The sequence below is a fragment of the Bombina bombina genome, chromosome 3 (assembly GCF_027579735.1).
Source record: "Bombina bombina isolate aBomBom1 chromosome 3, aBomBom1.pri, whole genome shotgun sequence".
Lineage (NCBI taxonomy): Eukaryota > Metazoa > Chordata > Amphibia > Anura > Bombinatoridae > Bombina > Bombina bombina.
In genome coordinates, this window is record NC_069501.1 from 1,000,899,726 (window position 1) to 1,001,043,904 (window position 144,179).

Here is a 144,179-nt window from a genome sequence, read left to right on the forward strand (position 1 = left end):
AAAAAGTCACAGCTTATGGACATTAAAGACATTTATCAGTAAGAACATTGGTTAAATTGATCAGTTCATAAGTGTGTACTAATATTGACAATATTGACAACATATTGATTCCTTCTTTTTGCTATTCATAATTTAGTTTGAGACAAGTGCTTCTAGTTTAATATATCTATTGTATTATCAGATCATGTTAGGGGTGATAATGACCACAGATTAGAACTATTCAGTGTTTCAAACATGAACAATATTTTGTTGTCCTTGGAAAATGATTACTTATGTGGTGTACAACAATAGGTATTGCAGAATTTACATTTTATATTTATAAATGTTAAAAAACAAAACTGTTGTAAGTTTTTGTCCACTTTTATTATATGTACGTTGGTATGCCCCAATGAGGGTGTGAACTTTTTCTGATCAATGATTGGTTCTTTTTCATTTTAAATATGGCAGTTGAGAGTATGTTTGTATAGCCTGATGAAACAGTGTGTAACACTGAGAAACGCGTTGCTGTTGTTTTTATTGTGGAATAAATTGTATCTTACTTTTTAACTCTCTACCTGCTGCATCATTGTTTTTTTGGCCTAGGCCAAATATATCAATTCACAACCTATTTGGAGATCCTGGATCTTTGGTGTGAGCAATGTGACACTGACCTGCTCCCATTACACCACCTTTGGGCTTCCCTGGACTCTCCTTGGCGAGACGAGGAATTCCATCTGGCGACACTTTCCCACTGAGGTCTACCGGACGACGTGTGGTTCCAGACTGCGAATACTGCACATTTGAGCCTTATATTGTGTGAGTAGGATTCCTGTGATCCCATTGTTGCCTTTACCTATATTTTATGATCTGCACGATGTGGCGCCCTCTATCCTTTTCTTCCTAGATTTGTCATCCGTGTTGCGGCATAACACCCTGGAGGAGCGGCCTACACTCTCTTGGAATATTGCTGTTCATCTGTCAGCTTTTTGAACTACCAATTGCGTATTGCAGGACTTTGCATCAGAACATATACACTGGATTACACAGTTTGTATATATGCATATATTATTTTCTCCACTTTGGAGCACCATTACATTGTTGCTTTAATATCGTTGCTATAATACTGTTGTTGCTATTTGCTATATTAACCAATTCAATTTTTACAGCACACATATCAATAATTCTTTCTATTCTTGTAATATTAATCCTAGGCGCATCTTATAAGTGCTCTAGTGACGTTGTTATCACTTAAGCACTAGTTGTTGTTACCACCAGAAACAGCCTTATCAGCATCGCTTGCTGGACCTGCGGCAAAGCTGGAAGAGGAATGTGAGGAAGAGGAGTCAGAGGAGGAATGTGGCTTTGAGGAGGAGGAGGAGGAAGACCAACCACAACAGGCATCCCAGGGTGCTCGTTGTCACCTATCTGGTACCCGTGGTTTTGTACGTGGCTGGGGGGAAGAACATACCTACAGTGAGATCACTGAGGACGAGGAACGGGACATGAGTAGCTCGGCATCCAACCTTGTGTAAATGGGGTCTTTCATGCTGTCGTGCCTGTTGAGGGACCCTCGTATAAAAAGGCTGAAGGAACCTGTACTGGGTGTCCACGCTACTAGACCCCCGGTATAAGCAGAAAGTGCCTGAAATCTTACCGAATTACCCCAAGTCGGAAAGGATGCAGCAGTTCCAAAATAAATTAAAAAGTATGCTTTACACAGCATATAAGGGTGATGTCACAGCACAACGGGAATCAAACAGGGGAAGAGGTGAAAGTAATCCTCCTCCTCCCACGACCACGCCGGCAAGGACAGGACGCTTTACAGACGTGTTGTTGATGGAGGACATGCAGAGCTTTTTAAGTCCTACGCATCGCCACAACCCTTCGGGGTCCACCCTCAGAGAACGACTCTACCGACAGGTAGCAGACTACCTCGCCTTAACTGCAGATATCGACACTCTGAGGAGCAATGAACCCCTTGACTACTGGGTGTGCAGGCTTGACCTGTGGCCTGAGCTATCCCAATTTGCGATAGAACTTCTGGCCTGCCCCGCTTCAAGTGTCCTGTCAGAAAGGACCTTCAGTGCAGCAGGAGGTATTGTCACTGAGAAGAGAAGTCGCCTAGGTCAAAAAAGTCTAGATTACCTCACCTTTATTAAGATGAATGAGGGATGGATCCCGAAGGGACTGACAGTGGGCGATACATTCGACTAAAAAAGGCCTGATGAGATGAGCTGCCTTGGGCTAAAAATGGTCCACACGCTGCTGTATTTTATCTCTGAATGCTGAATGACTTGCGTGACTTATCCACCACCAACTAGGGTTCAAGCCGCAATGTTTTAGGGCACTTTCTGCCTGGGAAACAAAAATCTATTTTTCTGGCCACTGCTACAGCAGCGGCTGCAACAATACCTAATTGTTCAGGCATGTGTACATGCCTAATTTTCTGGCCTCTGGTGCTGCACTGTGGCTTCAAAAACCAAACAAAAAAAAATACACATAACAGGGATTAAACTGATAGGAATAGTACTACTTAAGACACCACTCCTATCTGGTGGCACATTAGATTGCACGCGCAGTGCCCCAAATTTGAAGTAGGAGGACCAACCAAGCATCTTTTTCCATCTCCCGGTTCCTAAAATCGATGCCATATACACGTCCCCTGATAGGGGACGTAACAGGGATTAAACTGATAAGAATAGAACTACTTAACACACCACTCCTATCTGGTGGCACATTAGATTGCATGCTCAGTGCCCCAAATTTGAAGTAGGAGGACCGACCAAGCATCTTTTTCCATTACCCGGTTCCTAAAATCGATGCCATATTGTAACATATCTCAGCCTAATGTCACTATCCCTTTAAGACTTCCTTCTCTGACTGTTGCATTTGGGCAGTATTCACATTCAGCTTGCTTGCCTGCCTGATTAATCATTCATGCACCTGATTTACCTCAGCCTCTTTTTAAACCTTCTCAGGTCTAATGTGCTTTGCATTAACATTGAAGTGTGATCCTGAACAACAGAGGCTTGTGTCAGTTTCCTGCTTGAACTTACCAACTATTCCAAGATACAGCATTTTCTATTACCTATGCTAAATATCATCAAACCGCAAGTATCAAAAATATCTCCATTCTGTTTCCTGGACACAGCTACTTAACAATCTCTGAACTTTATTATAAATCAACTATGCTTTTGCTTACCATCACTCTCTAATTGCAATAACATCATCTTACTCAGAACTTTATAACTATTTCTGTGCTTCTAGTTGTCATTGCTGAAATAACCTGCAACAAACCTAGTTTGATCAAACAGTAATTAATGCCTGAGACATGTAACTTGTCTATCACTTGTGCTGCTCTGATTATACTGATATACAGCTTTACATAATATAATGAACTGTGAACCTGCAACAAACCTTGGTTTGCATATATATGCACAAAACAGTAATTAATGCCTAAGACTTACAACTTGTCTCATTTGTGTCACTCTGCTTATACTGATATACAGCTCTACATAATATTATGAACAGTGAACCTGCAACAAACCTTGGTTTGCATATATATGCACGAAACAGTAATTAATGCCTAAGACTTGCAACCTGTTTATCACTTGTGCTTCTGTGTTTAATCCTGACATATAACCTTATAAAACATTATGTACTGTGAACCTACAACAAACCTTAGTTTGCATCTAATTATCAAACTTCTACCTGTTTACTCTGGAGCCTGAACATTGCTATATATTTCTCTCATTGAATCCTGCAGCTACTCCTGTTAACTAATTATAACTCACAGTGAAGCCAGAATATATTGTAAACAAATATTGCACCCTCCATTAATTCTTCAATAACTGCTAGCAACTATGAATCACAGAATATCATCTATCCACGTCCAGGATACTCTTCCTCGGGTCAGGGGTCAGTGTCTTCAAATCCCTACCACTGCCCCGAGGGTCTGTTTCCTGAGCATGTACACCGGATCATGACACATATACATTTCTCCTGATAGGGGACGTAACAGGGATTAAACTGATAGGAATAATACTACTTAACACACCTTATAATAATGCAGAGAGAGGACACACAGAGAGAGGAGTCTGAAGACGAGGAGTCAGAGGAGGAAGGTGGCTTTGAGGAGGTGGAGGAAGAGACCTTCAATGACATCAGTGAGGACAAGGAATGGGACATTGGTATCCAACCTTGTGCAAATGAGGAGTTTGCCGTTGTGCAAATGGGGAGTTTGCGGTTGTGCAAATGGACTGTTTGCGGTTCTTTGCGGTGCGTTAAACGGGGAGTTTGGTCTGTCACTGTGAAGTGGGCGTAAACCTTACACTACCTGATCAATACAACATCATACCTGATGTTTTAAAGCATGTTATTCCAAACAATTTAGGAATGTTAGGTGATTTATGCCCTTTATGGATTAAAACCAGACTCTGCATCAACTATGTAATTTTCCATGGGAGTTTTGCCATGGATCCCCCTCCGGCATGCCACAGTCCAGGTGTTAGTCCCCTTGAAACACTATTGTGGCCAGAAAGAGTCCATGTGGGTTTTAAAATTCGCCTGCCTATTGAAGTCTATGGCGGTTCGCCCGTTTGCGAACATTTGCGGAAAATCGCGTTCACCATTCGCGAACGGAAAATTTTATGTTTGCGACATCTCTCTCTCTATATATATATATATACCTATATATAATCATATATATATATAGGTATAAATATAAATTATATCAAAATACCATTATATACTGTGGGGTGCTCCGTACTCACAGAACTTATAGACAGGTGCATATTATATGATTAATTACATCATCCAATTAAAAACAATCGGCTAGATTTAGAGTTTTGTCGGTAACGACCAGCGTAGCTAACGCTGGCTTTTTTTTCCCCGCACCTTTTAAATACCGCTGGTATTTAGAGTTCACAGAATGGCTGGGTTTTCAGTGCGTTAGACTCCAAAAAGGGAGCATAGAGCATAATTTACCGCCACTGCAACTCTCGATACCAACGTTGCTTACGGACGCGGCCAGCTTCAAAAACGTGCTCGTGCACGATATCCCCATAGGAAGCAATGGGGCAGTTTGAGCTGAAAAAAAACCTAACACCTGCAAAAAAGCAGCGTTAAGCTCCTAACGCAGCCCCATTGTTTCCTATGGGGAAACACTTCCTAAGTCTGCACCTAACACTCTAACATGTACCCCGAGTCTAAACACCCCTAACCTTACACTTATTAACCCCTAAACTGCCGCCCCCGCTATCACTGATACCTGCATATTTTTTTTAACCCCTAATCTGCCGCTCCATACACCGCCGCAACCTACATTATACCTATGTACCCCTAATCTGCTGCCCCTAACACAGCCAACCCCTATATTATATTTATTAACCCCTAATCTGCCGCCCCCAACGTCGCCTCCACCTACCTACAATTATTAACCCCTAATCTGCCGACCGGACCACACCGCTACTATAATAAATGTATTAACCCCTAAAGCTAAGTCTAACCCTAACACTAACACCCCCCTAACTTAAATATAATTTAAATCTAACGAAATAAATTAACTCTTATTAAATAAATTATTCCTATTTAAAGCTAAATACTTACCTGTAAAATAAACCCTAATATAGCTACAATATAAATTATAATTATATTGTAGCTATTTTAGGATTAATATTTATTTTACAGGCAACTTTGCAATTATTTTAACCAGGTACAATAGCTATTAAATAGTTAAGAACTATTTAATAGTTACCTAGTTAAAATAATTACAAAATTACCTGTAAAATAAATCCTAACCAAGTTACAATTAAACCTAACACTACACTAGCAATAAATTAATTAAATACAATACCTACAAATAAATACAATGAAATAAACTAACTAAAGTACAAAAAATAAAAAAGAACTAAGTTACAAAAAATAAAAAAATATTTACAAACATTAGAAAAATATTACAACAATTTTAAACTAATTACACCTACTCTAAGCCCCCTAATAAAATAACAAAGACCCCCAAAATAAAAAAATGCCCTACCCTATTCTAAAATTAAAATAGAAAAGCTCTTTTACCTTACCAGCCCTGAAAAGGGCCCTTTGCGGGGCATGCCCAAAAGAATTCAGCTCTTTTGCCTGTAAAAAGAAAACATACAATACCCCCCCAACATTACAACCCACCACCCACATACCCCTAATCTAACCCAAACCCCCCTTAAATAAACCTAACACTAAGCCCCTGAAGATCTCCCTACCTTAACTTCACCACGCCGGGTTCACCGATCGATCCAGAAGAGCCTCCGATGTCTTGATCCAAGCCCAAGCGGGGGGCTGAAGATGTCCATGATTCGACTGAATTCTTCATCCAAGCGGGAGCTGAAGAGGTCCATGATCGGGCTGAAGTCTTCTATCAAGCGGCATCTTCAATCTTCTTTCTTCCGGATCCATGTTCATCCCGCCTACGCGGAAACATCCATCTTCACCGACGACTTCCCGACGAATGACGGTTCCTTTAAGGGACGTCATCCAAGATGGCGTCCCTCAAATTCCGATTGGCTGATAGGATTCTATCAGCCAATCGGAATTAAGGTAGGAAAATTCTGATTGGCTGATGGAATTAGCCAATCAGATTCAAGTTCAATCCCATTGGCTGTTCCGATCAGCCAATAGAATGCGAGCTCAATCTGATTGGCTGATCGGATCAGCCAATCCGATTGAACTTGAATCTGATTGGCTGATTCCATCAGCCAATCAGAATTTTCCTACCTTAATTCCAATTGGCTGATAGGATTCTATTAGCCAATCGGAATTCGAGGGACGCCATCTTGGATGACGTCCCTTAAAGGAACCGTCATTCGTCGGGAAGTCGTCGGTGAAGATGGATGTTTCCGCGTCGGCGGGATGACCATGGATCCGGAAGAAAGAAGATTGAAGATGCCGCTTGATAGAAGACTTCAGCCCGATCATGGACCTCTTCAGCTCCCGCTTGGATGAAGACTTCAGTCGGATCATGGACATCTTCAGCCCCCCGCTTTGGCTTGGATCAAGACATCGGAGGCTCTTATGGATCGATCGGTGAACCCGGCGTGGTGAAGATAAGGTAGGGAGATCTTCAGGGGCTTAGTGTTAGGTTCAGCCACGACTCTAAATGCTCACTTCAGCCATGACTCTAAATACCGGCGTTAGAAAGATCCCATTGAAAAGATAGGATACGCAATTGACGTAAGGGGATCTGCGGTATGGAAAAGTCACGGCTGCAAAGTGAGCGTTAGACCCTTTCCTGACTGACTCTAAATACCAGCGGTAGCCCAAAACCAGCGTTAGGAGCCTCTAACGCTGGTTTTGACGGCTAACGCCAAACTCTAAATCTAGCCGAATGTTTGTTAACAAGCACTTAAAATATTTTTAACTCTATCATAACGATCTTTGGAAAACTGTTTGTTAAACAGCAGTGGCATTTTACATTTTATTCATATTGGCCACTAATAACCATTTGTATTTGTATGTAAATAACTAAATAATGTTACCCTTGTATGTCTAATTCCTATTGAAATGTCCTTAATATTGACAGTTCATAAACTTAGATGTAATTTTAATTTGAATACTAAAGTTTCTACATATGCAATTGTGTATTCATGAGTATTGTAATGATTATAACAATATACTATTAGAACTTAATGTTGTGTTTATGTCCATACTTGTGCTCATGATCTGACTTTCTAATTTTGTTAGTATATGTGAATATAACTATGTGATCAAGTTTATTAATATTCACTATCATTTTTTGGGTATTGTCTATTGTAGTTTAAATATCATTTGTCTACACCCTGTTAATTTATGAAGATAAATAAAACAAGACAAAAAGATATACATCAAGACAAATAAATATACATATAGCTCTCAATGTTGTCATCCTTCTTTATAACTTATCTTATTGCCAAAAATTAACCAGATCAAACCTGGAATTAAAGCCTTGAGGCATTTTTGTTTTCAAACACCATATCCAATACACCTCTCTTTTGCTTAAAACTTTATCTAAATCTCCTCCTCTGAGTGACAATGATACTTTCTCTACAACTGTCCATTTAAGAGTGTGAGTGCTCCTTGTGTGTTTTTCAATGAAGTGCTTGGTGATATGCGACAGTTTGTCTTCTCGTGTTTTGCTTGATTTAGTATCTACTGTGATACTGGAGATGTGTTCCCTTATGTGTGATCTTGTTTCTCTTAAGGTTTTTCCAATGTATTGTAAATTACACTGTGTGCATTCTATAAGATATACTACTCCCTTGGTCCTACAGTTTACACAAGTATTTATATCATAACTTTTGCCTGTAACCACAGATGTGAAAGTTTTACCTATAATTGCATGTTTGCAAGCTATGCAGTCTTTACAACTACATTTGTGAAGTCCTTTCACTTCTAGCCAGGAAGATTGTTTAGTTATTTTATTTGGTACAGATGGAGAAATAATGTTCCCTAATGTTCTACCTCTACGATAGGTGAATTTCACATGTTTCTGTAAGTTAACATCAAAACAATCTTCTGCAGTGAGCATTGGTAAATGCTTTTTGATGATGTCACATACTTTGTAAAATTGATTTGAGTATTGTGTTATGAATTGTACATTAAAATCTTCCCTTTGTGTAGATTCTCTACATTTAGTTGTCTTGTCCTATAATAGTGTATCTCTATCTAATTCTGACACAGATAGCCTAGCATTTTTGATTTCTTTATTGTTGTAACCTCTTTCTCTAAGATCTTTGTCTAATTTGGAGGCTTCCTCTTCATAGATTTTCTTATCAGTGCAATTCCTCTTAATCCTTAAGTATTGTCCTTTTGCAATTACCCTAAATGTATGTGAAGGATGGTTACTTTTAGCATGAAGTAGTGAGTTTTTAGAAATCTTCTTTTTATATATTTTTGTTTCTGTCCTAGATTCTAATATATTACCTATTATGGTGAGATCTAAATAATTTATTTCAATGTCATGCACCTCATTCGTGAATTTAATTACTTCATCTGAAGTTTTAATATAATGTAAAAAGTGTTCTAATGTGGTCATATCTCCCTCCCACACAATTAGCAAGTAGTCAATATAGCTCTTATATAAAGAGATATTTTGTTTGAAGGGATTCCCATCTCCATAGATGCGGCACAGCTCCCACCAACCCATAAAGAGGTTGGCATAGGAGGGGGCAAACTTGGCCCCCATAGCTGTGCCGCATCTCTGGAGATAGAAACTCCCCTCATAACAAAAATAATTATGCGTCAGTAGATATTCAATTATCTTTATCACATATTCCTGAAAGTTATGACTGAGGTTGCTCCTGTGTGAGAGGAACAATCTGACTGCTTGTAATCCTTTATCATGAGGTATGCAGCTATAGAGTGATACAACATCAAGGGTAATCCACTTATGTAAATGTGTCCATTTTTGTTCACTCAATACTTGAATTAGTTGTTTGGAGTCCCTAAGATAGCTTGCTAGCTCTAAGACCAAGGGCTGTAAAATTGAATCTACCCATTCCGATATTGGCTCTAATAAAGAGCCAATACCGGAAACAATTGGTCGTCCTGTGACATCTTTTAGGCTTTTGTGCACTTTTGGGAATATATGAAAAATGGGAGTCTGTGGATATGTGACCACTAGAAAATCATATGTTTGTCTATCTATGAATCCCTGGTATAGACCCTCATCTAAAAGATGTGAAAGTTGATGTTTAAACATATGAAGTGGATTATAAGGTAGTCTAACGTATGTATCTGTATTAGTAATTTGTCTCAAAATTTCTTTGTCGTAATCTGTGCGATTTAGCACAACTACACTGCCTCCCTTGTCTGATTGACGTATTACTATTTGTGTATTGTTCTCCAATTCCTTCAAGGCCGTATTTTCACCTAATGTGAGGTTATGTTTTTGTTGATGTGAATCATCTGTAACTTTAGCATGTAAGATTTCTAAATCTTTCACTATTCTCTACTGAAAAAGTTCTAGTACCCCTCCTCTGGAATTAATGGGATAAAAGGTAGAATCAGGTCTATATCCTTTATATATATATATATATATATATATATATATATGCATAAGCGGTTCCAGTGAACAGAGGCACTCGCCGTTATAGTGAACAAAAGTGTTTTTATTCTATCACATCAGAATAAATGTTTTCGGGCGATAATGCCCGTCATCAGACTCCTGTGAATACAAACAGTGTAAGTGTGTTATTACCTGTCCAGGGCCTAAATAGACCATGAGCTGTCCGGGACGCCACCAGCACCTCCGCTGCCGCACCGGAAAACCGGAAGTGACGCATGAGCGTCTGACGTCACACGTTGGAAGCCGTAGCGCCCGGACCACTCCTGGCAGGGAACAAAAAAAGTTATTACAAAAAGTGCATATAACATTGATTACTCATATTAACATAGTGTATATGGTGAAAAATTGTGACTTAATCTAGTGGGATAATTTTATGTGATTGAGAAATATGTGTATACTCGATAGTGTAAATTACTATAAGAAATAATGTGGAAACCATCGATTTCTTGGACCTACATTTGTATAAAGAGGATAATCATATACAGTCCACACTGTAAAAAAAGGATACCGATAGGAACTCCTTATTGCATTATACCAGCTGTCACCCCCCAGCGCTAAAAAAGGCTCTACCTAAATCTCAACTTATGAGAGTCATTAGAAACAATACGCAACAAAATAACGTGGACATACAACTTGGAGAAATGAAGGAGCGCTTCACCCAACGAGGATATCCAGAGAGCCAACTCAGAAAAACGGAACAAGAACTCAGAAAACAAGATACAGATACCACAAAAGAAAAGGTGCAACCTAGAATGACTTTTATAACAACCTATACACAAGATAAACACAATTTGACAACTAGCTTGCACAAGATTTGGGACATCTTGAGTACGGACAATACTCTTCCATTCAAAAACCTACCACCACCTAGGATTGGTTACAAAAGAGCTAAGTCACTCAAAGACTACCTTGTACATACTGACCCGACACACAACTACGAAAAAAGAACCTGGCTGAATAAAAATAAAACAGCAGGCTGTTTCAGGCATCTGGGATGTACTACCTGTAGTGCTCTCATCACAGGAACCTATTTCACACACCCCTATAAAAAGAAAAAATACCAACACAAACATCAAATGACATGTACCACTACACATGTGGTTTACCTCCTACATTGTGTATGTGGTATATTTTACGTGGGGAAAACAGAAGATGACCTTCATACCAGAATGGCCAACCACAGGTCATCAATAAGGACGGCTATAGAAAAGGGGACATCTGAGCAACCAGTTGCCCGACATTTTGCGCAAACAGGTCATACAGTTAAGGACTTAAAATATACCCTTATTGACCATGTACCCCCCTCTCCCAGAGGGGGTGATAGGGGCAGAAGACTGCTACAATTGGAAGCAAAATGGACTTTCGAGTTGGGTACCATGACTCTAGGGGGTCAAAATACCCATCTAGATTGGCGTTGTTATCTGTAAATTGTACTAATCAGAAAGTATAACTACTATCATTACACTGCTCTTCACTACTGTGAAGTAATAACTACCATGATGACACCCAGATTTAGTAAATTGCCAACACATATGGGGCACTGATATGATTGCCCCAACTATAGAGCATTATTTATCTTTATAATGTTTGAGCCCTACATATAAGGTATATTGGCTGATAATAAAGAGATAACCTGTCACACAATCACCCCCCCTATAGACTTTTTAACCCTTAACTTTTAATTTCCACATTATTTCTTATAGTAATTTACACTATCGAGTATACACATATTTCTCAATCACATAAAATTATCCCACTAGATTAAGGCACAATTTTTCACCATATACACTATGTTAATATGAGTAATCAATGTTATATGCACTTTTTGTAATAACTTTTTTTGTTCCCTGCCAGGAGTGGTCCGGGCGCTACGGCTTCCAACGTGTGACGTCAGACGCTCATGCGTCACTTCCGGTTTTCCGGTGCGGCAACGGAGGGGCTGGTGGCGTCCCGGGCAGCTCATGGTCTATTTAGGCCCTGGACAGGTAATAACAAACTTACACTGTTTGTATTCACAGGAGTCTGATGACGGGCATTATCGCCCGAAAACGTTTATTCTGATGTGATAGAATAAAAACACTTTTGTTCACTATAATGGCGAGTGCCTCTGTTCACTGGAACCTCTTATGCATACCTAATACTTGGGAGCACCCCGACGCTGCAATTTAATAGCGAGTGCTGGTACCATTGGATTTATATATATATATATATATATATATATATATATATATATATATATATATATATATATATATATATCCACACACAGCAGCACTTCCAAATAAAATGTACCTTTATTTTCAATACAGCAGGGTCACATAGTAAGCAATATTTTGTTTGTAGAGAAAAGGACATTTTAGGCGCTAAAGGACTGTACCCAGCTTAACTAGTGAATTCCCCTCCAAGAATACAATGTGGCAAAAGCAATGTGAAAAATAAAGTTAAGCGCTCGAAGCACGGGTGTATCTAAGTGATGTGTAGTTAAACCAAAGATAAAGTGTCCAGTCTGCAATCAACAAAATAATGATATATTGGTAGTGTATAGAAGGATTATATATATATATCAGAACAGAGACAGAGGCATAAATATGGTATCAAATGGAAAATTCCAAGTGGCAATTTATTATACTAGTAAAAACAGAGGTGTCTAGATTCCTAAAACGATACAATGTAAAATAAAGGGACGTCTCCCTTAATTAATGTATAGATACATATAAAATAAGCATAAAAGAACGATAAGAAAAGTACTTGCGCTTTATCGAAAAGTGTAACGATGTCCCAAGATATTAACTTGCCAAGTGGCAAGAAATTAACTGTTCGGTTGCAGGCCTTAATTGCCTGGTTTGTGTGGTTGGCGTTACTGGTTGAAAGAAAAGAGCGCCTTTTTATGTAGAGGTGACGTGACGTCACGTTTTTTAAGATAGCAGGTGATGTTACCATGGCAACCCCTATTCCTAAATCTGTAAGGAAGTCCTGGGGGATTTGAAGATAATCTTTGCGCTCACGACAATTGATAGCTTGGTTGTCGTTAGGAACGACTAGCAGGATCTTGAAATGTAGAAGTTGGTCTTTTGCGGTCGCTAGTAACAACTGGGTTATCCTTTGTTGAATGACTTGGCGGTCGCAAATAACGACTAGAAAAAACATATGGATCCTTCCAGTTGAAGATTAGGTGGTTTTTAGCAACGACTAGAGGATCTTAGGATGTGTAAGATGGTTTTTGCGGTCGCTGGTAACGACTGGGTTATCCTTTGTTGAAGAACTTGGCGGTCACAAGTAGCGACTAAGAAATTCTTTGGTTGAGGATTAGGTGGTCGTTAGTAACGACTAAAGGATCTTAGGATGTGTAAGATGGTCTTTGCGGTCGCTGGTAGCGACTGGGTTATCCTTTGTTGAAGAACTTGGCGGTCGCAAGTAGCGACTAAGAAATTCTTTGGAGACGGTCAGTTGTGTGGTCGCTAGTAGCGACTAGGAGTTTCTTTGTAGATAAGTTGGTGCCAAACGGCACAGCAGTTGGTAGAGTTAGTTGTCAGTTGGTGCCAGCATGCACATAGAAATACAAATAGAAAGTCCTTTGAAGCATAAAATTTTAACAAATAACAACAATGATAGATTAAAATCAATAGCAGAAAGCACAGCGTCAGGTCAACGCGTTTCGCCCTTAGGCTTTATCAAGACATGTTAGTCTGTGCTGCTATGAGAATATTTAAATGCCTTCAGTTAATCTGATTGGCTGTCTCAGACAATTAATTAAAGGTGGAATTTGTGAACAGGGTGTTCGGATATTTAAGGTGGAATTCTTTGTTCAGTAAGTGATAAACTACTTCTTATTCATGGTGGTGTTATAATATAACCAGAATTATCCTATAGCGGAGATAAAGGGAATGAGGAATGTAATTGAGATTTATTGTATGATACTAAGGTGTTATATACAGGGATATATCGTAGATATTATATAAAAAATCTAGGAGGAAGTACATATATGTGGATAGGGATGGATAAAATAAATTGAACAAGTTATACATTATACTGAATCGATGTATGCAGGGAAGAGAAAAAGTGAATACCAGTGGTAGACTATAGGAAAGGGGAGATATCTAACTCTGAGTTAAGCCCTCTTGGATGTAGGGTGTCCATACCATAGATCAATTTTGCTTCTAGTTTTAGGAGTTGTTTTTCCAGATTACCCCCCCTCCAATTAAGTTTAACTTTAGCTAGGCCCCAGAATCTGAAATGCTTCAGATTATTCTGATGGCTTTCTCTGAAGTGTGAGTATAGATGTGTGTCGAGATTCCCTCTGTCTATACATGAAAGGTGTTCTCTGATCCTTTCACGGAGGGTCCTGGTATTTTCTCCTATGTAATATTTTTTACAAGAACACTCAATGATGTAAATAACCCCTTTGTCTTGGCATCTTATTGTTTCTCCAATTTTGAACTTAAAATTATTCACTTCTATTTCTTTTAATTTAGAGCTATATTTACAAGAGCGACATCCAAAGCATGGGAAGAAACCAGAAAGTTTAGTTCCTTCTAAGCTTACCTCATAGCTATTTCTTTTTATGGATTTTAGTTCGCTCTGTGCTAGGGTACTTCTGAGATTTTTAGCTCTTCTGTAGATTATTTTTTGGGTATACAGATACTTTGTCTCCGATTATTGGGTCTGACTGCACTAAGTGCCAATGTTTTGTAAGAATTTTTTTAATTAGACTATAATTAAAATTGTTGTCTGTAATAAATGATACTTCAATGGTATCTTTTTCGTCATCATAATTTGTTGCGTGTTTGTCAGTCTTATATTTTAGGAGGTTTTTTCTATCTATTTTATCTACATCTTCCTTAGCTGAATTGATAATTCTTTCATCGTAACCTCTTTCCCTGAATTTATTCTCTAGGATTGATATTTGTCTTTCATAATCTGTGTGTCTGGAGCAGTTTCTTTTGATTCTTAGGCACTCTTTTCTTTCAACCAGTAACGCCAACCACACAAACCAGGCAATTAAGGCCTGCAACCGAACAGTTACTTTCTTGCCACTTGGCAAGTTAATATCTTGGGACATCATTACACTTTTCGATAAAGCGCAAGTACTTTTCATATCGTTCTTTTATGCTTATTTTATATGTATCTATACATTAATTAAGGGAGACGTTCCTTTATTTTACATTGTATCATTTTAGAAATCTAGACACCTCTGTTTTTACTAGTATAATAAATTGCCACTTGGAATTTTCCATTTGATACCATATTTATGCCTCTGTCTCTGTTCTGATATATATATATAATCCTTCTATACACTACCAATATATCATTATTTTGTTGATTGCAGACTGGACACTTTATCTTTCGTTTAACTACACATCACTTAGATACACCCGTGCTTCGAGCGCTTAACTTTATTTTTCACATTGCTTTTGCCACATTGTATTCTTGGAGGGGAATTCACTAGTTAAGCTGGGTACAGTCCTTTAGCGCCTAAAATTTCCTTTTCTCTACGTATTGCTTTCCTCTGGGGTGACTCTTCACCAAATTCTAGGCAGCTTTAGGATGGAGGATGACATATTTATGTGGAGGGAAAAAACCCTTAAAGAAATATCTGAAAAAGAGAATTCTGATACACATTATGAACCCTGTGATTTACATACAGTCATGGGAGAACTAGAAAGAAATTTGACAAGTGAATTAAAGCAAAAAACAGAATTGAATTTTCTAGATAAATATATCACTATGAAAATCATTCCTAGAGGTCTAAGGTTGAAAAAGAATTGCACTTTTGATTTGATAGAAACACTACAGAACGAATGGGACGAAGTGCTTGAAAACGCATCACTAACACTTTTAAACATTTTAAAAAAATCAAGAGAAATATCACTTGACACTATCGAGAAAAATATCACTACACTCAGAACAAAATTATCTGACAAAAAAGAGCACCAAGAATACAAAAGTAAACAAAGAGAAATCATGTCAAATTTGAACACACTTAATAAAGATCTCCAAGAGGTAAAATGGAGAAAACTGAATGGAGATAAAGATGATTATCAAAACCTAGAAACAATCAAAGATAATGACACTACAAATAAAAAAAACATCACATAAGGTTTGACACAAATAAACCACAAACTCCACAACAAAGAGAAAAATCTAATTATGGCACACACAATAGATCCAATTATAACAGAATGCCACATAACTACAATAGAGAGAGATGGAGGGAATGCAATAGACCTATACCATTCAATGAACATTATCATTATAACAGAGAAGACTACGGACAAAGAAGACATAATGGGCAAAGAAACCATATACAATCTAATAGAAACTATAGAGATACAAACTACCATGACAATCAAAGGTCATACTATGAACACACAAATGATTATTGGGAGAGACCCAAATACCATAGGCAACAATATACATATCATAATTATGATAAAGATAGATATAACAATGATTGGAGGGTAAAAACATCTAATCGCTATGAACCATTAAATGATGACCACCAAGAAAATGAGAACCATTTTTTAGAGATTTCCCATCCAACACCAGGAACCTCCAAAAAAACAGAACACAACACAGACCCACCCCTAAGAAAAAGAACAAGAGAGGCACCAGAGGAGGTAGAAAGGGAAAGGGACACAAAAAGACTGAAATAACATCAGAATCTGGGATTTTTAACATTAGTGACAAAATACTTAATGAAGAAGAAAAGAAAGTACTCAATCTTGGTTTAAACTTTGCACCAACTACAAAACTCAATAAATTCAATACACATATTAATATAAGCCAATATGTCCGAAAGCTTACTCTTAAAAGGTATTTTTTTAAAAACCCTATGGAGAGGAACTGGCAAGGACCCACACATACTGATCCCACCCCTAATGATAACACTTCCTTTAAACATTCTAAACTTAAACCAAAATCAACCTTCTACCCAACAACTGAGAAAGGAAAACATCTTGAAATGTTCGAAAAATTGGTTAAAAGAGATATCAAAAAGGCTAATACCAAAATAAAATATAATAATAATTTAACAATAAAAGAAAAAAAGAGTTCTAAGAAACCTTCAATCTGACGAGAACATAGTCATCAAACCCGCCGACAAAGGGGGAGGAGTGGTGGTTATGAACAGGGTACAATACATTGGGGAAGCACAGAGATTATTGGGAGACACGAATACCTACGAAACACTCAGTTTAGATCCAACAAAAAATTTTTCTTCTAAACTAACTAAAATTCTCGATATAGCAAAAACTAAAGGTATTCTAAATAACAAAGAATACAAATTTTGTAACTGCTAAGCAAGTTAAAATACCCATATTTTATTACCTAACGAAGGTACACAAAAAATTAACAAACCCCCCCGGAAGACCTATTATTTCGGGGATAGATTCATTAACTTCGAATCTATCCCAGTATCTTGATGAATTCCTTCAAATTTATGTGAAGAAATTACCCTCCTACCTAAGAGACACAACAGAGATTTTACAAATCCTTAATGACATGAAATGGGAAGAGAACTACACTATAGTAACTTGTGACGTCACTTCATTATACACTATCATAAACCACGAACTTGGCATCCAATCAGTCAGTAGTTATTTAGAAAAGGATGCTACTTTGCTGAAAGAACAAAAAGACTTTCTGTTAGAAGGTATTGAGTTTATTCTAAATCAAAATTATTTTTCATTTAATGGAAAGTTTTTACTACAAAAGACTGGGACGGCTATGGGTACAAGATTTGCACCCAGCTATGCGAATCTCTTTATGGGATATTGGGAGGAAACTTTCTTCCCTCAGCATAAGCTGGGTGCAAATCTTGTACTGTATAAAAGATACATAGACAATATTATATTTGTATGGAAGGGTGAAGAATCTGAGCTAAAAGAAATGTGTGATGACATGAATAAGAATGACAGGAACATCAATTTCACATACACATACAGTAAAAACAAAGCTATCTTTCTTGATTTAGAAATTGAAGTAATAAACGATCAAATTATTACGTCAACACACTTTAAGAAGGTAGACGCCAATAATTTTGTACATTATAAAAGCTGCCACTTGGAAAAGTGGAAAAATAATATACCTAAAGGGCAATATCTAAGAATCAAAAGAAACTGCTCCAGACACACAGATTATGAAAGACAAATATCAATCCTAGAGAATAAATTCAGGGAAAGAGGTTACGATGAAATAATTATCAATTCAGCTAAGGAAGATGTAGATAAAATAGATCGAAAAAACCTCCTAAAATATAAGACTGACAAACACGCAACAAATTATGATGACAAAAAAGATACCATTGAAGTATCATTTATTACAGACTACAATTGTAATAATAGTCTAATTAAAAAAATTCTAACAAAACATTGGCACTTAGTGCAGTCAGACCCAATAATCTAGACAAAGTATCTGTATACCCAAAAATAATCTACAGAAGAGCTAAAAATCTCAGAAGTACCCTAGCACAGAGCGAACTAAAATCCATAAAAAGAAATAGCTATGAGGTAAGCTTAGAAGGAACTACAGGTAAACTTTCTGGTTTCTTCCCATGCTTTGGATGTCGCTCTTGTAAATATAGCTCTAAATTAAAAGAAATAGAAGTGAATAATGTTAAATTCAAAATTGGAGAAACAATAAGATGCCAAGACAAAGGGGTTATTTACATCATTGAGTGTTCTTGTAAAAAATATTACATAGGAGAAACTACCAGGACCCTCCGTGAAAGGATCAGAGAACACCTTTCATGTATAGACAGAGGGAATCTCGACACACATCTATACTCACACTTCAGAGAAAGCCATCAGAATAATCTGAAGCATTTCAGATTCTGGGGCCTAGCTAAAGTTAAACTTAATTGGAGGGGGGTAATCTGGAAAAACAACTCCTAAAACTAGAAGCAAAATTGATCTATGATATGGACACCCTACATCCAAGAGGGCTTAACTCAGAGTTAGATATCTCCCCTTTCCTATAGTCTACCACTGGTATTCACTTTTTCTCTTCCCTGCATACATCGATTCAGTATAATGTATAACTTGTTTAATTTATTTTATCCATCCCTATCCACATATATGGACTTCCTCCTAGATTTTTTATATAATATCTATGATATATCCCTGTATATAACACCTTAGTATCATACAATAAATCTCAATTTCATTCCTCATTCCCTTTATCTCCGCTATAGGATAATTCTGGTTATATTATAACACCACCATGAATAAGAAGTAGTTTATCACTTACTGAACAAAGAATTCCACCTTAAATATCCGAACACCCTGTTCACAAATTCCACCTTTAATTAATTGTCTGAGACAGCCAATCAGATTAACTGAAGGCATTTAAATATTCTCATAGCAGCACAGACTAACATGTCTTGATAAAGCCTAAGGGCGAAACGCATTGACCTGACACTGTGCTTTCTGCTATTGATTTTAATCTATCATTGTTGTTATTTATTAACAATTTTATGCTTCAAAGGACTTTCTATTTGTATTTCTATGTGCATGCTGGCACCAACTGACAACTAACTCTACCAACTGCTACAAAGAAACTCCTAGTCGCTACTAGCGACCACACAACTGACTGTCTCCAAAGAATTTCTTAGCCGCTACTTGCGACCGCCAAGTTCTTCAACAAAGGATAACCCAGTCGCTACCAGCGACCGCAAAGACCATCTTACACATCCTAAGATCCTTTAGTCGTTACTAACGACCACCTAATCCTCAACCAAAGAATTTCTTAGTCGCTACTTGCGACCGCCAAGTTCTTCAACAAAGGATAACCCAGTAGCTACCAGCGACCACAAAGACCATCTTACACATCCTAAGATCCTCTAGTCGTTACTAACGACCACCTAATCTTCAACTGGAAGGATCCATATGTTTTTTCCAGTCGCTACCAGCGACCGCAAAGACCATCTTACACATCCTAAGATCCTTTAGTCGTTACTAACGACCACCTAATCCTCAACCAAAGAATTTCTTAGTCGCTACTTGCGACCGCCAAGTCCTTCAACAAAGGATAACCCAGTCGCTACTAGTGACCGCAAAGACCAACTTCTACATTTCAAGATCCTGCTAGTCGTTCCTAACGACAACCAAGCTATCAATTTTCGTGAGCGCAAAGATTATCTTCAAATCCCCGAGGACTTCCTTACAGATTTAGGAATAGGGGTTGCCACTGTAACATCACCTGCTATCTTAAAAAACGTGACGTCACGTCACCTCTACATAAAAAGGCGCTCTTTTCTTTCAACCAGTAACACCAACCACACAAACCAGGCAATTAAGGCCTGCAACCGAACAGTTACTTTCTTGCCACTTGGCAAGTTAATATCTTGGGACATCGTTACACTTTTCGATAAAGCGCAAGTACTTTTCTTATCGTTCTTTTATGCTTATTTTATATGTATCTATACATTAATTAAGGGAGACGTCCCTTTATTTTACATTGTATTGTTTTAGAAATCTAGACACCTCTGTTTTTACTAGTATAATAAATTGCCACTTGGAATTTTCCATTTGATACCATATTTATGCCTCTGTCTCTGTTCTGATATATATATATATATATATATACAATCCTTCTATACACTACCAATATATCATTATTTTGTTGATTGCAGACTGGACACTTTATCTTTCGTTTAACTACACATCAATTAGATACACCCGTGCTTCGAGCGCTTAACTTTATTTTTCACATAGCAATATTTTGTTCCTCATACCCCTAATAATGCATAGTTGACATCACAAAATGCATCAATATATAGCCCTACCCCTAATTGGGGCACCGATCACAAACTATTGATGCATACGCCCTAGTGGCTTAGAACAATTAATGCAAAAAACTTTTTTCACTTTTTTCTTTTTAAAAAAAATGTATGTACCCAACATTAATAAAAACATATATAAACACGGTATCAACTATCTATACAACATTATAAAAAACAACAGATTATTTTAAAAAACAATTTATAAGAAAACAATTTATAAGAAACAGCCAAATCCAACTACCTATTTAAGCCCAAAGGCTGCATAATATTTAATGTATGGATCCAAAATGCTTCCTTTCTCTTTAAAAGGAGTTCCCTATCACCTCCCCGGCTATGATATTCTATAGTATCAATAATTTGAAAACAGAGCTGACTAATATTGTGGCCATATTGTAAAAAATTAGAGAAAACTAGAGCTCCATGGTTATTGCTTCTGATATTACTCTTATGCTGATTGATTCTTTCACGCACTCTACGTGTGGACTCTCTAATATAGACCCTCCCACATGGGCACTTAATCAAATATGAAAAAGATAAAGATACCCCTCAAAGAGATAAGGAGAACCTTATACCACTGCGCTGAATAAACAGCTTAAAATAGTAACTAAGTAGACAGATACGATACTTCAATAATAAAAAAACATTGGGGCCCAAGCTTGATAATAACAAAAAAGGGTTTCCTTTTTTTAGGATACAGCCAAAGTACATACGCCAGCCCGCAACCATAAAGGGGAGCAAGACAAAGAAGGGCATCAGAAAGAGAGGGATGAGAGGAGGGGTTAGGAGACACAAAAAAGACACAAATCTAAAGAAACAAAGTAATATGAATCCAGGTATTTTTAATTTAAGTAAAAAAACATTAAAAAAGGAACATGAAGACATTTTAAAATGGGTCTGTCTTTGGCCCCCACGAGTAAGCTCAATAATTTTGGAACATTCATAGATGTCCACAAATTCATTACTGTTAAACGCTGGTTTTTAAAGTCGGAAGTCAAAAAGACTGCAGGCAATATCCTAATAGGAGATAATGATTATGTCCACACTAATCTAAGGGAGAGGTCTAGGTTTTATCCCAAACATGATAAAGTAGAAACCTTTAAAAAACTCGTACTTAGAGATATTGAAAATCTATCTGAAGATAAAGTCGGGAAAGTGAAAAATAATTTAACAAAAAAACAATTGCGGATTATAAGGGAATTGGAGGTTAACGTGATCTGGTTATTAAACCAGCGGATAAGGGTGGGGGATTGTGGTCCTTGATAAAAAATTAATATAAGAAAATGTGTGAATTAATCTTAAATGATGTAGACACCTATAGAAAATTAGGTAAAAATCAAACCAATAAGTATTCAAAAGGTTTAAAAGAAATTTTAGATCAAGCAAAGAAAAGGAATTTTAAACCTGAAAGAAATAAATTATTTATTTCCCAAATTCCCCAAAATTCCATTATTATATTGTCTACCAAAAAAACACAAATCTATGTTAGAACCGCCAGGTAGGCCTACTATCTCTGGGGTAGGATCTCTTACTGCAAATCTGTCCGAATATCTAGACATCTTTTTATAAAAGGACATCTTTTTAAGTGTTTCCTAAAGGACTCTATGGACATCCTTAGATTAATAGAAAATATCTCATGGCAGAAGGATATATTATTGGCTACATGTGATGTCACTTCCTTATATATTTGTATTAATCACCATGATGGATTAGAAGCAGTAAGTTATTTTTTAGGAGAAGATGACTCTTTAAAATCTGACTAAAAGAGATTTATTATTGATGCCATTAAATTCATATTAACTCATAATTTATTTTCATTTGATGGTCAATTCTATAACCAAGAACAGGGCACAGCTATGGGCACCAGATTTGCTTCAAGTTATACTAACCTTTTTAAGGGCCATTGGGAGAATACTTTTCTCAATGAAAGCCCTTTTGGAGCAAACCTGGTGACCTATAAACATTATATTGATCATATAATCATTATCTGGCATGGCGATGGACAGTTTCTTGATAATTTTGTGGATACTATGAATACTGATAATGTAAATTTAAAATTTACATGTGAAAGAAAGAAATCAAGTATTAATTTTCCAGATCTAGAGATTTTTGTAAAAGACAATGTACTAAACTCTAAAACGCACTTTAAACAAGTCGACGCTAATAGCGTCATCATACAAGATGTCACCATGAGAGATGGAAAGGTAATATTCTATTTCTACAAATAAAGAAAAATTGTACTAACACTGAGGATTTTGAGACTCAATCTGAGAGATTTAAGAATACATTCTTAGAAAGGGGGTATGATGAGAGAAAAATAGATCAAATAAGGGATGATGTACGTATGGTGGATAGGACAAGTCTAATACAAGAAAAGGATATGAAAATAAATAAAACTCGGTCTAATTGTGAAAAATAAACTGTTTTTATTCCATTTATAACGAATTTTAGTAGTAACAAAATCTACTCACATTTTTTTTAAATAAACATTGAAGTATTCTGAAGATTGCTCCCACACAAACCGCAAGTGGTTTATAAAAAAGCAAAAAATGTAAAGTCTATTTTGACATATTTTGAGTTAAAAACCAAAAAGAAAAATCTGGCCCAGCAAAACCTTTCAGGGAAGAAGCTGCAAGGTTTCTTTCCTTGTTTGACATGTAAATCATGTAAGCACTCAAAAAACAAAAAGAATGTAGGTCAAATATAACAGGCAAGGTAGGTAAGATTAAGAATGTAATTAGATGTTCTGATAAATATCAGCAAGATTACAAGTTTTGCACTATACCGGGTGCGTAAAGAACGCAAAAAGCTTAGTGGTATCTCACTTTCCATAGCGCTGCCATTACAAATGACTGAAAAACCTATTTGTGCTGTACGGTATGGTGCGTAGACATCAATGGGGACAAAAAAACTAACATCTGCGATCGCGGAATGGCGACTGCAGTAACGCAATGCCCATTGATGTCTGTGGGGTAAAGAAAATTACGTTAAAACCTAACACCTTAACATAAATTCCTAGTCTAAATACCCCTAATCTGCCGCTCCCTGACACTAAATAAAGTTATTAACCCCTAAAATCCTCCACTCCCCGATATTGCCAACACTAAATAAACCTATAAACCTCTAAATCAATGCCCCCCACATTGCAACTAATAAATAAACCTATTAACCCCTATACCACCAGCCCCCCCACATCGTAACTAATAAACTAAACCTATTAACCCCTAAACCGCTGGCCCCCCACATTGCAAAACACTAAATTAAACTATTAACCTCTAAACCTAACACAACCCTACCTTTAAATTAAAAGTTACAATATAATTATCTTAAAATAAATAAAAACTTACCTGTGAAATACAAAAAAAAACTAAGATTAAACTATAAATTAACCTAACATAACTATTCCAATAAAATAAAATAAACTACCAATTAAAAATCCTAAATTACATGAATAAAAAAACCTAACGCTACGAAAAAATAAAAAATCTAACTTACAAATTTAAATAAACCTAACACTATGAAAAAATAAAAAAATCTAACATTACAAAAAAAAAACCGCTAAAATTATGAAAAATAAAAAAACACTAAGGTTACACCCCCCCCCCCCCGAAATTCTCCAAAATAATAAACATTACACCTTTAGCGGTATCGCACTTCCAAATCAGTCAATAGTATTTCAGTAGCTCTCATCCTATTGGCTGATTTGAAAATGTCAGCCAATAGCAATGCAAGGTACCCCATATTTAAACAGGTACCTTGCATTGAAGCTTTAGTGTACGGCGGTGATCGTATGAAGAGGATCCTCCACACTGGATGTCCGTGCCACTGGTGATGATGCTCCGTGCCTCCACATCTCTGCACCACCAGAATGAAGATAGAAGATGCCCCCGTGATGGATGAAGACTTCTCACCACCTGGATGAAGATGAAGGTAAAAGAGCTGTTTAACTTTTAAGGGCTATTGGTAGTTTATTGTTAGGTTAGAGGGTGTTTTTATTTTGAGTGGGCTTTTTTGCTTTTATAGGGCTATTAGATTAGGTGTAATATTTATTATTTTGGATAATTAATTTTTTTATTTTTTGTAATCTTAGATTTTTTACATTTTTTGTAGTGATAGGTTTATTTAAATTTGTAATTTAAATTTGTAATTTTTTCATAGTGTTAGGTTTATTTAAATTTGTAATTTGTAATTTTTTAATTTTTTCGTGGTATTAGGTTTTTTAATCAGGTAATTTAGGATTTTTAATTGGTAGTTTATTTTATTTTATTAGAATAGTTATGTTAGGTTAATTATAGTTTAATCTTAGTTTTTTTATTTCACAGGTAAGTTTTTTTAGGATAATTATATTGTAACTTTTAATTTACAGTTAGGGGTGTGTTAGGTTTAGGGATTAATAGGTTTAGTTTATTAGTTACAATGTGGGAGGCTGGCAATTTAGGGGTTAATAGGTTTTGTTTATTAGTTACTATGTGGGGGGCTGGCAGATTCGGGGTTAACACTTTATTATAGTGTTGGCGATGTAGGGGGCCGGCGGTTTAGGGGTTAATAGGTTTATTATAGTAGTAGCGATGTGGGTGGGTGGCGTATTAGGGGTTAATAGGTTTATTTATTAGTTGTGATGTGGGGGTGGTGGTTTAGGGATTAATAGGTAGTTTATGTGTGTTAGTGTACTTTGTAACATTTTAGTTATGAGTTTTGTGAAACAGTTTTGTTTCGCAAAATCCATAAAAACTTGTCTTAGATTGTGGAATGGCTCACGGTGGTATAGGCTGTAGCACAAGCATTTCAGCCTGACCGCACAACCTGTAATACTGCGCTATGGAAAATCCTGCACTCAAACGTCATTTGTTTAGTGCGGAATGGACGTTGCGTTACAGGCTAAAATGCTTGCGATATAGCTATATCGCCGCGACTTGTAATATGCATTACCTGCCATTCCACGTGCAATGGCCAATTTTTTAGCGGTATACTGCACCATAACGCAAAAACTTTAATCTAGCCGTATGGGATTTATGTTATACAATGTCGGTGTGGAAAACAATACGTAGGTGTGACAGGATTAGGGAACATATTTGGTCAATTGAAAACTTTAGTTTAGAAATGAACAAAGTATAACCTGTACCGAAACATTTTGCATTATGCAATAAAGCAGATTTGAATATTTTTTCCTTTGGGGGTATTAATAAACACAAAGGAAACTGGAGAGGTTAAAATTCACAGAGGTAGCTTCTTAAGAAAGAAACAAAATAGATTTTTGATCTAAAATCTCTGCAACCAGGGGGTTTAAATTTAGATTTTTGATATTGGTTGTTTTTTTAATGATTAAACATATATTCATTGAGAAAAAATGAAAGTATAAATGAATAGAACTACCTCCATGGTTATTTTATTATTTGTACTTTCTACCATGAGTCTGTTCCCCAAATAGTTCCACTAAAAAGTTTATTTCCACATATCCTAATTTTTCTTGTAAAGATTGGGGCATAGATGTATCATGCAAAATTAGACCTAATGATAGTGTGCTAACAGTCTGTTACCAGAATATTTTGAGTAATTTTAAAGTTTGATCAAGTCTAAGATTTATTTTGTATGTATACATTTTTTTATATTTTTATATTTAAAATCTATTTTGTATCAAATATTGCCTCTATGGTCTTTGTATTTAAATCAAATATTTTAAATTTCTATTTTTATTTCTATTTTATATCTACACTGTAATTCTATGAATTTGGTCCGTCTTTAATAATTGTTCAGTATATCTGTAATATTTATGTATTTTAATATTGAGATAGTATCAATGATGAATTATACAGATACAATACTTACGATTATATATATTTCCCAAATAAATGATGCAGTTTTTCAAATTATTGATATCTCATTATGATAATGTTGCTTCACTATGGTTAGCGTTGTATTTGTTCTCTATTATGCACAGTGAGGTCTTTTATGTATAGAGCCAATCGAATAACATGCTTGGATATTTAAATCTTCTGTGCACCACCATCTGGAGCTTGACAAAGGCCCTGTACGGGCTGAAACGCGTTGCTCCGAAGTTTGTCCCTGTATGGCTTCCCTAGTCTGAAAGTTCACTGACACGCCAGCACGAAGTGTTCGCTAGCATGCCTGGGAAGTGATCACGCTTGTAACAGTATCAGCACAAACGAGTTGCCAACGAGAGCGGCTGAGTTGAACCTAATTCTAAGAACCTTTCTGGTGTAAGTAGAAGTGTACACCTTACGTTTGGTTCTTTGTCTATCTTGTTGATTGGAATCTTTCTGTATTCCAGCAACCGGGGTGCCCTCTACCTGTGGCATCAGCATGGGATCTTTTGTGTTTGAATATCCGTCGCCATCTGATCTTTTCCATTGTGTATTATATCTGAATTGTGTTTTTACGGGTTAAATAATTCTGTTTAGCCCCCTTATTGCTCCCTAAATCCGTGTGTACCGGCTCATCTCTCAGGTTACGTCTTCTTCTGAATGTCGGGATTGGTGGTTGCTTGAATTCATTAATATGAGGATGACACATTTGTAATATGGACAAATGTTTTTTCACAATCTTCATTATCTAATGACTATGATCACTATGATGAATTACCAAGATCACACGTTTATATTTTCTCTTTTTTTCTTGCTGCCGTGAGATATTAGAAGATTGTACATTAGTTAACTCACTCTGTACCAAATAATCATAACCTGTCTTTATATATTTATACCTATATTTGTATACATAATTATATATAGGTATAGATATATAAAGATATATAGGAATAACTATTTATAAATACTTAGAACATATTCTGCTATGTGCAGAACATTGGAATGTGAAATATTTACAGTAAATACACAGTGAAGGAAAAAGTTGTCATTGCAGTTGCTCTCATTAAAAAGTTCAGTTTATTCAGTCATCTTAAAAACCAGTACAAATATTTACAGTACATAACACTTTATTAAACAGGAATATGCTTTTACATGTTTTCATCTACTTGACTGCAAAGGCCTCCTATATATATATATATATATATATATATATATATATATATATATATATATATATATATATATATATATATATATATATATATATATATATACATAAATACATATGTACACACAACTAAACATATATATATATCTTGAGGGACTTCCATATTAAGAACGTCCCAACGATATAAATAATCCTGTTCTGCCGTAGCTGGTGTGCTATATTGAACAAGTGATCGCTGGACTTAATACTTATTGTTGTAAAGGAGGTAGGGAGGGTTCTTACAGTTATTAGTAAAATCATTTTTAAATTTGAGCAGATTAACAGCAAATTGGGTAGAGAGATAAAAAAAAATCAGATTGAGTCCTTTAAATAGGACCTTAAAGCATTTAAGAAAAAGAAATTTGTCAAGGTAAACAGGCATTATACTGAACACAGAGTATACAGATGGTTGACTGGACAGGCTGAGGGAGTTCCTAATTGGAGGAGAGGTAGGAAAAGTAAGAGAGATAACAGAGCTACTGAAGTGAATACTAGCAGTAGCAGTTGGAGTGAAGAGGAATTAAGATCAGGCATATCTTCACAAAAGCAGGTTTTTCGGGAACGTGGAACAGATCTAGACGCAGGAAGTGATTACCACTTATCTGAAACTGAGGAGTTGCTGTTGTCTAAGGGATTAAATGTTGTTCTATTTTACACACCTGGTGATTTGGAGATCGATATTTAAGTTTACAAAATGCAGAGACTTTTGATCATTAGAAAGAAATTTTGGGCCCCAGGGGATAGCGGCCCTGGGTTCAGACTCAAGAGTTCTAGGGTTTTTAGTAGCAATAATGCAAGCATTGCTACATTATGCAGCAGAGTTAAGGAGGACCTATTGAAAACACAGACAAAATGTTACTTTAATTTGTCAAAACCAGAGTTTGACTCCTTTACATCCCTGAGAGAGAATAATGATTGGGGGGCTGACAAGGGTGGGGGAATTGTGCTGCAAAATTATGACACATACCGGAAAGTAATTCTGAGTCAATTATCTGATGATTTAGTATATGATAAATTATCACGTGACCCCACCATTGAGATTAAGAGAGAAACTGATATATTAAAAGATACAGGCATTGAGGCAAAACACATTAATGAGAAAACTATGGAGATTTTTAAAACAAAAATACCCCATTAGTCCTATCCTATACTGCATCCCTAAGATACACAAGGATCCAATAGTCCCACCAGGACGTTAAATTGTTTCAGCCAGGGGGTCTATTATGCAGCCTATTGCAAAATTTGTAGACACATTTTTACAACCATGTATATGGGGATAATAGACGGTCATTAAGGACACAACCCACTTTTTACAAAGGCTAAATTAAATTACAGAGGTTACAGCTAGTTTGATTTTAGTAACACTAGATGTCTCAAGTCTTTACACTAGCATCCCCATCCAGGAAGGTATGGCCAGTGTATCTAATATTATTAAGAACAACAGTTAGTACAAGGGACCCTGTATCACATACTTGATTGATCTATTGGAATTATTTTAAGTTTGAAAAGTCTTTTTACAAGAAAGGAGTCGGCACAGCGATGGGCTGAAATGTGACCCCATCTCTGGCTAATATGTTTATGTATGAATATGAGAAGAAATGTATTTTGGGTGGTTATATTCAAGGTTACTGTCGTTATCTTGCTAATCTCTTTTTTATGTGGAAAGGGCCAATGGAATTACTAACTGGGTTCATCAATAAATTGAATTCAATACCATCCGAGATTAGGTTCACCATGAATATAAGTTACACACATATCAGTTATCTAGATGTAATGGTAGTGAAGCAGCATGGAAGATTGATTACAGATCTGTATGTGAAGGATACGTATAGGGATTCGTTGTTATTAGCTTCCAGTTTTCACCACAAATCATTATTGGAAAGTTAGCCAGTTAGCCAATTTTCAAGGATCAGGAGGATAGTCTCTGAGGATGAGTTGCTAAGGAATAGGGAACAAGAGATCATGAATAAGTTTTTGGATAGAGGCTAATCTGCTGAGTGTGAAAAGAAGGCCAGGGAGAGGAGTAAGGTGACGAAGAGTGCTGTAAGCCCTGATGAACCACCCTACAGTCTGTTTACACCAAGGTATAATCTAATTACCCAACAGAAAAAAACAGTCAATATATAAATATTGGGACATTTTATCAACAGGCAACTCCTTGAAGGGTGCCTTTAAGAATCGCCCTCTGGTGGGCTTGCTTCAGAAGAAGAAAAAGTCTGAAGGACCTCCTTGTATGGACTGACCCTGTGGATAGTTATGATGTGAAAGATTGGAACATTATCCCTGGGTGCCATAGGTCTAATGGTTGTGTTACCTGCAATAGTTTGATTGTGGTAATGGTCTTTTACATTATTAAATGCCCATGTGGGCTTACCTATGTTGGGAAAATGGAACACCCTCTGAAGGAGAGGATGGCGAATCATAGGTCAACCATTTGACAGGCCCTGAAGAAGGGTGAAAGTGAGCACCCGGTTGTGATGCATTTTGTCATTGAGAAGCACATTAATCAGGTGACCAAACCCCTAAAGGGGTGGATATGGTAACAAACTCCTACTACAGAAGGAAATTGAGTGGATCTACACATTGCAGACAATGGCACCTTGGGGTTTCAATAAACAAATTTGGTTGTCATGCTTCCAATCCGAGAGATGACTGTTCACTGCTACTTTATTATTATTTTTGATGCTTTGGTATATATTGTGATGTGTAGGATATACCATTCATACTCTTGGTCATCTTACTCATTATTACATGTGAGATATTCTGTTTTAAGGTTCAGTGTAGTCTATACAAAATTACAATTTAGATGATAGTTTGCTGAGGCAAAATTACTAAGCGATTCTTTTTTTTTCTTCCATATTTTAATTTTCACATACTAACTTGCAGAGGCCAGTTTCATGTGCAAGATTACATGTATTGATTTATATGTTAGGTTTCTGCTCCCGGCTTTGTTGACACTGAGCTCAGTGATTTGTTTAAGGTTGCTATGGTATCAGTATGAGCTGTTAGGGCTTCTGTATGGAATGTTTACTTCTGTTTCGTGACAATGGCATGGTGTTTTGGTTTAACGCTGTTGTTGTCTTATAATCTTTTCTAAATGAGAATTTGTGTGTGTGACACAGAGGGGGAGATTGCTGGCACTGATACAATCTGAAACAACTGATACAATCACATACCCTTTTGTTTTATGAGAAATTTCAGTATTGGCAAAACTGGAGGTTGCAGCCTGTCAGTTTCGGTTTTGTTGTGAAGTGTGTGGTGTTTTTTTTTGAGGGAACACAGGTATTTAAGGTGGGTGTTTTATTTATTACTATATACACTTGTGATTATATCCTTAAAAAAATTCCCAAGTGGGGGACCAAAATCTTGGAAACTGTGGTAACACGGTGATGATATAAATTGAAGAGAGTGGAATTAACTGACTGGGTGCAAGGTATCTATTTCTGTATATATATATACATACATATATATACACACACACACACACATACACACATATGTTTAACGGTAAAGCCCTTTGCTTGAGTCATTATAACTTTTGCATCCAATATTTATTTTGAACACTTTTTATTAGATGGTGTTATTATGAGTGCAACTGAGTGTAACTGTACTTTATAATGTATTTTTTATATGTTTTGTGAAACTTTTTTGTTTTGCAAAACAGTTAACCAGAGCGCTGAGGATGCAGTAATCATTCTATTATAAATTGCAATAGTGCTCAAGTGATCGCGTTTACTTTCAACTTGTAATACGAGCAGAAAACTCAATGTGCGCAAACACCCACAATAAACCCCTTATCACATTTGTGAGCAACTGTTAACGTAAAAGGTATTCAATAGTCCACACAAGCGTAAAATAGCATTCACAGGTCTGGCTAAAAGACAAGGTGACATCCTCTTCCTTCAAGAGACACATTTTAAGTGAACTAAAGTACCTAGAATCTTCCATCAAGACTTCACTAAACATTTCCCCAGTTGGGATTAGTATGTGTATGAAAATATGTTAGCATTTTCATACTCAAGAAGATTCCTATCCAAATTCAGAAAATAGAGAAAGATAAGGAGGATATTTGGGCTTGTTTGGCATCTTATATGGTAAACTAATAACATTAGAAAATGTATATGCACTCAACTCTAAACAATCAACCTTCGTTAAATATGAAGAAAATACCACAAGTACTTTAGCTAAAGGTGTTCTAGTACCAGGAGGAGATTTTAACGTACCTCTGAACCCTTACATTGAGAATTCTAATGTTAATATTGGAACTCCCCCAAAAGTTCTGAAATCCCTCTGGCAATCTCTAAGCTCTCTTAAACTACATGATGCGTGGATGCACATCTTTCCAGACACCAAGGACAACATCTTTTTCTCCCCCCCTACAGGCTATCATTCCAGAATAGATTACATTATGCTAGATCATTTAAAGGGACAGTCAACACCAGATTTGTTGTTGTTTTGAAAGCTATGTAATCAATTAATTACCCATTCCCCAGTTTTGTAAAACCAACATAGTTATAATAATACACATTTTTGTAAAAAATAATACACATTTTACATCTGTAATTACCTTGTATCTAAGCCTCTCCAGACTACCCCCTTATTTCAGTTCTTTTGACAAACTTGCATTTTAGTCAATCGGTGCTCACTCCTCAGTAAAGTCACGTGCATGAGCTCAATGTTATCTATATCAAACACATGAACTAATGCCCTCTAGTGGTTAAAAACAGTCAAAATGCATTTAGATCAGAGGCGGCCTTCAACGTCTAAGACATTAGCATATGAAGCTCTTAGGTTTAGCTTTCAACTAAGAATTACCAAGGGAACAAAGCAAAATTGGTGATAAAAGTAAATTGGAAAGTTGTTTAAAATTACATGCCCTATTTGAATCATGCAATTTTTTTTGGACTTGACTGTCCCTTTAACACTACACCTCCTGAAAGAGGCCCGGCATATTTAAACAACCTGGACAGATCATCATGCAGGTGTTTATACACTTGGCCCTCCATCCTCCTCAGGCCCTTCTTATGACATTTGGATGAAATGCTTCTTACAGACCCTCTTATTATTAACATATCGAAAACTCTGTCCAAGAGTTTTTCCAACTTAATTCCCAAGCAGATAACGCACCTAATATTTTATGGGAAATAACTGTTTAATCCGGGTAAAGTTAATAAAATTTGAAGGCTACAAAAATAAAAGGAATAGAGAGAAATACAATAGACTTGCAGATGAGCTACCTAGACTAGATTATGCCCACAAGCTGGCTTCGACAGATAGCACAATTCTATTAGCCCTCCAAAAGGCCAGAAGGAAAGTTAATGACTATCTTTCACTCACGGCACAGAAACAGGCTCCTCAAATGCAACAAAGATTAGGGTATTACATTAAAATCAGACTCCTCACAATTGCTGGTTTTGTGTGCTGCTAAATGCCTTTCTGCAGCATTGTCTTCTGTAATGGATTTACACATTGGGGCCGAATTATCAAGCTCCGAACGGAGATTGATGCCCCTGTTCAGAAACAGCAGTTATGAAGCAGCGGTCTAAAGACCGCTGCTCCATAACTGGTCCGCTGCCTCTGAGGCTGCGGGCTTTAATCTGCCCGATCCTATACGATCGGGCTAATTGACACCCCCTGCTAGCAAATCTACAAGGGGCAGCAGATTAATTGTGTAATGATAAATGCTGACAGTGTATGCTGTCGGCATTTATCAATGTGCGGCGGACATGATAGGCTACATCGTATCATGTCTACTCGTACTTTGATAAATTAACCCCATAGTGCAGGATTTGTCTGTGATAGCTTCAGACAGCCTTACACATGGGTAGATGCATGAATCATTGCTGTCTGCATCGTGCGCCTTGGAGTCCCTGCCAGTGAGTGTCTCATCTACTGTAGTCTACCCCTTTAGATCACTTACTAATTGTTGCCTGTGACCTACTTCATTGCATATCTTGTGTCATGATTGTTGGGGTCTGGCTGTGCTTTCCCAAATCTCTCATTGTATTTTCCATTGTGGTCAACCTTTATCTTACTTTTTTGGGACTATGTTACCTACTGTCCATTGTCTGTCTTTCTGCTACTACCATCCCTTTGTTGACAGATTACTTTGGATTACAGCCTTTCTACTGATTCTTCTCTTTCCATGATAATAGATTAGGTTGCAGTGAGTACATGGAGTCTCCTTGCAGATTTGTGAGAGCAAGTGCAGAGCCAGTATTGTGTATGCAGGCAGTAGCCTACATCTCCTGCACAAGAGTCCTGTTGTTCCTCGAGCCACTAAAGCTGTGATAGATAACAGCCTTTAGTTTCTCACTCATGGAAAAATACAGTTCTGTATACCTGCTCTGTCACTTTAGTGAAACAATGTTATTCCTATCTAATGCTATCACTGATTAATGCTATTTAACTATGTATCATTGCTAGGTCACTTTACTATTAACCTCTGATTATAATACTCTGCTCTGCCTCAGATCATATTATTGCATTATAAACAGTGTTACTACATTTAAAGGGATAGTAAAGTCTAAATTAAACTTTCATGATTCAGATAGGGCTTGTAATTTTAAACAACTTTCCATTTTACTTTTATCATCAAGTTTGCTTTGTTCATTTTGTATTCTTAGTTGAAAGCTAAACCTAGGTAGGCTCATATGCTAATTTCTAAGCCCTTGGAGGCCACCTTTTACTTTAATGCATTTGACAGGTTTTTGCACATGGAGTTATTTAAGAGTTAGCACTAATTGCCTGAAATGCAAGTCTGTCAAGAGATCTGAGATAAGGAGGCAGTCAGCAGAAGCTTAGATACAAGGTAATTATAGAGGTAAAAAAAAGTATATTTATTTTAAAGTGTTGGTCATGCAAAACTGGGGAATGGTAAATAAAGGGATTATCTATCTTTTTAAACAATAACATTTTTGGTGTTTACTATCCATTTAATAGAGACTGCTGGATTATATGCTCTCAAGAATCCTTTATAAACATTCTTCTGTGGGCACTATATTATGACTCCTCTCATTGCATTATAACTTCTAAACCAGTAAATTATACAGTAATTGCTTTATTATTCTAACTGAACAATCCCTGCCCTCTCACTGCATAATAATTACTTCAGCAATGTTTTATGATTATATACCATGCCTGCTGCATGCAATTATTGTTTAAATGTTATTGTATTTATTTATATATTCATTGGTACTATTAATATTGCTTATCTTCCTACCTTCAGAGAGGCCCCCAAAAAATTATATTGCAAGGTATGATGCAAGTGGCTAAAGACCAAGCAGGGGGACATTAGAATTCTGGAAGTTGTAAGCCCCACTGACTCCTTTATCACTTACTATAGACAATGAATACAAGATAAGGGAATGGGGACATGGTGAAGGGGCTCCTTAATATTCTTGTTCCCATGGGCCCCATAGGTTGTCAATCCACCACTGAACACCAGTGACAAAAGGTAGAAGAGCACAAGTAGTATACAGGGAAAACAAACAAAAAAGACGGAGATCTTCAGCCTCTATGGTTGACACCATTTTATTTGCCCATAATGCCATGCACACATGCCTGACCTCTCAGAAATGACCTCATCTGACCAAGGTATCAAGTAACACTGGAGTAAAGCCTTAGCACAGTTAAAAAAAGAGATAACAGAGTAGGAAGGATCCCAGGAAACACTTACCTGTTTAATGTGGCATTTTGGGAATTGATAAGTTCTTCTAATCTCATTGGTGAATATTATCCAGTGAGAGCAAAAATATCTGGTTAATGTATTACAAATGAAAAAAGTCCTTATTGTAATGGCTTTACTAGGTTTTTTTTTTTTTCTTCAATGTATTTGTATAATTTTCTTTATGTTTAGCATAAACAAATTTGCTTTACTAAAAGAAAAAACAGATATTAGTCTTTTAATAGATTTATTGATTTATGATATATACAGTTTTCAGCAATGTACATTTTTTTTCTTGTGCAAGAGCAAAAGTTAGCTTCAGCTGCACTTCCATGATAGTTGTGGGGCTTTGCACCAAATTGCCTGTTCACTAGGAGCTGAGTAATAGCTCTCTGACGTGTGAGTACTCATCCTTCTGATATACCTGTTATGTGCCTAACAGACTTCACTATTTTATTCTCTATTCCTTGAGAGGTTCCGTGAAAATCGTTAGAGACCTTATTCCTGTGTTACGCCTTCTCCTATTGAAGGTTCTTTGGGACAACAACTTTCTTGGACATTAATACATATCCTTATTGTTATAACCATGATAACATTTAAAATAATCATTTACATACATTTGTATAATGTACAATATGTAATTTTCTTATGTTACACTTCTGGGAGCATGTTTTAATTGCTGTAATGGTGTGATTATGAATCAGTATAAAACTAACCATTGTAAAAGGAGGGGTTACTTGTAGATGGAATCAATATTTAATTGAAATACACATGATTCTAATTTTTCTATGAAATACTTTATTTGTGGGTTTATTATGCTTTTCCAGCCACTTTTGGCGCACTAAGAGAGAGAATATAATCAGATAATACAGTAGGTAAGTATGAGACAGGGATATAGAACAGCTTGGCGTCCCATCCAGGAGCGTATCTTGTCCACGGATAAACAGCAGTCAGGGCATGTTCCATGCAGTTAGTGACCATGTGTAACTTAGGTACAGCAGATCCACATAAACTTTGTAGGGCTTTAACAGCTGTTTAGAATAAATGAAATCAAGTAAAAAAAACTATTTTAACTTTGATCACATCAATAATATGAAACATTAGTTTTGTTTACTGTAACAGATATGATATTATAAAAAGAAGCACAGGGCACCACCAGAATGTCTCTGCAATTTATCTTTGTATAGTTACCTATAATTTTTAAATTGAATACAAATGCTACTTTAATTAGATGTATTTCTATCATACTGGATGTTTACTTACCTTTGGAGCAGGGAAGTATTTGCCATTTGGGGTAATAGTTAGGAAGTTTGTCATGTATGCCCCTCTCTAGACTCCAGAAGCTATTAGTGCAATTTTATTTATGTGCGTGTAAGAAGGAAGATGCAACGATCAGCACAAAATGAGTATTAAATCACTGCTCTGCATGAGGCTAAGAGAACAAGATTTAGCACCATATTACAAGTAGCTGATAAAAGAAGTAAATATTTTACTGCTATATATGTGGCACAAAAAAGGCTATTAGGTTAGTTAAATACTTCTTTGGAAGTGACTGAGAAAACACCTCTATTAGGTTAAACATAAGGGACATTTATTGCTGTTTGGTGGAATTGAGTTCATAATTGCCCAGTTGTGATAAATATATATAAGGCAAATAGATTGCAAAACACACAAAAAAAAAGCATATAGATTTCTGTGTGTTCAGGGCAACTTAAAAACTAAAATAAGCCTCTTGGGCAGAATGACAGAGTACACTTTTCATAGCCTATATACTTTTGAACCAACTAGATACAATAGGTAAGTCTACTCACATTGCTGGTAATACTGTTCTCCATAGCTTTTCTTGATCTCAGGAGGAAGATTATTCCACAGCCTCTCCAAGTGCTTAAAATGAGGTTCATACAAAGCCATTGAAGTTCTGAAAGCACCTGGTTCTATAATGGACACTTTTACCCCAAAATTACACATTTCTCTTCTGTAGCAGAGAAGATGAAAATATTTAATTATAAAAGCAACAACTTCAAAAATAGGTTTATAGAATTTTAAAATCATTGATGAAAAAATATTTGCAAGTTATTAAAAAGGTAGCTCTTGGTGGTAGCTTAGCATGCATGATGTATATGGGCAGTATACAACACTAGAAAAGAAAGTTGTAAGTATAAAACACACAAATTACTTCATTAGGTAGAAAAAAAACAAAATAATATGGAACATCCTTGATTTCACAAAATTGTTTTCTTTCTCTCTCTCTATTATCTTTTATTTGCAATACACCCACAATCTGCAGTGCTCTATTGGGAATACAAAATACTAATCCCTGTTGGGTAATTCATCAGAATAGTAATGCTTCCTATGGCTTTTTACAGGTAATTTTACATTTTTCCAAACTAGTCCAAAACTTGGGTTACTGATATTCAAGTCCCTTCACTTTGCATAGAGATAATTATACTGCGGAATTGCAATCAATCGAAAATACTTTTAAAGTATATTGTTAGGGGCCGAATGATCAAATGTCTGTCGGACCTAATCCGACAGTGAGGATCAGGTCCGACAGATATCGCTGAATGCTGAGAGCAATACGCTCTCCGTATTCAGCATTGCATCAGCAGCTCACAAGAGCTGCTGGTGCTACGCCGCCCCCTGCAGACTCGCTGCCAATCGGCCACCAGCAGGGAGGTGTCAATCAACCTAATCGTACTCGATCCTGTTGAATTGTGGCAATTCCTGTTCGCCTCATCAGACCGCTGCTCCATAACTTGTGTTTCTGGTGAGTCTGAAGACTCGCCAGAAACACGGGCCTACAAGCTCCATTCGGAGCTTGATAAATGGGCCTCTTATTCTGTAAATAGCCAATAGCTAGCTAGTTAGGTATATTACAACTTGCATCCCATGTCTACTGTATATGAGACAGACTAGTCTGTTTGCAATATTGTCTCACACCTGAAGTTGGGGTATGCTGTTACCTGCCACAAAATGCTGGGACATCATTATTCTGCATATTATCACTCTGTTTATCAAACATTTTAATCCCATGCTCACATGAGCTGCAAAATATAAAATACAATTTTTAAAATTACACTGCAATTTGCTACTGGGCCAAGATGAGGCAAATTTATTGTGCAATCAGCTGATTTTTGTTCTCAAACTTCACTATATTATCTGAACATGAGGCCATTTGGTTCTTTGATCTCTCATTTGAAGCTGGAGTTTCCAGTTACAGGCCAGGGTCATGTTTTGAGCTAACATACTAGGGCTCTTTTAAGATGTTGCCCAGGGCGCCAGCGGCCCCATTATTAGATATAACTGCATAGGGCTGGAACACTGTTCCCTCTGGTGTAAAGCTTTTTTTCTACAAGCGCCCTTCTCCTTTGTTACTCTGCTGAACAACCGCTGTCTGCTGTAGCTGCTAGCAGTTTTAACCATGTGGCGGTTGTTCAGCAGAGTAAAAGCAAAAAAAAAGTGCAGGGTCTTGTGTGATACTTGTTAAGTCTGCATTGTAGACTGTTATAAGGTGATCCACTTTTATGATGCAAGGAAACAGAATGTAATGACTATGTACATGGTTGCTTGATATATACAGGCAAGTTTTTAGGGTTTAATCTATGGCACCAATGGTTTATTTCATACCTAGTGTTCTTTGAGAGCTATACAAGGGGAGGCGCTGTTTAAGATTTTGGAAAATTTTGAAATAGACTCTGAACTGGCACTAAAGTCACATGGAGCAGAGGAAAACAAACCAGCCAGTGGATAGAGACAGGGAGCTGTGTGCAGAGGGGGAAATTTACATTGGCCAAGTACCAGTGTGTGTTAAGGACAGTACAAAGAAGCTGTATATATTGGGGCATATAGATTCTGACAAAGATTTGGATGTGGACAGAGATGGCGAGAAATTACAATGGCTGCAAAGAGAGAAAGAGTAAGGTCCAGCACACAGTTGTCCCTTTATATATCATCTCTATATATAATCTCTAATTATAAATATACTGCAGTCTACACTTTATAAAAGGTATACTGTATATCATTTTTACACACCAACCACATATATATAATGCACAGTGCACCAACTATTTATTATTAAAAACAATTCCCTTTACTAATCAAGCCCTGGTGTATATATAAAAATGACATGCACCTATTTATACCTATGTATAAATCTAATAACTGAATAATAATATAGTTGTAGCATCCTAATCTATATTTATATTTGGAATGAGGTGGGTTGAGTTTATTTCTAATATTCAACCATTCTTTGTCCTACAAGAATTTGCTGTCTTTTAGGAAATTTTGTTAGCACAGAAGTGACTGTTGCACTGATGTCACACCATGCAGAAATAATTCATCCATCATTTTACAGTTTTTGTCACAATTTATAAGCTGCCCATATATGCGTATTTGGCTGTATTGTGAATAAACATTTTTTAACACCATGTGTCTGTGTCATTTGATAAAAAGGTGACCCATTTGTCTCCATCATTTATATTTAAAAAACAAAACAAAACAAAAAAAACAACAACAACTAATATATATTTTACATATAGGTGTGTGTGTGTCATGTGCCTGCATTTGTTAAAGGGAAAGAAAAGTAAATATTAAAAACCTTTCATGTCTCCATCATTTATATTTAAAAAACAAAACAAAAAAAAAAAAACAACAACAACTAATATATATTTTACATATAGGTGTGTGTGTGTCATGTGCCTGCATTTGTTAAAGGGAAAGAAAAGTAAATATTAAAAACCTTTCATGATTCAGATAGAACTTGCCATTTTAAAACAACTTAATTTTCACATTTGAACAAGAATATATACAAAGAAAATAAATTTGCTTTTAAATTTTAAAGGTTTACTAGCTAAATGATATGATATTACATGCATGTACCTACTTAGGGCCAGATTATGAGTAAAGCACAAACATTTGAGGGTGAGCGATGAGGGGTTTATCATGGGTGTTTGTGCTCCTCGGGCTTACCGCTGGTATTACAAGTTGAAAGTCAATGCGATGGATTGAGCACAATCACGATTTATGCTAGAATGATTACCGTGTCCTCAAAGCTCTTGTTTTGTGAAACAAAAAGTTGCACAAAACACATGAACATAAAATTCCAAAGTATAGTTACACTCATAACACTATTTAATATAAATTAATTTAAAAAAAATATTGCACACAAATGTTATAAGGGCTCAAACATATAAAGGTCTCAGGAAAAGGGCTTTAACATTGAGATTAGGGATGGGCAAATGTGCTGAAAGTATAATTTCTTTGGTAGAACAAATAGTCCAGTGGACATTTGTTTTGGATAACAGTGTTGATAAGAATGAAAATCCATTAAAATGTGTTCATTTGTTTCATTTTTAAATGTTCATAATTAAATCAAACATCAACATTTAAAATTTCGAATGTAACATTCAATTTAACAAATACTATTCAGAAGTTTAATAACTCATGCAGTAGGGACTTTAGTAAGTATATCAATTTGAATGTTTCTATTTCGAATATTGCATAATTCAAATATTAGATTTAAAGAGAGCTTTTGAAACACTATTACAAATCTATAGATTTGAATTTTTCAAATTTGAATATTGCATAAAAGGTCATTGAGTTTCTGGACTCCTGACAGACCCTTGCATCTTTCATCCAGTGCTGCAAAGGGATATAAAAAGATATCCAAGGAATTGAGAATGCAAATCAGCAGTGTTCAAACTCTAACCAAGAAGTGGAAAATAAGGCGTTCGGTTTGATAACATGTAGGGTTTATGGTTGTGGCCAAAAAGCTTAATTTTGGTCTCATCACTCCAAATGACTTTGTGCCAGAAGGTTTGAGGCTTGTCTCTGTGCTGTTTGGCATATTGTAAGCGGGATACTTTGTGGCATTTGCGTAGTAATGGCTTTCTTCAGGCGACCATGCAGCCCATCTTTCTTCAAGTGCCTCCTTATTGTGCATCTTGAAACAGCCACACCACATGTCCTGTATTTCACCTGAAGTTATTTATGGGTTTGTCTATGTATCCCGAACAATTTTCCTTGCAGTTGTGGCTGAAATTTTAGTTAGTCTACCTGACCGTGGTTTGGTTTCAACAGAACCCCTCATTTTCCACTTCTTTATTAGAGTTTGAACACTGCTGATTTGCATTCTCAATTCCTTTCACAAAGTAGAACTTTCCTGTAGTACATCAGTCTGATCCCGCCTATTACGGTCAGTCCAGTGCCAAAATACCAGGCAATTCCTATCCTCTAGTAGGGCACGTAGTAAGTATATCAATTTTAATGTTTCTATTTCGAATATTGCATAATTCAAATATTAGATTTAAAGAGATCTTTTCGAAACACTATTACAAATCTATAGATTTAAAGGGACAGTTTACTCAAAAAATGTCTCCCCTTTAATTTGTTATTTGTTCCCAATGATCCACTTTACCTGCTGGAGTGTATTGATTTAGTTTATTTAGCCTGTGGTATCCCCACCCATCCTCAAAGTTTTTGGCCTCAAGGCCAAGCTGTGTTAACACAGCTAGTAGAAGAAATTACACTCCCAGTGTAGTAGAAGTAGATAAGGTAATAAAATGTTAATTGTCAATATTCTCTACAAGTATTGGTGATTGGTTTATGGACAGATATAAGATAAAGAAGCAGGTAGATTTACACACTGTGATAAAGAAATGAGATCTGATTATACCTACAAGCACAACCCATTTTATTAGGTTGTGGCTAATTCATATACACAAATAAGCAAATCTGCAGCTGGTAAAAAAAAAAAGTAATTGTAAACACATTAAGGGAAAAACAATTTTTATAGTATACTGTCCCTTTAACACTATATTTTCTTTTGTCATTCTGAGATTTGTATATTGAAGAAGAAATATTAAACAAACAAAAAACAACAATATGCACCAAATTCATCACATAAAAACTATCGCGTAGATTTAGAGTTCCGCGGTAGCCATCAAAAGCAGCGTTAAGGGGTCCTAATGCTGCTTTTAGCCGCCCCCTGGTATTTAGAGTCAGGCAGGAAAGGGTCTAACTCTCACTTTCAAGCCGCGCCTTTTCCATACCGCAGATACCCTTACGCCAATTGCGTATCCTATCTTTTCAATGGGATCTTCCTAACGCCGGTATTTAGAGTCTTGGCTGAAGTGAGCAGTAGATCCTCTACCGACAAGACTTCAGCCTCAAAACAAAGTCAGTAGTTAAGAGCTTTCTGGGCTAACGCCGGTTTATAAAGCTCTTAACTACTGTGCTCTAAAGTACACTAACACCCATAAACTACCTATGTACCCCTAAACCAAGGTCCCTCCACATCGCCGCCACTATAATACATTTTTTTAACCCCTAATCTGCCGACCGCACACCGCCGCCACCTACATTATCCCTATGAACCCCTAATCTGCTGCCCCTAATATCCCCGACACCTACATAATATTTATTAACCCCTAATCTGCCCCCCCAACGTCGCCGCTACCTAACTACACTTATTAACCCCTAATCTGTCGACCCGACCTCGCCGCTACTCTAATAAATGTATTAACCCCTAAACCGCCGCACTCCTGCCTTACAAACACTATAATAAATTGTATTAACCCCTAATCTGCCCTCCCTAACATCGCCACCACCTAACTTCAAGTATTAAACCCTAATCTGCTGACCGGACCTCGCCGCTACTCTAATAAATGTATTAACCCCTAAAGCTAAGTCTAACCCTAACCCCCCCCTAAATTAAATATAATTTTAATCAAACTAAATAAATTAATTATTAATAAAGTATTCCTATTTAAAACTAAATACTTACCTGTAAAATAAAATCTAATATAGCTACAATATAACAAATAATTATATTGTAGCTATTTTAGGATTTATATTTATTTTACAGGCAACTTTGTATTTATTTTAACTAGGTACAATAGTTATTAAATAGTTATTTACTATTTAATAGCTAAATAGTTAAAATAATTACAAAATTACCTGTAAAATAAATCTTAACCCAAGTTACAATTAAACCTAACACTACACTATCAATAAATTAATTAATTAAATAAATTACCTACAATTAAATAAACTAAACTAAATTACAAAAAATAAAAAAAGATTACAAGAATATTAGGCTAATTACACCTACTCTAAGCCCCCTAATAAAATAAAAAAGCCCCCCAAAATAATAAAGGTCCCTACCCTATTCTAAATTAAAAAGTAACCACTACCCCCCCTGAAGATCACCCTACCTTGAGCCATATTCACCCAGCCGGGCACCGATGGACCAAAAGAGGACATCCGAAGCAGCAGAAGTCTTCATCCTATCCGGGCAGAAGAGGACATCCGGACTGGCAGACATCTTCATCCAAGCGGCATCTTCTATCTTCATCCATCCGACGAGGAACGGCTCCATCTTTAAAACCTCCGGCGTGGAACATACTTCTTCCCCGATGACTAGACGACGAATGACGGTTCCTTTAAATGACACCATCCAAGATGGCGTCCCTCGAGTTCCGATTGGCTGATAGGATTCTATCAGCCAATCGGAATTAAGGTAGGAAAAATCCGATTGGCTGATTAAATCAGCCAGATTGAGCTTGCATTCTATTGGCTGTTCCGATCAGCCAATAGAATGCAAGCTCAATCTGATTGGCTGATTGGATCCCTTAAAGAGCTTATCGACTTGTGTGTTCTTTTTTATTACTGTTTCAATGAAAACCAACATGAGCAGGAGAGGCCTAGCAGGGCATCTCATTCCAATATCCATCTGGCACCTCATTTTTTCTGCCTCTTCCTGGACCTGTGTCTACTGTCCAGCCAGTACCAGAAGTACTTATGGAGGTTATCAATCTCCAACTGCCTAAAGCTGAAACGTTTAGAAAGTGCTCCTTTGGCCTCTGCCTATATTGTGGCCTTGAGAGTCACTTACTTTCTACTTGTTCCACTCGTCCAGTAAAAAGGTCTAACCTGAGTGAGGAACATATTGTGCTTTTTCTCATTGCAACAGCTGCAAGTCCATTCAACCTGCGTTTCCCTGGTTAGTTAGGGTTGCCAGGTGTCCGGTATTAGACTGGACTGTCCGGTATTTCAGGTTACTGCCCGGTAATATTATTTCCAAAAAAACGGACATAGGTAGCTAAGATGCTTTTTGAATTTTTTTTACTTTTTTTTTTTTACTTCCCTGGCCAGCCGCCAGAGTCCAGGACTCATCTGGCTATACCCTACCAACCAAACTGACCTACCCAGTAACCCAGGCTCCCCCAGCCCGTGTCAATTAAGTTCCACCTCCAGCACCAAGTTCTAGCCCTAGTCTCAGTCTCAGCTGTAGCGGCTGCAGGCTGCAGTATGAGAACTCCACACTTACATACTGATGTGCCTGTGCCGAGCGATGAGACTGATGGACGTACATGACGTCACGACTGCAAGAAGACCCATGGATGTGCTGTCTACACATGCTGTCTGTTGTGTGGGGTGTTTCCACGGGCGGTACACGGAATCTGGAGTGCAGAGCAGATCAGAGACAGGCAGATGTGAAAAGAGAGGTGCCTTTCCTCAGAGGTACACCAGGATTTTATATATATTTCATAAAACAAAGACATAACCATTCCTAATACTCAGATTGTAAGGACTCTTCATGTCAGGATATATCAGTTCACCTTATCACTTACACTACCTGTTCTTTCAACTTGTAATACCACCTTAACTTTCAAGTCCAACCCCCCTACTCTATTTAACCTGTGCTCTGACATCAGACAGGTGCTTAGTTATTGAGTTACAGTTACTGAGCCTGTGAATTGCTCGCTATCTTGTGAATTATACATTCAGATTATTCTCCACTTTCTACTCCAATTATCTTTGTGGTGTCTCATTACTCTGAATTGAGTTCCTCTGTTTGTCTGAACTTAAGCCTGTCTGCTCGTATTTCATTAGACTTATCGGACTACATTTACCCCTGTGAGATCCGTTATGAAGATACAGCCAGCTTGGTTGTTTGTTTACAAGCGCTTCTGGCGACGTCACCCGAGCTGCTCTGGAGTTCCGTTCACCTCCGCTGTCACTCAATCCACAGCTGACTGTTCCCACAGCAGATGGAGTCACTTGAGAGCAACACAGAAGAATCACTCTGCTCAGTTGTAACGGGTTCTTAACAGCTGATCCCTATCACAGCTAACGGAGTCGTATCAATTCACACTGTAACAGTGGTAAGACGTTGTTTGTTACTACTGCTAATTGGAACTCTCCTTGATACATTTGTTTGCTGGAACTGTTTGTGACATATTAACTGTTCCCTATCCGGTCTGGTTACATCAGCTAAACAAAAACTATATGAGATTTCAGGTTTTCATACCTGCACCTCTCACATTGTTCTGCATAATTAATTCACTTTATGCCGTTAAAGCTCATCTTCCCATAAAATAAGCTAGAGCTGAGTGGCACATTCATTTTAGATCTGCAGTTGAAGATCCACTATATCAAAATACATACTGTTGTATTTGTGAATCATTACAGAATAACTAAGCCTATATATAAATGGATCCAGCGGATCTGCCACAAATTGTTTATGGACTTTCAAAAAGGGTAGACCAATTAGGTCAGGCTTTAAGTAATCTTCAAGTAGAGAATGAGACTAAGGAAAGTTATTAAAGATTCTATAACCACTAAGGTGGCACCTCCTGAAAGCTTCCCGGAACCTCAGATCTCCTCTCCTGATCTCTTCTCTGGGGATAGACGTGTTTATCGTCAGTTCAGGAATGCCCGTCTACTCACTTTCACTTTGAAGCCAAAGAAAGACTTTCCCTACTGATAAGATAAATGTGCTGACAATAATTGTGTACCTTAGAGGAGAACTAAGAATATGGGTTGATTCATTCTATGAAACAAATAACCCTATTATTACTTCTCTAAATGACTTCCTTGGAGTGATGGATGAACTGTATTTGGATACCAACTCACAGTTAACTGCTGAGACTAAGATGAGGGCTTTGAGACAGGGCACCAAATCTGTTGAGGTGTACATCACCGAGTTTAAGCAGTTTGCCACCGATTCCCAATGGAATAGGATAGCACTCAAAAATCAATTTAGGCTAGGACTCTCCAACCAGGTAAAAGATGAGTTAGCTTGAGTGGAGCTACCCAATATATTAGAAGACTTGATGAGACTGTCTATTCAAATAGACAGGAGACTTAGGGAGAGAAAAAGTGAACGCCACTGTACAGAAGTTACTCACAAAAAACCTACTGCTCCCACTCAGATGGTTAACACTGGAGCTGCTACCCAAGAACCTATGGAGATAGGAATGTTGAGAGGTCCGTTGACCTTGGAAGAGAAACAGAGAAGAAAAGCCCAGGCCTTATGCCTATACTGTGCCAACCCAGCACATACTGTAAGAGATTGCCCCATACTGCAGAGGAATAAGAAGAGTAAGTATATTATGACCAATACTTCTCTTCATATGCAGGATAAACCTATTTATTGTACCATCTCTCTCTCTCTTTGCAGTGGTACCATAAGCAATTGACTACTGAGGTGATTGTCGACACTGGAGCCTACAGGAATTATATTGATTTAGAGCTTGTTAAAAATAATAAAGTACCACTTGAAAAGAAATCTGTACCTGTGTCCATCCGTGTTGTTGATGGGACTTATATATCTAGTGGTCCTATAACGCATCACACAATTCCCATATTAGTTACTACTCAAGACAACCATCATGAGTTTGTACATTTTGATGTACTCCCTTCCCCACTCTTCCCTGTAGTCCTAGCAATGCAGTGGATAAGACTACATGAACCTACCATAGATTGGAAAACTTTAACACTCACCTTAAATTCTTCATACTGTCGTAAGCTCTGTTATGATACCTCCCATACGTTGCACTTCACAGAAGAAACTCCTTCTATGCCCACAGTATATTCAGAGTTCATAGAAGTCTTTAGTAAATGGGAGGTTGAGAACCTGCCCCCTCATCGAAGTTACGACTGTCCTATTGATCTAAAACCAGGTTCCACTGTCCCATATGGACATATTTACCCTTTAAGTCAGCCTGAATTGACCCACTTAAAGTCCTATTTGGACGAGAATCTGAAGAAGGGGTTTATCAGACCCTCCATCTCACCTGCTGGAGCAGGCATGTTCTTTGTTAAGAACAAAGACCAGACCCTACGCCCAATAATTGATTATAGGGAGCATAATAAAATTACTGTGAAAAACAGATACCCACTCCCGTTAATCCCCGAACTCATTGAGCGATTACATCAAGCTAAAATTTACACCAAATTGGACCTCAGGGGGGCTTACAACCTGATACGCATAAGAGAGGGAGATGAGTGGTAAACTGCATTTAGAACAAGATATGGGCTGTACGAATATTTGGTCATGCCGTTTGGCTTATGTAATGCCCCAGCAACATTTCAGCATTTTATTAATGATGTTTTTAGGGATCTTCTAGATATATGTCTTGTAGTCTATTTAGACAACATTCTGATTTATTCCCAAAACATTGAAGACCATATCAGACATGTTAGTTGGGTGCTATCAAGATTACAAGTGCATCAATTGTATGCTAAGACAGAGAAATGTCTTTTCCATACAGACAAAATCTCTTTCTTGGGTTACACCATCTCCCCAGATGGCAAACAAATGCAAGAAAACAAAGTAGAAGCAGTTAAGGATTGGCCAACTCCTAACCATAAAGAACTACAACGTTTCCTTGGCTTTAGTAATTAATACAGGAAATTTATCAAAGGGTATTCTGCTATAGCTAAACCCTTAACTGCTCTTACAGGCTGTACAACTCCTTTCCAGTGGAATCCAAGGGTGGCTCAAGCATTCGAGAATCTAAAAACTTCATTCACCTCTGCTCCAATACTTCGCCATCCCGATCCAGATCTGCAATAATTACTAGAAGTGGACTCTTCGGATTACGCTTTGGGATCAGTCCTTTCTCAGAGAGAAAGCCTAACTCATCCATTACATCCTGTAGCTTTCTATTCTAAAGTTATGTCTCCTCCGGAGATAAATTACCCAATAGGTTAAAAGGAGTTATCTATCAAAAGATCGTTTGAACACTGGAGGCATCTCTTGGAAGGAACACAATTACCCATTATAGTCTACACAGATCACAAAAACTTGGAATTTCTGCAAAGGAATAAGACTCTTTCAGCCAGGCAGGTACGCTGGACTCTTTACTTCAGTAGATTCCATTTTCAGATAGTGTATAGACCTGACTCAAAAAACGGCAAGGCTGATGCCTTATCCCGAAAAGACCCTAAACTGGCATATGACCTAAACCCTAAGGTAATAATACCTCATGACAAATTTCTTGGCATAACCTCGGATTTATCTACTAATTTCCAAAAGGCCCTACTCGAAGACCAGAATACTACAAACGACTTTCATACCGGTCTGGACGGACTTAGCTATAAGAAAGACAAGATATATGTACCGGAGACCTTAAGATCACAGATAATCAGGGAACATCATGACTCACCCCTCTCAGGACATCCTAGTACTTCAAGAACAAAGGATTTGTTAGGAAAGGGTTACTGGTGGCCGAAGATGATCACTGATATTCGTAATTACATACAAAGATGTACCATCTGTACTACCTCAAAATCTGAGAAGAAACCCCCTTATGGGTTGTTAATGCCCATACAGGTGCTGGATAGACCTTGGACCCACTTGGGTATGGATTTTGTTGTGGAATTGCCACTCTCCTTGGGTATGAATACCATATTGGTAGTTATAGATCTATTTACGAAAATGGCTCATTTCATACCGCATCATAAACTTCCAACCTCCGCAGCAACAGCCCAATTATTTATAGATCATGTTTTGAAGTTCCATGGTATTCCCTCCATCCTCACCACAGATAGAGGGAGTCCTTTACCTGCAGGTTTTTGAGGAATCTATGTCAGAAGTTACAAATTAACCATCGGTACACTACAGCTTACCACCCTCAGACGAATGGGCAATAAGAGTGCTTGAATCAGTGGCAGTATTTAAGATGCTACTGTGCTTATCACCAAGAAGACTGGATGATTATTTTTTTTATCTATGGCTGAATTAATCTACAACAACTCTCTCAACTCTTCGTCTAAAATGTCACCATTTTTCGCCAATTATGCTTTTCATCCTAAAATGAAGTTCTTCATGACTGACACCTCTCCTAGTCCAAATGTTGACAATCTGGCTGATAGATTAACAGAAAATTTCCAGCTTCTCCGGAAACATCTACAAACCGCTTAAAAGCACCCAGAAAAAAAATATTACGATCTCAGAAGGAGGTCACCACCTCAGTATGCTATTGTTGACCGGGTCTGGCTTTCAACCAAGAATTTGAAGTTGCAAATTCCTAGCAAATAGCTAGCCAGTTTATTCATAGGACCTTTTCAGATCACACGTATCATCAACCAGAACGCAGTTGCCCTTCAGCTTCCTTCATCTTTGGCCATTCATTCCACGTTTCATGTTTCCTTAATGAAACCTGCTAATGCCTCCAGCACGCAGGTATTACCCCCTAAGCCTCAAATCCAGGATTCTGAAGATTACAAAGTAAAGGAATTACTGGACTCTCGAGTCTATAAAGGTGAGCTTCAATACCTCGTCTGTTGGAAGGTATACCCCCCGGATGAGGATACCTGGGAACCCTTGTCCCATGTGAACGCTCTGAGACTTTTTACCCAGTTCCACAGGAGGAACCCCCATTGCCCCAGGCTACAAGCCTTGGAACGGTTTGCCTGAAGGGGGAGTCATGTCAGGATATATCAGTCCACCTTATCACTTACACTACCTGTTCTTTCAACTTGTAATACCACCTTAACTTTCAAGTCCAACCCCCCTACTCTATTTAAGCTGTGCTCTGATGTCAGACAGGTGCTTAGTTATTGAGTTACAGTTACTGAGCCTGTCAATTGCTCGCTATCTTGTGAATTATACATTCGGATTATTCTCCACTTTCTACTCCAATAATCTTTGTGGTGTCTCATTACTCTGAATTGAGTTCCTCAGTTTGTCTGAACTTAATCCTGTCTGCTCGTATTTCATTGGACATCGGACTACATTTACCCTCTGTGAGATCCGTTATCAAGATACAGCCAGCTTGGTTGTTTGTTTACAAGCGCTTCTGGTGACGTCACCCACGCTGCTCTGGAGTTCCATTCACCTCTGCTGTCACTCAGTCCACAGCTGACTGTTCCCACAGCAGATGGAGTCACTTCAGAGCAACACAGGAGAATCACTCTGCTCAGTTGTAACGGGTTCTTAACAGCTGATCCCTATCACAGCTCACAGAGTCGTATTAATTCACACTGTAACAGTGGTAAGACATTGTTTGTTACTGCTGCTAATTGGAACTCTCCTTGATACATTTATTTGCTGGAACTGTTTGTGACATATTAACTGTTCCCTATCCGGTCTGGTTACATCAGCTAGACAAAAACTATATAAGATTGCTTCAGGTTTTCATACCTGCACCTCTCACATTGTTTTGCATAATTAATTCACTTTATGCCGTTAAGCTTATCTTCCCATAATATAAGCTAGAGCTGAGTGGCACATTCATTTAAGATCTGCAGTTTAAGATCCACTATATCAAAATACATACTGTTGCATTCGTGAATCATTATACTTCATGATACAGAGAAATACTAGGGTCACTTATTCTAATATATAAACCCACAAAAACACAAGTGTCACTCAATGCTTCAAATTAAATACAGTAGAGACATTCCAATAACTCTAAAAAACTTCCAATAACAACTGAGACACTGTGAATGCATAGCACTTGTAATGCAAAGTCAGCAGCAAGACTTTCTTCCAATACAGCAAATAGAAGTTCTAGAATATAGAAGCAAAATGATATTGGGCATTTTATGCAGAAAACCACAATAGACACACTTTCTATTATATACACCAACAGCAAATACCCTTCATAAAACAAAAATACTCTGGCACCATCTGTGTAATAATACTGAGAGGAACATATAGTATTTAATGCAGAGATATACAAGGGAGCTTCCCCTATAGAGGCACTAGGCATAATTACTAGTACTAATGCATGGACAAATCCCCAATCAGACAGAGAGACTGCAGTTACACTTATATCTTAAATTATGATGAGGGGCAAATATCCCTCAAAGAGAGATGCTGGAGTCACAACCCCTCTTTATCTAAAGCAGTGATTTCTATAGAGGATGGCTAACAAACTAGTAGATTACAGCACCTGGTAGTGTTAGAGTAAATGAGGTGATGTGTAAAGCTCAGTGTGTCATTTCATTTAAAATAACAGATATACAAGACAGTGGTGTCACAGAGCAAAACACATTAACTTACACTCCTCTGAAGAGAGACACCAAGGATGCATGCCCCTCTGACCATGGATACATTCCTAATACAGATAAGTATCCAGAATACATAACTATGCTAATACAGAGTGCATGCCCCTCTGACCATGGATACATTCCTAATACAGATAAGTATCCAGAATACATAACTATTCTAAAACAGAGTGCATGCCCCTCTGACCATGGATACATTCCTAATACAGATAAGTATCCAGAATACATAACTATACTAATACAGAGTGCATGCCCCTCTGACCATGGATACATTCCTAATACAGATAAGTATCCAGAATACATAACTATACTAATACAGAGTGCATGCCCCTCTGACCATGGATACATTTCTAATACAGATAAGTATCCAGAATACATAACTATTCTAAAATAGAGTGCATGCCCCTCTGACCATGGATACATTCCTAATACAGATAAGTATCCAGAATACATAACTATTCTAAAACAGAGTGCATGCCCCTCTGACCATGGATACATTCCTAATACAGATAAGTATCCAGAATACATAACTATTCTAATACAGAGAGACACCAGAAAACCTTTTTTCCCCATATAGATGCACAAGGAATGTGTTCTCTAAAACAGAAATATTAGCATACGTACCGCTTTTTTTAGACTTCAGGTACTTATTCTAGGACATACACTATCTCTCAACATAATGCATGAATTTCTAAATACAGGAGGTATCCGTGTTGGTTGTGCAAAACTGGGGAATTGGTAATAAAGGGATTATCTATCTTTTTAAACAATAAATATTCTGGAGAAGACTGTCCCTTTAAGTAATAAAGCATTCTTTTTTATTGAACTTTGGTTTTCCAGACAAATATAAGATAAGGAAGCAAGTTTGTGTACACAAAGTGAAAACATAATGAGATCTGATATTAACTGCAAGCTCAACCCATTTTAATAGGGTTTGGTTTAAAAGCACAAAGTCAGCTAATTCATATACACAAATAAACCTGATAATGCAATTTCTCATACATTTTGTACTCCGCTGGTATAAGATTATATATATATATGGAGGACACCTGGCAACCCTATGGCTAGTACAACAGCACATTCCCTCTATTAAATAGGCTACTAGTGATTTTACATTCTAGAGTGCTTTTTGTGTACAAACTTGTGCATGTTGTCCTGTTGCTCCATGTCCTCAGCATGTAGCCACTATTGAGGCTCAACTTACTGTACTCAAGGAGTATATAGAGTATGCTGATGTATTTCATTAAAAAAAAAAAATCCTGTTTCAGTGACTGGCTCAACCAGCTAAGAGGATGGCAATTCTCTAAGACTGCCTGTATTGCACCAAATAATGTTCGAGTACTATGGGCTAGATTTATCAAAGCTGAGGCACGTATACGCACCCCTGTATGCCTCAGCTCGCCTGTGGCGGGGCAAAATTACCCGCAGGCAATCAACATTGCACACAAGCGCAATTTTGCGCTCGTGTGCAATCCCGCCCCCTGCCGGAGGAGCTGTCAATCTCCTCGGTCAGACTCGACCGCGGAGATTAAATTTTGCCACCTTAGAGGTGGCAAAGAGGTTAAGGAAGCAGCGGTCTGGTGACCACTGCTTGATAAATTACGGCGAGCAAGTTCTTGTGAGAACTGGCAGTCATTGGGCTTTGGTAAATCGAGCCCTATGAGGTACCTTATTTGATTTTATGATATTGTATTTACCTTTTCTTTCCTTCTCCTTTTAGGAAGCTACAAGCCATTATATTTATTTTTGCATCATTTAAATAATGGTGAGTGTACAAATTAGGCAAAAACCTCTACAAGTTAAATAAAAAGGTGGGTAATTGTGTACCTCATTTGCATATCATTTCCCAGATTCCTCTGCTCCAGTACAAAAACTGGTAGCTCATGTTTACTGTGGGGGATATGGAGATGGGCTATACAATGATTTATTCAGTGCAACATTTGAGGAACAGGTTTTTACTACATTAAACTGGTTACAGTTTCTAAAAGTTTTATAAAGTATTAATCTGGATTTCGTGTTCTATGCAGTTATGTAAGAGACACCAATCTGAAGCAGGACTCACCTCAAACTGTCTGAGAAAGCCTCGACTCCAAACTTAGAAATACAATATCCTCCACCAACAATAGACAATCTTCCTGCAATACTAGCAACATTAACAATGCGCCCATGGGCTTTCCTGATGAGTGGCAGCAGATTTAATGTTACGTCGATTGTTCCAAGTACGTTCACGTTTAGCGTTTTAGCAAAATCCTCTTTAGTTTGCCACTCATTTGGCCCCAGTCCAAAGCCAAATGCAGCATTATTTACCAAGCCCCAGAGTCCTGCAACATATTAAAATATAAAATGTAAAGGTCTTTTTATGCTATTATTTGTAAATTCTTGCAAAAATCATTCTTTTCATTTGCATCCAGCTTCTGACAAATAAAATCACAAATATTGCTGTATTCTTTGCATTTATTTGAAAACGTAAAACACAAACATTTGGTTTAGAAAGGCTTTTAAATTTACATGTTACAATACTCAATAACAATCCATTAGTGTCCTAGGTAGTTACTGGATTCCTGGGCCAGGCAATTAGTAAATAATTTTCCCTTTTGTTCTCGACAATCCTGACATAATTAAGAATCAAAGCAACTTATTTTTCTGGTCCTGCTGCTGGCTTATAAATCAGCAGTAATAGAAGCACTAGCTACAACTTTATTTACCCTATGGGTGAATATAGGATAAAATTAAAGTTTTTTTTTTTTGGGGGGGGGGGGGGGTTAAGAGGTTTATTTAGTGTTTTAGTTAGTGTTGGCAAAGTGGGTGTACAGCGATTTAGGGGTTAAAAGGTTTAGTGTCTGCGATGTCGGGGGGACTGCGGTTAAGGGATTAATAGGTTTATTTAGGCCTAGATTTGGAGTTTTGTCGGTAAAGACCCACGTAGCTAACGCCGGCTTTTTTCTGGCCGCACCATAAAAATAACTCTGGTATTGAGAGTCCACATAAAGGCTGCGTTAGGCTCCAAAAAAGGAGCGTAGAGCATATTTAACGCAGCTTCAACTCTCGATACCAGAGTTGCTTACGCAAGCGGCCAGCCTAAAAAACGTGCTCGTGCACGATTCCCCCATAGGAAACAGTGGGGCTGTTTGAGCTGAAAAAAAACCTAACACCTGCAAAAAAGCCGCGTTCAGCTCCTAACGCAGCCCCATTGTTTGCTATGCGGAAACACTTCGTACGTCTGCACCTAACACTCTAACATGTACCCCGAGTCTAAACACCCCTAACCTTACACTTATTAAACCCTAATCTGCCGCCCCCGCTATCGCTGACCCCTGCATATTATTATTAACCCCTAATCTGCCGCTCTGTAAACCGCCGCTACTTACATTATCCCTATGTACCCCTAATCTGCTGCCCTAACATCGCCGACCCCTATATTATATTTATTAACCCCTAATCTGCCCCCCACAACGTCGCCTCCACCTGCCTACACTTATTAACCCCTAATCTGCCGACCGGACCTGAGCGCTACTATATTAAAGTTATTAACCCCTAATCCGCCTCACTAACCCTATAATAAATAGTATTAACCCCTAATCTGCCCTCCCTAACATCGCCGACACCTAACTTCAATTATTAACCCCTAATCTGCCGACTGGAGCTCACCGCTATTCTAATAAATGTATTAACCCCTAAAGCTAAGTCTAACCCTAACACTAACACCCCCCTACGTTAAATATAAATTACATCTAACGAAATTAATTATCTCTTATTAAATAAATTATTCCTATTTAAAGATAAATACTTACCTGTAAAATAAATCCTAATATAGCTACAATATAAATTATAATTATATTATAGCTATTTTAGGATTAATATTTATTTGACAGGCAACTTTGTAATTATTTTAACCAGGTACAATAGCTATTAAATAGTTTAGAACTATTTAATAGCTACCTAGTTAAAATAATTACAAAATTACCTGTAAAATAAATCCTAACCTAAGTTACAATTAAACCTAACACTATACTATCATTAAATTAATTAAATAAACTACCTACAATTACTTACAATTAACCTAAAACTACACTATCAATAAATTCCTACAAATAAATACAATTAAATAAACTAGCTAAAGTACAAAAAATAAAAAAGAACTAAGTTACAAAAAATAAAAAAATATTTACAAACATAAGAAAAATATTACAACAATTTTAAACTAATTACACCTACTCTAAGCCCCCTAATAAAATAACAAAGACTCCCAAAATAAAAAATGCCCTACCCTATTCTAAATTACTAAAGTTCAAAGCTCTTTTACCTTACCAGCCCTGAACAGGGCCCTTTGCGGGGCATGCCCCAAGAAGTTCAGCTCTTTTGCCTGTAAAAAAAAAACATACAATACCCCCCCCCCACATTACAACCCACCACCCACATACCCCTAATCTAACCCAACCCCCCTTAAATAAACCTAACACTAAGCCCCTGAAGATCTTCCTACCTTATCTTCACCATACCAGGTTCACCGATCCGTCTTGAAGAGCTCCTCCGATGTCCTGATCCAAGCCCAAGCGGGGGGCTGAAGAGGTCCATGATCCGGATGAAGTCTTCATCCAAGCGGGAGCTGAAGAGGTCCATGATCCGGATGAAGTCTTCTATGAACGGCATCTTCAATCTTCTTTCTTCCGGATCCATCTTGCAGACCTCCGACGCGGCACATCCTCTTCTCCCGACGCCTACTAGCCGAATGACGGTTCCTTTAAGGGACGTCATCCAAGATGGCGTCCCTCGAATTCCGATTGGCTGATAGGATTCTATCAGCCAATCGGAATTAAGGTAGGAATATTCTGATTGGCTGATGGAATCAGCCAATCAGAATCAAGTTCAATCCGATTGGCTGATCCAATCAGCCAATCAGATTGAGCTCGCATTCTATTGGCTGTTCCAATCAGCCAATCTGCAAGATGGATCCGGAAGAAAGAAGATTGAAGATGCCGTTGATAGAAGACTTCATCCGGATCATGGACCTCTTCAGCTCCCGCTTGGATGAAGACTTCAGCCGGATCATGGACCTCTTCAGCCCCCCGCTTGGGCTTGGATCAGGACATCGGAGGAGCTCTTCTTGACGGATCGGTGAACCTGGTATTGTGAAGATAAGGTAGGAAGATCTTCAGGGGCTTAGTGTTAGGTTTATTTAAGGGGGGTTTGGATTAGATTAGGGGTATGTGGGTGGTGGGTTGTAATGTTGGGGGGGTATTGTATGTTTTTTTTTACAGGCAAAAGAGCTGAATTCTTTGGGGCATGCCCCGCAAAGGGCCCTGTTCAGGGCTGGTAAGGTAAAAGAGCTTTGAACTTTAGTAATTTAGAATAGGGTAGGGCATTTTTTTATTTTGGGGGGCTTTGTTATTTTATTAGGGGGCTTAGAGTAGGTGTAATTAGTTTAAAATTGTTGTAATATTTTTCTTATGTTTGTAAATATTTTTTTATTTTTTGTAACTTAGTTCTTTTTTATTTTTTGTACTTTAGCTAGTTTATTTAATTGTATTTATTTGTAGGAATTGTATTTAATTAATTTATTGATAGTGTAGTGTTAGGTTTAATTGTAGGTAATTGTAGGTAGTTTATTTAATTAATTTATTGATAGTGTAGTGTTAGGTTTAATTGTAACTTAGGTTAGGATTTATTTTACAGGTAATTTTGTAATTATTTTAACTATTTTAGCTATTAAATAGTTCTTAACTATTTAATAGCTATTGTACCTGGTTAAAATAAATACAAAGTTACCTGTAAAATAAATATAAATCCTAAAATAGCTATAATATAATTATAATTTATATTGTAGCTATATTAGGATTTATTTTAAAGGTAAGTATTTAGCTTTAAATAGGAATAATTTATTTAATAAGAGTTAATTAATTTCGTTAGATTAAAATTATATTTAATTTAGGGGGGTGTTAGTGTTAGGGTTAGACTTAGCTTTAGGGGTTAATACATTTATTAGAATAGCGGTGAGGTCCGGTCGGCAGATTAGGGGTTAATAAGTGTAGGCAGGTGGAGGCGACGTTGTGGGGGGCAGATTAGGGGTTAATAAATATAATATAGGGGTCGGCGGTGTTAGGGGCAGCAGATTAGGGGTACATAAGGATAACGTAGGTGGCGGCGCTTTGCGGTCGGAAGATTAGGGGTTAATAAGTGTAGGTAGGTAGAGGTGACGTTGTGGGGGGCAGGTTAGGGGTTAATAAATATAATACAGGGGTCGGCGGTGTTAGGGGCAGCAGATTAGGGGTACATAAGTATAACGTAGGTGGCGGTCGGCAGATTAGGGGTTAAAAAAATTTAATCGAGTTGCGGCGATGTGGGGGGACCTCGGTTTAGGGGTACATAGGTAGGTTTATGGGTGTTAGTGTACTTTAGAGCACAGTAGTTAAGAGCTTTATAAACCGGCGTTAGCCCAGAAAGCTCTTAACTACTGACTTTTTTCCTGCGGCTGGAGTTTTGTCGTTAGATGTCTAACGCTCACTTCAGACACGACTCTAAATACCGGAGTTAGAAAGATCCCATTGAAAAGATAGGATACGCAATTTACGTAAGGGGATCTGCGGTATGGAAAAGTCACGGCTGAAAAGTGAGCGTTAGACCCTATTTTGAGTGACTCCAAATACCGGAGTTAGCCTAAAACCAGCGTTAGGAGCCTCTAACACTGATTTTCACGGCTAACGCCAAACTCCAAATCTAGGCCTTAGTGTTTTAGTTAGTATTGGGGATGTCGGAGATCTAAGGTTTAGGGGTTAATAGCTTTAGTTTCCATTCTATATTCATCTGCATTATTCGATTCTAAACTTTAGAATAGAATAATGAATAAAGAATGGATCCGATACAATGAACGGATCCGAAAAAAACTATTTAACTTAACATAACTAATTTGCTGAAACAATTTTTTTTTTTTTTTAAACTTAACTAAAACTAATTTGCCGAAACAAAATGATTTATTTAACGAAGGAAAAGGAAACAAAACTAATTTGTTTGCGTGGCACATGTCTAATTTTAGTGGAGCTGAATGCACCACTCACTGCATTTATAAGGGTCAAGCATATCTCTATGTTATTCTGCAAATATGAGGGGCAAAGTTATGGCAAGTTTTTCCAACGAGATATTAGTTTCACAAATACGTTTTCTTGAATTCAAGCCAATATTTTGGTCAAGCAGAATTAGGTTTTGTTTACAGTAATATCTATATGCTCAAAATAAAAAATGCACACATCCCAATGATAATATTTTTGCTCCCAGGGTATCAGTTGGTGTTGACACAGGCAGAGGGGGCTGTGGTTAAAGCAAAAGCACTAATCATTAAAGCCCAATTTCTTAATAAGTATCTATCTCCATGGAAGAAGATATAATATGGGGTTTCATAGAATTGATGTTGTATACCGTTAAGAAGCTAATATTTTATCAAGTTAAATTGAATATTGAAGTTGTTGAACTATAACATGGCATTTAATTATTTCTTGAATAATCAAAAGAAAATCCAGACCGACCCAATTCTTAACTTAAAATCACTACTTTATTATAGTCTATTAAAATAAACAGCACAGATTAAAACATACTAAACTGACACATTAAACCTGGCTATCTGATGCGTTTTGGCAGAGAGCCGTAATCATAGATGAATGACCAAGTAAACCCCTTATTGATCACTAGTACTGTGTTTTATATTTAATTAGCTCATGAAAAAATGTAACACTTTTAGGCCTATGACATGTTGCTGTGCTAATTATGTAATTAATTAAAGCATGAGCATTTTGTTTGTGTTTGATGAGGTGATATGGGACACTCATTTACTATTTTTTTTCCATTTCTCCTTGTTACTATACTAGAGGGCAGTGGGGCTTCGGCTCTGGGCAGGGTAGGGAGAGGCATCATTTTGGTTGACCATGCTGCATGTCCTGATATTTACATACTTAACAGATTTATTTTTGCCCCTGTACTTTCTCCACCTAAAATTGCAATATGGCTACAATATAATCCAGCCAATATTAAAATGTATATAAATCCTTTTTTGTATGTTAGGTGACCCATAACTAAAGGCTGAGTGATCGGCATCTGTTCAGCCAAGCTGCCAATGTTCTTTAACCTTTCAATCATATGTCAAAGCCATCAATGTAATTGCATTGTTGTGTCCCTGTCACAGGTTGTCTACCATTCCCTAAAATCAGTTCAGCATTGATACATAAAGGTGATCTTACCTTTATCTCCAACAATACTAGAGACCCACTCTGCAACAGACTTTACTCTTTGACTGTCAGTAATATCCAGGATCACAGTCTGCAGTCTGCTGGATGCCTCCTTCTTCAGCTCTTCAGCACCTTTCTCAGTCATACAAGTTGCCAGCACCCGCAGTCCACGGCGATCCAGCTGTTTTGCTGCTAAGTTCCCAAAGCCAGAGTCACATCCTGTGATCAGCACATATTTATCTGAGAGATTCTCTAGTATCTTACTTTGTCTGTACCATCTGTACACCAGGATCAGAATAGACAGAAGTAATAACAGAAGGAGCCACATGTCTGAGGCAGCAGGTTTTTTTCTGTAATGGAATAATGTATATTACTAGCTAAAATTTATATGGATTAAGATATTCTAATTCTCTTCATCTAAGGCACCTACAGTAGATATCCCATTTGCCTCAGTGTAAGACTGTGACAGAACAGCTAATCACTAATATCCATTTGTATAATAAGAGGATTGTTGATTAGTATTTTCTTGTCCCATAACTATATGGACTCAGAGCCCAATTCTCAAAAACATTCCAGCATGGAGAGAAAGGATATCTAACAAAAAGGGCTGAACCTGAAAGTCCCTCAGATATGTTATGCCTCCAATAGAAATTAATAAACCTCTCTGGGATGGTGAATCTCACAAGTGTAAGTTAACACCCGAGCACCTGACATTCTTATAAATCTTCAGTTTACAACAAATATAAATTAAACTTAAATGGTGTAACTACAGAGCAACTTGTATTTGCTTATAGTTTAGGATACTTTACTATTAGCTAAATAAGTGCCTTGAGAATTTTAAGCAAACTTCACCATCATGTAATTAGTGAGATAAATCAGTGACACCTGCAAGTTTAAAGTTCTTAGAGAATATAATAATGGTACATAGAAACAATACATAATGCAATTTGTAAAAGACACACAGAAATATAATCCTAATGTGTTAAAATTACACATAAATATTCAATGCACAATCAGAATTTGTAAAACATTGCTGTGTTCAAAATCTTAATGCATGAAAAAAAAAAAAAAAGAAGTATTCGTAAAAGTAATGAAAGTACAAAATCTAAATTATATGCAACTACACTCTGCATTAGTAAAAAGAGAGAAGCGCTCAACCTGGGAACGAAACATAAATAAAAAGAGAGAAGCGCTCAACCTGGGAACTCTGCATTAGGTTTGTTTATAAAAGAAAAATAGAATCAATATGGTTTCCAAGAAAAGTAGTTTATAAAAAAATTCAGACATACTGGCTCAGTAGAGGATAGAAGAGGATAGGGGAAAATGGAGAACAGAAACGAAAATGACAAAAAGTACATCAGAAAAGCTAAAGCTCATGCAGAAGAAAAAAAAATAGCACAATCAGTAAAAATTGATGACAAAACCTTCTTTAGATATATCAGTGAATAGCGAAAAAACTAAGGGATAGTTAGTAAGATGTAAGACTGGTGATGATAAAGTAGTGGAAGAAGATAAACAAAAGCAAACTAAATGATTACTTTTGTTTAGTTTTTACAATGGAATGCAAAAAAAATTACATTCTGTTAAGGGAGGTTACTGTAAGTGATAATAGTACTTCTCTTTTTACAGAGGAAGAGGTTTTAATGGCTTTATCAACAATAAAAAGGTAAAAAAAAAGTCTGTGGGTCCAAATAATATTTTTGCCAATGGATGTAAAGAAACTTCAAGCTACTCCAATAGCTGATTTATGTAATCAATCAGTCACTGTAATAGGAATTGTTCTGGATGACTAGAAGATTGATACAAATGGTAGTAGGGAAGACTCTGGTAATTATTGGCCAGACAGTTTGACCTCAATTGCAGGGAAATGAATGGAAACTATGCAAACTATTTTAAAGGAAAAACTTGTGTCTTTCTTGTATTATCATTATAAATTTGTATAGTGCTGCATAATTCCGTACCTTCTGACAAACAACTTAGTAGACAATAAACAGCATGGTTTCACTGCTGGAAGATCATGCCCGATTTCTTTGACCATGTAACTAAATTAATAGACCAGCGAGAAGCCTTAGATGTAGCAAACACAAAAAACTAACTCACAAAATGTATTGCTTTGAAGTAGATGCCAAGATTGTAAAGTGGGTAGAATGCTGCTTAAGGATAGAAGGCAGAGGGTTTCAATTAATGGAGTAAATTCAAATGAGGGGACATTTACAAGTGGTGTTTCTCAAGGGTCAATTCTTGGGCCTATTGTCTTCAACATGTTCACCAGTGATATTGGTAGTGGGCTTCAGGGAAAGGTGTGCTTGGTTTGCTGATGATACAAAACATTATAACAGTGTTAATGTCCAAGGAGGGGTGAATCAAATGAGCAGTGATATAAAAAAACTAGGATGACTGGGCAAATAAATTGGATCTAAAATGTAATATTACCAAAAGCAAAAATATTCTTTTAGGATCCAAAAACCAGTTACACTCGCAATGGTACATTACTGAGTGCAACTAAACAGGAATGGGACTTGGGAATTATTATTTCAGCTGATTTTAAAAAATTGTTAACAATGTAAACAGTGCAGCTAGTAAGGCCAGTTGAATATTTGGCTGCATCGTGAGAGGTATTAGCAGCAGAAATAGCAAGGTTCTTATACCCCTTTACAGATTACTAGCTAGGCCTCGTGTTGAATATTATGTACATCTTTGAAGACCATATCTCCACTCCAGAAGGCTATAAATAAACTAGAAACCATCCAAAGGAGGGCTACTAAAATGATACATGGTCACATTCTTAAGTTAGAGGGTAGCAGGTTCATGAGAAATCTGAGGTAGCAGTTTTTTACAAAAAGGGTAGCGTACTCATGGAATAAACTTCCAGTGGATGTGATAAAAACAAGGACTGTAAAATAATTAAAACATATCTAAGAAGTCAGTAAGTTTACTTCAGGAAAATATAACAGTTGCAGGGTTTTCCTGCTTTTGGTGTAAAATACCTCTGAAAAATGTTTGCTAGTTTTACTTCCTGCCAGAGTATGAATACATTTACCTGAGCTTGCAACATACCTGTATTGCTATTGATATGAAAAACCTTTTAAATTAAGATCCCAATATGAAAAATGCTTTTAAAACATTTATTTTTTATTGCAGTAAGGAGCAGAATTAGATCTGTGCCCCAGGGCATAGATTGGGGAGTGCACTCCTATTTCAACTGTGTCTTTTCTGGTTGGCTGTAGTAAGCAGAATATAGGAATATAGGAACTGCTTCAATGTGACTATGCTTCCCCTTTGGTTAGTCTGCACCTGAGGATATGGAATTTTTGACTATCTGTATGTATCAATATGTATGGAACCAAAAAAGATAGTGTTTGGTTCCAGGGGGGAAGTTTAATATATGTTACACTGCAACACAAAAAATCAATCCGAGGATTGAAAAAATGTACACCTGGGTAGCACTCTTCCCTCAATCATGGATGGCATGAATTGGATAGAGACTGAGTATATAGGGAGAAGGAGTGCTTAGAAACTTTAAAATATAACCTTTATTGGGTAATTTAAAACAAAAATACAAACACAATCCACATATTTAAAAACACAGGATTTGGTCGGATTGATTATAATCCAATATTCTTTAATCACACAAAGTAGTTGTAATACCTTTCAAAGTAATTTAATTTGTCTTGGGTCTGTAGTATCTATGAGAATCTGTTTTAATCTGATCCTCTAGGTATTTGCGTTACATATATAGAGCTTGTACCACTATAATAGTGAGTAAGTTATTCCTTTTCTTATACTTCTAAGTTAGAATTGGCATGATCTTACTAGGTGTTTAAAGTAAACACAGAGTTGCATAGTTTAGAACTGATCTAGGATTGCATGTAACAATGTCTGGTTTATGTTCTATCTTGTTACTTATATTACAATTCTGTAATGCAATTTTTTGAAAATCCTTTATCACTGCTAATATAGAGGATTAAATACTGTGTTTGGTATAAAGTAAGCAGTACTGCCAATCTATATCCACGATTGGGTGACAGCCTAAATTCTGTCACTGTTTCAACTGCTGTCTAACTGTACTGACAGCTTAGTTTAATGTATTACCAAAATATTTTCTGCACTCTCTGGCAGTTTGGAAAAAATATATATATACCTGATGGTTTCATAAGATCTCATCTAATTTTAACATCATTTGTGCTTTATAGTAAATATTTGTTAAAATCTCATAAACTGTTTGGTTAGACCTTATGTAATATATAGTTGTTTTTTATGCTTGAAAATATATGTTTTTTGGCTGCTTGATGTACCAGTGGATGGTTCTGAAAAGGGTAGTTCAAACTCAGCTTGATCTCAGGTTTTATTATTTTATTTGAGACGGAGTGTTACAGCTTCCTTGCAATGTACTGGTTATAGTGGTAATACACTCTTGCAAGATTCTTTATGAGTTACTTTGTAATTGTGTCATTGTATTAGAGAGATGTTTTGTGGCTAATTGCTCTAAAGCGATTATAACAAAGCACTGCTTATACCACTCTTGTATTGCACAACTATGTTGATTTGCTTTACTCGTAGATTTTAGTAATAAATGGATTCGCTAAGAAAGATATTGTTAATGTATATTACTCTAAAGTAAATCCAGTATTACTGTTACTTTTTAGTATTTTTTCATTACTGTTGGATTGCAGTGATTCTTAGATTGGCTGTAATAAATATTCAATGCGTGTTTTAACAAAGGATAAATACAATACTCTTGTACATATTATTACCAACACCAACACAGCACGTAATGATTGCTGTGGTTAAGCGAATTTGCTCTAATATTTCTACAGACTTAACACATATCGGTAGTATCCATCTGCTTTACTTCTACAGATTATTACTATTATTTCAATATTATATAAATGCAGATTGCAGTTTAGCGGCTTTATAATCACAATTTGTTGGGTATTAAGGGTATTGCATTAAAGTCCCCTAGTCCCATATTAATAGCCTTGTAACAACGCTTTGCTGCAAGTGCCAGTTAAAAGTAATAACAAGTAAGCGCAGGTGAATTAGACCCGATTCTGGGATTTATAACTTAGCTATAACAACAACTACTGAGGTTTTTTTAAGAAATTAAAGACCAAGTATCCTGCTAGTTAAAAATGTTAGGAGGCATTCACAACAAACACACAAGTCCCTAACATGTTTCACCACTAACGTGGCTTTTTCAAAGGGTACGGCGCGGCCAAAATTGTGTCTTTTTATTGGCTCGCACTCCTGTTCCTATTGGTTGTCATTGGGCAAATCTGGAGGTTCCTTACAAAGAGCCAATTGCTCAATGTGAAATAGTCTATGCTAATGTGAGGGAATGTATGATTGGACAAAATTGTTTTCTCATTCATGTATTATATACACTTTGAAATCTTATGAATGAAGCTTATTGTTTGGGACAAGAACATAAGTAAAACCGTCATTTTTCTCATGTGTGATTTGTGAGGATAAAGATCAATATTAAGTAAGAAATATTGCTTTTGAATTGACTATAAGGTATTTGAGTTTATCACGTAACTTATTTTACTAACATATATTGCCGAAAAATTGTGGCGATAAAAACTGTATGAAAGAGACCAGATTAGCTTTTGAAGTAAGCAACATAGCAGATATCGATAAATAAAAAGGTATCATCTTAAACCATTGATGTGGTGACCTGCTGATATTAGGTGCTCTTTTTTGAAGATAACAAGTGTCATGAATAATACTGATAGTGAATCCAAGTTGCTGTAATGATAGCCTTTATGTTTATATACTGATTCCGTACTAAAAAATAGGCTATATAGATGTAATGACGGGCAAAAAGCTGTACTGCTGCATATTCTTCTGTTTAGGAAATACTTTAATCTCTTCTTGGTGTTTTGGATTGAACTGCTCTGAATATTGAAATAGTGTGATCTACTTGATAGACATAATGGAATGAAATCTATCATGTGTCACTATAATAGTAACTTAGTGACTGGAATTGGAATAATACTTGTGAAGAGAAAAGCATTTTATTACGATGTGCAACACGGTATATCCATATTAATAACTGATTAATTTTCTCTTATTTCTTATTTTGAAGTGACACCACATAGATGTAGAGATAGTGCATTATATAGCATGACATGCTGCTATTGAATCTCAGTGTGCTTGTGTGGTTGTATGGGACTTATTGTGAATTATACAGAATAACTGTTGTGCTTTATAATAAACGAGGGTATTCCTTTTTAATATTATATTGGACCTCTTAAAGTGATAGGATGCCTAAGCATCTAATTGAGTGAAAATCTGATTTCTACTGAATTGGTGCTATTTAAGCTAAAAAGTAAAAAATGAAACAAAAAGTGAAAAGTGCATGCAAACAAACTGAAGTAATGTGCTGAACTAAAGAGTGGGGGTACTCTGAATATGTGATGACTTAATAAGTGCAACAAAATCTTGTGTTATATTGGGTGATACATCTATGGCAAATAAGCCAATTGTGGTGTTGGCGTTGAATCTCTATTTTTGTAGATTATTCCAGATATCTACAGAATCTTGTTTTCATTTCCAGGCCCTTTACACTAGCATCAAACACGAATTGGGGCTGGAAGCAGTTCAATATTATTTGAATATGGGAACAGAAGAGGATGAAAATCACAACAATTTCGTGATGAAACTGCTAGAATTTGTGCTTAAAAAGAACTATTTCATTTTTAATGACCAATTCTATCTGCAAACAAGAGGGACAGCGATGGGGACAGCTTGTGCACCAACGTACGCCAACCTATTTTTAGGTTGGTGGGAGCACAATACTGTCTTCATAGACGAGAATGATGAATTTACTCAACACATCCCCCTCTGGCTAAGATACATAGATGACATCCTGCTAATCTGGGAAGGACCCAAAGAAAAACTGGACAGATTTTTAAAGATCCTAAATTCCAACAATCTGAACATAAAACTAACGTATGAATCCAGCCAGACAGAAATCTCCTTTTTGGATTTGAGAATTTTCAAAAAAAGCAATGGCATGTTGGGAACGGATTTGTACAGAAAGAAAACAGCTACCAATACTATTCTATACAATACAAGTGCACATGCCCCAAGCACAGTGAAATCCCTTCCCACTGGAGAATTCTTACGGGTCACAAGAAATTGCTCAGAACCAGATCTATACAAAGTCAGAGCTCAAGAAACAACAGATCGCCTTAGCCAGAGGGGGTACAGTAAATCTTTAATTAAAAAAGCAAAAAACAGGGCAAGAAAAACAAAACGTGAGAATCTACTGAAACTTAAGATTCGCACAAATGACAGCAAAACCAGATTAGTATTAATTTACAACGCACAAAGCAAGGATGTAATTCAAATAATCAATAAACACTGGCATATCCTACAAGCAGACAATACCTTGGGCCAATTCATAGGACCCAAGGTAGACATCAGCTATCGACGTACCAAAAATCTTAAAGACTTAGTGAGCCCCAGTCACTATACTCGCAAAAAGAAAACTACTGCCAGCAGCATACCAACTGGCTCATACCCTTGTGGGAATTGCATCAGCTGCAAATTTCTGAAAAAAACAACAACAATCACAGACAGATTTGATAAAAAGCATCCAATCAAATCTGACATTAATTGTAATACTACTGGTGTAATCTATGTCCTACAATGCCAATGTTAAAAAATCTATGTAGGCATGACTACACGCAAATTACACACGAGGCTACAGGAACATGTGCGCAACATCAAAAATGCAGCCAAAGATTTAAAGAATAAAAAGACAATTTCATCAGTAGCACATCACTTTTACAAATTCCATCAAGGAAAAGCTGAAGGGTTAAAATGTTGTGGTATACAGAAAGTCAATTTTGGAATTAGAGGAGGAGATAAGGAAACAAGCCTACTCCAACACGAAAGTAGATGGATTTATCTGCTCAACTCTATACAACCCAACGGCCTAAATGAACATAATAACTACTTCTCATATCTTTGAATATGAAAAAGCTGTCAGTCTTCTGTGACTTATAAAATAAGAATGGAAATGAAAACAAGATTCTGTAGATATCTGGAATAATCTACAAAAATAGAGATTCAACGCCAACACCACAATTGGCTTATTTTCCATAGATGTATCACCCAATATAACACAAGATTTTGTTGCACTTATTAAGTCATCACATATTCAGAGTACCCCCACTCTTTAGTTCAGCACATTACTTCAGTTTGTTTGCATGCACTTTTCACTTTTTGTTTCATTTTTTACTTTTTAGCTTAAATAGCACCAATTCAGTAGAAATCAGATTTTCACTCAATTAGATGCTTAGACATCCTATCACTTTAAGAGGTCCAATATAATATAAAAAAGGAATACCCTCGTTTATTATAAAGCACAACAGTTATTCTGTATAATTCACAATAAGTCCCATACAACCACACAAGCACACTGAGATTCAATAGCAGCATGTCATGCTATATAATGCACTATCTCTACATCTATGTGGTGTCACTTCAAAATAAGAAATAAGAGAAAATTAATCAGTTATTAATATGGATATACCGTGTTGCACATCGTAATAAAATGCTTTTCTCTTCACAAGTATTATTCCAATTACAGTCACTAAGTTACTATTATAGTGACACATGATAGATTTCATTCCATTATGTCTATCAAGTAGATCACACTATTTCAATATTCAGAGCAGTTCAATCCAAAACACCAAGAAGAGATTAAAGTATTTCCTAAACAGAAGAATATGCAGCAGTACAGATTTTTGCCCGTCATTACATCTATATAGCCTATTTTTTAGTACGGAATCAGTATATAAACATAAAGGCTATCATTACAGCAACTTGGATTCACTATCAGTATTATTCATGACACTTGTTATCTTCAAAAAAGAGCACCTAATATCAGCAGGTCACCACATCAATGGTTTAAGATGATACCTTTTTATTTATCGATATCTGCTATGTTGCTTACTTCAAAAGCTAATCTGGTCTCTTTCATACAGTTTTTATCGCCACAATTTTTCAGCAATATATGTTAGTAAAATAAGTTACGTGATAAACTCAAATACCTTATAGTCAATTCAAAAGCAATATTTCTTACTTAATATTGATCTTTATCCTCACAAATCACACATGAGAAAAATGACAGTTTTACTTATGTTCTTGTCCCAAACAATAAGCTTCATTCATAAGATTTCAAAGTGTATATAATACATGAATGAGAAAACAATTTTGTCCAATCATACATTCCCTCACATTAGCATAGACTATTTCACATTGAGCAATTGGCTCTTTGTAAGGAACCTCCAGATTTGCCCAATGACAACCAATAGGAACAGGAGTGCGAGCCAATAAAAAGACACAATTTTGGCCGCGCCATACCCTTTGAAAAAGCCACGTTAGTGGTGAAACATGTTAGGGACTTGTGTGTTTGTTGTGAATGCCTCCTAACATTTTTAACTAGCAGGATACTTGGTCTTTAATTTCTTAAAAAAACCTCAGTAGTTGTTGTTATAGCTAAGTTATAAATCCCAGAATTGGGTCTAATTCACCTGCGCTTACTTGTTATTACTTTTAACTGGCACTTGCAGCAAAGCGTTGTTACAAGGCTATTAATATGGGACTAGGGGACTTTAATGCAATACCCTTAATACCCAACAAATTGTGATTATAAAGCCGCTAAACTGCAATCTGCATTTATATAATATTGAAATAATAGTAATAATCTGTAGAAGTAAAGCAGATGGATACTACCGATATGTGTTAAGTCTGTAGAAATATTAGAGCAAATTCGCTTAACCACAGCAATCATTACGTGCTGTGTTGGTGTTGGTAATAATATGTACAAGAGTATTGTATTTATCCTTTGTTAAAACACGCATTGAATATTTATTACAGCCAATCTAAGAATCACTGCAATCCAACAGTAATGAAAAAATACTAAAAAGTAACAGTAATACTGGATTTACGTTAGAGTAATATACATTAACAATATCTTTCTTAGCGAATCCATTTATTACTAAAATCTACGAGTAAAGCAAATCAACATAGTTGTGCAATACAAGAGTGGTATAAGCAGTGCTTTGTTATAATCGCTTTAGAGCAATTAGCCACAAAACATCTCTCTAATACAATGACACAATTACAAAGTAACTCATAAAGAATCTTGCAAGAGTGTATTACCACTATAACCAGTACATTGCAAGGAAGCTGTAACACTCCGTCTCAAATAAAATAATAAAACCTGAGATCAAGCTGAGTTTGAACTACCCTTTTCAGAACCATCCACTGGTACATCAAGCAGCCAAAAAACATATATTTTCAAGCATAAAAAACAACTATATATTACATAAGGTCTAACCAAACAGTTTATGAGATTTTAACAAATATTTACTATAAAGCACAAATGATGTTAAAATTAGATGAGATCTTATGAAACCATCAGGTATATATATATTTTTTCCAAACTGCCAGAGAGTGCAGAAAACATTTTGGTAATACATTAAACTAAGCTGTCAGTACAGTTAGACAGCAGTTGAAACAGTGACAGAATTTAGGCTGTCACCCAATCGTGGATATAGATTGGCAGTACTGCTTACTTTATACCAAACACAGTATTTAATCCTCTATATTAGCAGTGATAAAGGATTTGCCAAAAATTGCATTACAGAATTGTAATATAAGTAACAAGATAGAACATAAACCAGACATTGTTACATGCAATCCTAGATCAGTTCTAAACTATGCAACTCTGTGTTTACTTTAAACACCTAGTAAGATCATGCCAATTCTAACTTAGAAGTATAAGAAAAGGAATAACTTACTCACTATTATAGTGGTACAAGCTCTATATATGTAACGCAAATACCTAGAGGATCAGATTAAAACAGATTCTCATAGATACTACAGACCCAAGACAAATTAAATCACTTTGAAAGGTATTACAACTACTTTGTTCAATTAAAGAATATTGGATTATAATCAATCCGACCAAATCCTGTGTTTTTAACACTGTAAATATGTGGATTGTGTTTGTATTTTTGTTTTAAATTACCCAATAAAGGTTATATTTTAAAGTTTCTAAGCACTCCTTCTCCCTATATACTCAGTCTCTATCCAATTCATGCCATCCATGATTGAGGGAAGAGTGCTACCCAGGTGTACATTTTTTCAATCCTCGGATTGATTTTTTGTGTTTCATTATACTAGTACATAGCACCTCAGCCATACCATAATTAAACCTGGATTATAGACACAAATGTGTGTATATATTATCTATAAATCCAGAGATTAATAGGCTACCCCAATCCTTAACCCCAGCAGTGCCATTAGTTCTCTTGTTTTTATATGTTACACTGCATTTCAGCAGGAAATAGTTAGTTGATGAGTAAGGCAGTCACAGAGACATTAACTGTAACAAGAGCTGAAGTTTATGCATTCTGTTATAAGATGTTCTTTTAATAAATTTGTTAAAACTGCAACTGGAGTCTGAGAGCCTCTCTTATAAACAGCAGCTTTATACATGGTGGCAGCGGATGTTATTTGAGAAATACACCAAACGAGGATATGGAAGGTTTAAAACCACCAGGTCTGCTGGATTTTCAGGCAAGGAATCTGTCTCAGGCATGGAAGAGATGGAAAGAAGACATTCTTTTATACACAGACCTAATCATGGCTGACAAACCAGAGGAGATGAAGGTAAAGTTGTTTCTGTACTTAATTGGAGAAAAAGGCAGAGAGGTAAAAGACACCCTTCTCCCAGAAGCAGCAGCTCCCATACTAGCTCTGCTAATTAAAGCATTTGATGATTATTGTGAGCCAAAGCAAAATGAGACTGTGGAAAGATATAATTTTTTTTCAAGATGTCAGAGGGAAGATGAAGGAATAGATGCTTATGTCACAGATCTGCGTACACTGGCAGCCACTTACAACTTTGGTAATATAAGAGACTCATTAATCAGGGACAGGATTGTATGTGGCACAAGAGACTCTAAACTTAGGGAATGCCTACTGAGAGAAGTGGATTTAACACTTGAAAAATGTATTCAAATAGGTAGAGCTGCTGAGCTGTCTAAAGAGAGGGCGAAGATCATTGAGAGTTCCAGCACCAGTGCAGTATCAGTTCATAGGATGGACACAAGTTACAACCTTAGGAAGGGTCATAACAGAATGACAATGACTCCAGACAAGACAATACAGTGTATCTATTGTGGAAAGCATCATGAGAAACTGAAAGAAAAATGCCCAGCATTTGGAAAGCAATGTAAAGGGTGTGGTAAAGCAAATCATTTTATTAGCCAGTGCCGTGCCAATACACAACAAATAAAGCCAACAGTACAAGCTGTCTATAGAGAGACTGAAGACTTAGAGGAATATGAAGACATTCTGGGTCTGACCTTGGAACCAGCTTTTCAGATTTGTACATTTAAGAAAACAGTGAGCAGATTTCCATCAGCTTTGTTTGCTACTATGCTAATTGACCAACAAGCTGTTAGATTCCAAATGGATTGTGGAGCAGACTGTAATGTTATTCCAGCAAGGTTGGTGAAAGACAAATCTAAAATTTTACATTGTGATAAAATGCTAAGGATGTATAATAAGAGCACACTGAAACCAATAGGGATATGTAAGCTCAAAATAAGAAACCCATGCAACCAAAAGTTATATCAGGCTGAGTTTGTTGTAATTGACACAGAGGTGTGTAATCATATACTAGGAAGTAGAGCTATACAAGCTATGGATCTGATCTCAGTGCAACACCAAAATATCCTAAACGTTGAACAAGACGGCAACCACCCAGATGCCACTGTGTGGGGCTGGTCAGCCATCAATAAAGAGTATGCAGATATTTTTCAAGGAGTAGGCTGTCTAGAAGGAAAACTAAAATTGGAAGTGGATGCTCTTGTACAGCCTGTTAGACTTCCAAAAAGAAAGGTTCCTGTGTCATTACTCAAACCCCTTAGAGAGGAGCTTACCAGTTTAGAAAAACAGGGCATTATAACTCCTGTAGAGAGAAGTACAGACTGGATTAGTAGTATGGTGGTAGTGAAAAAACCATCAGGGAAGTTAAGAATTTGCATTGACCCTAAGCCTCTGAATAGGGCTTTGAAAAGAAGCCACTATCCTTTGCCAACAATTGATGATATTCTCCCTGACCTAGCAAAAGCAAGGATTTTTTCAGTATGCGATGTCAAGAGTGGATTTTGGCATATTGAATTAGAGGAAGAATCCAGCTATTTGACCACTTTCTCTACTCCTTTTGGCCGATACCGCTGGGTTCGAATGCCTATGGGTATTAGCCCAGCCCCAGAAGTGTTCCAGCGAAAACTAAATCATGCACTGGAAGGGCTACCAGGTATCAGGATCATTGCAGATGATATTCTGATTGTAGGAGAAGGCGATACCGATGTGGAAGCTATTCAAGACCACGATCAAAAGTTGAAGAAATTACTAAATCGTTGTAGAGAAAGACACATCAAATTAAATCCAGAAAAATTTCAGCTAAGAAAAACAGAAGTGCCATATATTGGTCACTTATTATCAGCCCAGGGACTTCAAGCAGATCCAAATAAAGTAAAAGCCATCACTGAAATGCCCAGACCCTCAGATGTTAAAGGAGTACAGAGATTTTTGGGGATGGTGAACTATCTTTCTAGGTTTTGTGAAAACCTCTCAGATGCAGGTGAACCACTGCGACAACTAACCCAGAAAGGTACAGTGTGGGAATGGACAGAGGTGCAGGAAGAGGCATATCAGCAGATGAAATAAAAAATCAGCAGTGCACCAGTGCTTAAATATTATAACCCAGACAAACCTTTAGAACTTCAATGTGATGCATCAGAAAAAGGTCTGGGAGCAGCACTGATGCAAGGTAAACAACCAATCGCTTTTGCAAGCAGAGCAATGACAGAGACAGAGCAAGGTTATGCACAAATAGAGAAGGAGCTATTAGCAGTCCTATTTGGAATGGAAAAATTTCACCAATTCACATTTGGGCAGACAGTAGCTATACAATCAGACCATAAGCCCCTTGAAAGCATCATGAAAAAAACCCTTACTTAAAGCACCAAGACGTCTTCAGCGTATGATGTTACGGCTTCAGATGTATGATGCATGTATCAGATACTGCCCGGGGAAGTCTCTGGCGGTGGCAGACACATTAAGTAGGGCTTATTTAGAAGAAGGTTCCATGGAGGGTTCTGTGGAGCACCAGATTGAAACTATAAACATGCTCCAATATCTACCCATCTCAAACAGGAGACTTGTTGCTATACAACAGAGCACAGAAAAAGACAAGACTTTACAAGCAGTAAAGCGAATTGTGATGAGTGGCTGGCCTCATGCTAAGGAACAGGTACCCCTAGAGGCTTCACCATTCTACCACATACGTGATGAATTGAGTGTACAGGATGGTGTTCTATTCAAAGGTGAGCGAGTAGTTATTCCATCTGATCTCCGAACAGATATTATGTCTCGAATACATTCTTCACATTTTGGTGTGGAAGGATGTCTACGCAGAGCCAGGGAGAGTATTTACTGGCCAGGAATGAATGCACAGCTAAAAGAATATATCGACCAATGTGACATATGCCGTTCATTTGATACTAAACAACAAAAAGAGACATTCGTTCCTCATGAGATCCCAACGAGACCGTGGGAAAAGCTTGGCATTGATTTGTTCACATTCCAAGGAAAGGAGTATTTAATAACAGTGGACTATGACTCTAATTTCTGGGAGATAGACCATCTTCAGGATACAAGATCTACTACAGTAATAAGAAAATTAAAGGCCCATTTAGCCAGATATGGAATTCCAGACACAGTATGTTCTGATAATGGACCACAGTTTATTTCAATGGAGTTTAAAGACTTCAGTATGGGTTGGGACTTTGACCACATTACCTCATCACCAGGATACCCTCAAAGCAATGGAAAAGTAGAGTCGGCAGTAAAGACAGCCAAAAGACTACTGCAAAAAGCTGTGACTTCTCAAAATGATCCTTATCTAGCATTTTTGGATCATCGCAACACACCAACACAAGGCATGGAGTGCAGTCCTGCTCAAAGACTGATGGGTCGAAGGACCAAATCGTTACTTCCAATGAGAGGGAGTCTGTTAATACAGGATCAGGTGATGAATGACAGGCACCAAATCCTGTGCAGGAAGCAGCAATCATTGCAAGCTGCTCAATATAACAAGGGAGCCAAAGACCTGCGGCCTCTAAATGTTGGTGAACAGGTGTGGGTACAACCGCAAACAAACCAAGGAAAAGAGTGGCGGAAGGCTTGCCTAAGAGCTCCTGTAGGAATTAGGTCATATGAAGTGGTGACAGAGTCAGGACAGTTCCTGAGGAGAAATAGGAGGCATCTGAGAGGCACTGGACGCTACAGGCCTCCAGCAAGGACCCAAACTAGCACCCAAGAGGAATCTCACATTGAGAATACAAACCAGCCATTAATGACAAATAACACTGAAGAAGAAGGACAAGAAGGAATAAACAGTGAAATATCAGACACGGAAAGATTGCAGGATGACAACAGAGTCCTGTCAGAACAACCACAGGGATCCAGAAACACCCAGACTAGAAGTGGGAGATGTATCCGAAAACCAGAATATCTAAATGACTATGTGGACTAATATTTAGCACAATGAAAGACTGCATCTCAGGATCCATATTCCTACAATAATTAAAAGAGATAGCTTTTGCCATTTCCCCAAAAAGGGAAAAGATGTATCAATATGTATGGAACCAAAAAAGATAGTGTTTGGTTCCAGGGGGGAAGTTTAATATATGTTACACTGCAGTTCAGCAGGAAATAGTTAGTTGATGAGTAAGGCAGTCACAGAGACATTAACTGTAACAAGAGCTGAAGTTTATGCATTCTGTTATAAGATGTTCTTTTAATAAATTTGTTAAAACTGCAACTGGAGTCTGAGAGCCTCTCTTATAAACAGCAGCTTTATACACTGTACAAATATTTTTCTGTATAGCAACACTGTGGTAGCCATCTTGGAAACTATGCCACCATATTGTAAAGGTAAATCCATACTCTTTCCTTAAAAGGTGAGACCTGTAGCAATGCCACTACCGATAACAGGGCCAGATGGGCCCCCTAGAGGCGTAGGCCCAGTCTCAAGTGAGACCCCTACTGTTACGTCCTTGATGCAGTGATTAAATGCTTAGAAATGCTATGTGTACTTCTATGAAAATGTGTTATATATATTATCATGGTTCAGACATATCAATCAATTTTAAAAACAACTTTCCATGTTTACTGTACTTATAATATCACATTTGCTTTCTCCTCTTGGTATCCTTTGTTGAAGAGTAAATCTAGATAGGCTGATAGTGGCACATGAGCATGCACATGTCTTTAGCAGTCTATGCCACAGGGATTTGGAACTATGTATAACATTGCTATAAAAAATATTACAAACACTGCTGCCAAATGGGTAAAGACACGTTCACGCTCCTTAAAGAGACATTAAACCCACAATTTTTCTTTCATGATTCAGATAGAGACTATATATATTTTTTTTAAATTTCCAATTTACTTCTATTATCAAATTTATTTCAGTCTCATGTTATTCTTCGTTGAAGTGATACTTAGGTAGGTAGCGTGTACATGCCTGAAGCACTACATGACAGGAAATAGTGCTTCCAACCAAATGAAAAGATTTAAACAGCAACGGTGGTGGTAAAATTAAAACTTAGCATTTATTGATGCAAAAAAGTAAAAACAGTCCATGGAGGGACAGAGGTACAGCAAGAAAATACAGTATACGCGTTTCGGCTGTCGCCGTAATCACTACTGCTGAATAAAAGTTACATGCATACTCATTTAAAAAGGGTGTGCATAGCCCTGATTGGTTAAGAGCTCAAATAAGGAAACACCTTAAATGAAATTGCAAGTGTACCACTGTTCAATTAACAATATAAGTCTTTAAAGTTAAGTACAGATATATATATCTTTTAACAGATATTACACACAATATATAATCTATATTACACATATATACCAGCAACATCATAAGAACCTGAAGAATGACAACATTAAATAGATGGAAAAATAATACCTATATAACATATGCAAGTGTTACTATCATAGCGATAGTGAGCTAATTGTGCATATATCTGTATCTATCTGCACATAAACACATAACCAAATTTGCTACTCAATTAAAAATTGGAGATGTAATACAAACAAACCTACAAGTTTCTGATGGTTAAGACACATAAATATCAGCAAAACATAGACAACTTCTGGTATAATCAATACCTTATTTGTAAAGATGTTGTATATATCCAATACATATGGGAAACAGAGGTAACCCAAAAATTGATCTGGAAATAAATCTCATGCAAAATTGAACCTGAATTAGTATTTGATTCTGCAGATGTATATAAACGTACACTAGCATGAATAAGTGTGGAATGTAAAAACTCAACTTACTACACACATATGAATTAAATGTCATATATGTGCATATATACAACTCAGCTATTCCCAATAATTAATCAAATCATACTCAGCATTGAGTCCAAAAGGGACTTTAGTGGAAAGTTTAAATATCCACAACATTTCACGCTTCTCAAGAAGTTTTTGTCTATCCCCACCTCTTTTGGGATGCGGTATGAGATCAATGGCTTGCCATCTAAAAGAGGAAGCCTCCTTATTGTGTTTAATACAAAAATGTTGGACTATAGGTGAAGATGACTTCCCTACTCTAATTGTGGATAAATGTTCCCTTATCCAAGATCTTATATCTCGTGTCGTAAGTCCAACGTATTGGACATTACACAAAATGCAAGTAATGAGATAGATGACATACTGTGAAGTACAATTTAAACAATAGTTAATATCGAATGTACGTTGGGTGACTGTAGATGTAAAAGTGTCTGATATAGTGACATAGTCACATGGTTTACATCTGCTATTTCCACATCTAAACATGCCTTTAGATGTGAGCCATGAACTCAATGTGGCTCGAGGACTGCTCAGAACCGTGGGTGATAGGTAATTGCCCAATGTTTTGTTGCGGCGATAGGAACATCTTATGCCTTCGGCCACACAGGTAATGAGTCTGTCATCTGCCACAAGGAGTTTAAAATGTTTCCTCACAATGCCACATATTGCCTCATATTCAGTACTATAATCGGTTACAAAGGTAACCTTGTTGGACATCTGTTTCTTAAAGTGGGTTTTTCTCCCTTTGAGCATAGATCCATACCCTGAACTTCATTTGCAGCCCTATTTATCACTTTTTTGGGGTAACCTCTACTACCCAAACGGTCAACTAAATCTCCTTTATGTTGTGAGAAACTTTCTTCTGTTGAGCAGTTACGTTTTGCCCTAATTAACTGTCCCTTGGCTATGGAGTACAAGACATTTTTGGGGTGGCAACTCTTTGCGTGTAAAACAGAGTTGCCCGATATGGGCTTCCTATAGATACATGTATCTATCCTGCCTGAGGTGTTACCCTTTAAGGAGATATCTAGAAAGTTAATATTGTCACTATGTGACTCTGACGTGAATTTTAAATTTAGGTTGTTTTGGTTGATGTAATTGAGAAATTTCATTTTGTCTTCAGTGTTACCACTCCAAATAAGGAGCAGATCATCGATAAAACGACCGTAGTAAATAATATTGAGTCTGAAGGGGTTCCGATCACCATAGATGTGGAACAGCTCCCACCAACCCATGTACAGGTTGGCATAGGAGGGGGCAAACTTAGCCCCCATCGCTGTCCCACATCTCTGGAGATAGAAAACCCCCTCAAACTCAAAATAGTTGTGACATAAAAGAAATTCCGTAACTTCTATTATGTACCTTTTAAACTCAGAGTCTAAATTAGAATAGTGTGTCAGAATGAAATTAAGAGCCTCAAGGCCACGTTCATGGGGTATGGACGAATATAAAGCAGTGACATCAACTGTCAACCAACAGAAAGTGGGATCCCATGTCAGATCATCCATTACTCTCAGGACATGTTTAGTGTCCTGTAAAAAACTGGGTAAAGCCTGAACCAAAGGACATAAAATGGCATCTAGCCATTCTGACATGTGCTCAAAAAGAGATCCGATCCCACTAACAATCGGTCGACCAACAACGTTAATCAGGGACTTATGCACCTTTGGGAGATGGTGGAACACAGGAGTTACAGGAAACTCAACATACAAATATTCAAGGGTGTTCTTGTCAAGAAAACCTTGTTCCAACCCATTGTCCTAAAGGTGCATAAGTTCAACCTGAAAACGTTTGGTGGGATTAGTGGAAAGAATATTGTATTGTGTGTGGTCATTAAGTTGGCGTAGTGCTTCATTTTTATATATATATAGGAAATAGTGCTACCATATAGTGCACCTGCTAATGTATAACATTGTTGCAAAACTGCTGCTATATAGTGCTGCAGGCATGTGCACACTCTTGAGCTTACATTTCAGCTTTTCAACAAAGGATAACAAGAAAATGAAGACAATCTGATAATAGAAGTAAATTAGAAAGTTGTTTAAAATTGTATGTTCTTTCTAAATCACGTAAGGAAAAAAAAAATGGGTTTTATGTCCCATTAACTCACCTAGGATTACTCTTTAAGGAAAGATACCAAGAGAATTAGGCACAACTGATAACATAAGTTAATTGAAAAATTGTTTAAAAACTTCTTGATCTATCCAATACATTCAAGTTTAATTTTGACTTTACTGTCCCTTTAAGATGTATTAATAATTAAATGTAAACAAGCTTGATTTCATTATCATTAGTTTGTGTTTTACATATCTAAACCACAGCTGCTTTATGCATGCAATGATTAAATGAAAGCAGTTTCTTTTGAATTATGAAACCCAAATATAGTTCTGAACAGAACTTGTCTATGGTATAGAAGCTCCCAGGCTTATAAGGAAGATTCACACATTCCTAATGGTTTTAATGTGCCTTTAAGGATGTATCTTCATAACTACAGACAAATAAATCCACCCAGGATAGATAAAGAATGGTTGATCTATCCTTTATAAAATGTATTGTATTGCACACTTACGTGTTATGTTTTATAAGCTTAAATGATTTATTAACCACATATTTCTCACTCAGTTCTATATAAGTACCGTTTTTTTTAAGAAACAGGCTGCATAATGCATATTGCAATTGCTAAAGTCAATTTATTTTCCTTTATGAAGAAGATTTGTAAAATACAATGACTTTTTCATAGGCAAAACACATTGGCTTTGCCTTTGCATTAATGTTTAATTATTTAATTAGTAGGGCGTTACCCCTCTATGCTCACACAGTGGTTCCTGGAGACATCTATGTATATTAGCCAGTTTCACACTGGTCAAACTTTGTATGTTTCTATAAATCTAATACTACAAAATGCATCATTGTATCAAATGTATCCCCCATAAATTTAAAAATCCTAAATTTTCAGAGACTTTCAAAAAAATACATTATACATTTTTCTTTTTTTTAAATACATAAAAGATGCGGCTGCTTTTTACCATAACAATTCTGTGCTCATAAAATTCCAGTAGGGACAATAATTTATGTATTGAGACAACAAGGTATAAAAACTGTGCAAAGGTTCAACAGACTTAGGAATTATTTAGCAAATATGGTGTCAGATGTTAATTAACACGTTCACCAACAATTGTATTGTGATATAATTATTCCTACTTCTACACAAGTAAAACATTTCATTCAGCTTACATACTCTCTACTTTGGCTATACAACACAGGTGTCTGATTAATTTGGCTCTCAATGTAAGTTTCTTCATTAATAAATCTATATGCATAAGTAAAAATAGTTGTATAAAATCACTCACCTTTTTTAAGAATGGACTATACAGAAATGTGCCACTGGCAACGTGGCTTTCTGTTTAGGAAGAAATAGATGCACACAGAGCAGTTGTGCTGCTAGAATATACTGACACACTGAAGTGCAGAATGCTGCCTCCCCTTATGGTAGGAGGGAAAGTATAAAATCAGAGATCAAAACAAGTTTTAAAGCTGCAGGTTTCAAATTGTCTACAGTGCATTTCAGGTTACTAAACCCAAAAATGCAACATCTGTAACCTAGGTTTTTTCCAAATGCTGCAAATTGCAAAAACCTGTTATATATTTCTGCAGCATTTGCAGGTTACATAAGTTGCTTTTTATTCTCTCTAGGGAGTTTGGGGCAATTATTAAACAAAAGCAAGAGGTGTTTTATGTCCTTTTAACTTATAAACAAGCTCATGTTAAAGGGACATAATTGTTATATGTGAAATCCAAGTGAAAACAATGTATAGCACTTCAGGTGGTTTTAGGATTTGGGCTCCATTACATATGCAGCATCGCCAACAATAGCAGGCGACGCCGGTTTTTATGCAGTTTTGGTATCCAATATACAGTGCCACATATAAATGCGGCACGTATATATTTTACCCATCGCCCGCAATTTTTACTCCCATAAGCTAACATGGGACCGCATCGCAAATCAGTATCACTTATTCAGCGCAAGGACTTACGTGTTGAAAATGGAGACATTTTACTCCATTTTCACCTCGCCACACAAAGGCAGCTGCAGCAAGCCTTGCGCTGAGTATGTGAGTACCGTAACTCCCGGAACTGTCTGAAAATATAAACTAACACTTAACGCATGCTCAATATCTATCTACCTGTCAACCGCAATCCCCCACCACAATAACTAATAAAGTATATTAACCATTATGTACGTGATCAAACCCACATCGCAACTAATAATTCAAGTATTAACCCCTATATCCGCGATCAAACCCACATCGCAACTAATAATTAAAGTATTAACCCCTATATCCGCGATCAAACCGACATCGCAACTAATAATTAAAGTATTAACCCCTATATCCGCGATCAAACCCACATCGCAACTAATAAAGTTTTAACCCATAAATCCGCCAACCCCAACATCGCAAACTACCTAATAAAACTATTAACCCCTAATCCGCCATTAACCCACAAAGCAATAAACCTATTAAAGTATTTACCCCTAACCCGCCATACCCACACAATGCAATGCTAATAAATCTATTAATTCCTAAACCCGCCAAAGCCCACAACGCAATACTAATAAATCTATTAACCACTAAACCGCCAAAGCTCACAACGCAAAAAAATTAAACATTAAGTCCCCTAACCTAACACCCCTAAACTAACCCCATTACATAAATTAAACTAAAACTAAATTACAATTAAAATTAAAAAAAAATAACTACTACTAATTACTTTAAGAATAAAAAAAACTAAGTTTAAATTAAGCTAAAATTACAGAAAATAAAAAAGCTAAAATTACAGAAAATAAAAAACAAAATTATAAAAAATAAAAAAATTATGCCTAATCCCTATCAAAATAAAAAAGCTCCCCCCAAAATAAAAACACCTCCTAATCTAATGCTAAACTACCAGTAGCCCTTAGAAGAGCCTTTGTATGGGCATTGTCCTTAAAAGTGCATTCAGCTCTTTTAAGAAGTGCCCATCCCTAATTTAAATAAAACAAATTCCCCAAAAATTAAAAAAAAAACCTTAAGTCTAACCCCCAGGTTGGTACTCACAGTTCCTGAAGTCCGGCGGAGAAGGTCCTGTTACAGGCGGTGAAGTCTTCTTTCAAGCAGCGACCTCTTCTTTCTTCTTCCAGAAACAAGCTGGCACGGAGCAGAGGGCAGAGCTGGAGACCAATGACCGTGGAGCTAAAGACCGGCGTCCCTGGAACTGAATGCTGGCGATTGCGGACCCATGGAGCATGGAGGATCCTCTTCGTACAATCTCCACCTTACACTGAAGAGTGAATTCAAGGTACGCGATTAAAGATGGTGTCCCTTGAATTCATGTTGGCTGATTTGATTCTTCAAATTAAAATCAGCCATTAGGATGAGAGCTACTAAAATCCTATTGGCTGTTTAAATCAGAAAATAGGATTTCAGTAGCTCTCATCCTATTGGCTGATTTGAATTTCAAGACTCAAATCAGCCAGTAGGAATTCAAGGGATGCCATCTTTAATCGCGTACCTTGAATTCATTATTCAGTGTATGGCGGGGATCATACGAAGAGGATACTCTGCCATCCATGGCTCCACGGTCGCCGGTCTTCAGTTCCAGGGTCATCGGTCTTCAGCTCCACAGTCATCAGTCTTCAGTTCCGCCCTTTGCTCCGTGCCGACTTGTTCCTGGAAGAGGAAAGAAGAGGTCGCCGCTTGGAAGAAGACTTTACCACCTGGAACAGGACCTTCTCTGCTGGACTTCAGCAACCGTGAGCACCAACCTGGGCGTTAGACTTAGTTTTTTTTTAAGTTTTTGGGAGTTTGTTTTTTATAGATTAGGGATAGGCACTTCTTAAAAGAGCTGAATGCTCTTTTAAGGGCAGCAAAAGAGCTGAATGCCCTTTTAAGGGCAATGCCCATACAAATGCCCTTTTAAGGGCAATGCCCATACAAATGCCCTTTTCAGGGCAATGGGTAGTTTAGTTTTTTTATGTTAAGTTTATTTATTTTGGGGGGTTTGATGGGTGGTGGGTTTTACTGTTATGGGAGGGCTTAGAATTTTTTTTAACTGCAAAAGAGCTGTTTAACTTAGGGCAATGTCCTGCAAAAAGCCCTTTTAAGGGCTATTGGTAGTTTAGCATTAGATTAGGGGTGTTTTTATTTTGGGGGGCTTTTAATTTTCATAGGACTTTTTAAAGTAATGTTAGCTTTTTTATTTTAATAGTAACTTTAGTATTTTTTAATTTAAGTAATTTGGGTTAATTTAGGGGGTGTTAGGTTAGGGGGCTTAGTAATTTAATTATTTATTTGCGTTGTGGGGGATGGCGGTTTAGGGGTTAAAAGTTTAGATAGGTAGTTTGTGATGTGGGTTAATGGCGGTTAAGGGGTTAATAGTTTTAATAGGCAGTTTGCGATGTGGGTTAATGGCGGTTTAGAGGTTAATAGTTTTAATAGGTAGTTTGCAATGTGGGTTAATGGCGGTTTAGGGGTTAATAGTTTTAATAGGGACTTTCCAATGTGGGTTAATGACGGATTAGGGGTTAATACATTAGGTAGTTTGCGATGTTGGGGTTGGCGGATTTAGGGGTTAATAATTAAATTATTAGTTGTGATGTGGGTTTGATGGCTGATATAGGTGTTAATACTTTAAGTATTAGTTGCGATGTGTGTTTGATGGCGGATATAGGGGTTAATAGTTTAATTAGGCATATTGCATTGTGGGGGGGGTTTCGGTTTCGGGGTTAATACTTTTATTAGTCCTGATGTGGGTTGGATGGGTCGCTAACAGAGGGTGTCAATCAACCCGATCGTATTTGATCGGGTTGATTTCTGTCCGCTGCCTCAGAGCAGGCGGACAAGTTATGGAGCAGCGGTCTTTAGAAGGCTCGCACGGAAACAGGGACATCAAGCTCCATTCGGAGCTTGATAATTTTGCCCCTTATTCTTATTAGACATAGAAAACTAGGCTATTGTCAGGCTGCAAGACAGCATTATTGCCTTCAATGGCTGAAGAAGTTAGATGGACTAAGCAAGAAGCAGCGATGGGAGGCTTTAGATGATATTTTATGGGATTCATATAAGACATCCACCCAGCAAAATAATTTATATCCAACTATTACTCTCACTATACAATTATGGGCCACCATAACCAAATCTCTATCATTACCTCCAAATCATTTCTAAAACTCCCCTTGAAATGTTTACGGACAACAATATCTAGTAAATACTGGACAAGTGGAAGAATAAAGGTCTTTACAGGGTAGCTGGTATTATGCAGAAAGGTAAAATTATCACATTTGTGCAGCTACAGGAGAAATTCAACCCACTAACCTCAAGATATTTTACACACTCTTAGATTTGAGCTCCAACCACACTTAAAACTATATGTAGTTCAAGTTCAAGAATAAGAAAAGCAGAATCCCTATTATATCTAGCAATCAAAACTGCTAGAAATAGAACTAAATCTAAATTAATGATTTGATGGAAAAGGGAACTGGGAAAAGAATATGATAAGGAAAGATGGGACAATATTCTTTATGGTACTTGTAAAGAACGTTTAAGTGCAGATATGAGAGAGAACAGTGTTACAACTGCATTCCATTGGCAAATATATACTGTACATATGTGCTATTATTGCCCTGGGGTTAGACGCATATGGAATAGTCTTTCTAATTAGATTTTGTAGCCAAGCTACTGAATAATGCTTTAACACTACAATGCCACAAGCCCTACTTCATGAACGCATGAAAGAATACAACACTCATATTAATCACTTTAATAAAATAATGTGTACAGTGGCTAGAACTTGTATAGCAAAACATTGGAAAGAAGGGGCGCCTACACGGAATGAAATATTTAATAAAATCAAATGCATTTATAACATGTCTGAGCAAGATGCTTGGATACAGGAATTGGTAGAAACTTTACACAAGGTGTGGTTTTATTGTAGACTAAATTATATTAAATAAATAGTATTGTCAATTCATGAAGGTTTATAAAGGGAGTTTGCTTTAACCTTTTTGCTTCCCACTGTATCTAAATATATTTTATTTTTTGGCCAAGGTAAACAAATGGTTAAATGGTTGTCACTATCTAAATATGTAAAGGTATACCGATGTTTTTGTAAAAGATCCCTGATGTCAGTATACAGAGATGTGCACTCTTCTGGTTATCCTAGGCTAGTGGATACTGATAATAACTGAGATATAATCAGAGTATATGCGTGTATTTTTTGGCAATATAGGAGGATATGTCGTGGCTGAACTCCCAAAGTAGAGAGACAGAACATGCAAGTAATGGTAATGGGTAGTGCCAGAAGTATTCCTTCCAGGTAAAGAAAACGGTATATATATCAGTGTAACGATAAGGATACCTTGTCTGTGGGGAAGTGTACCCGTTAATACCATTCAAATGAGGAGACCCGTTAGTATCATGAGTATCACTGGGTAAATACGATGGAATATATGCCTGTGATGCCAGGGGTAATTGTATTTAAATTCCCTGCATAAAGTAAATCTGCCAGTTAATACCAGATTAAAGGGACTACCTATTAATACCGTAGGTAACAAATACCCTTCAAATAATTGAGTGTACCTATTCGTACCATAGGATAAGGATTCCTATCATTTGGTGGGGTATACCTGTTGATATCAACAAGAAGAAATGCCTGTTGGTACCATGAGTGTCACTGGAAAAAATATATATAAAGGAGGAATGTGTACCTATTAATACCAGTTAATACCAGTTATTGAATGCCTCTGAATACCAAGGGTGGGTATATTCAATTATGCTACTATTATTACTGTATAGGAAAAATTACCTATTAATTACTGTATAGGAGAAAATTACCTATTAATACCGTTAGTATCACTCAGGTGTCAACAGTGGTACGTTAAATATAGTGTACCAGTGGTGAAATATACCTATTAATACCTTCAAAGTAAAAATACCTGTTAATACCGTGACCATCACTAGATAAATATGAAGGAGTGTCTACCTTTAGCACCAGTTAATACCACTCATGGTACCAACAGGCATTTCTTCTTGTTGATATCAACAGGTATACCCCACCAAATAATAGGAATCATTATCCTATGGAACGAATAGGTACACTTAATTATTTGAAGGGTATTTGTTACCTACAGTATTAATAGGTAGTCCCTTTAATCTGGTATTAACTGGCAGATTTACTTTATGCAGGGAATTTAAATACAATTACCCCTGGCATCACAGGCATATATTCCATTGTATTTACCCAGTGATACTCATGATACTACGGGTCTCCTCATTTGAATGGTATTAACGGGTACACTTCCCCACAGACAAGGTATCCTTATCGTTACACTGATATATATACCATTTTCTTTACCTGGAAGGAATACTTCTGGCACTACCCATTACCATTACTTGCATGTTCTGTCTCTCTACTTTGGGAGTTCAGCCACAACATATCCTCTTATAGTGCCAAAAAATACACGCATATACTCTGATTATATCTCAGTTATTATCAGTATCCACTTGCCTAGGATAACCAGAAGTGTGCACATCTCTGTATACTGACATCAGGGATCTTTTGCAAAAACTTTGGTATACCTTTACATATTTAGATAGTGACAACCATTTAACCATTTGGTTATTACGCTTTATTGGTTGTTCACAATTTACCTCAAGGCACAAATAAGCGATTTGTAATTTTAACCTTTACTTACCCTTTATCCATTTTTTATCTATCAATAAAAGTTAAGTTTTATTTTGCTATAGTGTTAAGCTCTAATTCAAGTCAACATTACTCAACGTTGCGAGTTCTATATTTCTACTTCTTTTTTCAGTTCTCCACTGATTATCTTGTCAAGTTTCACCAGTACAAGCACCAACCCCTAGAAATATTCGCAAATCTAGCATAAACATATAAGGGAACGTTGTAACTTTCAATAAGTAGTGCCATTGGATCTATCGCTAAAACGAGTTAAAACCATGTATCGATTATAGTGGTCTTAATCATCTTACCATTAAAAATGCTTACCCTATTCCGCTCATCATGGCACTTTTTGACAGCCTCAAGGGAGCTACAGGCTTTTCTAAACTCGTTCTGTGAGGAGCTTACAATCTTGTAGAATCAAAGAGGACCACGAAAACAGCTATTAACACTAAGAGCGGGCATTATGAATATCTTATGTCCAATGTAATCTAAGGTATAAATCCAAAACATTTCTTTTATTTTTATTAACAGCTCCCTATTACCCCCTCTCCTGGGTATAGGGACCCAGTCTATTATTTGAAACCTTAACTGTGAAATTCCGTGGCCTGCCTCTAGAAAATGACAAGCGACAGGGGCTTCTTTATCTCCCCTTCTAATGCTAGATTTGTGTTGTGCCATCCTCTCTCTTACCCTTTGTGTCGTTTCACCGATATAAATTTTGGCACACGGGCATTTAATTAGGTATAAAACAAATGCAGCATTACAGGTGAAATACCCATTGATTTTAAACAGTTTACCTTTTGTTGGATGAAATAAACTGTCCCCTTTAATTACACTATTACAACTAGAGCAGCCTAAACATGGGAAACAGCCCTTCTTTTGTGTACTAAGATAGCCAGTAGTGTCTCTCTTTAGAATACCCACATCTGTCCTAACATGTCCCTTAAATTTGATGGAGGTGTATATACGCTGGCATAGGGGGATCCTTAAAGATTTTAACTTCAGGATGACAATCCTTAATGATATGCCAGTGTTGTCTGATTATTTTTTGTATCAGAGCTATTTGTGTTAAATACTGAGACAAATACCATTCATCTTTCATCCCTATCCTTTCTTTTCATAAGTTCAAGTGCTTTTTGACATGGAATCCTATTCACTTTTTCTATGCTTTTTTTAATCAGTTCTACAGGGTAACCCCTTTCCATAAAGCGCATGCCTTCCTCGGTCAGTCTAGTCTCAACTAATGTATCATCTTTCACAATCCTTTTAACTCTCAACAATTGACTCTTAGATAAGGATTTTTTTAATGAAGGAGGATGGGCACTGGTATAATGCAACAAAGTGTTGCGGTCTGTTTCTTTACGAAAAAGATCTGTTAATAATGATCCATTATGTTTATACACACTCCATGTAAGGGTAAACTTATTGTATCTAGAGTTAAGATTGAGAGTATGTACAAAATATTTTAGGGATCCAATGTCACCCCACCATATGCCAAAAATATTGTCTATATATCGCCACAAGGTGGCATCATATAGAAGAAATAATTCATTTTAAAAAAACTAACACCTAGATTTAGAGTTCTGCGTTAGCCTTAAAAAGCAGCGTTAAGGGGTCCTAACGCTGCTTTTTAACACCCGCTGGTATTACAAGTTGGGCAGGTACAGGTGTACCGCTCACTTTTCTTCCACAACTTTTGGCTACCGCAAATCCCCTTACATCAATTGCGTATCCTATCTTTTTAATGGGATTTGCCTAACACCGGTATTACGAGTCTTGGAAGAAGTGAGCGGTAGAGCCTCTACCTCCAAGACTCCTACAGCATAAAAAAGTCAGTAGTTAAGAGTTTTATGGGATAACGCCGTAACATAAAGCTCTTAACTACAGTGCTACAAAGTACACTAACACCCATAAACTACTTATGAACCCCTAAACTGAGGGCCCCCCACATCGCAAAAACTATAGTAAAATTATTTAACCTCTAATCTGCCGACCGGACACCGCCGCCACCTACATTATAGCTATGAACCCCTAATCTGCTGTCCCTAACATCGCCGACACCTACATTATATTTATTAACCCCTAATCTGTCCCCCCAACGTCGGCGCTATCTACCTACACTTATTAACCCCTAATCTGCCGACCGGACATCGCCGCCACTATAATAAATGTATTAACCCCTAAACCGCTGCACTCCCGCCTCGGAAACACTATAATAAATTTTATTAACCCCTAATCTGCCCTCCCTAACATCACCGCCACCTACCTACAATTATTAACCCCTAATCCCCCGCCCCCAACGTGCCGCTACTATAATAAAGTTATTAACCCCTAAACATAAGTCTAACCCTAACCCTAACCCCCCTCTAAGTTAAATATAATTTAAATAAAGTGAACTAAAATTACTATAATTAAATAAATTAATCCTATTTAAAACTAAATACTTACCTATAAAATAAACCCTAATATAGCTACAATATAACTAATAGTTATATTGTAGCTATTTTAGGATTTATATTTATTTTACAGGCAACATTTTATTTATTTTAACTAGGTACAATAGCTATTAAATAGTTATTAACTATTTAATAGCTACCTAGTTAAAATAATTACAAAATTACCTGTAAAATAAATACAATCCCCCCAACATTACAACCCACCACCCACACACTCCTATTCTAAAATCCACCCGATCCCCCCTTAAAATAAACCTAACACTACCCCATTGAAGATCACCCTACCTTGAGCCGTCTTCAGCAAGCCGGCCACCGATGGGACAGAAGAGGACATCCGAACCGGCAGAAGTCTTCATCCTATCCGGGCAGAAGAGGACATCCGGACCGGCAGACATCTTCATCCAGGCAGCATCTCCTATCTTCATCCTTCCGGAGCGGAGCCATCTTCTATCCAGCCGACGAGGAGCCATCCTCTTCTTCCGATGTCCTAATGAAGAATGAAGGTTCCTTTAATTGACGTCATCCAAGATGGCGTCCCTCAAATTCCAATTGGCTGATAGGATTGTTTCAGCCAATCGGAATTAAGGTAGGACAAATCTGATTGGTTGATTTAATCAGCCAATTGGATTGAAGTTCAATCTGATTGGATCAGCCAATAAAATGTGAGGTCAATTCTATTGGCTCATCCAATCAGCCAATCGGATTGAACTTCAATCCGATTGGCTGATTAAATCAACCAATCAGATTTTTCCTACCTTAATTCCGATTGGCTGATAGAATCCTATCAGCCAATCGGAATTCGAGGGACGCCATCTTGGATGACGTCATTTAAAGGAACCTTCATTCTGCGTTAGGACATCGGAAGAAGAGGATGGCTCCATGTCGGCTTGATAGAAGATGGCTCCGCTCTGCTCTGCTCCGGAAGGATTAAGATAGAAGATGCCGTCTAGATGAAGATGTCTGTCGGTCCAGATGTCCTCTTCTGCCCGGATAGGATGAAGACTTCTACTGGTCCAGATGTCCTCTTCTGTCCCATCGGTGGCCGGCTGGCTGAAGACGGCTCAAGGTAGGGTGATCTTCAGGAGGGTAGTGTTAGTTTTTTTTTAAGGGGGGATCAGGTGGGTTTTAGAGTAGGGGTGTGTGGGTGGTGGGTTGTAATGTTGGGGGGGTTGTATTTTTTTTTACAGGTAAAAGAGCTGATTACTTTGGGGCAATGCCCCGCAAAAAGCCCTTTTAAGGGCTGGTAAAAGAGTTGATTACTTTGCAATTTAGTTTAGGGTAGGGAATTTTATTATTTTGGGGGGCTTTTTTATTTTATTAGGGGGCTTAGATTAGGTGTAATTAGATTAAAATTCTTGTAATATTTTTTTATTTTTTGTAATTTAGTGTTTGTTTTTTGTATTATGGTTTAGTTTATTTAATTGTATTTAATTTAGATAATTGTAGTTAATTTATTTAATTAATTTATTGATAGTGTAGTGTTAGGTGTATTTGTAACTTAGGTTAGGATTTATTTTACAGGTAATTTTGTAATTATTTTAACTAGGTAGCTATTAAATAGTTAATAACTATTTAATAGCTATTGTACCTAGTTAAAATAAATACAAAGTTGCCTGTAAAATAAATATTAATCCTAAAATAGCTACAATGTAACTATTATTTATACTGTAGCTATATTAGGGTTTATTTTATAGATAAGTATTTAGTTTTAAATAGGATTAATTTATTTAATTATAGTAATTTTAGTTCATTTTATTTAAATTATATTTAACTTAGGTGGGTGTTAGGGTTAGGGTTAGAATTATGTTTAGGGGTTAATAACTTTATTATAGTAGCGGCGACGTTGGGGGCGGGAGATTAGGGGTTAATAATTGTAGGTAGGTGGCAGCGATGTTAGGTAGGGCAGATTAGGGGTTAATAAAATTTATTATAGTGTTTGAGAGATGGTAGTGCGGCGGTTTAGAGGTTAATACATTTATTATAGTGGCGGCGATGTCCGGTCGGCAGATTAGGGGTTAATAAGTGTAGGTAGGTGGCGGCGACGTTGGGGGGGTGACAGATTAGGGGTTAATAAATATAATATAGGTGTCGACGATGTTAGGGACAGCAGATTAGGGGTTCATAGCTATAATGTAGGTTGTGGCGGTGTCCAGAGCGGCAGATTAGGGGTTAATAATATAATGTAGGTGTCAGCGATAGCGGGGGCGGCAGATTAGGGGTTAATACGTGTAAGGTTAGGGGTGTTTAGACTCGGGGTTCATGTTAGGGTGTTAGGTGTAGACTTAGAAAGTGTTTCCCCATAGGAAACAATGGGGCTGCGTTAGGAGCTGAACGTTGCTTTTTTGCAGGTGTTTTTTTTTCAGCCAGCTCAGCCCCATTGTTTCCTATGGAGAAATCGTGCACAAGCACGTTTTTCCAGCGCACCGCTACCGTAAGCAACGCTGGTATTGAGGGTTGAAATGGAGCTAAATTTGGCTCAACGCTCACTTTTCTGAGGCTAACGCAGCCATTCAGAAAACTCGTAATACCAGCGTTGTCTTAAGGGAGCGCTGGAAAAAAAAGGCTCGTTAGCAACGCAAAAGTCTTTACAGACAAAACTCCAAATCTAGGTGTAAGTGTTCTTGTACCAATTTATATATATGTTGGCATATGTAGGGGTAACATTGGCTGCCAGGACACTCTTAATAATATCCATCCCTTTTGTGTGAGTAATTGATGTATATAGACTGACAATATCAAGACTGTAGAGGATGCATTTTTCATAATTCCCTGATAGTTCATACATTTTTAACAAAAAATCACCAGTATCTCTGATGAAAGAAGAGGATTGCATGACAAAAGGTCTAAGAACTAGCAAACAACAAGAAATACTGCACAAAATTCAAACAGATATTAAATAAGTGCCCCTTAGATATAATAGTGCTCACAGTTGAATATCTACAAAAGTCCATTGAGACCCAATGGGAAGAGACCCTACTGGGTAGTCTAAGGAGAGATACTCCTGGCTATCTTAGTACACAAAATAAGGGCTGCTTTCCATGTTTAGGCTGTTCTAGTTGTAATAGTGCAATTAAAGGGGACAGTTTCTTTAATCCAACAACAGGTAAAAAAATTAAAATCAATGGGTATTTCACCTGTAATGCTACAATTGTTGTATACCTAATTAAACGCTGTGTACCAAAATGTATATCGGTGAAACGACACAAAGGGTAAGAGAGAAGAGGGTACAACACAAATCTAGCATTAGAAGGGGAGATAAAGAAGCCCCTGTTGCTTGTCATTTTCTAGAGGCAGGCCACGGAATTTCACAGTTAAGGTTTCAAATAATAGACTGGGTTCCTATACCCAGGAGAGGGGGTAATAGGGAGCTGTTATTAAAAAGAAAATAAATGTTTTGGATTTCTACCTTAAATTCTCTAAACCCAAAAGGCATAAATAGAAATTTTAACCTAGGTATATTTGTGTAATAGGTCTATGCATAGGATATTTTATAACAATATTGCCTCATTTGTAATTATGTAATAGATAACCTGCTACATATCTGAATATATTTGTGTATGTTTTTAATTTAATAGTAAATTCACTTTCCTTCCAGCAGAGGGAGATTGCATGACCTAAGAGTAAAGCAGAGAAGGAAGAGTTAAAGGGGAGGAGTTAGTCCACCATGTTAAGGTATTTAAAGGTGTTATTTTGCACATGTATAATTGACATGACTAAGGGTATGTGACCCAAAACTTAGTCATTTGTATACCTACTCCTGTTTATGAAACAATAAAAAGGAAGATTTTTGCATACTTCAGGTGGTGCTGCCTATTCATTATGAATATCTTGTAATGCCTAAGAAATGTTCCAGCTGTTTTCCAGGAATTTATTAATTATGTCCTATGAGATATTTTGCAACAGTGTGTTGTGTTGTACTTAGACTCATACACTCACCCACACTTGAGACTCATCATTCTGATGTCACACTGGTACTTCAGAAACTACGGGAGAACGGCCTGTTTTGGAAATTCGAGAAATGTGAGTTTCATCAAACTCAAGTCACCTTCCTAGGTTATGTAATGTCTGCTGCAGGGTTCTCCATGGATCCTGAAAAGCTATCTGCAGTTCTCCAGTGGCCTCACCCAGTTGGTCTTCAGTCTGTTCAACGTTTTTTGGAGTTCGCCAATTACATGACCCGTATAGAGAACGATCCACTTCATTGGTCACCTACTGCAATTAAAGCCTTTGAGAGTCTTAAAACTGACTTTTCTGCTGCCCCGGTTCTGGCTCATCCTAATCCTGCTCTGCCTTTAATTCTAGAGGTTGTTGCGTTTGAGACAGGAGAAGGCGCCCTCTTATATTAACGTCCTACGCTTGCTTGCATCCGTGCATTTTTTTCTCTAAGAAATTGTCCCCAGCGGAATGCAATTATGAAATTGTCAACAGGGAATTATTGGCCATAATTTTAACACTCAAGGAATGGAAGCACCTTCTCGAAGGTACTAGCGTACCAGTGCTCATCCTCAATAACCACAAGAATTTGACTTACTTATCCAAAGCTAAATTTTTGTTGCCCCGACAGGCCAGATGGGCGCTATTTTTGTCTCAATTCAATTATGTGGTATCCTACCTGCCTGGTAGTAAGAATGTTAGGGCTGATGCCCTTTCTTGACAATTTTCTCCTCTGTCCAAGGAGTAGTCTGCACCCACTCCAGTTATACCTCCTGACCATATTTTGGCCACCATGCATATCAATTTGTCTTCTTCCTTGGGGGGAGGAGATCCTGGCTGCACAAACCAATGCTCCTTCAAAGAAACCTAGTGGCAAGTGCTTTGTAACTGAGAATCTTCGCACCAAACTTGCACACTTTCCACTATCCTAAAGCAGCAGGTCGCCCAAGCAAAGAACCAAATGATTTGGTCTGTCACTCTACAATTCTGGTGGCCAAGTCTTTGTTCTAAAGTTGCTGCATATGTTGCCTCTTGCTCAGTTTGTGCACTTAATTAGACACCTCAACATCTTCTTGTGGGTCTTCTCCAATCTATTGGAAAATGTGTGTGGCGTAGAGGCGCTTACAGCTGTGGGTAAATGTTCTGATGATTATAGATTGTATTTTTGTAAAAAATATATATAATAGTTACACTGTAGGGATTATTCAAGTTTAGTTCCAAACTATAGGATAGTAGATCATATTGTTCAAATTCTATAAAAATAATCTCTTTCCTGACAAAGTTAGTATCACATAGAATTATTTATTATAACACAGTATATAATAAAACAATACAATAGTTCATTAACACTTCACATTCATACTCTCATTCATAAATAATGTATCTAAAACCGGCTATATCCAAATCTCTGTGCTACTATTCAAATTTATGGCAAAGTCTATTATAAAATGCAGCAATATGTCACAACAGATAAAATATATAAGGAAATATATAAGGAAAGTCCCAATATTAACTCCAAAATCTCGCTATTTAAGCGTTTGGCAAAAAATGGCTTATCTGACCGTGGTTTTAAATGTATATTTCCTTTAGTCTTTAATGCTTAAAACCATTTCTTTTCAACATTCAGGTCACAGTCTTTGGTCTGGTAAACCAGCTTTAGGCTCACTGATCAAAAGTTCAGTTGTTGTTTATTGCACTAAGTTGTACAGGTGTTACCTTATACTGGATTATGTCAATCTCCAAAGGCTTTCTTACCGCCTTGGTTCAATCTTCTGCCTGCTGCTCTCGCTCGCAGGTCTCAACAGATGCAGCTTCACACTCACCGGGATTCTTCACGCTGTTAGTTTCAGCGTCTGACGTCACCGGTTACCCTCAGCTGTGGATTCTTGAATTCCAATATACTTGCGCAAGTATTGTTTCCTCTGGTAGCCCTCCGCAATTCTACTCTGCTCTTAGTACTCCGTACGCAGAGATCACTCGGGCTCAAAACTTTATCCTCCTTCTGTTATGTAAATCAAATGTGCAGTTTAAATCCGTGCAGATTACACCAAGTGTTCAGTATTTCTACGCGTTTCACCCCACTTTTACCAGGGCTTTCTCAAGATACTGTTTACACTCACACCTGCTCCTTAAATACCTGTTTTCAGATCCGGTGCAAATTAGGAGATAATTAACTTCCTTAGGTTCTATTTCGTGGGAACCTTATGGGTCTTTTTCGCCATTTCTTGCCATACTTATTTCTTTGGAATTTTAGATATAAAAAATATAAAAAATTTAAAAAATTTAAAAAAATCTATGATATTATAATAATTCCTTTCGTCTTTAACTATAAGACTAAGTGATTATATATACACTGATTATATTGTCAGTCTAAACATATTATAAACAACTATTTTTTATAAAGACTATCTGTATCGTCTCACATCCATATTAAATCTTATTAAATAGCCTAAAAAACATTAATACAATTAAAATTACAGTTACTAGTTTAAAACACAATCAATTCTAAAACCACAATCATTTTTTTAAAAATATTATAATGTATCGTATGTATATATGTAAATTCTTCCTATACCAGTGCTTGCGAATTTAATACCCCTACTATAACTAATCTCTATCAATGGGATAACAGAACTCCTATTGAAGTCGTCTTCATACAGGGGGTGTATAAAGTGTGTATAAATTAATCAAATATAACACTATTAACTATATACACTACTATTATTGTACTTTCACTATTGCAATATCCACTTATATATAATTTTCTACAGGGCTTCCTTTTAAAAAACTTAAAAAACAACTTAAAAAACTTTTCATGGTCCTATCTATTGTATTATTTCAAAGGTTAACTATTTGCATTAATCTTCCATATTTCATAAAAATGGTGTAATTTCTATCTCAGAATTAAGTCCATGGGGGTACAGTGAATTAAAATTGTAAATCATTTCTGCTTCTTTTCTTAGAAGTTTATTTTCATAGTCTCCCCCTCTCCAGTCTCCCTTCACTTTACATAGACCCCAAAATTTAAAGTCTTTAAGATTATTATGGTGGACTTCTCTAAAATGTTGATAGAGGTGGGTTTCTAGTTTCCCTTTTTCAATATTCCACAGTATCCTTACAGTGTAACTATTATATATATTTTTTTACAAAGATACAATCTATAAACATCAGAACATTTACCCACAGCTGTAAGCGCCTCTACCCACACACATTTTCTAATTTATCTCTAGCTTATACTGTCTAGGAAGGAGACGGTAATTGTAGAAAGGCAAGGTGGGCACAGCCTAGCGCATCACACACACCATTTTCCTAAAAAACATCCTTTTATCTTCCACAGTGTGAGTGCAGCAGGGCTGTAGAATGGAGATTTTCTCATATAGGGATAAACTGCTAACAGAACTCGCAAAGAAAGACTTCCAGAAACCGATGGAAGAGGTTAATAAAGCAGATATGCAGAAACTAGTAGGAGATTTAGAAAAAGCCCTAAATAGAGAATTAAAACAGAAAATGGAGTTAATTTTCCTAGAACGGTATCTGGACAAAAACATCCTACCTAGGGGCCTGAAATTAAAGAAAAAATGTTCCTTCGAATTAAGTGACATTCTACAGACAGAATGGAATGATGTCTTAAGTGAGGCTTCAAGAAAATTAATAGGGATTATTAAAAAATCATGTAATAACAGCTTAGAACAAATTGACAATGAGATATTAGAAATTAAAGAAAAATTGGAGATTGTGAAGGAGGATCAAAGTTTTAAAGAAAAACAAAAAGTAGTGATCGAAAGGTTAGAAAATATCAAAAAATATATTCTGGTAATAAAGTATAAAAAATTTGAAAGAGATACGAACGAAGCCTCAAATGTACAAATAGAGGACACCGAAATAATTGAAAGATCAAACACAAATACACATAAAAAAGAAAATTTTGTTCAAGAACACAATGATAGAAGGTTCAATACACAAAATAGACCCTATAATCAAAGGGAGGGATGGCACGAGAACCAATATAGAAACTATGGGAATAGGAACCACAATAGAGATTGGTCTTACCAAAATAGAGATTTCCACCAGAATAGTTCTGTTATCCCATTGATAGAGATTAGTTATAGTAGGGGTATTAAATTCGCAAGCACTGGTATAGGAAGAATTTACATATATACATACGATACATTATAATATTTTTAAAAAATTGATTGTGGTTATAGAATTGATTGTGTTTTAAACTAGTAACTGTAATTTTAATTGTATTAATGTTTTTTAGGCTATTTAATAAGATTTAATATGGATGTGAGACGATACAGATAGTCTTTATAAAAATAGTTGTTTATAATATGTTTAGACTGACAATATAATCAGTGTATATATAATCACTTAGTCTTATAGTTAAAGACGAAAGGAATTATTATAATATCATAGATTTTTTTAAATTTTTTTTATATTTTTTATATTTTTTATATCTAAAATTCCAAAAAAGTATGGCAAGAAATGGCGAAAAAGACCCATAAGGTTCCCACGAAATAGAACCTAAGGAAGTTAATTATCTCCTAATTTGCACCGGATCTGAAAACAGGTATTTAAGGAGCAGGTGTGAGTGTAAACAGTATCTTGAGAAAGCCCTGGTAAAAGTGGGGTGAAACGCGTAGAAATACTGAACACTTGGTGTAATCTGCACGGATTTAAACTGCACATTTGATTTACATAACAGAAGGAGGATAAAGTTTTGAGCCCGAGTGATCTCTGCGTACGGAGTACTAAGAGCAGAGTGGAATTGCGGAGGGCTACCAGAGGAAACAATACTTGCGCAAGTATATTGGAATTCAAGAATCCACAGCTGAGGGTAACCGGTGACGTCAGACGCTGAAACTAACAGCGTGAAGAATCCCGGTGAGTGTGAAGCTGCATCTGTTGAGACCTGCGAGCGAGAGCAGCAGGCAGAAGATTGAACCAAGGCGGTAAGAAAGCCTTTGGAGATTGACATAATCCAGTATAAGGTAACACCTGTACAACTTAGTGCAATAAACAACAACTGAACTTTTGATCAGTGAGCCTAAAGCTGGTTTACCAGACCAAAGACTGTGACCTGAATGTTGAAAAGAAATGGTTTTAAGCATTAAAGACTAAAGGAAATATACATTTAAAACCACGGTCAGATAAGCCATTTTTTGCCAAACGCTTAAATAGCGAGATTTTGGAGTTAATATTGGGACTTTCCTTATATATTTCCTTATATATTTTATCTGTTGTGACATATTGCTGCATTTTATAATAGACATTGCCATAAATTTGAATAGTAGCACAGAGATTTGGATATAGCCGGTTTTAGATACGTTATTTATGAATGAGAGTATGAATGTGAAGTGTTAATGAACTATTGTATTGTTTTATTATATACTGTGTTATAATAAATAATTCTATGTGATACTAACTTTGTCAGGAAAGAGATTATTTTTATAGAATTTGAACGATATGATCTACTATCCTATAGTTTGGAACTAAACTTGAATAATCCCTACAGTGTAACTATTATATATATATTTTACAAAGATACAATCTATAAACATCAGAACATTTACCCACAGCTGTAAGCGCCTCTACGCCACACACATTTTCTAATTTATCTCTAGTTTATACTGTCTAGGAAGGAGACGGTAATTATAGAAAGGCAAGGTGGGCACAGCCTAGCGCATCACACACACCATTTTCCTAAAAAACATCCTTTTATCTTCCACAGTGTGAGTGCAGCACGGCTGTAGAATGGAGATTTTCTCATATAGGGATAAACTGCTAACAGAACTCGCAAAGAAAGACTTCCAGAAACCGATGGAAGAGGTTAATAAAGCAGATATGCAGAAACTAGTAGGATATTTAGAAAAGCCCTAAATAGAGAATTAAAACAGAAAATGGAGTTAATTTTCCTAGAACGGTATCTGGACAAAAACATCCTACCTAGGGGCCTGAAATTAAAGAAAAATGTTCCTTCGAATTAAGTGACATTCTACAGACAGAATGGAATGATGTCTTAAGTGAGGCTTCAAGAAAATTAATAGGGATTATTAAAAAATCACGTAATAACAGCTTAGAACAAATTGACAATGAGATATTAGAAAATTAAAGAAAAATTGGAGATTGTGAAGGAGGATCAAAGTTTTAAAGAAAAACAAAAAGTAGTGATCGAAAGGTTAGAAAATATCAAAAAAGATATTCTGGTAATAAAGTATAAAAAATTTGAAAGAGATACGAACGAAGCCTCAAATGTACAAATAAAGGACACAGAAATAATTGAAAGAACAAACACAAATACACTTAAGAAAGAAAATTTTGTTCAAGAACACAATGATAGAAGTTTCAATACACAAAATAGACCCTATAATCAAAGGGAGGGATGGCACGAGAACCAATATAGAAACTATGGGAATAGGAACCACAATACAGGGAGTGCAGAATTATTAGGCAAGTTGTATTTTTGAGGATTAATTTTATTATTGAACAACAACCATGTTCTCAATGAACCCAAAAAACTCATTAATATCAAAGCTGAATAGTTTTGGAAGTAGTTTTTAGTTTGTTTTTAGTTATAGCTATTTTAGGGGGATATCTGTGTGTGCAGGTGATTATTACTGTGCATAATTATTAGGCAACTTAACAAAAAACAAATATATACCCATTTCAATTATTTATTTTTACCAGTGAAACCAATATAACATCTCAACATTCACAAATATACATTTCTGACATTCAAATACAAAACAAAAACAAATCAGTGACCAATACAGCCACCTTTATTTGCAAGGACACTCAAAAGCCTGCCATCCATGGATTCTGTCAGTGTTTTGATCTGTTCACCATCAACATTGCGTGCAGCAGCAACCACAGCCTCCCAGACACTGTTCAGAGAGGTGTACTGTTTTCCCTCCTTGTAAATCTCACATTTGATGATGGACCACAGGTTCTCAATGGGGTTCAGATCAGGTGAACAAGGAGGCCATGTCATTAGATTTTCTTCTTTTATACCCTTTCTTGCCAGCCACGCTGTGGAGTACTTGGACGCGTGTGATGGAGCATTGTCCTGCATGAAAATCATGTTTTTCTTGAAGGATGCAGACTTCTTCCTGTACCACTGCTTGAAGAAGGTGTCTTCCAGAAACTGGCAGTAGGACTGGGAGTTGAGCTTGACTCCATCCTCAACCCGAAAAGGCCCCACAAGCTCATCTTTGATGATACCAGCCCAAACCAGTACTCCACCTCCACCTTGCTGGTGTCTGAGTCGGACTGGAGCTCTCTGCCCTTTACCAATCCAGCCACGGGCCCATCCATCTGGCCCATCAAGACTCACTCTCATTTCATCAGTCCATAAAACCTTAGAAAAATCAGTCTTGAGATATTTCTTGGCCCAGTCTTGACGTTTCAGCTTGTGTGTCTTGTTCAGTGGTGGTCGTCTTTCAGCCTTTCTTACCTTGGCCATGTCTCTGAGTATTGCACACCTTGTGCTTTTGGGCACTCCAATGATGTTGCAGCTCTTAAATATGGCCAAACTGGTGGCAAGTGGCATCCTGGCAGCTGCACGCTTGACTTTTCTCAGTTCATGGGCAGTTATTTTGCGCCTTGGTTTTTCCACACGCTTCTTGCGACCCTGTTGACTATTTTGAATGAAACGCTTGATTGTTCGATGATCACGCTTCAGAAGCTTTGCAATTTTAAGAGTGCTGCATCCCTCTGCAAGATATCTTACTATTTTTGACTTTTCTGAGCCTGTCAAGTCCTTCTTTTGACCCATTTTGCCAAAGGAAAGGAAATTGCCTAATAATTATGCACACCTGATATAGGGTGTTGATGTCATTAGACCACACGCCTTCTCATTACAGAGATGCACATCACCTAATATGCTTAATTGGTAGTAGGCTTTCGAGCCTATACAGCTTGGAGTAAGACAACATGCATAAAGAGGATGATGTGGTCAAAATACTCATTTGCCTAATAATTCTGCACTCCCTGTAGAGATTGGTCTTACCAAAATAGAGATTTCCACCAGAATAGGGGCTTTTATCAAGAGAGAGGAAATAATGGATACAATAGAATTAATTATTGGAATAGAAATGACCATTATAATGGCAATTGGAGACAAAATACCTACCCCAATTGAAATATTGAAAGGGCTCCAAACAGATTCAAACATAACAATTAAAATGGCGGATAAGGGAGTAGGTCTAGTACTAATGGATACTGAAAAGTATATATTAGAGGCGGAAAGACTGTTAAGTGAAAAGAAAACATATAAAAGATTAGATCTAAACCCTACAGACAAATACCAAGTGAAACTTAAGAGAATCCTAGACAAAGGTAAGGAAAAAGGTATTATAACTGATAAAGAATATGCCTACATTATGCCATCATTCCCAAAGAAACCGGTATTTTATTATTTACCGAAAGTACACAAGAGCCTTACCAATCCACCAGGTAGGCCAATAGTTTCAGGGATAGGGTCTCTCACAGCGAACCTCTCTGAATATGTCGACAAATTTTTGCAAAAATATGTTGTAAAATTAGATTCCTATTTAAGGGATACCACCAGTGTCCTTAGAATTATAAGTGACTTAGAATGGAAAAAAGAATATCTTTTAGCAACTTGTGACGTTACATCACTTTATAGCAATATCAACCATCAATTGGGACTTGAGGCAATAGAAAATGTTCTAGAAAGAGATAAAGATATACCGAAAGAACAAAAAGAATTTATTCTGGAATGTATCCAGTTTATACTAGAGCACAACTATTTTACATTTGATAGTAAATATTACCTGCAGGTTGAAGGAACAGCGATGGGCACGAGATTCGCACAGAGCTATGCAAATCTATTTATGGGAGAGTGGGAACATAGTTTCCTATCCCATGCAGAGCTCGGTGCGAATCTCGTGCTATTTAAAAGATATATCGATGATATTGTAATTATATGGAATGGTAGCGAAGAGTCCCTTAAAGACACCTTTGGTTTAATGAATAATAATGATAGGGGTTTGACATTTACTTATCAAATTAGTTGAGAGAATATATCATTTTTAGATTTAGAGATAATGGCAGATAAGAACAAATTAGTCACCAAAACATATTGTAAACCCACAGATGCAAACAACTACATACATGCCACCAGTTGCCACTATTCCAAATGGAAGAGCAACATACCTGTAGGCCAAAGCCTTAGAATAAGGAAGAATTGTATGGAGCTAAAAGATTTTGAAGAACAAATAAAAACTGTGGAAAACAAATTTAAAGATAGAGGCTATAAAGAGGATAATATAAAACAAGCAATAGTAAGAGCAAGGAATACAGATAGGGCCTCACTCTTGAGCTATAAAGTAAAAAATCAACAAACAGAGGATTTCAGCATACCATTTGTTACTGAATATAGCGATAATCACAACATAATTAGAAAAAAATTACGTAAACACTGGCACATGTTTACGTAAATTAAGGTAGGAAAAATCTGATTTGCTGATTGAATCAGCCAATCAGATTGAGCTCGCATTCTATTGGCTGATCGGAACAGCCAATAGAATGCGAGCTCAATCTGATTGGCTGATTGGATCAGCCAATCGGATTGAACTTGATTCTGATTGGCTGATTCCATCAGCCAATCAGAATATTCCTACCTTAATTCCGATTGGCTGATAGAATCCTATCAGCCAATCGGAATTCGAGGGACGCCATCTTGGATGACGTAATTTAAAGGAACCGTCATTCGTCGTTCTGTCGTCGGCCAGGATGGATGTTCCGCGTCGGAGGTCTTCAAGATGCTGCCGCTCCACTCCGGATGGATGACGATAGAAGATGCCTCTTGGATGAAGACTTCAATCGGATGGAAGACCTCTTCTGCCCCGCTTGGATGAAGACTTCTACCGGATGGAGGACTTCTTCTTGCTCCGCTTGGATGAAGAATTTGGCTCGGCTGGGTGAAGACGACTCAAGGTAGGGAGATCTTCAGGGGCTTAGTGTTAGGTTTATTTAAGGGGGGTTTGGGTTAGATTAGGGGTATGTGGGTGGTGGGTTGTAATGTTGGGGGGGTATTGTATGTTTTTTTTTACAGGCAAAAGAGATGAACTTCTTGGGGCATGCCCCGCAAAGGGCCCTGTTCAGGGCTGGTAAGGTAAAAGAGCTTTGAACTTTAGTAATTTAGAATAGGGTAGGGCATTTTTTTATTTTGGGGGGCTTTGTTATTTTATTAGGGGGCTTAGAGTAGGTGTAATTAGTTTTAAATTGTTGTAATATATTTCTAATGTTTGTAAATATTTTTTTATTTTTTGTAACTTAGTTCTTTTTTATTTTTTGTACTTTAGTTAGTTTATTTCATTGTATTTATTTGTAGGAATTGTATTTAATTTATTTATTGATAGTGTAGTGTTAGGTTTAATTGTCACTTAGGTTAGGATTTATTTTACAGGTAAATTTGTAATTATTTTAACTATTTTAGCTATTAAATAGTTCTTAACTATTTAATAGCTATTGTACCTGGTTAAAATAAATACAAAGTTACCTGTAAAATAAATATGAATCCTAAAATAGCTATAATATAATTATAATTTATGTTGTAGCTATATTGGGATTTATTTTACAGGTAAGTATTTAGCTTTAAATAGGAATAATTTATTTAATAAGAGTTAATTAATTTTGTTAGATTAAAATTATATTTAACTTAGGGGGGTGTTAGTGTTAGGGTTAGACTTAGCTTTAGGGGTTAATACATTTATTAGAATAGCGGTGAGCTCCAGTCGGCAGATTAGGGGTCAATAATTGAAGTTAGGTGTCGGCAATGTTAGGGAGGGCAGATTAGGGGTTAATACTATTTATTATAGGGTTATTGAGGCGGGAGTGAGGCAGATTAGGGGTTAATAACTTTATTATAGTAGCGGTGAGATCCGCTCGGCAGATTAGGGGTTAATAAGTGTAGGCAGGTGGAGGCGACGTAGGTAGTTTATGGGTGTTAGTGTACTTTAGAGTACAGTAGTTAATAGCTTTATGAACCGGCGTTAGCCCAGAAAGTGTAAAGTCTATTTCAACTATGTAAGTGGAACACAACTGCAGATCAATTGTTGTTTTGTATCACCAGGGTTTTGGGGCTATTTAGGTGAGCATAGACCAGTAAACCTGTGGTGAATTAATATTAAGTTAGAGGTTCAATGCTGTTAGTACTATCACAACATGAATCCTTCTAAGCACAATATTTCCAATACTGTTAGACTGGCACAGTATGGAAAAAATAATGAAAAAATGATAGAAGAAAAATATGCTTCTAATTTAAAGAACTTGAGAGAAAAAAAATTATTTTTTAAGCTTACATTAAATAAACATGTAATGCAGGAGAGAGTTGGTTAATCCTTGTAAGAAGTAAGCTTGGTTTGCAAAAGATATACTTTTAACAAGTCACAGAGAATGCTTCAGTTGTCTTGTAGCTGCTAGTTTGTAACTGTGTTTATTGAGAGCAGCTGCTGCAGAGTAAGAGAGGAATTTGGCAAGATACCCAGACTTGCAGTTGCAAAACCAAGTAACAGTTTTTATTTTGAAATAGTTAAATCCTCTTCAATTCAAGCTTGCAAACTTAGAGCTCAAAGTCTTGTTCTTAAAGCAGCATATATATTATGAAGTGAGAAAGGAGACAGTGATTCCCCAGTATGACATAGTGTGCAGAGTAATTTAGAAAACTGCAGTGCCTGTCAGCTCCAGTTAAATTAAGAGTGTTGCTGTAAGTGTACAATAACAATTCAGCAGTTAAGTTCTCAAATAGTATGCAAGGAATAAAATTAAGAGGTAACTTAGCTGTAAGTCCAAGGATGCAAACAGGATATTTCAGGGGATGTAATCCTTGTAGAAAATAGTCCAGAGTAATCCAAGCAAACAGTCCTTTGTGAAAGCAGTTGGTTTGAGAAAAACAATGCAGCTCTGAGACTGTGTGTAAGCTGTTACTCCTGCTAATGAAAATAACTAAGCACCTGTTTGCTGACAGGTGGAGCCTTAAGTAACATGAAAGTGAGAGAACCATGTGATGAGAAGTGAGAGAAGTAAAACATGAAATGGAATCCTGACAGAAAGCTCTTAGCTACTGACTTTTTTCTGCGGCTGGAGTTTTGTCGTTAGATTTCTAACGCTCACTTCAGACACGACTCTAAATACCGGAGTTAGAAAGATCCCATTGAAAAGATAGGATACGCAATTGACGTAAGGGGATCTGCGGTATGGAAAAGTCGCGGCTGAAAAGTGAGCGTTAGACCCTTTTTTGACTGACTCCAAATACCGGCGGTAGCCTAAAACCAGCGTTAGGAGCCTCTAACGCTGGTTTTCATGGCTACCGCCAAACTCCAAATCTAGGCCTTAGTCTTATAGTTAAAGACGAAAGGAATTATTATAATATCATAGATTTTTTTAAATTTTTTAAATTTTTTATATTTTTTATAGCTAAAATTCCAAAGAAATAAGTATGGCAAGAAATGGCGAAAAAGACCCATAAGGTTCCCATGAAATAGAACCTAAGGAAGTTAATTATCTCCTAATTTGCACCAGATCTGAAAACAGGTATTTAAGGAGCAGGTGTGAGTGTAAACAGTATCTTGAGAAAGCCCTGGTAAAAGTGGGGTGAAACGCGTAGAAATACTGAACACTTGGTGTAATCTGCACGGATTTAAACTGCACATTTGATTTACATAACAGAAGGAGGATAAAGTTTTGAGCCAGAGTGATCTCTGCGTACGGAGTACTAAGAGCAGAGTGGAATTGCGGAGGGCTACCAGAGGAAACAATACTTGCGCAAGTATATTGGAATTCAAGAATCCACAGCTGAGGGTAACCGGTGACGTCAGACGCTGAAACTAACAGTGTGAAGAATCCCGGTGAGTGTGAAGCTGCATCTGTTGAGACCTGCGAGCGAGAGCAGCAGGCAGAAGATTGAACCAAGGCGGTAAGAAAGCCTTTGGAGATTGACATAATCCAGTATAAGGTAACACCTGTACAACTTAGTGCAATAAACAACAACTGAACTTTTGATCAGTGAGCCTAAAGCTGGTTTACCAGACCAAAGACTGTGACCTGAACGTTGAAAATAAATGGTTTTAAGCATTAAAGACTAAAGGAAATATACATTTAAAACCACGGTCAGATAAGCCATTTTTTGCCAAACGCTTAAATAGCGAGATTTTGGAGTTAATATATTTCCTTATATATTTTATCTGTTGTGACATATTGCTGCATTTTATAATAGACATTGCCATAAATTTGAATAGTAGCACAGAGATTTGGATATAGCCGGTTTTAGATACGTTATTTATGAATGAGAGTATGAATGTGAAGTGTTAATAAACTATTGTATTGTTTTATTATATACTGTGTTATAATAAATAATTCTATGTGATACTAACTTTGTCAGGAAAGAGATTATTTTTATAGAATTTGAACGATATGATCTACTATCCTATAGTTTGGAACTAAACTTGAATAATCCCTACAGTGTAACTATTATATATATATTTTACAAAGATACAATCTAAAAACATCAGAACATTTACCCACAGCTGTAAGCGCCTCTACGCCACACACATTTTCTAATTTATCTCTAGCTTATACTGTCTAGGAAGGAGACGGTAATTGTAGAAAGGCAAGGTGGGCACAGCCTAGTGCACACACACCATTTTCCTAAAAAATTCTCCAATCTATTGCCAATGGAAAGCATCCTTGGACACCTCTATCTATGTACTTCATTGTCGACCTTCCTGTTTCCAATGGCAATACTGTTATCCTAATGATTGTAGACCGTTTTTCCAAAATATCACTTTGCATTCCCTAGAAGAAGCTGCCTACCGCTCAGGAGTTTGCTTCAATTTTTGGCCGTTAGGGCCTTCCGTTTACATAGGTTACTCAAGGAGGGGGTAGCCAGTTTGTCTCCAGATTTTAGTGCAACTTTTGTGCCCAAATAGGGATCAAGCTTTCCTTCTCCTCAATCCAATGGGGCTGCAGAACGATCTAACCAAACTCTGCAACAGTTCCTCTGTTGCTATGTTTCAGATCACCACAATAACTTGTCTAACCTGTTACCTTAGGCGGAGTTCACTCATAATAGTGCTTGCAACTATGGGTTTCAACCATCCTTGTTGCCGGATTCGTTCATGTCTCAGGGTATTCCGGCTTTGGAGGAGCATCTCCATTCCACTTGGGTGCAGATTCAGGATTGCCTTTGTCGGTCAAAGCAGCACCAAAAGACTGACTGTAGGCGTCTACCCGTGCCTACCTAACTGGTCAGGAAGAGGGTTTGGCTGTGCCTTCCAATAAATTTCTCCCCATTATGTTGGGCATTTTCGAATACCACTACTAGTCAATCGGGTTGCTTGTGCTCTTGACTTTCCTTCTTCAATGCGCATATCCAATGTTTTTCATGTCTCCCTACTGAAACCATTGATTTGCAATTGTTTTACCACTGTGTTGCCCCGTTCGATTTCTATAGGCAACCATAAAGAATGTGAGGGTTTGTTGAGAGGAGGGTACTGTCAGGGTTTCACCCTGACTTTACAAGTTATTTGCAGCTTTTTATCTTGGCTGCCATTTTAGACTTACCTGTGTTTTCTCCTTGCCTATAGCAGAGTGTGTAACACTGCTTACTACTCCCAGGCTCCCTCTTATGGCCAAAATGGAAAACATCATCAGAGAGAGGTCGCAGTCCCAGAATGATGATGCCATCCCTTCCTATTTAACTGCCTTAGTCCTGTTTGCCATTGCCCTTGCGTTGTATTTGACTTCTCTGTAAATTCCTGTCTCTGTGTATAACCTCGCTTGTTTGATATCCCTTCTGGTTCCTGATCCCTGGCTTGTTTCTGACTTCGCTGATCTTCATGTTACTGACTCCGGCTCATCTGACTACTTGCTTTGGTTCCTAACCCTGCTCGTCTGACTATCTGCTCTGGCTTCATCCCTGGCTTGTCATTTGGCTTTTGGACTTATGTTTATAATTTTTTGTTATGTTTTAATAAAGGTTTGATTAATTTTGCATTTCACGTCTCTGTCTGGTTCCTGGTACCCTGACAGGGTCAGCATATCCTATTGTGATAATAAAGCACATCTATTATTATTTTTAATGATATAATGACTTATGCTATGTTGGCTGGAAATGTAACAAACATGAAATATAGACTAAGTAATATTTAAATTATATTTTGTATTTTTGTCAAAACGCTAATAAAAAAGTAAAAATAAATTAGTCGCAGAGCACTGCTGGTTCCATGAGGAAATTGCCGTTGTCTGAATTAGTAGCACTAGTCGCACAGCTGGGTCAAGTAACAAATGATGCTGATTGGGTCAGTGACATTTTCTTTGTGGATTCTATGTCCTTAACCCATTTGTCGGAGTTAAACACATACAATCACTGGGTCACTAGTTTTAAAATTACATGTTCTAATGAATTAGAGCATGTAATTTTTTTACTACAATGGTTCTTTTAAAAAAACAAAAAACAGGTATATGTTTGCATTAAAGGCACGTGATGCTCAGAAATGTTTGTGTTTTCAAAATTACATAGGTTTGTTTGTTTGTTTGTTTAAAAATAGAAGTTCCTGTGCTGAATCAAACCAACTTTTTCTGTGTGAGGGGTCCCTATTAGCCAATGAGCGTTAGAGTACCGTGACTCAGTTAAACACACACATTCATTTCCTGTTAGTTTCATATAAAATGAAAGAACATTTTTCAAGCAAAAAATACTTGTAATACATTTAAGCGTTACATACATAATATAACAATTTTGACTGCCATGTCCCTTTAAGTGGTTTATCTCATACTTTCATGGCATTCTTAAACCTTTAGCAAACCTTCACGGAATTGAAATCATAAACAGCCAATAGAAAACTGAGGCATGAGAGATGACTTCACTTCTACTATACATTATACATACTATACATATACAGGTTGGGTGAAAGTTGGAGAGAAATAAAGGGAGTGAAGGGGCAGTCGGAGAGGGAGAATCAGTGAGAGCTTGGGTGAAAGTTGGAGAGAAATAAAGGGAGTGAAGGGGCAGTCGGAGAGGGAGAATCAGTAAGAGATTGGGTGAGAGTTGGAGAGAAATAAAGGGAGTGAAGGGGCAGTGAGAGAGGGAGAATCAGTAAGAGATTGGGTGAGAGTTGGAGAGAAATAAAGGGAGTGAAGGGGCAGTGAGAGAGGGAGAATCAGTAAGAGATTGGGTGAGAGTTGGAGAGAAATAAAGGGAGTGAAGGGGCAGTGAGAGAGGGAGAATCAGTGAGAGATTGGGTGAGAGTTGGAGAGAAATAAAGGGAGTGAAGGGGCAGTTGGAGAGGGAGAATCAGTAAGAGATTGGGTGAGAGTTGGAGAGAAATAAAGGGAGTGAAGGGGCAGTGAGAGAGGGAGAATCAGTGAGAGATTGGGTGAGAGTTGGAGAGAAATAAAGGGAGTGAAGAGGCAGTCGGAGAGGGAGAATCAGTAAGAGATTGGGTGAGAGTTGGAGAGAAATAAAGGGAGTGAAGGGGCAGTTGGAGAGGGAGAATCAGTAAGAGATTGGGTGAGAGTTGGAGAGAAATAAAGGGAGTGAAGGGGCAGTGAGAGAGGGAGAATCAGTGAGAGATTGGGTGAGAGTTGGAGAGAAATAAAGGGAGTGAAGGGGCAGTGAGAGAGGGAGAATCAGTAAGAGATTGGGTGAGAGTTGGAGAGAAATAAAGGGAGTGAAGGGGCAGTGAGAGAGGGAGAATCAGTGATAGGTTGGGTGAAAGTTGGAGAGAAATAAAGGGAGTGAAGGGGCAGTTGGAGAGGGAGAATCAGTAAGAGATTGGGTGAGAGTTGTAGAGAAATAAAGGGAGTGAAGGGGCAGTGAGAGAGGGAGAATCAGTGAGAGGTTGGGTGAAAGTTGGAGAGAAATAAAGGGAGTGAAGGGGCAGTTGGAGAGGGAGAATCAGTAAGAGATTGGGTGAGAGTTGGAGAGAAATAAAGGGAGTGAAGGGGCAGTGAGAGAGGGAGAATCAGTGAGAGATTGGGTGAGAGTTGGAGAGAAATAAAGGGAGTGAAGGGGCAGTCGGAGAGGGAGAATCAGTGATAGGTTGGGTGAGAGTTGGAGAGAAATAAAGGGAGTGGAGGGGCAGTGAGAGAGGGAGAATCAGTGAGAGCTTGGGTGAAAGTTGGAGAGAAATAAAGGGAGTGAAGGGGCAGTCGGAGAGGGAGAATCAGTAAGAGTTTGGGTGATAGTTGGAGAGAAATAAAGGGAGTGGAGGGGCAGTCGGAGAGGGAGAATCAGTAAGAGATTGGGTGAGAGTTGGAGAGAAATAAAGAGAGTGAAGGGGCAGTGAGAGAGAGAGAGAATCAGTGAGAGGTTGGGTGAGAGGAAATGAAAGCTTGGATGATAAGAAGATAAAATGCAAGAGAGTGGGCATGACAACGTTTTATATGGTAGTTGCAAGTTAGTGGTGTCAAAACGTCATGTCTTTTGGATGCAAATTAGAGATGATTTAAAACAAAAGACCTATAATTGTGAAGACGACCTGCATTTGGCTGCAGATGAAAATGGATTCATACAAAATTTTGGCCGATTCAGGCGTTTGTTAAAATCCCAAATAGGTAAATGAATCAGTGAACAACACTGATGAGAAATTCAAATTTGCATGTTTGTTAGTCGGTTGCATTTGTTTTGTTTTTTTGCAAAAAAAAAGGGGGAACAAAGCAGAGAAAAGGGGGAAGGAGCTGAAATAATTTGGCTAACTAGCTCATTCATTTGTTGACTGAGTCTGACCTTTCTTGTTTCCAATTTCCCTGTCCAATCCTGACAGAGTATCACTAAATATTGATGTTAAGGCAAGTCAGGCATTTACTCCCATACAAGTTTGTCCAATCCACTTTTAACCTAGCATAGGGAGGTGGGAGACTATGGGAAACTCACCCATTTTAAATCAGTTTGACTTCAGCTTTTGGAAAGTGAATTTGTCAGCTATTTGTCATTAGTGATGTTGCGAACCTGCGAACCGCGCGAACCACTATTGACTTCAATAGGCAGGCGAACTTTAAAACCCACAAGGACTCTTTCTGGCCACAATAGTGATGGAAAAGTTGTTTCAAGGGGACTAACACCTGGACTGTGGCATGCCGGAGGGGGATCCATGGCAAAACTCCCATGGAAAATTACATAGTTGATGCAGAGTCTGGTTTTAACCCATAAAGGGCCTTAATCACCTAACATTCCTAATTTTTTTTTGAATAACGTGCTTTAAAACATCAGGTATGATGTTGTATCAATCAGGTAGTGTAAGGGTTACGCCCGCTTCACAGTGACAGACCAAACTCCCCGTGTAATGCACCGCAAACAACTGCAAACAGTCCATTTGCACAACCACGAGATAGATAGATTTGATAGATAGATACATAGATTACATAGATCAATAGATGCAATATACATATTATAGATACAAATTACATAGATCAATAGATGCAATATACATATGATAGATACAAATTACATAGATCAATATATGCAATATACATTTGATAGATACGAATTACATAGATCAATCGATGCAATATACATTTGATAGATACGAATTACATAGATCAAAAGATGCAATATACATTTGATAGATACGAATTACATATATCAAGAGATGCAATTTAAATTTGATAGATACGATTGATAGTTACATAGATTCGATAGATAAATAGATAGATTTGATAGATATATAATTTCCCTGACAGAGTATAACAATAAGACATGCGGTCTGGGACCCGTGGTGTGTTAAGTAGTACTATTCTTAGCAGTTTACTACCTGTTCCTCCCCCTATTGGGGGAGGTCTATATGGCCTGCATTTTTGGAACAGGGAGATGGAAGAAGATGATTGGTCTGTCCTCCTACTTCAAATTTGGCCTAAACACAAGTGGCTGTCTCAAATCAGTCCGGCCACAAGATAGATAGATTTGATAGAAAGATATACATCGATTGATAGTTAGATAGAATCGATAGAAGATAAATAGATCGATTTGATAGATATATAATTACCTTGACAAAGTATAATAATAAAACATGCGGTCTGGGACCCATGGTAACTAGGTTGTGTTAAGTAGTACTATTCTTAGCACTTTAATACCTGTTACTCCCCCTATCGGGGGAGGTCTATATGGCCTGCATGATTACCCTGACAAAGTATAACAACAAAACATGTGGTCTGGGACCCATGGTAACTAGGTTGTGTTAAGTAGTACTATTCTTAACACTTTAATCCCTGTAACACCCCCTTTTGGGGGAGGTCTATATGGCCTGCCTGATTACCCTGACAAAGTATAACAACAAGACATGCGGTCTGGGACCCATGGTAACTAGGTTGTGTTAAGTAGTACTATTCTTAGCACTTTAATCCCTGTAACTCCCCCTATCGGAGGCTGTCTATATGGCCTGCATGATTACCCTGACAAAGTATAACAACAAAACATGTGGTCTGGGACCCATGGTAACTAGGTTGTGTTAAGTAGTACTATTCTTAGCACTTTAATACCTGTTACTCCCCCTAATGGGGGAGGTCTATATGGCCTGCATGATTACCCTGACAAAGTATAACAACAAAACATGTGGTCTGGGACCCATGGTAACTAGGTTGTGTTAAGTAGTACTGTTCTTAGCACTTTAATCCCTGTAACTCCCCCTATCGGGGGAGGTCTATATGGCCTGCATGATTACCCTGACAAAGTATAACAACAAGACATGCGGTCTGTGACCCATGGTAACTAGGTTGTGTTAAGTAGTACTGTTCTTAGCACTTTAATACCTGTTACTCCCCCTATCTGGGTAGGTCTATATGGCCTGCATGATTACCCTGACAAAGTATAACAACAAGACATGCGGTCTGGGACCCATGGTAACTAGGTTGTGTTAAGTAGTACTGTTCTTAGCAGTTTAATATCTGTTACTCCCCATATCGGGGGAGTGCTATATGGCCTGCATGATTACCCTGACAAAGTATAACAACAAGACATGCGGTCTGGGACCCATGGTAACTAGGTTGTGTTAAGTAGTACTATTCTTAGCACTTTAATCCCTGTAACTCCCCCTATCGGGGGAGGTCTATATGGCCTGCATGATTACCCTGACAAAGTATAACAACAAAACATGTGGGGCTGGGACCCATGGTAACTAGGTTGTGTTAAGTAGAACTATTCTTAGCACTTTAATAACTGTTACTCCCCCTATCGGGGAGGTCTATATGGCCTGCATGATTACCCTGACAAAGTATAACAACAAAACATGTGGTCTGGGACCCATGGTAACTAGGTTGTGTTAAGTAGTACTGTTCTTAGCACTTTAATCCCTGTAACTCCCCCTACCGGGGGAGGTCTATATGGCCTGCATGATTACCCTGACAAAGTATAACAACAAGACATGCGGTCTGGGACCCATGGTAACTAGGTTGTGTTAAGTAGTACTATTCTTAGCACTTTAATCCCTGTTACTCCCCCTATCGGGGGAGGTCTATATGGCCTGCCTGATTACCCTGACAAAGTATAACAATAAGACATGCGGTCTGGGAGCCATGGTAAGGTTGTGTTGAGTAGTACTATTCTTAGCACTTTAATGCCTTTTACTCCCCCTATCGGGGGAGGTCTATATGGCCTGCCCGATTACACTGACAAAATATAACAACAAGACATGTGGTCTGCGACCCATGGTAAGGTTACTTCCTTTTGCACAATAGAGTACAGGTATGGCATCGATTTTAGGAACCCGGAGATAATTTTTAGGAACCGGGAGATGGAAAAAGATGCTTGGACAACCAGTACAGGTCGTTCTCCTTCAGCCTTTTTATACGAGGGTCCAGGACCCTCAACAGAAACAACAGCATGAAACACCACATATGCCATCCTTTTGCACAATCGAGTACAGGTATGGCATCGATTTTAGAAACCCGGAGATAATTTTTAGGAACCGGGAGATGGAAAAAGATGCTTGGACACCCAGTACAGTTCATTCTCCTTCAGCCTTTTTATACGTGGGTCCACCACCATCAAAAGGCACAACAGCATGAAATACCACATATGCCATCCTTTTGCACAATAGAGTACAGGTATGGCATTGATTTTAGAGACCCGGAGATAATTTTTAGGAACCGGGAGATGGAAAAAGATGCTTGGACACCCAGTATAGGTCGTTCTCCTTCAGCCTTTTTATACGAGGGTCCAGGACCCTCAACAGAAACAACAGCATGAAACACCACATATGCCATCCTTTTCCACAATCGAGTAGAGGTATGGCGTCGATTTTAGAAACCCGGAGATAATTTTTAGGAACCGGGAGATGGAAAAAGATGCTTGGATACCCAGTACAGGTCATTCTCCTTCAGGCTTTTTATACGAGGGTCCCGGACCCTCAACAGAAACAACAGCATGAAACACCACATATTCCATCCTTTTGAACAATCCAGTACAGGTATGGCATCGATTTTAGGAACCCAGAGATAATTTTTAGGAACCGGGAGATGGAAAAAATGCTTGGACACCCAGTACAGGTCTTTCTCCTTCAGCCTTTTTATACGAGGGTCCAGGACCCTCAACAGAAACAACAGCATGAAACACCACATATGCCATCCTTTTGAACAATCCAGTAGAGGTATGGCGTCGATTTTAGAAACCCGGAGATAATTTTTAGGAACCGGGAGATGGAAAAAATGCTTGGACACCCAGTACAGGTCTTTCTCCTTCAGCCTTTTTATACGAGGGTCCAGGACCCTCAACAGAAACAACAGCATGAAACACCACATATGCCATCCTTTTGAACAATCCAGTACAGATATGGCGTCGATTTTAGAAACCCGGAGATAATTTTTAGGAACCGCTTGGACACCCAGTACAGGTCTTTCTCCTTCAGCCTTTTTATACGAGGGTCCAGGACCCTCAACAGAAACAACAGCATGAAACACCACATATGCCATCCTTTTCCACAATCGAGTAGAGGTATGGCGTCGATTTTAGAAACCCGGAGATAATTTTTAGGAACCGGGAGATGGAAAAAGATGCTTGGATACCCAGTACAGGTCATTCTCCTTCAGGCTTTTTATACGAGGGTCCCGGACCCTCAACAGAAACAACAGCATGAAACACCACATATTCCATCCTTTTGAACAATCCAGTACAGGTATGGCATCGATTTTAGGAACCCAGAGATAATTTTTAGGAACCGGGAGATGGAAAAAATGCTTGGACACCCAGTACAGGTCTTTCTCCTTCAGCCTTTTTATACGAGGGTCCAGGACCCTCAACAGAAACAACAGCATGAAACACCACATATGCCATCCTTTTGAACAATCCAGTACAGATATGGCATCGATTTTAGGAACCCAGAGATAATTTTTAGGAACCGGGAGATGGAAAAAGATGCTTGGACACCCAGTACAGTTCGTTCTCCTTCAGCCTTTTTATACGAGGGTCCCGGACCCTCAACAGAAACAAGAGCATGAAACACCACATATGCCATCCTTTTGCACAATAGAGTACAGGTATGGCATCGGTTTTAGGAACCCGGAAATAATTTTTAGGAACCGGGAGATGGAAAAAGATGCTTGGACACCCAGTACAGTTCGTTCTCCTTCAGCCTTTTTATACGAGGGTCCCGGACCCTCAACAGAAACAACAGCATGAAACACCACATATGCCATCCTTTTGAACAATCCAGTACAGGTATGGCATCAATTTTAGGAACCCAGAGATAATTTTTAGGAACTGGGAGATGGAAAAAGATGCTTGGACACCCAGTACAGGTCGTTCTCCTTCAGCCTTTTTATACGAGGGTCCCGGACCCTCAACAGAAACAACAGCATGAAACACCACATATGCCATCCTTTTGAACAATCCAGTACAGGTATGACTTCGATTTTAGGAACCTGGAGTTAATTTTTAGGAACCGGGAGATGGAAAAAGATGCTTGGACACCCAGTACAGGTCTTTCTCCTTCAGCCTTTTTATACGAGGGTCCAGGACCCTCAACAGAAACAACAGCATGAGACACCACATATGCCATCCTTTTGAACAATCCAGTACAGGTATGGCATCGACTCTAGGAACCCAGAGATAATTTTTAGGAACCAGGAGATGGAAAAAGATGCTTGGACACCCAGAACAGGTCGTTCTCCTTCAGCCTTTTTATACGAGGGTCCAGGACCCTCAACAGAAACAACAGCATGAAACACCACATATGCCATCCTTTTGAACAATCCAGTACAGGTATGGCATCGATTTTAGGAACCCGGAGATAATTTTTAGGAACCAGGAGATGGAAAAAGATGCTTGGACACCCAGTACAGTTCGTTCTCCTATAGCCTTTTTATACGAGGGTCCCGGACCCTCAACAGAAACAACAGCATGAAACACCACATATGCCCTCCTTTTGAACAATCCAGTACAGGTATGGCATCGATTTTAGGAACCCGGAGATAATTTTTAGGAACCGAGAGATGGAAAAAGAGCTTGGGCATCCAGTACAGGTCGTTCTCCTTCAGCCTTTTTATACGAGGGTCCACGACCCCAAACAGGCACGACAGCATGAAAGACCCCATATGCCATCACTTCCTTTTGCACAATCGAGTACAGGTATAGCATCGTTTTTAGGAAGACGGAGATAATTTTTCGGAACCGGTAGACGGAAAAAGATGCTTGGTCGGTCCTTCTACTTCAAATTTGGGGCACTGCGCGTGCAATCTACTGTGCCACTAGATATGAGTGGTGTGTTAATGAGTACTATTCTTAACAGTTTCACCACTGTTATGTGCCTTTTTTTTTTGGTTTTTGTAGCCACAGTGCAGCACCAGAGGCCAGAAAAATTAGGCATGTCCAAATGCCTGAAAAATTAGGTATTGTTGCAGCCACTGCTGTAGCAGCGGCCAGAAAAATTTATGTTTGTAAAACAGTTAGAAAGTACACTAAAACTTTGCGGCTTGAACACTAGTTGTTGGCGGATAAGTCACGCAAGTCATTCGGCATTCGAAGATAAAATACAGCAGCGTGTGTACCATTTGTAGCCCAAGGCAGCTCAGCTCATCAGGCCTTTTTTACTCAAATGTATCGTCCAATGTCAGTCCCTTCGGGATCCATCCCTCATCCATTTTAATAAAGGTGAGATAATCAAGACTTTTTTGACCTAGGCGACTTCTCTTCTCAGTGACAAAACCTCCTGCTGCACTGAAGGTCCTTTCTGACAGGACACTTGAAGCGGGGCAGGCCAGAAGTTCGATTACAAATTGGGATAGCTCAGGCCTCAGGTCAAGCCTGCACACCCAGTAGTCAAGGGGTTCATCGCTCCTCAGAGTGTCGAGATCCACAGTTAATGCTAGGTAGTCTGCTACCTGTCGGTTGAGTCTTTCTCTGAGGCTGGATCCCGAAGGGCTGTGGCGATGCATAGGAGTTAAAAAGGTCTGCATGTCCTCCATCAACAACACGTCTGGAAAGCGTCCTGTCCTTGCCGGCGTGATCGTGGGAGGAACAGGAGGATTACTTTAATCTCTTCCCCTGTTAGATTCTCGTTGTGCTGTGTCATCACACTTATATGCTGTGTAAAGCATAGATTTTAACTTATTTTTGAACTGCTCCATCCTTTCCGACTTGCGGGAATTTGGTAAAATTTCAGTCACTTTATGCTTATAATGGGGATCTAGTAGCGTGGACACCCAGTACAGGTCGTTCTCCTTCAGCTTTTTTTTTCTTTAATAGTTTTTATTAAGAATTTCAAAGATACAATATACAAACTGAGAAAATTAACAATTGCGCAGTGCCATGTTCAACAAATACAAAATTATCCAACACATTTTAGTGACATAATAATTGATGATAATGTATAAGATATGTTGTGGTCCTTAGGTGTTGTAGGATATACTGCACTTCTCACATAAGTAAAAACATGGATTGCGCCTAATTATTTCAAGACTGAATAAAGTAGAAAGAAAAGAGTTGACTAGAGGAGGGGGAATACATACTGAGGAGCGAGGGAGGGAGGGTGAGGTAAAGGGGAAAAAAAAAAACTAAGAATAATGATATTAATGATGTTAATTCCCCTTGACTCATCTGCCTAGGGGGGCCCCCGATATGTGCACTAATCTCTTGGTGCATGACACGTTTGATGGTCTGCTGCCAGTCGTGTTTAAGGATGGTAACGGTTCCACACCTCCACTATCAGGTAATACAAGTCTGTTTTGTTAGTTTTCATAAACTGGTAACGTTCTAATACAAGAAGGTCCGACACTCGCGCCCGCCAGTCATCAACCGTCGGCGGTGTTATTGATTTCCATCTTTTTGGGATAAGCATTTTTGCTCCGTTGAGCATCAACAGAAGCAATGCCCTCAGAGCTTTATTTTGAAGTTTAGGAAGACCCTGAAACATCAAAATATACATTTGATGGGGTAAGGTAGCTTCTATGATCTCTGAGATCGCCGAGAACACTGCCTCCCAGTAGGCCGCTATTACTGGGCAGGTCCACCAGATATGGTGCATTGTCCCGCCCTGGCCGCAGCCCCTCCAACATGAATCTGAAATCTGTGGATTAGTTCTGTGTAGTCTCGCAGGGCTAAGATACCACCTGCTTAACATTTTAAAGTGCATTTCCTGAGTGCTTGCAGATGAGGATGTCTTTACTGCAATCCGGAAAGCCAGTCTCCAGTCATCGGGTTGGGTGTTTGCATTAGTTTCTCTATCCCATGCTTGTATGTAGGTGGGCAGTACCTGGTCATCTCTTACCAACAACAGTTTATATATAAGAGATATAGTATGCCTTGGTAGACACTGCTGAACACACAACTGCCCAAAAGGGGTGAGTTCCCTATTTAATTTGTCTTTGTGTCTGTGCGTAATAATGAAATGTTTGACCTGTGAGTATGCAAACCAAGATGAAAATAGGGTCCCATCCCACTGTTGGAAAAACTCCCTAGAGGCTATAACTCCTTTGTCTAGCGCTGAGTGTAGGATCCCATCTCTTAACCTGTACCTCTGTCTATGTGCTATTTTTTGATAGGCTAATGGGATACCGGGATGTTCTCTTAGGGGCATCAGTGGGGAGTACAGTGTAGAAATGTTATTAGAAGTGGAGATGGTTTTGTCCCATTCCCTAAGTGTTTCCTGCGTGATGTAGTAGGGTTTCAGGATCGGGGGTCTATGATGTGGCTCTATCCACACGAGTGTGGCCATGTTACCTTTAGAAAAAATCTGGTTGTCCAGATGTACCCAAGCCTTTTGTGTGTTGTTGTGGCTCCAGTCTACTATGTGTTGTAGTATAATTGCTCTGCGGTAAAATTTGATATTAGGGAGCCCCAATTCCCCTGCATGTCTGGGTAGATACAATGTTTGCCTACTTACTCTTCCTTTCCTTCGTTGCCATATATAGTTGTCAATAGTTTTTTGTAGCTGGGTGAGATATGCTGAGGGTAATGGTATAGGCATAGTTTGAAATATATATAGAATCCTTGGTAGGATATTCATTTTTATTATGCCTAATCTACCCAGCCATGATATAGGCTTGTTGCTCCATAGTTGCAGGTCATTTGCTATCTCCTTTCTAAGCTTATGATAGTTGTGGAAAATAATGTCATTTTCCTTACTCGCTAGGTTAATCCCAAGGTACTTCATATGTGTTTTCGCTATCTGTATCTGAAGGGTGTTCTCCACCTGTGCAATGGTTTGTGGGTTATCTGATATGTTTAATAGCTCAGACTTTGTGACATTTAGATGGAAGTTTGAGACTTGTCCGTATCTTTGGAGTTCTGCTAAGATATTTGGGAGGGTAGATTCTGTTTTGGAAATTGTAAATAGTATGTCATCCGCATACATAATCATTTTATGTTCCCTGTCCCCTACCGTAATGCCTGATATGTTCTGATTAAGCCGTATCGAGACAGCCAGGGCTTCAATGGATAGGACAAACAATAATGGGGAAAGGGGACATCCCTGTCGTGTGCCGTTCGTGATAACAAATGAGTCTGATAGCGTGCCATTAGTCTTAATTTTTGCATTGGGATTGGAATATAAGGAGAATACCATATTGAGGAAGGGGGTACCAAAATTCATTTTAATTAATACTTCTCTAAGGAATTGCCAATTAACTCTGTCAAACGCCTTTTTGGCGTCCGACGAAAATAATGTTAATGGGATAGAGTTTTGTTTGGCGTAACTGATCAATTGGAGGACTCGTAGGGTATTGTCCCTGGCCTCACGGCCTGGAACAAACCCCGCTTGGTCAGTGGATATGAGATTGGGTAGGTGTTTGTTGAGTCTGGTCGCTAACACTTTTGCCAATATTTTAACATCCGTGTTTAAAAGAGATATTGGTCTAAAATTCTCTGGTTTGTCTGGTTTCTTTCCGGGCTTCGGCAGTACTGTTATATGTGCCTCAAGCATTGTTGAAGGAAGGGTTTTGGTTTCTGTTAGTTCGTTAAATAAGGCCTGTAGATGGGGGACCAGGGTTTCCTTGAATACTTTGTAATATTTGGGAGTTAGGCCATCTGGACCCGGGCTCTTCCCGGTTGGTAAATTTTTTATCGCTGCGCCAATCTCTTCTGAAGTAATGGGAGAGTCCAGATAGCCAGAGTCCTCCGCTGACTGTGTAGGTAATGGTAAGTTTGAGAGATATTTTTTTATTAGCATTTCTCTAGTGCTTATGTTGCTTTTGGTGTCAGATGTTAATATTGGGGGGTCTAGGTTATATAGACTGTGATAGAAGTCACGTAGTGTGTTTGCTATCCCCTTACTATCCTGGACTGCTACTCCCTTTTTGTCTACAATTGTGTGAATAAAAGTTTTAAGCCTTCTACGTTTTATTGATCTTGCCAGTATTTTACCTGGCTTGTTCCCTTGGTCATAATATATCTGTCTCAAGTATAGGGCTTGCTGCTGTGATTCAACTGTCAGGAGATCCCTAAGCTCAGTCTTAGCTCGACGTAAGTTGTTGGTGGTGTTTTTATCTTGTGGGTTTGTTTTGTGCGTGTTCTCCAGTGTGGCTATTGTGGCGTGTATTTGTTCATACCGAGACCGCCTCTCTTTCATCTTGTTTGCCTTTATCTTTAAAAATTCCCCTTGAAGAACACATTTGTGAGCCTCCCAGTTTGTAAGAAGGGATGTATCATTGTGGTCATTTTATTATTTTAAGGCTTTGTCTAGTGTACTCGCCGCTATAGGATCAGATAGAATGTAATTGTCTAGTCGCCATATATAGTCAGTTAGTGGTGCTTCTGGCCAGACCACTTCACACATCACTGGCGCATGGTCTGTCCATGTGATAGACCCTATGTGACATGACCGTATGACTGGGAGGCTGATTGAGTCTGTGAACCAGTAGTCAATGCGTGAATACTTATGATGTACATTGGAGAGGTAGGTGTAATCCCTCCCTGTTGGATGCAGCGTTCTCCACACATCATGGAGGTTTAGATTTGACACAGATGTTTTAATCGATTTTAGTATCGTTGTGGGGACACTAGAGTTAGAGTTTGAGGTGTCTAGTGTTGGGTGGAGTGGGATGTTAAAGTCACCCCCAAGCAAGACAGTACATTTTGCATTGTCCAGAATTAGCCCAGAGATCTTTTTAAAAAAGAGATGTTGCTGCACATTAGGCGCATAAACATTTAGAAGCATGATTGGTCTCCCAAAAAGGAGGCCCACCACTAGTATGTACCTGCCGTCTGTGTGTGTATAGATGACAGTTGAAAATCTATGGAGTTGTGCAAAAAAATGCCAACCCCATTCTTTTTTTGGGAACCTGATGCAAAAAAAACTGTGGGGTATTTCTGTGTGAGCCATTTAGGCTCCCTACCTCATTGAAAATGTGTCTCCTGTATGAAGACCACTGAGCTGTGTAGTTTAGAAAACTCACAAATTGCTATAGAGCGCTTTCCAGAGTTGTTCAGTCCGTGTGCATTGATTGTTAATAAAGTCAGGGTGTGGTCCCGTTTACAGGTGTTAGGTGCACTCATTCTACAAAACAAAACAGAAAAAAAAAAAAAAAAAGGAGGAGGTAAACAAAGGGAAGGAGGAAGGGAGAAGGGGGAGTAGCGGGAGAAGAGGAGAGGTAAAAAGGTTAATAGAAAGTAGAAGAAATAAGAAGAAAAAGCAGGTAGCCTCTAATCCTGGTAACCAGGCGTTGTAAAGGTGTTAGCTAAATTAACGATCTGGTCTACCTATCAAACTATCCAAAAGGATGATAGTGCAAGTGAGCAAAGGATACTCTCCTTGCTAGAGTGTACTAAGAAGGGTGGTACACTACTGGAGATTATATATAAAAAATATAATTAGTGCGCCAGCGGTCAAGAAGTTACTGACACTAATACAATGAATTGTAAAGTGTTTGTGAAAAGACAATCAAAATAGTGTTGGTTGCAAAAATCAAATTAATTTAAAGTGATTCATATGTAAAAACTCAGATAACATTAAATGCTAGTGGATTAATATGGTCATATCAATATACTCCTTAGCATAAAAGGGGTACTAACATTAAAATGCAAAACAATGGTCACTAATAGACACAATGATATAGTGATATCGTCCCAAAAAGCAAAGTTCTTGAGGTTATAAATGTAGTGGGTTTATTCTCCAAATCACATGAGGCAAGCACTTCTTCAAACGATCCCTGTTGGTGGCCCAGGGGGGGTAGATACTAAACAGAAAAGGAGATAAAAGAAGGCGCCAACATAGTGCGATTACCAGTGAGATGGGACACGCAGTGCAAGTAAAATCAAATACTCACAGGATCACAGACACTTGAGAAGTGTCACAAAAGCATCCTGGACCCTCTGAGTCGTCCAGCTAACTCCCACTCCGCTGTGGTAATGAAACCGCTCGTCACTGCCAATCAAGGTAGCTACGCTGGTGGTCTCAGATCCGCTTTTTGTCTAGGCTGCAGTCAGTGTTGCAAAAGGGACTGGCTAAAAATCCACTCGATCCAGGATGTAGCAGTTCAAATCAGTATACTCCAAAGAGGAGCAAAACAGCCGGGCAAATTGATATTGGTTGTAAAATGGCAAATCAAATATTACCAAAGGTAGAAAAGAAAGTTCGTGGCTACAATCTTAAAATATGTAAGACTTTAATGGCACAACGTTTCTCGGTCTGTACGTGACCGTTTCCTCAGGTGCATAAGTGTATGTTTTGCTCCTCTTTGGAGTATACTGATTTGAACTGCTACATCCTGGATCGAGTGGATTTTTAGCCAGTCCCTTTTGCAACACTGACTGCAGCCTAGACAAAAAGCGGATCTGAGACCACCAGCGTAGCTACCTTGATTGGCAGTGACGAGCGGTTTCATTACCACAGCGGAGTGGGAGTTAGCTGGACGACTCAGAGGGTCCAGGATGCTTTTGTGACACTTCTCAAGTGTCTGTGATCCTGTGAGTATTTGATTTTACTTGCACTGCGTGTCCCATCTCACTGGTAATCGCACTATGTTGGTACACTACTGGAGATGTGTCCTGGCAACATTAGAGGGCCGTTAACTATGTGTTTAAGTTTTGTTTTATATGTGGCTTCGCGCATTTTTACAATGAATTGCTCTATTCTATAGTGTGTAGTTAAGGTGTAAAACCTATCTTTGGCTGCTAATGTAATATGTTCGTTATTTGTTTACATACCATACTAGTAGTACAATATCTGTTTCTGGCGCTTATCTATATATGACTAAACGGTTAGCGGGGTACCTAAGCCAATTTCTCAGTGTCACCTTGGTATGTTTCGTAAAAAGTTGCAGCTATTAACCCTATAAGTCCTGTTTACCATTTCGCTCATATTCCAGCACTATAAAGGTACATTAATCAGTTCAAAATAACATTGCAAGGCAAATAATATAACCGCATATTAACATTGTACAGTGAGGTGCAACATCAATTTGATTCTAATATCTCAAAAATTAACTTAATATTAACTAAAATAACAGTATGAACAACAATAAAGATGACTGGGTTGGTGCCCTTTCCAGCTGGCCCATGATTAGCTTCTATTCTATCTGGTCTCCCAGATGACAGTCAATACATAGATTTGTTACTCTGTAATTTTTTGTTCTATGGGGTGCTGTTGTCACCATAATGTTCATAGTCTCTATGTCAAACTTAGTTTATCTAAGCAAACAAACTATACATTTTTTAATTAAACAAGATACTTGCGACTCCAGAGCAGTGTTGGGTTTCTTCTGAGGGCTGACGTTAGGGCTGTTGAGAAAGCCTTCGTTATCCAGTCTGCTCTAGTTTTCTGTCCCTGTTGGCGCAGGTGTAGCCTGCACAGAGGGGCCATCCTCCTCGCCTGCTGCCCCCTGTACATCACTTGTTATCTCTTCTAACCTCTGTGGTGATGATGGTATCTCAATGGAAAGTTGAGAACAAAACCGGGCGAGGTCTTCTTTAGTTTTGTATATCGCTGTCCTGTTATCTTTGTTTGCTATTATAGAAACGGGAAATCCTCCCCTGTAGGGTATTTTGCTTGCTTGCAGAGCTTTGTGAGAAAGAAAAGTGACCTGCGTTTTTGCAGAGTTGTAGGGCTGATGTCACTAAATATTTGGAGGTTAATCCCCGTGTGGCGGATAGGTTGCTTGGCTCTCGAGTTTCGTAATATTTCTTCCTTGTCAGGGAAATGTAAAAGTTTAACGATAATGTCCCTAGGGGGTGCTTTAGGCAGGGGCTTGGCCTGGAGTGCCCTATGGGCCCTTTCAACAGGAACATCTGGGGCCCCAGGTGTCCCTTTAATAGTCCGGAACAGATCTTGTATATATCCCAAAATCGCATTTTGGGCTATGGTCTCTGGGGTCCCCCTAATCCGCAAGTTGTTACGGCGGCTGCGATTTTCTAAGTCTTCTATCTTTTCTTGTAGTATTTCAATAGAATTCTCTTGTGAAGACACTGTATTAGTAAACTGTTTGAGTTCGGAAGTATTCGAGGTAGTTTGCTCCTCTATCGTCATAACTCTTCCTTTTAGATTGGATATGTCTTTATGAAGATCTTTATACAAGACTCTGACCTCATGCATTGCTACTCTTATGTCCTCTTTAGAGGATAGTAAGCTCAGATCAGCTTTAGTTACATAGTCTGTTGGCAATGGTTCTATTATGGGTTCTTGAGCAATTAATGTTATCTGCCTTTCTTCTGATACTTCAGATTGAAGAGGTGTGGTATGCTCTATAGGCTTCAGATAATGCCCCATCATTTTGTTACTAGCCCCCTTATCCATTTTCTGTCCCTTCCTTAGTGGCATATCAGTCCTCAGAGTAATTGTGTGTTCTGTATCTTTTATCTGGGACCATGTAAGTTTATGTCAGGTGTAGAAGCACTGATATCTGTAACACTGGGATCACTGAGGGCAGGAGAGGAGACAGTCTTTCATTCCCCACACACAGTCTTCCTTTCACAGGTGTCCGGTAAGTCACAATATTAAAATTGCGGTCAAATGTGTCTTTGCTACCCTCTTTTTGTGGCAGTGTCCTGTTTGAGATAAAAAAGGGAGAGGATGTAGCCGCGCTTGTTGCGCACATTTTTTACCTGCGCCCGGACCGCTCCCGGCCCTCTGGATGATCGTTAGGTATGATTGATGGTGAGTCACTCCCGTGTGTGTTAGCACTTGCCTCTACTATATTGTCGCGGTCAGGGTGTCTCCACAGTGAATCCGCTAGTGCCACAATCCGGTGTCTGTAAAACTATCTCGATGCCACCATGCAGGCTTCCTTTTTAGCAGGTCATTCGTTGTAAAAAAAAGCTCCGGTTTTCTCTGATGCTCTGTACCGGTATTCAGGTTGTTTGCACACTTATTAATTTATAATTTTCAGCCACATTACTATTATATTTGGCCCTCTACATATGCCAGGCCTAGGATCTCTAACTATCTGCTGCCATTCAGCTCCGTGGCTAGGCTCTGCCCCCCCTCCTTCAGCTTTTTTATACGAGGGTCCCTCAACAGGCACGACAGCATGAAAGACCCCATTTGCACAAGGTTGGATGCCGAGCTAATCATGTCCCGTTCCTCGTCCTCACTGATGTCACTGAAGGTATCTTCTTCCCCCCAGCCACGTACAACACCACGGGTACCAGATAGGTGACAACAACGAGCACCCTGGGATGCCTGTTGTGGTTGGTCTTCCTCCTCCTTCTCAAAGCCACATTCCTCCTCTGACTCCTCTTCCTCACAATCCTCTTCCTGCGTTGCCACTGTTCCAGCAAGCGATGCTGATAAGGCTGTTTCTGGTGGTGATGGAGACCACAACTCTTCCTCTTCACGCTCATCTACGGCCTGATCCAGCACTCTTCGCAGGGCACGCTACAGGAAGAAAACAAATGGTATGATGTCGCTGATGGTGCCTTCGGTGCGACTGAAAAGGTTTGTCACCTCCTCAAAAGGACGCATGAGCCTACAGGCATTGCGCATGAGCGTCCATTAATTTGGAAAAAATCCCCAGCTCCCCAGAGGCTGTCCTAGCACCCCGGTCATACAAATACTCGTTAACAGCTTTTTCTTGTTGGAGCAGGCGGTCGAACATTAGGAGTGTTGAATTCCAACGTGTCAGGCTGTCGCAAATCAAGCGCCTCACTGGCAGGTTGTTTCGACGCTGGATATCGGACAAGTGCGCCATGGCCGTGTAGGAATGCCTGAAATGGCCACACACCTTCCTGGCCTGCTTCAGGACGTCATGTAAGCCTGGGTACTTATGCACAAAGCGTTGTACAATCAGATTACACACATGTGCCATGCACGGCACATGTGTAAACTTGCCCAATTTCAATGCTGCCACCAAATTACTTCCATTGTCAGAAACAACCTTGCCAATCTCCAGTTGGTGCGGAGTCAGCCACTGATCCACCTGTGCGTTCAGGGCGGACAGGAGTGCTGGTGCGGGATGTTGAATAGTACCTGGGGGGCTTTGGGGATGCCGTTGATGTGGAGCAAGACGCAGAAGAGGACTCAGCCGAGGAAAAGGTTATGGAAGAGGATGGAGTAGGAGGAGTAGAGGAGGTAGCAGCAGGCCTGCCTGCAAGTCGTGGCGGTGTCACCAACTCCTCTGCAGAGCCATGCATTCCATGCTTGGCAGCCGTCAGCAGGCTTACCCAATGCGCAGTGTAGGTGATATACCTGCCCTGACCATGCTTTGCAGATCAGCTATCAGTGGTCAGATGGACCCTTGCCCCAACGCTGTGTGCCGGACATGCCATTACTTCCTTTCGCACAATCGAGTACAGGTTTGGGATTGCCTTTTGTGAAAAGAAATTTCCCAATAGATACAAATTTTTTGAAAGCCTCAGACTCCACCAGCTTGTATGGTAAAAGCTGGCGGGCTAAGAGTTCAGACAAGCCAGCTGTCAGACGCCAGGCAAGGGGATGACTTTGGGAAATTGGCTTCTTACACTGAAACATGTCCTTGACAGACACCTGACTGTGGGCAGATGCCCAGGAACTGCTACGTAAGAGAGACTGAGGATGGTTGAGAGGGGGCAAGGAGGACAGCAGTGGTTGACGTGGCTGAAGATGCTGGAGCAGGAGGAGGATGGCGGCTTTGAGTTTGTGTGCTGCTTCTACTCATGTGTTCTTCCCATCGGCATTTGTGATGTGAGATCATGTGCCTTCGCAAAGCAGTTGTACCTAGGTGGGTGATGGACTTCCCACGACTCAGTTTCTTTTGGCACAGGTTGCAAATGGAATCGCTGTTGTCAGAGGCAGACACAGAAAAAAAATGCCACACTGCTGAGCTCTGCGATGATGGCATTCTGGTGGTGGCAACAGCATGCATTGATTGGCGTGCTGTCTGGCCGACCCCGGGTGCCGATGCATGCTCACCGACTGTGCCACTAGCTCCTTGCGAGGACCTCCTCTTGCTTCCAACTCGTCTCCTCCTCCTCTCTGTCTCCCCATCTAAACTTTCCCCCTCTTCTTCTTCTCTTCTAGCGGGCACCCACGTGACATCCACGGACACATCATCATCAACTGCTTCACTTGTATCTGACAAATCAACAAAGGAAACAGCAGCGGGTACAACATCATCATCATCATCACACTGTACGTCCATGTCTGTAATGCTGCCTGACTGAAACATATTACTGTTATCTACATCCTCTGTCAATGATGGTTGCGCATCACTCATTTCTTCCAAATGATGTGTCAATAACTCCTCTGACAGATCAAGTGAAGCGGCTGTGGTGCTAGTGTAGGTGGTGGCAGCAGGTGGGCGAGTGGCACTGGTCACTTGAGAGGTGCCCAAAGCTAAGCTGGAGGTGGATGGTACGTCAAGGTTAGGACTAGGAGAGGAAGCTGTAGAAGATTAGGTGTCCTGTGTTAGCCATTCAACTAGGTCCATCTCAGAGCTTTTCGCGTCCATGGCACGTGGCCTCTGAACACTGTGCATAGTTGTAGGGTCTAAGGGAATCACAGCACCACAACCACGACTGCACCTGCGGGGTGGCCTGCCTCTGCCTGTCATTTTTTTTTAAATGTACACTTAAAGTACTATTAAACAAATTATGAGTGGTGGCACTGGGCAAGTGTTCACAGTATAAGCTGTGAGCCTGACACAAAAAAGCAGACTGATGTTTCAAAGTCAAAAATGTTTATTTTTTAAATATTAAAAGTACTGTTACAACAAATATGAGTGGTGCCACTAACTTGGCAAGTGGGCCTGGCACACACGCTGGCAGGCAGGCAACTTCAATTAGATTACTATAGTAGACTGATGTTTCACAGTCAAAAAAGTTTTTTTATTAAATATTGACACTACTGTTATAACAAATATGAGTGGTGGCACTAGTTGGCAAATGGGCCTGGCACACACGCTGGCTGGCAGGCAACTGCAATTCAATTGCACTAGCAGACTGATGATTCACAGTCAAAAAAGTGTTTATTTTAAATATTTACAATACTGTTATAACAAATATGATTGGTGGCACTAGTTGGCAAGTGGGCCTGGCACACACGCTGGCAGAGTGGCAGGCGGGAACTGCAATTCAATTGCAGTAGCAGACTGATGATTCACATTCAAATATTTATACTACTGTTATAACAAATATGATTGGGGCACTAGTTGGCAAGTAGGCCTGGCACACACGCTGGCAGGCAGGCAACTGCAATTCAATTGCACTATCAGACTGATGATTCACAGTCAAAAAAGGTTTTATTTTAAATATTTACAATACTGTTATAACAAATATGATTGGTGGCACTAGTTGGCAAGTGGGCCTGGCACACACTCTGGCAGAGTGGCAGGCGGGAACTGCAATTCAATTGTAGTAGCAGACTGATGATTCACATTCAAAAAAGTTTTTATTTTAAATATTTACACTAAGGTTATAACAAATATGATTGGTGGCACTAGTTGGCAAGTGGGCCTGGCACACACACTGGCAGGCAGGCAACTTCAATTAGATTACACTAGCAGACTGATGTTTCACAGTCAAAAAAGTTTTTTTTTAAAATATTTATACTACTGTTATAACAAATATGATTGGGGCACTAGTTGGCAAGTGGGCCTAGCACACACGCTGGGAGACAGGCAATTAGATTACACTAGCTGACTGATGTTTCACAGTCAAAAAAGTTTTTATTTAAAAATATTTACAATACTGTTATAACAAATATGATTGGTGGCACTAGTTGGCAAGTGGGCCTGGCACACACGCTTGCAGGCAGGCAACTACAATTCAATTGCACTAGCAGACTGTGCACTAGCAGACTGATGATTCACAGTCAAAAAAGTTTTTATTTTAAATATTTACAATACTGTAATAACAAATATGATTGGTGGCACTAGTTGGCAAGTGGGCCTGGCACACACACTGGCAGGCAGGCAACTGCAATTCAATTGCACTAGCAGACTGATGATTCACAGTAAAAAAAGTTTTTATTTTAAATATTTACAATACTGGTATAACAAATATGATTGGTGGCACTAGTTGGCAAGTGGGCCTGGCAAACACGCTGGGAGGAAAGCAACTGCAATTAGATTACACTAGTTGACTGATGTTTCAAAGTCAAAAAAGTTTTTTTTTTTAAATATTTACACAAGTGTTATAACAAATATGATTGGTGGCACTAGTTGGCAAGTGAGCCTGGCACACACGCTGGGAGGCAGGCAACTGCAATTAGATTACACTAGCTGACTGATGTTTCACAGTCAAAAAAGTTTTTTTTTTTTAAATATTTACAATACTGTTATAACAAATATGATTGATGGCACTAGTTGGCAAGTGGGCCTGGCACACACGCTGGCAGGCAGGCAACTGCAATTCAATTGCACTAGCAGACTGATGATTCACAGTCAAAAAAGTTTTTATTTTAAATATTTACAAAACTGTTATAACAAATATGATTGGTGGCACTAGTTGGCAAGTGGGCCTGGCACACACGCTGGCAGGCAGGCAACTTCAATTAGATTACACTAGCAGACTGATGTTTCACAGTCCAAAAAGTTTTTATTTTAAATATTTACAATACTGGTATAACAAATATGATTGGTGGCACTAGTTGGCAAGTGGGCCTGGCAAACACGCTGGGAGGAAAGCAATTGCAATTAGATTACACTAGTTGACTGATGTTTCACAGTCAAAAAAGTTTTTTTTTTAAATATTTACAATACTGTTATAACAAATATGATTCGTGGCACTAGTTGGCAAGTGAGCCTGGCACACATGCTGGGAGGTAGGCAACTGCAATTAGATTACACTAGCTGACTGATGTTTCACAGTCAAAAAAGTTTTTTTTTTTTAAATATTTACAATACTGTTATAACAAATATGATTGATGGCACTAGTTGGCAAGTGGGCCTGGCACACACGCTGGCAGGCAGGCAACTGCAATTCAATTGCACTAGCAGACTGATGATTCACAGTCAAAAAAGTTTTTATTTTAAATATTTACACTACTGTTATAACAAATATGATTGGTGGCACTAGTTGGCAAGTGAGCCTGGCACACACGCTGGGAGGCAGGCAACTGCAATTAGATTACACTAGCTGACTGATGTTTCACAGTCAAAAAGTTTTTATTTTAAATATTTACAATACTGTTATAACAAATATGATTGGTGGCACTAGTTGGCAAGTGGGCTTGGCACACAAGCTGGCAGGCAGGAAACTGCAATTCAATTGCTCTAGCAGACTGATGATTCACAGTCAAAAAAGTTTTATTTTAAATATTTACACTACTGTTATAACAAATATGATTGGTGGCACTAGTTGGAAAGTGGGCCTGGCACACACGCTGGCAGACAGGCAAATGCAATTAAATAACACTAGCAGACTGATGTAAAAAAAGTTTTTTTTAAAAAGTTACACTAATGTTACAACAGATAGGAGTGGTGGCACTGAGGATGGAAGTAGGCACAGTATATGCTGGCAGCCTGACACACAGGCTGGCACTAGTGGCAGGCTTGCCTGGCAACTAAAATTAAATAACACTAGAAGACTTATGTAAAGTTTTTTTTACAAAATTTAAACTAATGTTACACCAGATAGGAGTGGTGGCACTGAGGATGGAAGTAGGCACAGTATATGCTGGCAGCCTGACACACAGGCTGGCACTAGTGGCAGCCAGGCTGGCCTGGCAACTAAAATTAAATAACACTAGAAGAGGACTGATGTAAAAAAAATAATTAAAAAAATTTACACTAATGTTACACCAGATATAAGTGGTGGCACAGAGCAATTAATCACAGTATATGATGTGGGCCTGGCACACAGGCCTGATAGAAAATGAAATTAGATTACACTAGCAAAATGATGTAAAAGTTTTTTTTAAAATATTTACACTAATGTTAAGCAGATATCAGTGGTGGCACAGAGCAATGAATTACAGTATATGCTGTGAGCCTGACACACAGGCCTGATAGAAAATAAAATTAGATTACACTAGCAAAATTATGTAAATTTTTTTTTTTTTAATTTTACACTAATGTTACAGCAGATATCAGTGGTGGCACAGAGCAATTAATCACAGTATATGATGTGAGCCTGACACACAGGCCTGATAGAAAATGAAATTAGATTACACTAGCAAAATGATGTAAAAGTTTTTATTTTTTATTTTACACTAATGTTACACCATATATCAGTGGTGGCACAGAGCAATTAATCACAGTATATGATGTCGGCCTGACACACAGGCCTGATAGAAAATGAAATTAGATTACACTAGCAAAATGATGTAAAAGTTTTTTTTTTTTTAAATTTACACTAATGTTAAGCAGATATCAGTGGTGACACAGAGCAATTAATCACAGTATATGCTGTGAGCCTGACACACAGGCTTGATAGAAAATGAAATTAGATTGCACTAGCAAAATGATGTAAAGGTTTTTCTTTTTTAATTTTAATGATTCCATCAGCCAATCAGAATTTTCCTACCTTAATTCCGATTGGCTGATAGAATCCTATCAGCCAATCGGAATTCGAGGGATGCCATCTTGGATGACGTCCCTTAAAGGAACCGTCATTCGTCTGGAAGTCGTCGGTGAAGATTGATGTTCCGCATCGGCGGGATGAACTACATGGATCCGGAAGAAAGAAGATTGAAGATGCCGCTTGATAGAAGACTTCAGTTGGATCATGGACCTCTTCAGCTCCCGCTTGGATGAAGACTTCAGCCGGATCATGGACATCTTCAGCCCCCCGCTTGGGCTTGGATCAAGACATCGGAGCCTGGACGGATCGCTGATACCCGGTGTGGTGAAGATAAGGTAGGGAGATCTTTAGGGGCTTAGTGTTAGGTTTATTTAAGGGGGGTTTGGGTTAGATTAGGGGTATGTGGGTGGTGGGTTGTAATGTTGGGGGGGTATTGTATGTTTTTTTTTTTACAGGCAAAAGAGCTGAATTCTTTGGGCCCTTTTCAGGGCTGGTAAGGTAAAAGAGCTTTTCTATTTTAATTTTAGAATAGGGTAGGGCATTTTTTTATTTTGGGGGTCTTTGTTATTTTATTAGGGGGCTTAGAGTAGGTGTAATTAGTTTAAAATTGTTGTAATATTTTTCTAATGTTTGTAAATATTTTTTTATTTTTTTAACTTTGTTCTTTTTTATTTTTTGTACTTTAGTTAGTTTATTTCATTGTATTTATTTGTAGGTATTGTATTTAATTAATTTATTGATAGTGTAGTGTTAGGTTTAATTGTAGATAATTGTAGGTAGTTTATTTAATTTATTTAATGATAGTGTAGTGTTAGGTTTAATTGTAACTTAGGTTAGGATTTATTTTACAGGTAATTTTGTAATTATGTTAACTAGGTAGCTATTAAATAGTTATTAACTATTTAATAGCTATTGTACCTGGTTAAAATAAATACAAAGTTGCCTGTAAAATAAATATTAATCCTAAAATAGCTACAATATAATTATAAATTATATTGTAGTTATATTAGGATTTATTTTACAGGTAAGTATTTAGCTTTAAATAGGAATAATTTATTTAATAAGAGTTAATTTATTTCATTAGATTTAAATTATATTTAACTTAGGGGGGTGTTAGTGTTAGGGTTAGACTTAGCTTTAGGGGTTAATACATTTATTAGAGTAGCGGTGCAGTCCGGTCGGCAGATTAGGGGTTAATTATTGTAGGTAGGTGGTGGCGACGTTGGGGGCGGCAGATTAGGGGTTAATAAATATAATATAGGGGTCGGCGGTGTTAGGGGCAGCAGATTAGGGGTACATAGAAATAACGTAGGTTGCGGCGGTGTACGGAGCGGCAGATTAGGGGTTAATAATAATATGTAGGGGTCAGCGATAGCGGGGGTGGCAGATTAGGGGTTAATAAGTGTAAGGTTAGGGGTGTTTAGACTCGGGGTGCATGTTAGAGTGTTAGGTGCAGACATAGGAAGTGTTTCCCCATAGGAAACAATGGGGCTGCATTAGGAGCTGAACGCTGCTTTTTTGCAGGTGTAAGGTTTTTTTTCAGCTCAAACAGCCCCATTGTTTCCTATGGGGGAATCGTGCACAAGCACGTTTTTGAAGCTGGCTGCGTCCGTAAGCACCGCTGGTATCGAGAGTTGCAGTGGCAATAAATTATGCTCTACGCTCCCTTTTTGGAGCCTAACGCACTGAAAACGCAGTCATTCTGTGAACTCTAAATACCAGTGGTATTTAAAAGGTGCGGGGGGAAAAAGCATGCGTTAGCTACGCGGGTCATTACCGACAAAACTCTAAATCTAGCCGTAAGATAGCTACAATGTAATTAATAATTACATTGTAGCTATCTTAGGCCTAGATTTAGAGTTCGGCGGTAGCCGTGAAAACCAGCGTTAGAGGCTCCTAACGCTGGTTTTGGCCGCCCGCTGGTATTTGGAGTCAGTGATTAAAGGGTCTAACGCTCACTTTTCAGCCGCGACTTTTCCATACCGCAGATCCCCTTACGTCAATTGCGTATCCTATCTTTTCAATGGGATCTTTCTAACGCCGGTATTTAGAGTCGTTTCTGAAGTGAGCGTTAGAGCTCTAACGACAAAACTCCAGCCGCCGGAAAATAGCAGGAGTTAAGAGCTTTCTGGGCTAACGCCGGTTCATAAAGCTCTTAACTACTGTACCCTAAAGTACACTAACACCCATAAACTACCTATGTACCCCTAAACCGAGGTCCCCCCACATCGCCGCCACTCGATTTAAATTTTTTAACCCCTAATCTGCCGACCGCCACCTACGTTATACTTATGTACCCCTAATCTGCTGCCCCTAACCCCGCCGACCCCTGTATTACATTTATTAACCCCTAACCTGCCCCCCACAACATCGCCGCCAGCTACTTACAATAATTAACCCCTAATCTTCCGACCGCAAAGCGCTGCCACCTACGTTATCCTTATGTACCCCTAATCTGCTGCCCCTAACACCGCCGACCCCTATATTATATTTATTAACCCCTAATCTGCCCCCCTCAACGTCGCCGACACCTGCCTACACTTATTAACCCCTAATCTGCCGAGCGGACCTGAGCGCTACTATAATAAAGTTATTAACCCCTAATCCGCCTCACTAACCCTATCATAAATAGTATTAACCCCTAATCTGCCCTCCCTAACATCGCCGACACCTAACTTCAATTATTAACCCCTAATCTGATGACCGGAGCTCATCGCTACTATAATAAATGGATTAACCCCTAAAGCTAAGTCTAACCCTAACACTAACACCCCCCTAACTTAAATATAATTTACATCTAACAAAATTAATTAACTCTTATTAAATAACATTCCTATTTAAAGCTAAATACTTACCTGTAAAATAAATCCTGATATAGCTACAATATAAATTATAATTATATTATAGCTATTTTAGGATTTATATTTATTTTACAGGCAACTTTGTATTTATTTTAGCTAGTTAGAATAGTTATTAAATAGTTATTAACTATTTAATAACTACCTAGCTAAAAGAAATACAAAATTACCTGTAAAATAAATCCTAACCTAAGTTACAATTAAATCTAACACTACACTATCATTAAATAAATTAAATAAATTAAATACAAATAACTACAATTAAATACAATTACATAAACTAACTAAAGTACAAAAAATAAAAAAGCTAAGTTACAAAAAATAAAAAAATAGGTTACAAACATTTAAAAAATATTACAACAATTTTAAGCTAATTACACCTAATCTAAGCCCCCTAATAAAATAACAAAGCCCCCCAAAATAAAAAAATTCCCTATCCTATTCTACATTAAAAAAGTTCAAAGCTCTTTTACCTTACCAGCCCTTAAAAGGGCCTTTTGTGGGGCATGCCCCAAAGAATTCAGCTCTTTTGCCTGTAAAAGAAAAATACAACCCCCCCCAACATTAAAACCCACCACCCACATACCCCTAATCTAACCCAAAGCCCCCTTAAAATAACCTAACACTAATCCCCTGAAGATCATCCTACCTTTAGTCGTCTTCACTCAGCCGAGCCACCGATGGAACTGAAGAGGAGATCCGGAGCGGCAGAAGTGATCCTCCAAGGGGCGCTGAAGAAATCTTCCATCCGATGAAGTGATCCTCCAGGCGGCGCTGAAGAAGTCTTCTATCCGGGCGATGTCATCTTCCAAGCGGCGCTGAAAAAGTCTTCTATCCGGGCGATGTCATCTTCCAAGCGGGGTCTTCAATCTTCAATCTTCATCCCGCCGACGCGGAACATCCTTCTTTCCCGACGGACTACTGACGAATGAAGGCTCCTTTAAGGGACGTCATCCAAGATGGCGTCCCTTCAATTCTGATTGGCTGATAGGATTCTATCAGCCAATCGGAATTAAGGTAGGAAAAATCTGATTGGCTGATTGAATCAGCCAATCAGATTGAAGTTCAATCCGATTGACTGATCCAATCAGCCAATCAGATTGAGCTCACATTCTATTGGCTGATCCGATCAGCCAATAGAATGCGAGCTCAATCTGATTGGCTGATTCAATCAGCCAATCAGATTTTTCCTACCTTAATTCCGATTGGCTGATAGAATCCTATCAGCCAATCGGAATTGAATTGACGCCATCTTGGTTGACGTCCCTTAAAGGAGCCTTCATTCGTCGGTAGTCCGTTGGGAAAGAAGGATGTTCCGCGTCGGCGGGATGAAGATTGAAGATTGAAGACCCCGCTTGGAAGATGACATCGCCCGGATAGAAGACTTCTTCAGCACCTCCTGGAGGATCACTTCATCAGATGGAAGATTTCTTCAGCACCCCTTGGAGGATCACTTCTGCCGCTCCGGATCTCCTCTTCAGTTCCATCGGTGGCTCGGCTGAGTGAAGACGACTAAAGGTAGGATGATCTTCAGGGGATTAGTGTTAGGTTATTTTAAGGGGGGTTTGGGTTAGATTAGGGGTATGTGGGTGGTGGGTTTTAATGTTGGGGGAGGTTGTATTTTTCTTTTACAGGCAAAAGAGCTGAATTCTTTGGGGCATGCCCCACAAAAGGCCCTTTTAAGGGCTGGTAAGGTAAAAGAGCTTTGAACTTTTTTAATGTAGAATAGGGTAGGGAATTTTTTTATTTTGGTGGGCTTTGTTATTTTATTAGGGGGCTTAGATTAGGTGTAATTAGTTTAAAATTGTTGTAATATTTTTTAAATGTTTGTAACCTATTTTTTTATTTTTTGTACTTTAGTTAGTTTATGTAATTGTATTTAATTGTAGTTATTTGTATTTAATTTATGTAATTTATTTAATGATAGTGTAGTGTTAGGTTTAATTGTAACTTAGGTTAGGATTTATTTTACAGGTAATTTTGTATTTCTTTTAGCTAGGTAGTTATTAAATAGTTAATAACTATTTAATAACTATTCTAACTAGCTAAAATAAATACAAAGTTACCTGTAAAATAAATATAAATCCTAAAATAGCTACAATGTAATTATTAATTACATTGTAGCTATCTTAGGGTTTATTTTACAGGTAAGTATATAGTTTTAAATAGGAATAATTTATTTAATGATAGTGTAGTGTTAGGTGTAATTGTAACTTAAATATTTAATAGCTATTGTACCTGGTTAAAATAAATTGAAAGTTACCTGTAAAATAAAAATAAATCCTAACATAGCTACAATATAATTATTATTTATATTGTAGCTATATTAGGGTTTATTTTATAGGTAAGTATTTAGTTTTAAATAGGATTAATTTAGTTCATAATATAAATATTATTTAGATTTATTTAATTAATATTTAAGTTGGGGGGTGTTAGGTTTAGTGTTAGACTTAGGTCTAGGGGTTAATAATTTTATTACAGTGGCGGCGGTGTAGTGGGGGGCAGGATAGGGGTTAATAAATGTATTATAGGTGGTGACGGTGTGGGGGGGCAGATTAGGGGTTAATAAATTTAATATAGGTTGCGGCAGGGTCCGGGAGCGGCGGTTTAGGGGTTAATACATTTATTATAGTTGCAGCGGGGTCAGGGAGTGGCGGTTTAGGGGTTAATATGTATAGAGTAGCTTGCGGTGGGCTCCGGGAGCGGCGGTTTAGGGGTTAACATATTTATTATAGTGGCGGTGGGCTCCGGGAGCGGCGGTTTAGAGGTTAATATATTTAATATAGTGGCGGTGGGCTCCGGGAGCAACGATTTAGGGGGTAATAACTTTATTTAAATGCAGCGGTGTAGGGGGCAGATTAGGGGTGTTTAGACTCAGGGTACATATTAGGGTGTTAGGTGTAGACAGCTCCCATAGGAATCAATGGGATGTCTGTCAGCAGCGAACTTTTACTTTCGCTATGGTCAGACTCCCATTGATTCCAATGGGATCCGCCGCCTCCAGGGCGGCGGATTGAAAACCAGGTATGCTGGGCCGTAAAAGTGCCGAGCGTATCTGCTAGTTTTTTGATAACTAGCAAAAGTAGTCAGATTGTGCCGCACTTGTGTGCGGAACATCTGGAGTGACGTAAGAATCGATCTGTGTTGGACTGAGTCCGGCGGATCGAAGCTTACGTCACAAAATTCTACTTTTGCCGGTCTCTAGCCATTGATAACTAAGGCGAATCAGCCTCGCCACAAATACGCTGCGGAATTCCAGCGTATTTGAGGTTGACGGCTTGATAACTAGGCCCCTGTATGTTTTGCAATGGCTGTATACACAGCATTTCTGTACTGTTTTTATTTTTCAACCTTAATAAAAATTATTTAAAAAAAAAAAAAACTAGAAATTTAACATTGAAATAATAGCAGTCAGTTTCTTTCACACATGTGCGTTTCAGGGCCTGCCAGGGCACAGTGTCACACCAGTGCAAATTATATCTGGTGTAACAATAGTGTACATTAAAAAAAAAATAGAAATTTGACTGTGAAATAATAGCAGTCAGTTTCCTTCACACGTGTGCGTTTCAGGGCCTACCAGGGCACAATGTGACACCAGTGCAAATCATATCTGGTGTAACAGTAGTGTACATTAAAAAAAAAATAGAAATTTGACTGTGAAATAATAGCAGCCAGTTTCCTTCACACGTGTGCGTTTCAGGGCCTGCCAGGGCACAATGTCACTCCAGTGCAACTCATATCTGGTGTAACAGTAGTGTACATTAAAAAAAAACTAGAAATTTGACTTTGAAATAATAGCAGTCAGTTTCCTTCACACGTGTGCATTTCAGGGCCTTCCAGGGCACAGTGTCACACCAGTGCAACTCATATCTGGTGTAACAGTAGCGTACATTTAAAAAAAAACTAGAAATTTGACTGTGAAATAATAGCAGTCAGTTTCCTTCACACGTGTGCGTTTCAGGGCCTGCCAGGGCACAGTGTCACCCCAGTGCAACTCATATCTGGTGTAACAGTAGTGTACATTTAAAAAAAAAATAGAAATTTGACTGTGAAATAATAGCAGTCAGTTTCCTTCACGCGTGTGCATTTCAGGGCCTGCCAGGGCACAGTGTCACACCAGTGCAACTCATATCTGGTGTAACAGTAGTGTACATTTAAAAAAAAAACAACACTTTTTTGACTGTGAAATAATAGCAGTCAGTTTCCTTCACACGTGTGCGTTTCAGTGCCTGGCAGGGCACAGTGTCACCCCAGTGCAACTCATATCTGGTGTAACAGTAGTGTACATTTAAAAAAAAAAACTAGAAATTTGACTGTGAAATAATAGCAGCCAGTTTCCTTCACGCGTGTGCGTTTCAGGGCCTGCCAGGGCACAGTGTCACACCAGTGCAACTTATATCTGGTGTAACAGTAGTGTACATTAAAAAAAACTAGAAATTTGACTGTGAAATAATAGCAGTCAGTTTCCTTCACACGTGTGCGTTTCAGGGCCTGCCAGGGCACAGTGTCACACCAGTACAAATCATATCTGGTGTAACAATAGTGTACATTAAAAAAACAAATAGAAATTTGACTGTGAAATAATAGCAGTCAGTTTCCATCACACGTGCGCATTTCAGGGCCTGCCAGGGCACAGTGTCACACCAGTGCAAATCATATCTGGTGTAACAGTAGTGTACATTAAAAAAAAAATAGAAATTTGACTGTGAAATAATAGCAGCCAGTTTCCTTCACACGTGTGCGTTTCAGGGCCTGCCAGGGCACAATGTCACTCCAGTGCAACTCATATCTGGTGTAACAGTAGTGTACATTAAAAAAAACTAGAAATTTGACTTTGAAATAATAGCAGTCAGTTTCCTTCACACGTGTGCATTTCAGGGCCTTCCAGGGCACAGTGTCACACCAGTGCAACTCATATCTGGTGTAACAGTAGCGTACATTTTAAAAAAAACTAGAAATTTGACTGTGAAATAATAACAGTCAGTTTCCTTCATGCGTGTGCATTTCAGGGCCTGCCAGGGCACAGTGTCACACCAGTGCAACTCATATCTGGTGTAACAGTAGTGTACATTTAAAAAAAAAACAACACTTTTTTGACTGTGAAATAATAGCAGTCAGTTTCCTTCACACGTGTGCGTTTCAGTGCCTGGCAGGGCACAGTGTCACCCCAGTGCAACTCATATCTGGTGTAACAGTAGTGTACATTTAAAAAAAAAACTAGAAATTTGACTGTGAAATAATAGCAGTCAGATTCCTTCACGCGTGTGCGTTTCAGGGCCTGCCAGGGCACAGTGTCACACCAGTGCAACTTATATCTGGTGTAACAGTAGTGTACATTAAAAAAAACTAGAAATTTGACTGTGAAATAATAGCAGTCAGTTTCCTTCACACGTGTGCGTTTCAGGGCCTGCCAGGGCAGAGTGTCACACCAGTGCAACTCATATCTGGTGTAACAGTAGTGTACATTAAAAAAAAAAAACTAGAAATTTGACTTTGAAATAATAGCAGTCAGTTTCCTTCACAAGTGTGCGTTTCAGTGCCTGGCAGGGCACAGTGTCACCCCAGTGCAACTCATATCTGGTGTAAGAGTAGTGTACATTTAAAAAAAAAACTAGAAATTTGACTGTGAAATAATAGCAGTCAGTTTCCTTCACGCGTGTGCGTTTCAGGGCCTGCCAGGGCACAGTGTCACACCAGTGCAACTTATATCTGGTGTAACAGTAGTGTACATTAAAAAAAACTACAAATTTGACTGTGAAATAATAGCAGTCAGTTTCCTTCACACGTGTGCGTTTCAGGGCCTGCCAGGGCACAGTGTCACACCAGTGCAAATCATATCTAGTGTAACAATAGTGTATATTAAAAAAAAAATAGAAATTTGACTGTGAAATAATAGCAGTCAGTTTCCTTCACACGTGTGCGTTTCAGGGCCTGCCAGGGCACAGTGTCACACCAGTGCAAATCATATCTGGTGTAACAGTAGTGTACATTAAAAAAAAAATAGAAATTTGACTGTGAAATAATAGCAGCCAGTTTCCTTCACACGTGTGCGTTTCAGGGCCTGCCAGGGCACAATGTCACTCCAGTGCAACTCATATCTGGTGTAACAGTAGTGTACATTAAAAAAAAACTAGAAATTTGACTTTGAAATAATAGCAGTCAGTTTCCTTCACACGTGTGCATTTCAGGGCCTTCCAGGGCACAGTGTCACACCAGTGCAACTCATATCTGGTGTAACAGTAGCGTACATTTAAAAAAAACTAGAAATTTGACTGTGAAATAATAGCAGTCAGTTTCCTTCACACGTGTGCGTTTCAGGGCCTGCCAGGGCACAGTGTAACCCCAGTGCAACTCATATCTGGTGTAACAGTAGTGTACATTTAAAAAAAAACTAGAAATTTGACTGTGAAATAATAGCAGTCAGTTTCCTTCACGCGTGTGCATTTCAGGGCCTGCCAGGGCACAGTGTCACACCAGTGCAACTCATATCTGGTGTAACAGTAGTGTACATTTAAAAAAAACAACACTTTTTTGACTGTGAAATAATAGCAGTCAGTTTCCTTCACACGTGTGCGTTTCAGTGCCTGGCAGGGCACAGTGTCACCCCAGTGCAACTCATATCTGGTGTAACAGTAGTGTACATTTAAAAAAAAAACTAGAAATTTGACTGTGAAATAATAGCAGTCAGATTCCTTCACGCGTGTGCGTTTCAGGGCCTGCCAGGGCACAGTGTCACACCAGTGCAACTTATATCTGGTGTAACAGTAGTGTACATTAAAAAAAACTAGAAATTTGACTGTGAAATAATAGCAGTCAGTTTCCTTCACACGTGTGCGTTTCAGGGCCTGCCAGGGCAGAGTGTCGCACCAGTGCAACTCATATCTGGTGTAACAGTAGTGTACATTAAAAAAAAAAACTAGAAATTTGACTTTGAAATAATAGCAGTCAGTTTCCTTCACACGTGTGCGTTTCAGGGCCTGCCACTGCACAGTGTCACAACAGTGCAACTCATATCTGGTGTAACAGTAGTGTACATTAAAAAAAAAAAACTAGAAATTTGACTGTGAAATAATAGCAGTCAGTTTCCTTCACGCGTGTGCTTTTCAGGGCCTGCCAGGGCACAGTGTCACACCAGTGCAACTCATATCTGGTGTAACAGTAGTGTACATTAAAAAAAAAACTAGAAATTTCACTGTGAAATAATAGCAGTCAGTTTCCTTCACACGTGTGTGTTTCAGGGCCTGCCAGGGCACAGTGTCACACCAGTGCAACTCATATCTGGTGTAACAGTAGTGTACATTAAAAAAAAAAACTAAAAATTTGACTGTGAAATAATAGCAGCCAGTTTCCTTCACGCGTGTGCGTTTCAGGGCCTGCCAGGGCACAGTGTCACACCAGTGCAACTTATATCTGGTGTAACAGTAGTGTACATTAAAAAAAAAACTAGAAATTTGACTGTGAAATAATAGCAGTCAGTTTCCTTCACGCGTGTGCGTTTCAGGGCCTGCCAGGGCACAGTGTCACACCAGTGCAAATCATATCTGGTGTAACAATAGTGTACATTAAAAAAAAAATAGAAATTTGACTGTGAAATAATAGCAGTCAGTTTCCTTCACACGTGTGCATTTCAGGGCCTGCCAGGGCACAGTGTCACACCAGTGCAAATCATATCTGGTGTAACAGTAGTGTACATTAAAAAAAAACTAAAAATTTGACTGTGAAATAATAGCAGCCAGTTTCCTTCACGCGTGTGCGTTTCAGGGCCTGCCAGGGCACAGTGTCACACCAGTGCAACTTATATCTGGTGTAACAGTAGTGTACATTAAAAAAAACTAGAAATTTGACTGTGAAATAATAGCAGTCAGTTTCCTTCACACGTGTGCGTTTCAGGGCCTGCCAGGGCACAGTGTCACACCAGTGCAAATCATATCTGGTGTAACAATAGTGTACATTAAAAAAAAAATAGAAATTTGACTGTGAAATAATAGCAGTCAGTTTCCTTCACACGTGTGCATTTCAGGGCCTGCCAGGGCACAGTGTCACACCAGTGCAAATCATATCTGGTGTAACAGTAGTGTACATTAAAAAAAAAATAGAAATTTGACTGTGAAATAATAGCAGCCAGTTTCCTTCACACGTGTGCGTTTCAGGGCCTGCCAGGGCACAATGTCACTCCAGTGCAACTCATATCTGGTGTAACAGTAGTGTACATTAAAAAAAAAACTAGAAATTTGACTTTGAAATAATAGCAGTCAGTTTCCTTCACACGTGTGCATTTCAGGGCCTTCCAGGGCACAGTGTCACACCAGTGCAACTCATATCTGGTGTAACAGTAGCGTACATTTAAGAAAAACTAGAAATTTGACTGTGA

At 38.1% G+C, this 144,179-nt stretch overlaps 1 protein-coding gene across 1 annotated transcript; it reads right to left on the reverse strand.

The window, feature by feature from the left end:
* Positions 1–35,771: 35,771 nt before the first annotated feature.
* LOC128654304 (retinol dehydrogenase 7) lies at positions 35,772–80,961 on the reverse strand. The gene is made up of 5 exons (XM_053708165.1): positions 80,873–80,961; positions 60,069–60,406; positions 53,906–54,164; positions 37,353–37,516; positions 35,772–36,572 (listed from the first exon to the last, which is right to left on the reverse strand). Exons 2-5 carry the CDS (start codon positions 60,382–60,384, stop codon positions 36,355–36,357), a joined length of 957 nt encoding a protein of 318 aa, XP_053564140.1. The 5' UTR covers positions 60,385–60,406; positions 80,873–80,961; the 3' UTR covers positions 35,772–36,354.
* Positions 80,962–144,179: the final 63,218 nt, after the last annotated feature.

Bases quoted from the DNA above. Each gene is read 5' to 3' on its own strand.
- LOC128654304 (XM_053708165.1), bottom strand. From the start codon at position 60,384: ATGTGGCTCCTTCTGTTATTACTTCTGTCTATTCTGATCCTGGTGTAC. The intron at 37,517-53,905 runs GTGAGTCCTGCT...TCTCTGCTACAG, and splicing joins GCTTTCTCAGACAGTTTGAG to AAGAGAAATGTGTAATTTTG. The intron at 36,573-37,352 runs GTGAGTAGACTT...TATTCTAAACAG, and splicing joins AGAACAGTATTACCAGCAAT to CTGTTAAAGCCCTACAAAGT.